The sequence below is a fragment of the Melanostigma gelatinosum genome, assembly GCF_949748355.1.
Source record: "Melanostigma gelatinosum genome assembly, chromosome: 12".
Classification (NCBI taxonomy): domain Eukaryota; kingdom Metazoa; phylum Chordata; class Actinopteri; order Perciformes; family Zoarcidae; genus Melanostigma; species Melanostigma gelatinosum.
The window spans coordinates 19,147,377-19,266,220 of NC_136645.1; the positions used below are offsets into that span (position 1 = coordinate 19,147,377).

The 118,844-nt window shown below is 42.6% G+C and overlaps 8 protein-coding genes, 1 long non-coding RNA gene and 1 pseudogene across 22 annotated transcripts; 6 read left to right on the forward strand and 4 right to left on the reverse strand.

Moving 5' to 3' along the window:
* Window positions 1–1,147: 1,147 nt before the first annotated feature.
* Window positions 1,148–16,782, forward strand: ablim1a (actin binding LIM protein 1a). Its single transcript, XM_079280949.1, has 23 exons — window positions 1,148–1,285; window positions 3,942–4,125; window positions 4,486–4,595; window positions 5,516–5,642; window positions 5,769–5,862; window positions 7,743–7,830; window positions 8,777–8,841; window positions 9,219–9,263; window positions 9,896–9,973; window positions 10,253–10,411; window positions 10,583–10,627; window positions 10,779–10,814; window positions 10,960–11,089; window positions 11,708–11,827; window positions 12,588–12,692; window positions 13,051–13,098; window positions 14,114–14,293; window positions 15,061–15,146; window positions 15,286–15,409; window positions 15,643–15,704; window positions 15,833–15,893; window positions 16,143–16,150; window positions 16,679–16,782. The coding sequence occupies exons 2-23, from the start codon at window positions 3,977–3,979 to the stop codon at window positions 16,778–16,780; spliced, it is 2,022 nt and encodes a 673-aa protein (XP_079137075.1). The 5' UTR covers window positions 1,148–1,285; window positions 3,942–3,976; the 3' UTR covers window positions 16,781–16,782.
* Window positions 16,783–20,815: 4,033 nt separating this feature from the next.
* Window positions 20,816–22,390, forward strand: LOC306785538 (putative E3 ubiquitin-protein ligase TRIML1; the record flags this gene model as incomplete). The annotated part of the gene is made up of 5 exons (XM_079279958.1): window positions 20,816–20,935; window positions 21,081–21,314; window positions 21,456–21,502; window positions 21,588–21,730; window positions 21,819–22,390. 5 exons carry the CDS (start codon window positions 20,816–20,818, stop codon window positions 22,388–22,390), a joined length of 1,116 nt encoding a protein of 371 aa, XP_079136084.1.
* Window positions 22,391–24,160: 1,770 nt separating this feature from the next.
* Window positions 24,161–27,662, forward strand: LOC306786018 (hyaluronan-binding protein 2-like; the record flags this gene model as incomplete). The annotated part of the gene is made up of 13 exons (XM_079280644.1): window positions 24,161–24,220; window positions 24,421–24,526; window positions 24,664–24,765; window positions 24,900–25,010; window positions 25,115–25,231; window positions 25,330–25,440; window positions 25,537–25,708; window positions 25,792–25,889; window positions 25,980–26,466; window positions 26,575–26,717; window positions 26,974–27,108; window positions 27,249–27,394; window positions 27,498–27,662. 13 exons carry the CDS (start codon window positions 24,161–24,163, stop codon window positions 27,660–27,662), a joined length of 1,953 nt encoding a protein of 650 aa, XP_079136770.1.
* A 5,170-nt stretch (window positions 27,663–32,832) lies between these two features.
* cox5b2 (cytochrome c oxidase subunit 5B2) lies at window positions 32,833–34,016 on the forward strand. Its single transcript, XM_079280735.1, has 4 exons — window positions 32,833–32,985; window positions 33,438–33,508; window positions 33,584–33,683; window positions 33,778–34,016. Exons 1-4 carry the CDS (start codon window positions 32,889–32,891, stop codon window positions 33,888–33,890), a joined length of 381 nt encoding a protein of 126 aa, XP_079136861.1. The 5' UTR covers window positions 32,833–32,888; the 3' UTR covers window positions 33,891–34,016.
* Window positions 34,017–34,302: 286 nt separating this feature from the next.
* Window positions 34,303–45,029, reverse strand: herc4 (HECT and RLD domain containing E3 ubiquitin protein ligase 4). 5 transcript variants are annotated; one of them, XM_079280793.1, is made up of 24 exons: window positions 44,900–45,029; window positions 43,750–44,020; window positions 43,480–43,639; window positions 43,099–43,184; window positions 42,784–43,005; window positions 42,602–42,693; window positions 42,342–42,472; window positions 42,054–42,199; window positions 41,247–41,323; window positions 40,952–41,076; window positions 40,726–40,785; window positions 39,999–40,110; window positions 38,499–38,688; window positions 38,220–38,392; window positions 37,986–38,105; window positions 37,799–37,897; window positions 37,541–37,708; window positions 37,030–37,173; window positions 36,563–36,729; window positions 36,302–36,368; window positions 36,140–36,222; window positions 35,773–35,956; window positions 35,515–35,617; window positions 34,303–35,323 (listed from the first exon to the last, which is right to left on the reverse strand). In XM_079280793.1, the coding sequence occupies exons 2-24, from the start codon at window positions 43,973–43,975 to the stop codon at window positions 35,115–35,117; spliced, it is 3,144 nt and encodes a 1,047-aa protein (XP_079136919.1). In that variant the 5' UTR covers window positions 43,976–44,020; window positions 44,900–45,029; the 3' UTR covers window positions 34,303–35,114. The 5 variants fall into 5 exon arrangements, 4 of the variants coding, with proteins under 4 accessions (XP_079136919.1, XP_079136920.1, XP_079136918.1 ...); XM_079280794.1 differs by having other exon boundaries at window positions 42,342–42,468; window positions 42,598–42,693; XM_079280792.1 differs by having other exon boundaries at window positions 42,342–42,693; window positions 43,108–43,184.
* Window positions 45,030–46,939: 1,910 nt separating this feature from the next.
* LOC306785783 lies at window positions 46,940–47,709 on the forward strand. Its single transcript, XR_013772445.1, has 4 exons — window positions 46,940–47,114; window positions 47,235–47,288; window positions 47,449–47,502; window positions 47,583–47,709. It is a non-coding gene; the product is annotated as an uncharacterized lncRNA (long non-coding RNA).
* A 949-nt stretch (window positions 47,710–48,658) lies between these two features.
* LOC306785782 (protein FAM83H-like) lies at window positions 48,659–60,885 on the reverse strand (annotated as a pseudogene). Its single transcript, XR_013773179.1, has 10 exons — window positions 60,722–60,885; window positions 59,282–59,733; window positions 59,001–59,165; window positions 57,710–57,834; window positions 50,500–50,650; window positions 50,254–50,379; window positions 50,063–50,165; window positions 49,838–49,953; window positions 48,780–48,931; window positions 48,659–48,705 (listed from the first exon to the last, which is right to left on the reverse strand). The product of XR_013773179.1 is annotated as a protein FAM83H-like (transcript).
* An 8,241-nt stretch (window positions 60,886–69,126) lies between these two features.
* Window positions 69,127–74,877, forward strand: mlh1 (mutL homolog 1, colon cancer, nonpolyposis type 2 (E. coli)). The gene is made up of 19 exons (XM_079279733.1): window positions 69,127–69,344; window positions 69,615–69,705; window positions 70,072–70,170; window positions 70,270–70,343; window positions 70,458–70,530; window positions 70,616–70,707; window positions 70,808–70,850; window positions 71,004–71,092; window positions 71,199–71,311; window positions 71,411–71,504; window positions 71,597–71,750; window positions 71,968–72,302; window positions 73,331–73,476; window positions 73,694–73,802; window positions 73,890–73,953; window positions 74,033–74,197; window positions 74,296–74,388; window positions 74,478–74,588; window positions 74,707–74,877. Exons 1-19 carry the CDS (start codon window positions 69,238–69,240, stop codon window positions 74,860–74,862), a joined length of 2,208 nt encoding a protein of 735 aa, XP_079135859.1. The 5' UTR covers window positions 69,127–69,237; the 3' UTR covers window positions 74,863–74,877.
* Window positions 74,878–75,415: 538 nt separating this feature from the next.
* Window positions 75,416–95,091, reverse strand: lrrfip2 (leucine rich repeat (in FLII) interacting protein 2). Of its 9 annotated transcripts, XM_079280072.1 has the most exons (27): window positions 94,949–95,091; window positions 93,624–93,784; window positions 87,803–87,889; window positions 87,287–87,346; window positions 86,593–86,649; window positions 86,410–86,448; window positions 86,122–86,187; window positions 85,267–85,314; window positions 85,112–85,180; window positions 84,777–84,860; window positions 84,260–84,316; window positions 83,834–83,887; window positions 83,646–83,702; window positions 83,108–83,179; window positions 82,734–82,847; window positions 82,337–82,378; window positions 81,965–82,096; window positions 81,518–81,589; window positions 80,494–80,664; window positions 80,259–80,351; window positions 79,751–79,843; window positions 79,037–79,138; window positions 77,713–77,845; window positions 77,365–77,535; window positions 77,197–77,276; window positions 76,952–77,056; window positions 75,416–76,176 (listed from the first exon to the last, which is right to left on the reverse strand). In XM_079280072.1, exons 2-27 carry the CDS (start codon window positions 93,711–93,713, stop codon window positions 76,066–76,068), a joined length of 2,259 nt encoding a protein of 752 aa, XP_079136198.1. In that variant the 5' UTR covers window positions 93,714–93,784; window positions 94,949–95,091; the 3' UTR covers window positions 75,416–76,065. The 9 variants fall into 9 exon arrangements, with proteins under 9 accessions (XP_079136198.1, XP_079136200.1, XP_079136199.1 ...); XM_079280074.1 differs by lacking the exon at window positions 82,734–82,847; XM_079280073.1 differs by lacking the exon at window positions 81,518–81,589.
* A 16,146-nt stretch (window positions 95,092–111,237) lies between these two features.
* Window positions 111,238–115,755, reverse strand: dact2 (dishevelled-binding antagonist of beta-catenin 2). The gene is made up of 4 exons (XM_079280824.1): window positions 115,409–115,755; window positions 113,975–114,107; window positions 113,572–113,853; window positions 111,238–113,415 (listed from the first exon to the last, which is right to left on the reverse strand). Exons 1-4 carry the CDS (start codon window positions 115,742–115,744, stop codon window positions 111,575–111,577), a joined length of 2,592 nt encoding a protein of 863 aa, XP_079136950.1. The 5' UTR covers window positions 115,745–115,755; the 3' UTR covers window positions 111,238–111,574.
* Between the last annotated feature and the right edge of the window lie 3,089 nt (window positions 115,756–118,844).

The window sequence follows — 118,844 nt, forward strand, 5'->3', positions numbered from 1 at the left end:
CCTGCACCCATAGTCGGCCTAAACAACAGGCCCCGCTGAATAGACCTGAGTGTGTACCGTTGTCTGTCATTGTATTACTGTTGTGCTGTTGTACATATTATTGTCTGATGTACAAAGTGCTGTGGAGAGAAATTCCCCCTCGAGGACAATAAAGTCTAAGGTAGCACGTTAACAATGTCGTGAGCAAGTTAGCATGCTGACGTCAGCCCTAAGCACAGCTGTGCCTAAGTAAAGCCTCGCAAAGCTGCCGGCGGGGCTGTGACTGATTCTTGTGCAAAGTTGCTTTTCTACGTCACATTCTTACCTTATTCTTGTTGTCCTCGTATTCTACACGGACAGTGTTGTTGGAAATACAAAGGCCTTTACAGGAAGGAATTTAACAACCGCTATTTGTTTCAGTCACTCATTTGCAAATGCTACAGAGTGACATATTCATATCACAGCAAACATTTAGCGTGCTCTGTTTTTATCGTTATCTGAGCTGAGTGCCATGCTCTGCTTAATGTCAAGCACTTGACATCCACAGGGAAGAACGGAGCACTTAACCAGCCCAAGAAGCATGGGGCAGGAGATGATAAAAAGCTGCGTCTGACACTAAAACTTCTAAACGTGGCAATAAGAAGCCATATATATATATATAAATATATACATGATATAGTGCATTATATTATGTACTGGGAAAATAATCAAGGCACAGACAGCAAATGGCCCACGATATTTTCCTTTGAGGATGAAATTACAGTAAACTCAATGGCGAAACGGATTTTATCAATACCCTTTTAGTGTTCCATTTACCACGCCCTGCTCCCCTCAGCATTTTGCTTCTCCATCCTCCACTGATCAAGACAGACTATATTTAGGTTGTTGCTCTCCAGAGAGCCCATTTGGGCCGTGAACCCCAAGTTGTGCTGTCCTGCTCAATGTTGTTCTTTGTTTTACCCTGACAGGCTCTCAGCAGTTGGTCTTTATCTCTGGAGTCTGTGTGATGTTGCATATTCAGATTCACAGCGTGTCCTCGGATAAAGAGAACTTCAAAAAAACACAACCTAGAAGCAATGTTCCACAAACCGCATGGAGCGACCACGATGACTCGTCAACATTACAGCCCGATAGTAATGCTAATGTCTCCATGTCTCCTCTCTTGCAGTGGCTCATGGGCAGGACACACACCACCACTCCACAGAGAAGCCCCTGATTCAGTGCTACAAGTGTGGCGAGCCATGTAAGGGCGAGGTGCTGCGGGTGCAGAACAAGCACTTCCACCTCAAGTGCTTCACCTGTAAAGGTACTGTCATTTTATGTAATTAAATACAGTTGAATGGCTTTCACTAGTATTTGCTGCGTGTGATTTGGCTCAGCTTTACTCCATGTGAGACAACCCTGATATTATGATCCAAAAAGGCCGGTCTTCGGTAAATATGTTATGCGCTTACAATTTAAAAATGAGTCCACAGACGGCTTGGTTTTTTTTCTGAATTGGAAAAGATAAATGTGGGAGTCGTGTGAACATTGGCAACTAAGGTGGAACATTTTTAAATTCATTGCTAATTTCATACTGTAGGATATTTGCTTCCTTTCATTCAGTATAGCAGCCAAATGCTGATTGTTTTCCCCTATGATGTAGAATGACAGTTCACAGGTATAGAGGAGTCAGAAGTGTGGTGACCCTTTAGGTAAAATGGCAAAAATACAGCTGAACAAATGATTCTTTTTCCCCGACTGTCTGTCCCAAAAAGCATCCCAATCACAGGAAGTTGGATAGGAGCAGTCCCTAAAGGCCACAGAGTCCTTCCCATCCTCCTCCGACGGCCGGTGGCATGACTCATCTTCTCTTCTCAGACCTACATACTTAAATTATAGTACCATTCAGACTGCTATGACATGTGACGGTGCAAATCCTCCTGCATTTATCCTTATTACTGATGGATTTCTGGCATGATTACGATGTAGCAGCCCACGGCCGACCAAGCAGTCTCACTCTTGCAGGCTAAACCTGCCTCGCCGAAGCCCTTGTAGTTCATCTGTAACTGGAGCACTGTTATAAGCTCTCCAAGGGCTCAGAATAACACACGCAAACACTGAGATTAGCACCTAATTCTGTCCTTTACACGTGGATAAACATGCTCGTAGAGAGTCAGTGGTTCTAAAAGTGTTTGTGCACACGAGACAGGAGGACTGCAGTACGAGCCAAAAGTCACGCTTTCTTAGTCCTTGCTCTAACTATACATGTGCTGTTTTGAGTCTCCAACTTGTAGGACTAGAAATACCATGATCAACAGGTCGACTGAGGATATCGACACTCATATTGTCCCCGTGGCATACAAATCCCACACAGACGCCTTTTGCATATGTTTATCTCATTCCCTGAAATGTAAGATAAGATAAGATAGACTTTATTGTCCCGAAGGAAATTTGTCTTGGAAACATACATACAGTGTACAGTGCCAGCTGTTAAAAAAACAATACAATACAAATAACATATTGCACACATACATTACATACACAGACTGTCGCCAGTCCACATGCCCGCACACACAGTACCTACAGTACTTACAAAAGACTGCCACCGGCCAACAAACACATTTCACACTGCCCATTGTATAACGCACCAGTAGTGTATAGTTAAGACATAACAAAATCAATAAAAATCGGTGTTCCAGGGTTAAGCTCTGGCTAGCTTGTACAAAAAGCAAAACCTCTTAATTCACACTTTCATTTCAATTTCCTAAGTTGACCCTCTTGAGTTTCCAAAAAGGCATTTAATGTAATGGCATGCATCTGTTGAAAAGCTGAGGTGGCTGGACAAAGGCCACCAAATCTCCACTGCTGGTTTTCTGTTGACTCGGATAGTTTACAAGCTAATCTCGTCACCCGTGAGCCCGAATGCAATTAAATGTGATTCTCTGTCCCACCCGCTCACATTCATCCCCAGGATTGAGCGTGTCTCATTACATAAGAACGATGAGGTTGAGTCATCTCAAACATCAAAATATTTTCCCTCTTAGCTGTGGCATTTCCAAAGGGCTGTTAGATTCCCAGCCTCACTCCGTGGTGCTGGAACGTTGGATCTCACAGTTCATATGTGGTGGAAATAATGTAAAGACAGACGTACCGAGTCTGAATTGTGATTAAAACATATGTGGAGTTAACACCACATGTGCAGTCAGTGATTCTTGATAAATGGGAAGATTACGACAATGTTTTAATGTGACATGGAAAATAAGAGTTTTTTCAAAGCCATGATTTCTTTAATTCTTTAATGATTCATGAAATTCTTTAATGATTGACCAACCAAAAAGTGAAAAGCCATGAATCCGTGTCTGTGCTTGAAATCACAGAGATGAAAGCCATTTTGGAATGTTTGAATTCTATATTTACTCCAATGTGGTAAATCGTTCATCACATCTTTTCAATTGTTCCCCAATTACTATTTCTGCCTCATCCAGTCGTTCATGTTTGTGTAGATGTCAAGGTTATATTTGAATTGAAGGAAGCTCGTTGGAGAATGACAGCGTAGTACTCGGAGTATTCAGAGCCAGTTATCTTCAGAAACACATCAAGGCCATTTCCTGAGCTAGACAATTGTAGAGTTGTTGTTTCATTGAACACTACCTCCACACCAACAATGAAAAGACCTCGCTGTGGTCGTGCTGAATTATCGACCTGAGCCCTCATTGCAGAGTTCCTTCATCGGGACACGGTCTTTTTTTTTTCACGACCGTAAACGCTGATGAAAGGATTTCTACGTTACGCTTCACATTGCAACGCACACAGCTGTTCAAATGAATTTCTCAGCATCCATTTCATGAAATCAGCCACTCAGGATTACACGGACTAGGGCTTAACAAAGCCGTTGATGCGTGGAAGGGGATGGGTGGCTTGATAAGGGCAGAGCACTAAATGACCTGACTCGCAAGTGCCAATGTGTGTGTCCCGTACAGTGTGCGGCTGTGACCTCGCCCAGGGGGGCTTCTTCATGAAGAATGGAGAGTATCTGTGCACGCTGGACTACCAACGCATGCACGGCACCCGCTGCAATGGCTGTGGGGACTTTGTGGAGGGGGAAGTGGTCACCGCACTGGGCAAGACCTACCACCCCGCCTGCTTCGTCTGCACCATCTGCAAGTAAGGCACTCAGACCCGTTTTACATTAGCTGATGAAGAGTTACCGCGATCTTAATGCTTGCTTTCCAAAGCAGTAATCATGTGAAGTGACAGACAAACAATCAGATGGCAGGGATTCCAGGAGACTGTGTATAGTCCAGGCTGATTCCAGGGGATTACAGGGATTCCAGGCTGTGTGTCACATCTGAGTCATCTGACTAAACGTCCTCCTCAGGGACACAGTGTTGACACACATCCACATCATCAAGTCCTGTCATCTTAAGCCCCATCAGACAGCCACGGCTAATAAACCCTTACACTTACCTCTGGGCCACCACTCACGTCTTGTCGACCGATTGTTTCCTGTCACCTCTCTTCCAGACGACCGTTCCCCGCTGGGGACAGGGTGACCTTCAACGGGAAGGACTGCCTGTGTCAGTACTGCGTCGAGCCCATGTCTCCGGGACCAAAGGACATCCTGGGCTCCAGCAGTAAGTACATACACACAGGTTGAATGCACAGGAAGGCGTTCGCTTTCACACGATGCCATTGTGGCTTCCACACAGAATTGGGAAGTTTGCAGTAGGATTCATAGCGAAAGTGGATTCGTTGAAGGATTTAAATATCTGGAAAATTTCAGTCAAGTTTGGTGCTTACAGGTATGATTCATGCTTGACATTTAATGTAGCTGGTGGCCAGTCATTTTAACTGTGATAGTTAAAAGAATAGTTTACATAAATCAAGCTTGCTCACACATTATTAGCATAAATTCTATTTAAACTGCTGTATCGATGGAATTGTGAACGTTAACCCCTTCACAAGCAGCAGCCTTGTTGGTTGGTAAGTTGTAACTTGTGCTGTGCAGCCAAACACTGTTCAAACGAATACAACTTCACCTTCAATACGAGTGGGGATCCAGAAGTTTACAGACCTAAAATGTCAGGCTGCATTTTGGGAAAAGGAGGGAAAATGTAAAACGGGTGAAGTGTGTAAAACAGTTGGTACTACTCAACAGTTCCACATCGCAGTGGAGAAAATACTTTGTAAGGACCTTTCCTGCAACCCAGTTATGCTGAAGACTGAATGATGAAGGGGTATCATTCATTCTCTCCTCTTCTCTGTAAACGCAGCCTTGTGTTGGACCAGCCATGTTTATGAATAATAACACCAAGACGGGCCTTGCTAAATAATGCAACAGGGAATGTGCAGCCCTCAAAAACCCCCTCCTCTTCCAACTCCTCTCAGCCTCTCAGTCTCCTCTAATGCAATAATTTCTCCTCGGGTTAAATGAAACAAACCTTCACTCGAGCATTAATTCTCTCCACTAACATTTCCTTCCCTTCTTTTTGTACTTGCTTGTAGTTTTTGTTGCGACAACACATAACTTAATGTCACTTTTGCTTTTTTGCAGACTGTGCAGGATGTGGTCGAGACATTAAGAACGGACAGGCTCTCCTAGCATTGGACAAACAGTGGCATCTGGGCTGCTTTAAGTGTAAGGCCTGCAGCAAAGTGCTGACTGGCGAGTACATCAGCAAGTAAGCAGCTCATATCCACTGTAATTACAGGCTGCCTGGTCGAATTCAGGCCTGCATGAGGTTCACACACGATATGATATTTCATTGGCAAGTCCCCGCTGCTTAGATTTGTCTGTCTCCACTCAGGGACGGCGCCCCCTACTGTGAGAAGGACTACCAGATCCATTTTGGAGTTCAGTGTGAGGCGTGTCATCAGTTCATCACAGGGAAGGTGCTAGAGGTAAGACACGCACACACACACACATCCCATTCTTCAGCTTCAACATCCCTCTGAGTGGCTCGCTATGACAGGACGATGTCTCTCTGTGCAGCCAGATGTGGAATTTATAATATGCTTTTGTAAACAGATTCAATTTTGCACCTGGATTTCATAAGAATCCTGCCTAAGGTACGTTTCAAAGAGTGAACAAATACTTTCACTTGAATTTGAGTACTTATGCTTAATTGAAGGACTAAAATAACAGCAGATACATTTGGGAGGTATACCTAATGTTTCAAATTCAAGTTTGCGTTATGTGGATGAACAGAGAGTTAGTTGTAATGTCTAAATTCTGCCTCTCATTGAGACACAGGATGAAGCCTTGGAGTGGAATTGTGAAATGTAGTTTGATAATCTCTGGTGTAGTCTCTTCGTCACAGAGCCAAAGAGACTCTTGGCATGATTGTATTCAACTAAAAGATTAATTCTAAGTAGATTTATATGTCTTTCCAACGCTGCCTAAATACACATCTTGCACACGGTCATACAAGCTCACTTTGCGACAAATTACATCAATATTAAATAAAAAAACAAATGTGATCTGATGTTCAGGAAGCGATCAGCATTCAATGATACTGTACGTCATGCAGCTGTAATGAAACTCTTGTTTGCATCGTTGTTCATGTAAAACGTCACCCACACTCTTTGTGATCACTGGTCTCTTGAACAAGTTCTAGCCGGTCTGTTCTGCAGACAGTGATCTACTCAGACGCTGAGTCGTGTGTCATTTAATGGTATGAAAATGTCACTGCTAGCCAGCCAGCCAGGCTTACAGTAATCCAGCACTAAGGCAGGTCGTCATGACAATAGGAAAAGGCCTCGACGTCTCACCCCTGTGCCAATAGATCAGCGGGGCCAAAGCCACAGCAGTCGGTCTGATAGTCCAATCACTGGCCCAAGACCCATGGGTTTGCATACCTGCTGCTCTGGGTGTGCAATGTGAATGGCTTATTAATGCAGGGTTAATTAATGCAGCTATTAAATTCTCAGAGAAATAAGGAGAGCATTTAAACTACACATATAGCATAAGTACCGTTATTATCCCTGAGAGGGAGAGAGATATGTGAGGAGACTATTGAGTGGAAGGTGCTGTAAAGTGCTTGCTATAGCTGCTCTGTAAAATGTGAAAATGCAAATGTTAGTCAATGGCTCCATATCTCTCGGCCTCAACGAGTGTTCACTTGCCAGCTGAAACGTTACCGAGGGTTGTTATACAGCAGGCACAATTTCTTTTGGGTGTTTTATCACCCCCGGTCAAAGTCACATCGGCGTTTTAGTGGTGCTCTCTGCATGCAAAGTGCCACGTCAATGGAGATGGAATTCAGGTGCTCTAGCCAGCAGATCATTTTATTGGATTGCATTATGCAGGTTATCACACAGAGCAACGCTCAGGTAGAGAAGGCGGGTTGACTGTGTCAAACAGGCAGGTGTCATGGGGAACATATTCAATAATAACTCAACAATCTTTCAATTTGTTCAATACTGAAAGAGAACATGACTGGAATACATGATTTCACATTCCCACATCAGCTGTTAAGAAACACCGTATTTACATTCACCCTGCAGACGAGTCTCAGGGAAACATATTCACCAACAGCTGCCCACTGTGCAATTTCATCAGCAGTTATTCTTGACGGAAGAGCGAGCAGTTACACTGGATCTGATGAAACTATCCATTGCACTAACAGGATGTGGATGTTAGAGGAGGGAGATGCGGCTGGGAGCGGGTAGAGCTCTGGGTTTACTTCCTGGAAGTCGCAGCTCTTCGCTTCAATGCAGACTTGATTGATCTTCATTTTCCTCTGACGGCATGTCTGTTCTGTGCGCTCTGTGTTTTCCAGGCAGGAGATAAGCACTACCACCCTAGCTGTGCGAGATGCAGTAGGTGCAATCAGATGTTCACAGAAGGAGAAGAGATGTATCTGCAAGGTGAGCGGACATTCCTGCATTATCGCCGTCACATGAAAACTTTGGTTGACAGAATCTGTAGAATGGCATGCTTCTCTGTAGTTTGAATATGTTCTCAGGGGTGTGAAACCCGTCGGCATGGGTATAAAATGGCATACTTTTTATTTTCTTATGATCATTTTCTGTGTGATTTGTCTGCTTATATGCCGTGCTGCTGACGCACTGTGTACTGAGAGTTCATTTCCACGCTGCACTGGAAACAAATTCCACCAACTCTAGCTGCGTAGCGATTAAAGTGCAGTGAAGTGAAGTGAGGTGCAGTCTGTGGTGGTCTGGCCACCACAAGCTGACAGAAGTCCTTCTATGCCCGTCCTATACATCTCTGAAACTACAGAAGAGATTTACACAATTCTTTCAAAAGACATATTGGGAGAATGCTGTCGAACATGTCACTTTAAAATCTCCCGTAGGGGTTCAGTTGGGTTGAGATCTGGTGACTGCAAAGGCCATGGCATATGGCTCACATTATTTTTGTACTAATACCATTCAGTGACCCCCGTGTTGTGCATGTGCATTTGTGTCTCCACTCGTTTATGTAGGTTTTTCCTTGAGCTCTCCAGCTCCCAGTCCACACTCTGCAACCTAATAAGTGCACGACTTAAACTGGCCACTGAGCTGCTTGATGTAGCTAAATGCACGAAATTTTGTATTTTCAAGACACCTCATGCTGACAGTGTGCAAGAATTGAAATAGTCTTTTGCACAATTTTCTTTCAGCCTTTAATCAAGTCTGTTAATAACCCATGTAATAACCCATTTGTCCCCCATCTGTACAGAATATGGATATTATCGTGTCTCCTTTCAAACACACTTTTGGATCATATTTAGTCATATTTGCAAAATGCATTTCGATAAAGTGAATATATTCTATTTCCATACGTTGTTCTGAATGCATTTTCTCTCCTTAGGATCAACAGTGTGGCATCCCGGCTGCAAGAACACCACCAGAACAGAGGAGAGACACAGGGAGCGGGTAGGAATTTGGCCGTCACTGACTCCATTGTCCATGACTTTGTCTTGACTGAAAGCACCTTTCTGTTCATGTCTCATGACAAAGTTTTCCTGGAAAAGATAGAAATTCGGAATATGTAACGAGGGATTCTGCATGGGCTGTTCCCGCTCCCTCGATGAACTGTTAAACCTTAACCTACCATGGTTTACATCATTTGCCTATTGAGGCGGTGTTAGGAGTGTGTGTGTGTGTGTGTGTGTGTGTGTGTTGCATGCGTGTACAAGTATTTGTTCATTTGCATATTTACATGTTGATGTATGTGTGAACTGTGAGTCGGGCTGGAGAGGCACAACCCCTCGTGTGATTTCCTGTGAACCCCCCTCTCCCTTCCTCCACAGCTATTGCCTCCGTCCCTCTTATTCCTCCAAAAATCAGAAAGGCAGGTACTGTATTCGCTGTTGGCTATGAGATGGCATCATCCTGTGTTCCACCATGTACATAGGACACGGTGCACTGTATGCTGGAGACAGCCTGCAGTGCACCCTCTGTGTGTCATACGGAGCCATTCAGTCGTGTCCTTTTAACGCCTTAATCTGCGCTCATATCAAAGGTGCATGCAACAAAGATATGCGCACATTTGGTGACAAATTTGGCTTTTTCAAATCCCCCATTCACCAATTAGGTGAAAAGCTCGTTGAACTCTCAGACCTGCTGCTGCCATCCAAAATTTCCATTTCCCATAAACAAGCATGAGGTTCTTAAGAACATAAAATCACAGCGTGAAGCACTCATTCACTTTGCAAATTTGCAAATTTGCAAATGAATGACCCAATCATGAAATCACATGTTAGTATTTCAAAGTACCTCATGTTATTAATGGAACGTCAATACAGGGTTTGTCAATCCCCTCTCATCGCTCATACAGTATAAAAGCCAAACGGTGTAATGTTGGAGTGTTTTGGGTAATAACCACGGTGATGTGCAGATGCCAGGGGGCTGTGGCTCACGGGAGACTGATTGCCTGACAGACGTTGTTGGGACTAACATCCACTTGTGTGTGTTTCTTTTCTCGCAGCCTACGAGGTCATCGTCCGAGAGTATTTGTTCCAGACCTGGTTCAAGCATACCTGGCTCACCGGGTCACACGATCTATGTGAGAACTGTTATGGACTTATATTTGTCTAAATAGATTGTTCTGGTTCTGTCTTACGAGTCACAAATTCCCTTTTTTATAACGGCCTCTTTTGACAATTGAACCTTCGTAAACCCCCTTTACCCTTGTGTGTGTGTGTGTGTGTGTGTGTGTGTGTGTGTGTGTGTGTGTGTGTGTGTGTGTGTGTGTGTGTGTGTGTGTGTGTGTGTGTGTGTGTGTGTGTGTGTGTGTGTGTGTGTGTGTGTGTGTGTGCATCTTTGTCTTTATTTGTCTCCCTAGGCAAAAGTCGATAACGAGATCCTTGATTACCGAGACCTAGCTGCCATTCCAAAAGTCAAAGCCATTTATGACATTGAGCGTCCTGACCTTATTACCTATGAACCTTTGTACACCACCTCCCTGGCTGAGAGAGAGGAGAGAGGAGAGAGTGTGGGAGAGGTAAACACACAGACCGCATGCAACTGTTCCTGCATGCATGTCATCTTTATGCACATACAGTGCTGTGCATTAAGATAAATATTCCTCAAATGATCCTCTGTTTTGCTGTTGGCAAGTAATGCTGTGTTTGAAAGCCTTTATGCAGTACTGAACTTCTTGTGTCTCTCTCAGCTCCACACTGCCAGGAGGGAGCGTTCCCCCTTACCCGATGACAGGGTAAGATACGTCACCGTGTGCTGATCATGATGAATTATCCTAAATCTGCAATGATATTCATGTCTGGCTTTCTGGGCTCTTTCTTTCTGTCTTGTTCACAAAAAAGCTTTTAACAACTAACTTATAATTCAGACTTCTTTGATTCTTCTAGTGCTCAAGAAACATGTCGCCAACCCCATCTGGTGAGGTGAGCATATCATTTTGTCATATTAACTGTCCCCTGTATGCGATTTAAATGCAGCATATAATGTCTCAATAATGCCTTCAATTTGAGTAATAACCTGTGTGTGTGTGTGTGTGTGTGTATGTGTGTGTGTGTGTGTGTGTGTCAGGGCTCTTACGACAGGAGGGAACGCATCCTCCAAAGGTCCACCAGTCAGGGCTCCATAGGATCACCAGTTTATAATCGACATGGTTACACCCCCACCTTGTCACGGTCACCGCAGCATTTTCACAGACCAGGTGAGCGTGTGTGTGTGTGTGTGTGTGTGTGTGTGTGTGTGTGTGTGTGTGTGTGTGTGTGGACACATGTATAGTGTTCCATAGTTTATGATAAATCTGTGTTTTTTTATCAGGTGGATTGGTGAGATCTTTACTGGTCAGGTATAGGTGACAGTTGAAACACTGGATGAGTTCACTGACCCTCCACTTTAAAGTTCTCACTTCCCTCCTTCTGATCGTTTTACATCTTTAAAGGGGAACTTTGCCAAAATTGACTTTGGATTGTTATGTTAATCCGTTTTGCTTTGATGGGCAATCCATCCTTTTTGCAGAATAACAACCTTAAAGTTAAATGTGCGCCTGTTAACAACACAGTTTCTCAGAGTTGTCTATTGTTTCCATTAAAAAGTTTGATTTTAAAGTGTAACACTCTTCCTCGTTTCTGACTGTTCATCTTAAATACTCCTTACCTCTCAGTTTGGGTGTCTTATATTTCCTTTTTTACAGCATTTGATTCCTGTATATCCTCCTTTTCTTTCGTCCCTCACCTTCTCACCTTCTATCTCCTCCCCACACTGACCACCTCTGCTGCGTGGTCCTGGGGTTTTGTCCCCTGTCCCACACCCTCCCTCCCTGCAGAGGCTCTGACAGGCATGCAGAAGCTCTGCTCCTCCTTGTGCAGTAACAGTGTGGGCTCCAGAAATAGTGACTCCCGCCCCACCTCCCCTTTCAGACACCACTTCATCCCCCATAGCCAAGGTAAGGGCCCCACTCCACTCCTCTCCGCTGCCCCCCCCCCGAAGGCAACACATCATCTCCATCGTCACCTGAAAAGCCACCTCCCCGCCAGTGCCACCATCTGTCATTCTGGATCCAGCGCCATTTCTGATTAGACTATATCTGCCATCCATCCTGAATGGTCAAACCCATGCAGCCACTGATTCTTCACTAACTAGCATGCACCTCTTCACCTTTGCCTTTCACAACGTCTGCCAAAGTAGCTGACAGGCTCTTTGTGTTTGTGTTTTTGCAGCTTTGCATGTACTTGAGATATACTAGTAATACAAATCCAATATCCAAACTGACAGTTCCCCAAATGTTGGATGATGGATGAGTTTTTTTCCTTGTCGGAAGGAGTCTCCAGACTCCAGTAAGCTGTAGTCTGATATAAAAAGAGAGGTTTTGCCATTGCATGCTGAGGGTTATTAACTTTTTAACCGTGAGCTCTTATTAAAATTCATATCATTCAACAGACGAACAGACATTATAGTTCATAACCCATAGCACATTTCCCTTTCGCTTTTTTAAACTCTGCTAGTTTTCTCCGCCTTTTGTATCTTCATCATGCACATAGCATAGTGCTCCATTTACTGCATTTCTCAAAGGCAACCAGAATGTCTCCCACTCACTGAAAGTGACTCCAGCTGGTCCCGTTGGTCCCTGTGTGTTGCACCGTTCGGACTGTGGTTCCCCATTAGTATCCCTGCTTATGTTCTGTTCTTGGTTCTTCTCACTGGAGGCACTGACCCGCCGAGTGGCCGGAGCTCCCCCCTCCCGCTCAGGCCCGACAGCCGGCCGGTCACCCCGCCTCTATCTCAGACCCCTAAACATTTCCACCTCCCAGGTAGGAGCTGGAGCGCACCCTGTCACTGCTCGTCCCTTCTTACTGTCTATCTATCCGTCTGTCTGTCTGTCCGTCTAGTTCTATATCTGTCTGTCTGTCTATTTCTATATCTATCTGTCTTTCTGTCTGTCTATCTGTCTGTCTATTTGTCGATCTGTCACTGTACTCCATTTAGTATCAGCTTTTGCTTTTTCCCCTCTTCTTTCATATTCCAGGAAAAACGGGTGAAATTCAATGTAATCCCGATGTGTGTGTAATTGCTTGGTGTTGAGATGTTTACAATAGATGCTATTTTTGTATTGTAGAGGCACTGTATGATCCGTAAATGTCTTTTCTGTCTGTATTTGAATGTCTTCAGATCAGGGGAGCAACATCTACAGAAAACCACCCATCTACAAACTACACGGTACCTCTCCTCCTCCAGTATAGCCTGTTTTACTGTTAAAACAGAAAGGAAAAAATCTCTGTCTGAGTACAAATTTAGAGTAATACTCTAGGTAGTTATATGTTATTGAGCCAAGCTCTTTTCTGGACACGCTTTCGTTAATCAACTGAAATTCACAGTGTATTCACAGTGTATTCGTCTCAGTCACCCCCAGTGTCCGTGTGAGCACTGTTTGAAGTCTGTCTCCAATCCTCTTCAGTCTGATCTGAAGGTTGTTTTAAACAAGTCACAGGAGTAATGTTAGAGTTTTCTTAAAGCGAGACAATGTAACTTTTGTGACAAATACAGAATGATGTCATTTCCGTTAAAGGCAATCTGAATGGCAACACAGCAACATGTCTCCTGGTTAGCAATGTGTTTACTCAATCTTCAACATTTGTGATGAAACCATTCGAATACTTATCTGCGACAGGCTTTAATGTAATGTAACAGTAGCACAAGTAGAGAACAGAGATAAAGTCAGCAAACTGTAATCAACCTGAAGTTGGCTAACGTTAGCTAACATTAGCTACTACTGTGGTCCTACCAGACCAAGTAAGGCAGTAGCAACAAAAGCGCATTGAATTGAACAAGGGTGCGTTTTATTGGACTCAACTTTTCAGTCCTAAGTTGAAGAATCCGTTTTCTCTTTTTTTTTTCTTCAAAAGTTACATAGTCCGGCTTTAAAATGAGTCTAAAAAAATATGTTAATGGATGAAGCAAATGTCACTTGTGTACATGCACGCCAGCTGGTTTGAGACTTTTCTACAACTGAATGGTGTTTCACACAACAGGTGTAATCTTGCTTGTACAAGATGTAACTAAAATCATCCTTGAAACATCCTTAAAACCACATTGACTCTCAATCCAATATTCGCTGACTTGTTAGGAAAGACATCTTGTGGTAAGCGTTCATTTTAAACCTGGACTACCCAGGGTTACATGAACCTTGAGTCTGACGATCAGATGGTGCTCAGAATGTTTACCTGTGGTTGAGACCGTGACTCCGACACTGATAGATCAGTTCCCATGGTAGATACAGATGCCATAGCACGTCAAAGCAAGTCTGCTGATGAGATCATCAGATCCGCCACCTTCCCCGCCGCCCATGCTCCCTCTCTGGACGACAGCTCACGGAGTGAGGGCGACCGTTGGCCCTGCTCTCCCGCTGTATTAGGTACAGTAGGCTCCTGATGGGCATGCTTGCACTGCGACCTTGTAGTGGTACGACAGACACCTCACCACAACCTAACTCTTCTTGTTTCTCCCTTTCCAGCTGCCCCAAAAGCTTTAACTGCATCCCTGCTTCACTCCGAGCTCACGCTTTTATTCGGGCGTTTCAGTATTTGCCTTTAAGTTTTGCTTGCACAAAGCAGAAGCGTTGTTTGGTTTCTGTTGCTGCCATGTTATTGTCTGCTTGAGGTAGCATCAGTTTCACCATTTTACTGCACATGATGGGTGCACTTGCTTTACACAATAGTGCCACAAATGACTTGGACAGAGATCACTGAGACTGACTTCAAACTAACTTTTGTCTGTCTGGCTTACATTGTGCTGTTCTGTGTATTTGACATCCAGTAAATTCTTGACATGAATGATGAAGCGTGAACATCTGTCATGTCAGTGTAGCCAAATATTCCAATAAGCCCCCCCCCCCCCTCCCCCCATTTGTCTGTCTCGTCAACTCTGTCTCACATTTGTGTTCCTCCGTCCACCTATTGCTCATTACCGTGTGTAGTCCTCACTGCTCTACAGCCAAATGAACCCGCCACAGCTTTCTGTCCTTCTCTAAATTTGAACTGTGGATGGAGCATTTCATCTGGTTGTACTCTACATAAAAGTACATGTGAAGCATGGTTTCCTCCAGAGATGTGTATGTGTCTTTATGTGTGCGTGTTTATGTGTTTGTTTGTAACATTTGGGGCTTGTGTATGGCACCCATAGGTCCAGAAGGGAGGCGAAGATCCAGAGAAGAGGAGGAGGAAGAGGCCTTGAAAAAAAAGCAGCTCCATGAGGAACATCTCAGCAAGGTCAGTGAGATAACCTTAAATCTTCATTTCAACATCTGTATCTTTGACTGCCATGTGACTGAAATGAAAGCCAAACACGCATGCTTTGTATCCTTAATGTTTGTGTCATAGATCGATTGAATTATTTGAATGTGTGTAGATTCAGTCTGGTTTGGGAAAGCTCATCCTGAAGGAGGAGATGGAGAAAGAGCAGATCAGGGAGTGTCACGCACGTAGCCTCTCTGCCCAGCGCTACGACCCCAAACAGACCAACTGTGACACAGGTAGGTACGGAGCAGCTTCTTCAGCTCTTGAGTTGTCAGCAGTGTACTGTAACAGAAGGTCTGTGCTCTGTCATACTTGTAGATCGCTGCATTTTGTTCTGCTGTAACATGTCTGGATCATGAAATAGCTTCAATTTGTGATTTTGAAGCATCCCTGTTCATGTAAATGTTCCTGATTCGAGTCAACGTCTCTTTAATTCCAAATTTAAATTTGAGCATCACTTCTGTTTCAGATCTGACTTCTCCGACCAAAACTAACTCTCTGCCTGGCTACGGAAGGAATGGGCTGCATCGGGTGAGAGCTCACTCATACTAACAAGAATGTCAGTATGAGTTGTCATCAATGCCAGAAACGCTAATTATATACAGGATTTACCGGCAACAAAATCCCCATATGTTAACTGTTGTCTGTGTCCCCCACAGCCCCAGTCAACAGACTTCACCCAGTACAACAGCTATGGCGACATGTGTGGAGGAGGCAGAGGTGAGAGCTGCTACCAGAATGTAGCCACCACGCAAATCTCTTGCTAATATCACCAGAGCTATTCAGCATCAGTATTCAGAAATGGCTTGCTACGTGTACATAAATGGACCTGCATTTTGAAATGTTTGCATAATGATTCACACAATGTGTCATCAGGGACAACAGTGTTGTAGATAGTAGCCTGGCAGGGGATTTGACAGCAAAACCATTAACTGTGAGTCTCATTTTCTGTCCCATGTTGTCCTGCAGAGTTTCAGGTATGTCTCCCATCTGCTTTTCCACATGGCATGCTTCCTCACCTTGCATCATGTCTTTGCTTGCTCATGGGTTGCAAGAGGCACCTTGCCCTGAATGCACACCGCCCACTCCTGCCACATGCTTGCATCACTGCCGGATTTAAAGTCAACTACAGGGCATGTGGTGCAGTGATTTCAAATGCCCGAACATGCACTGCCCAGTAGCTGAACCAGTGGACTGTAAATGCAATGTACAGTCATCGCCTCATGTCTTGTTTTGTGTGTTTACCAATGTAACGACTCAAGCTAAATGTGTCATTTAATTATTCGATTTTAAAATTCACCATAGAAAAAAAAACAATACTACAGAGACATTCAGAAAACGTGTCAATGACTGCCCATCTCCAATACTAATGATACTGAACAGTATCCAAGCTACTTGCTCCATCCAGTGAAAACTGTGCCCACAGTCATTAGTGGACATATTCATGCCATTAACCCTGCGGTCCCCTTCCACTATATTACATTTGTGTATGTTCTATTCTTTAGCACATTAAGGATGGCCGTGCAGCACTTGCAAGGATGGACAGGGGAGTATCTATGCCTAATATGTTGGAACCAAAAGCAAGTATCTTCTTCTTTTTGTACTGATGACAACAATGTAATCTACACTGAAATATGTTTAAACATTTATACATTGTTCACTAACCGGTACTTTATGTAATTTCAACTTGTGAATGAGGACACATTTTCCGGCTAATATAGAGATAGTCTAACCTCGGCATTTCAGTCAGAAACAAAAAAAGGACCAGCCCAAAAGAGGAGGATGAAATGGATGAATTGGCATGTTGTATTTAGCCTCATGGTACGGGGACATTGGTGGAAGAAATAGGAAACTAAAAGAGATTTTACTGAAGGTGAAAGACTCACATTAGCTGGGTTCCTGATGATTTAGCATGCTGCTTCAGGAGCTGCCGAGTCACGCTTAGCATGCTGGCTTCTCCATGCTCATCTGCACATCGCTTTGACTTAAAGTGGCTGGATACTGTATGCAGCATACAGTGGAGAATCCAACGCCCAGATTGTCATCCAAACAACTCGTATCACTATATACTGCGTAGTATATAAGGCATTGTACATTGCTGTGTGGATATGAGTTGGTCAGAGGCCTCAAAGAACTTCTAGTTGCTTATTAATGAGCATTTCTGCCAAAAATAACAACTAGCCTGTTTCTTCTTGTACAGAGGGGATAAGTTATTTAGAAAAGTAAAAGCAGGACAATCATTCCCATGTGGATATACTTGGCCTACATTACTGCTGTTAGTTCTTTTTTCAGTTCGCATTAAATTCCTCTAAAAATACAGCCCGTTACATAACTCCGTTTTCATGTTTTTGCCCTTACCTAATCTATTGCACGTTTTCTACACTGACAAAATGTGTGCGCACCATTATGGCACCCTGCATTTGCCCAACGACCTAAAAACCAGCTCTCACTCCGTCAGCCTCCTGTCACATACCTGTTCTCCCACCCAGTGTTCCCTCTGTCACAGTCAGAACTACAATAACATCACAATTTGATAGCTTTGTTTGATTAAAAAAAACGGTTTGCAGGTTTGTGAAGTTTAGCCCGAGCTCGTAGGTTTGACCTGTTTGACTGACGAGTGTCTCCCTCTGAAGGTGTATCCCTATGAAATGCTCATGATAACCAGTAGAGGGAGAGCTAAACTGCCCAGGGATGTGGACAGAACCAGACTGGAGGTATCAGATTTCCACCTGATTGCTTCTTGTCATTTCTGCAGTGACCCTTTTTGTGGCTTTGGTGCTAACCACGAACAACCCCCCCCCCCCCCCCCCCCTCCTTTGTTTTCTCCACCTTTGTTCTCAATTCTAGCGCCACTTAGCACCTGAAATGTTCTTTGACATCTTTGGAATGGAGATCCAGGAGTTTGACAGGCTTCCCCTGTGGAAACGCAACGACATGAAAAAGAAGGCCAAGCTCTTCTAGCACTCAGAGCAGCATGCACATACTGTACATTCATTCAGATAGCACACGCCAACTGTAATCTAGATGTAGGTTTTTGTTTCATTTCCTTTTCTTCTGTTTTTTTGTTTTATCCTGGCATAATCAAGGAAGCCGTTTGAAATGGACTATTTATTTTTGTTGTTGCTCTGATGCTTCCTGAGACTGTGAGCTGAATGATTTGTCCAGATAGACTTGCACAGAAAACAAGGAATGGGAATCTCTTCCATGTTCAAAAATTACAAAGAATGCGAATGAATGATAAATAGGGTCTTTTATTTGTTTCCACGCCGCTTGTTTTACTTCTTGCTTTGCTTTGGGTGGAACTGCTTTCCTTTCTTTCTTGCTTGTTTCTTCCTACTCTTTGTTGCTGTTGATTCCTGTGGAACTTTGTAAGTACAGTAGAACCTCATGGTGCCATTACGCCATGTCCATGCTCGTAGCTTGAACATGTGTCCAGCTTTCCTTCGCTTGGGCTGAAACGGTTTTCATCCAAAGTTTGCAAGAATCGGCTCAGTGAGTCTTTGAATCATTTTTTTTAATAAAGCCGCTGGGAAAGCGGTCAGCAGACCCATTAACTGTTTTACCGGATCGACGTGGAAATGAATCATCCGAGCACCTACACATCGCCAGTGTCCTTCCCTTGGCTCCTGTACACGCCAAACATTCATCTGACCCTCACAAAAAGAAAATGTCTCTCTTCTCAGGCTCTCATAAACATGGCCAGACACTTTCCCTTTACATGTATTCGAAGTAAAAATATATTTTAATGCCGTATCCAACATACAGTAGCCAACAAATAGATAAAACACCTAATGTAAGAAGCAACTGTATTTGAAAGTACTGTTTTATAAATGAAAACCCACACTGCCATTTGTTGTATTGAAATCTAAGCCAATAAAGCTTTAAATCACCATGAACCATATGATCCTCAGCTCTACCAAAGGTACCCACCGCCTCTTTTCTGTTCTCTGTTTCTTCTCTGGATTTCACCAATAAACACACAGCCTCTGTGATGTTACACAGAGTGAGAGGTTATCTGAGGACTATCACACGGGGGAGTCCATTGACTTTCTCCACAAACTCTAACCTGTGACCAAAGATCTTTTTCCATGAGCTTGGTCTTTTATCTCTGATATAAATATATACAGTTTTTAAATTTATTTATAGTTTATTGTCAAATATTCCTCTGATGTCAATACACAGACGAGTGAACAACAGCCACCAAGTAAGGATTGTGTCACGATTCACAGTATTATGTTTTGCGTTGCAAAAATTGATACTTCTTTACAGATTGTGCATTGAAAGCCCATTTGCAACACATTATGTTCTGGATATGTAAGTGACCATTTTCCAAAGCATACCGCAGCTTTTCTTTTAGATTAAATGATTCATTTGGTCCTGTGTATGATATCCATGTTTTCCGATTGTTTGTCTCTGGGTTTGTGTTTCCAACAATGTGGCAACTCAGTGGGTTTATAAAAGCTGTGCTGTAAAGCAGCTGCTGTTAATGAATATCCAAAGTCAGAGTCTCTCACCTGAACATTACTGTGAAACACTACTCGAAAGACTTTCTAAGCTAAAGGTTGATATCACCCCACAATGATAGAAAATATAATGTTTAGAAAGTTCAATTTAAAGAATAACTTACCTCAAGCATTTTTACATACTGACATTAACTGAATAGCGGCTCCCTGGAGGGCAGGAGAAACACAGTTAAAGTTCCCCCCCGGACTCATTTGAAGATAAAATACTTGAAATACGTGAAATAATACAAATTTCAATTTTTTTCCCCCACAAGAAATAACTTCTATAAATCTGTTAGAATGTCTTAAAATTGCATCTGCTCCTTCTACCGTGCACTTAAAAAACAGAATATATGACGATGCAAGTATTGTTCATTTTAAACTACTGACAGATGATATGTCCTTCACTGAAAAGAGCATTCTAACTGAATGTTCTCCTCCAAACTACAATGTCATAGAAGCCTACATAATATCATCAACATAAGCATCTTAAACTAAGATTTAAGGTAATCATGGAGAAACTTTCTCCTTCACCAGATGAATGTCAAAACAGCCATCTCGTGTTTAACTGCGCTCACACATCCTTCTGTACAGCGAAGCACCTTCAACAACATTAAACAAAATGTATTTTTGGGTGGAGGGGGGGCTTAAACAATGTAGAAAACAATGGTGTGTTTTGGAAAACGTCTGGTGGAAAAACACATAAAGCAATATGTACTGTCGTACAAAATGCACACTTCAAATGCTAGGTCCACATCAAAAATACATCACTTGTACCGTGAATGCTTGCGAGAGCTGCAGTGTGGCCTCATTCAGTCACAGGGGGAATTATTGTGGGACAGATGTGAGCGATTGTGGACACGTTGTGGTCATAATTGTCCTCCTGGAGAAGGCAGCACTGACAAACTGACAATAGACATAAATATCAGCTTGATTATGTGGCAACAACACAGCAAATGCCTTTTCATAAACAGTTCGAAGAGAAAGACTGAAGACAAGGTGGTTGTTACGGTAAACATTCTCCTGTCAGTCAATCTCTGCTTTGTTGCTGCCTCCATCAAGTCGCACAATGAACTGCTTCTGCAGCTGCACTTCACCACAAAGAATCTGTCTGACTTCGATGGATGTGAGCTGTGCTGAATGTGTGTGCAACTCTCTCTACAGGAGACATTAGAAAAGCACCGAGAGTGTCTAAAGAGGCAAAGGGAAGCAGTGAAATACAGACTGAAAAAACTGGCGGCACGACAATCAGAAATCGCAGTAAGTTGTTTTCAGATTAGTCTGTGCTGAAATGATGCCACAATATGCAATCTTTCTGTTTTTATTGTGATATTACATTTGAATATTAGATTACATCGATGATCAGGCAGCATAATAAACTGATAGCTGCTTATGCCGGACTCAGAAAAGGTCCTCAGTGATAAGGGAGAGCATCATACGAAAATATCAGGAGATCCAGGCCATGCTGGACAAGGACCTGAGGATGACCCTGTCCCACCTGGAGATGGAGGAGCGGGCTGCTGTCTCTGCCCTGGATGGGCTGATGGAAAAGCACTTTTCTCTGATCCAGGAGATAGAGCAGGACCTGGCCAGACTCACTGTGACAATGGACCAGACTGAAACAGAGCCTGATACAATGGTGATTACGGTACACTTAAAGTCTGGTGGACCAAATATGATTTAAAATTTCACATTTATCTTCTCATTTGTGTATGGGAACTAAAAATGTTACATTATACTTTCAAAGTTCTTTTTATCTAGCTTTTCTGCTTTTCTTCAGTCTTTCTTTTCATACCCTGAGCAGCAAGACATGGAGACAGTGGACAGGTATGGAATCAAATCAAAATTGGCAATAATCCAGGTTTAGCAGCAGCAGCAGCTGATGTTTCTCACTGTGGTCTGCCTCCTCCAGAGTGATGGACCTGCTAAACAGGACAGACCCGAGCAGTGTGAGCCTGGACGAAGTTAAAGCTGACCAGATCCTCGGCCTCACCAACAACATGCTTCTGCTTATCAGCTCACAGACCCCCATAATCAAGAAACTCACCAAGAGTTGTCAGTTCACACATTATGTGTTCATAATCACAACTTGACCTCTTGTTTTTAACTTCCTGTGTTAAGGTTGTTAAATATGTGTCTCCAGATTCCAGCGAGGTGTGTCTGGACCCAGAGACGGCCCACCCAAAGCTGATCATCTCCCCCCAAGGCGACAGTGCCACCTACACAGACACCTGGCAGCAACTTCCTGACCTCCCTGGGCGCTTTGACACCACCCTCAATGTCATCAGCTTGCAAGGATTCAGCTTCGGTCGCCATTACTGGGAGATTGATGTGACTGGGAAGACTTACTGGGAGCTGGGCATCACCTATCCAAACATTCCCCGCAAGGGCAGCACTGAGGACTGCTGGCTGGGCCGGGGGGACGAGTCCTGGTGTGTGGAGTTCTTTAATGGGGAGTATACAGCCTGGCACGGAGGTGTGCCCCATCAGCTGCCTTTAACAAAAAGCTTCTGTCGGATTGGTGTGTTGTGTAGTTTCCCTGCAGGGATGGTGACGTTTTTTGAGGCAGACAACATGACGCCACTATTCTCCTTCTGTGCCGGAACCTTCTCAGACTGCCTCCACCTGGCCCTGTGTCCTGGTCATGACCACAATGGCACCAATGCTGAGCCTGTTGTGATCTGTAATGCTCCATCTCCTCCCAGTGATCTCTGATTAGTGGCTCCACAGAAAAGTAATTATTTGCTAAAGCACCATTTTCTAATGATGCACCACGAATGTAAAGGTTTATAATTAAACAATACTAAGAATCTACAGCTATGCTAGCAGCCCTGTGAGGCTTAACACACAACGTTTTGAGCTAAACGCCAACATCAGAATGTTCAGTCACGCTAACATGCTAATGTTTAGCAGGTACAATGGTAATCATAGTTTAGCATGCTAACAATTGCTAATTAGTACAGCTAGAGCTGATACAATTGTGTTATTCAGGTGTTCGGTCATGAATAAAAAGTACAGGACAAATGAAATGTCTGATCTGATGATGGTGCTACAAGAAGTCAGCAGAGCAGCAAAGTTGTTGAAATGTATTTGTGAGTCTTTTATGTTAAGTATTTCTTTTTCTAATTTATACCAGGGCATGGATGTCTCTTCCAAATTTCATGGCAAGCCATCCAATATATGTTTGAAACATTTTACTGAAACCCACAAATGACAAACACATGTTGTTGCCACAATACAAGTAGGATTCATCCCATGGGGACCATGAATGTATGTGCAAGTCAGTACAGTCAGGCAGTAGAGGAAATGTCATAACACCAAAGACATCAAAATTCATCCTTTGGACACTGTGGATATTTGTACATTTCATGACAAACCATTTTTGTTCACATATTTCTATGAAAGTCAAAAATGTCATCTTCATGGTAGCTCTACAAGAAAAGCCAAGGCATCACCAAAGTCAGCAGGATTACTCTTCTGGGGACCATGAATGTCTGTACAAAGTTTTATGGCAATCCTGTTTGAGATATTTTAGTCTATATTCGTGAATCTGTCAGCTTGTGAAATGTCTGGCTGGCTGCTGTTTCTCCTTTGTATTTGATAATAATACGTTATAAATGTTAAAAAACACAGTTTTACAAATACTCTTGTGTTTCCCACTTTCTAAAATATAATAGCTCCTCTTTGAAATGATGTAATGCATTTCAGGTGACAGAGAGGCACAATATGATGAAAATGTCTCGTGGGAAGATCATGTTAAAGGGGAACACTACCCGCTTCTATCAGTGCCTGCATATGTGTATTGAACTTTCAGATGAATTTACAGAAATATTACAAGCCCGTCATTGAGTTCATTAAACGAAGAAAAAGGATGCATGTTTGATGCATATTGAGTTTACAAATTGAGAAAAAAAACGACAAAATCTTGTTTAAAAAACGGTTTCAATTTCACTTGAAAGTAAAGTTACTGTTACTATTATTCAAGTACTGCTGTTGTGTATTTGATTGAGCATACTAGTATTACATTTGACTGATTTTATAAATATATAGTGAGACTGAGATCTAAAAAAGCACACAGTATGCTACTTTATCATGAAATGTGTATTTGACTCCAAAGTCTATATTCATACAAACAACTGGCTTTGCAAATATACCCTCTGAGCCGTTGTGTTGCATTTGACTACAACGCTTTTCCAATTAAATCAAAACTCATTCAAATTAATTTCAATACAAAAACTGTTTCAAGGGTGGAAGAGACTGTAATCTTGATTTATTTGTCCATTTAAAGTGTTCCCTAACATGAGCTATTATTAACTAAGAAATACAATCCAAGAGCACCGTTAAAATCAATAAATGTGAGTCAACAACGGGGATGGGAGCAGAAAAGACTGCCAAAGGTTCGTGGACTTACACAAATGTTTTAAAAAGTGTGAGTGATCTGCCAGACCGTGCACTCTCCTGGATGTCCTCTGATCCACTGCCATCATGAACCTAAAGCTCCTCTTCTTTTGCCTCTTCTTGGCAGTGCTCCTCGTACCTGCTGAGGTATGTATTCACTGTCTTTATTATTGTGCAGCAATAAGAACATGTATTGGCTCTTATTTACAATGTTGGGATGTTTTTCAGGCATTCCGCTGTAATTATAATCAGCTTGCTGTTTAAAAACATGAATTTGCTACATGTGCAACTGCACATTCTCTTTTATTATTATGACTCTTATGTGGTGCCATTAAATTTTTATTCAGCTAAAACGTAAAAAGCACAAACACCATGATCCTGGTCATGAGGGTCATGGACCTGGGCATAAACACGGCAAACACGGCAAAGTAAAGGTTGAGGACATATTGAAAGGTAAGTGCTTCTTTTTATTCCTTTTATAATATTTCATGTATCGAGCAATATTTTACGTTTAGTTTTATATGGTGGAGCAAGAGGAAGACAAAAATATAGACAACTATATATTATCAAGGAAATGATTATGATTTCAGACTTGTTCTTTGAGATCGTGGAGGGAGCTTGGGATGATGATGATGATGATGACGATGACCACACTAATGCAGACTGGGTTTTTGAACTTCAAGAGCCAGATGGTGAGTGAGTTTGTTAACACTCTGTCAAACTCTTTATAAATATCTGTCACCTGTTTTCTCATAAACGGCTGCATTCTATTGGAAAGCTCGAATCTAAAGCTTACGTTCCCCTCTTCACTTTTTTCATTTCTTAGGCCAATGCGACCCAAACCCTTGCCTCAACAATGGAGTGTGTGAGCCGAAAGGCAAGAGGAAGTTCAAATGCGATTGCCCCAAACCTTTCAAGGGAAAGAAATGCCAGAGAGGTTTGAAGAAATAAAAAAAATGTTGTTGTTGTTGTCTGACTGGTCATATATGCACAATATACAAATAGCAAAAATGAATTAAAACTATCGTGCTCACATCTCAGGTCCCAAACCTTGTAGAAGAGGTCGATGTGGGCGTGGTGAATGTGTGCTGACTTCCACTCCCCCGTTCTATGAGTGCAAATGCAAGGAACCCTTCCAGCCTCCACGCTGCACACACTGTAAGGAGTAATTCTTTGTCCGGTTAACACAGAATACCTCTTTAAGTTTCTACTGATCCCGAAAGCAAGCTTTCACTGTTAACTGTTTTTCTCCAAAGTGGCACTGTGTGAGCCCAATCCATGTAGGAATGGTGGACAATGCATCAAGGATGGCACTGACTTTGACTGCCTGTGCCCTACGGGGTACAGTGGACGTTTCTGCCATGTTGGTAAAGTCTACTCCCTGCATTATTGTTTTCCTTTTCCAAGTCCAACATATGCGTCATCATAACTCATATACTGACTGAGTGAGGTACATTTCTTAGGCCCGAATGACTGCTATGTGGGTGACGGAGAGTCGTACCGCGGCAATGTGAGTGAAACAGATGACGGCAATGAATGCCTTTACTGGAACTCTCACTTCATCCTGGAGAACGGAGCTGATCCCTTCAACTCCTTCGAGGACAGCGATGGACTCGGCCCTCACAACTTCTGCAGGTCAAGAGAAAATAAATAAGTGCATTCGAATAGCAGCGGACACCTACAAGAGGATGCTCACTCACACATGTTCTATGATGCAGAAACCCAGACGGAGACCAGATGCCCTGGTGTTTCTTCCGACGAGGCCGCAGGTTGTCGTGGGACCACTGTGATGTCACAGAATGTCTTCAACCAACAGGTCAGCTGCACAGAATCAGGCAACTTTATGATGATGAGTCAACAAAAATTGTTGTTGTCTTCTGTTATCTTTTTGTGCATGTGTTTTGAGGTGTGGTGCCAATGGAAATTGTCCCTACGGACGCTAATCCCACTGCTCTCCCGTCCCGTCCTACAACATCTGAACCCACAGCGACCCCCAAACCGACAGCTTCTAAACCCTCTACGACTGGGACGCCCAGCCAGGCTCCACAACCTTCTCCCACACCCACTGACAGTCCTACCACTGCCAGCGTTCCACAACCTTCTCCCACACCCACTGACGGTCCTACCACTGCCAGCGTTCCACAACCTTCTCCCACACCCACTGACGGTCCTCCCACTGCCAGCGTTCCACCGCAACAGTTCGCCACCTGTGGGCAGCCTCAGCCAAAAAAGAATAATGCCCGAATTTTTGGGGGTCTGAAGGTCCCTCCCGGGGCTGCACCATGGCAGGTGTCCCTGCAAGTGAGACCGAAGAACTCCAACCAAGCGTTCAGACACACGTGTGGAGGAGTTCTCATCGAGAGCTGCTGGGTGCTGACAGCTGGACACTGCACGTAAGCACCATAGTATCTACAAAAACAAAAAACGAAAACATTGGCTGATTATAGAATAGCTTTCACATGTTGTGTTCATATTAATGGAATCCTGTGTTGTTTGCACAGAGAACAAATGAAGGACATGCAGGTGGTTTTGGGAGGTCTGTCACTGGATTTAGAGGAACCCACAGAGCAAACCATACAAGTTGAAGAGGCTATTGTACATGAAAACTACAGAGAGACTCCTTCAGCTGTTTACAACGACATAGGTGATCCACGTGTCTCTCTCGTTTAATATGAAATAAGCAATGATATCACCGACAATATCAGAATCCCTTTGAACCTTTTTAGTGAACTAAGGATGGTATGTGAGAGTCAAATAGCACCATTTGTATTGAGAAGAAGAAGAAGAAGAGATGTACAGTATTCATAGCCTATGAAGTAAATTCTAAAAATAGATTTTGATGTATAAATACAAGAGATTAAGTACTTTATCATTTCCTTTTTATCATTGCATTCCCAAAGCCTTATTGAGGCTGAAAGGCACTGATGGAGTTTGTGCCAAAGAGACCCAGTTTGTGAAGACAGCCTGTCTGCCTGATGCCCAACTGCCTGATGGGATGGAGTGTACAATTTCTGGATGGGGTGCCACTGAGGACTGTAAGGCTACATTTGCATATTCACCCACAAAATAAGTCATTGTTCATTTTTGTTCAGATCTTTTGGTTGGTCTTAGAGGCACTTTAATGTAAAATGTTTATTTTTTTTATTGTTTATTTTTTTCCACCTTTCCTCTGCAGCTCAGCATGGTTCCAACCACCTGCTGGAAGCCAATGTGATGCTGATCAGCCAGGAAAAGTGCTCTGAACCCGAAGTTTATGGCAGAGTCCTGGATAATAGTATGTTCTGTGCTGGCCACCTGATGGGAGGGGTGGATTCCTGCCAGGTTAGTAGGGGAAATGTGCACGCTATCATTCAAAGTACCTGCATGTCTTCACAGTATATTGTGAGCATTTGCTATCATGGTGAGCTGTGTGCTCTTGTTTCAGGGTGACTCTGGAGGACCACTGACGTGTGACCAGAACAATGCCAAAGTTATTTATGGTGTGGTGAGTTGGGGGGACCAATGTGGAAGGAAGAACAAGCCTGGGGTCTACACACGGGTCACTCACTTCCTGGACTGGATCAAGTCAAAGACTCAAGCAGCATCATAAGCAACTTGGCAGCACCATGCCGGTGTGGAAATGACATACATTTGAAATGAGACTGCCCTGAGCCCTTTAAGGGGAAAAGTGCCATATTATATTATCAATCAAGCACAGTATGTCTCAGTGGCAGATATTTCATCATTCTTTGGATTGATTAAGTTGAGTGCATCAGTGATGACGCAGCATGAAAAGTGAAGGTATTGACGGTATATTTAAACCATGCTGATAAATGCTTCAACTGGCTGTTTACTTCAATCTTGGGTGTCTCTTTGTGCTGTGTTCTGTGCCTCATGTCTTCCCTGTGTGCCCTCACCCGTGCCCAAGGGTAGCAGAGCTCATGGTCGCCCCCCTGATCAGGATAAGGAGAGTCATTGGACTGTTTATTTACAAATCTATTAGCTGCCTGTCCTCCTGCAACTCTGTAGGGCCACTGACATGTGAGATTAAAGGCACGCACGTCCTCCATGTAGTCTGGGTAGCTGAAGGGACGGTTGTACAAATCAGAATCAGAATCAGAACCGCTTATTGCCATTGTATGTTGAACATACAAGGAATTTGACATGACGGGAGGTGCGTAACATTTAACAACAATCAACAATGCAAAGTAGAAACAAATTAAATTTACAGAAAATATAAGATAAAGTAAAATATAAAATAAAGTGGAATATAAGATAAAGCGAAATATAAAATAAAGTAAAGTCGAGCCAATGCAGTGGTTTACACACGGGTCATTTGCTTCCTGATCAAGTCAAACATGAGAGCTACTAAGCTGCTGACCGAATAGACTTCAGAACAAAAGTGTTGTTTGAGGTTTCACCCGATACCACTTGATGAAATAATTACTGTACATGACACTGAAAATTTAACATAGAAACGATTAATTGATTGATAAATAGATGTTAAATGTAGTTTATACATAAAATGTATCTTATATTTCTTCTTTCTGAAGTCTCTGACAAGCCAAAATAAAATATTACGAATTTAAAATGATCATTTAAGTTGTGAGTTTCAACAAACAAGCGGGGGCTTTTTCAGCACAATAATAAGAGGGCTAATATGTTTTAAAGATGTGAATTGTATACCACCTTAACAGAAGTAACAACACAGGAGAGTCAGAAGGTGTAAAGAGAGTCAGTACACATCTACAAAGTCCTGACAAGAGAACTATTAGACAACAAAAGAAAGAAGCTGTGTGGTTGAACCAGACTTCACTAAATAAACCAGAGGCTCATAAATAACAACAGATTACCAGTCCAAGAAGTTTAGAATCCAGAAAAGGTTAAAGGGCTTTTAAACCTCATCACACCTACATTTAAGTGTCATGTTGCACGTTTGTCATAGAAATGTTGGAGACAAAATTAGTTCCAGAAACGTATTAATTTTTTAAAAGACGTTATGCCTGTTCTAACGCTTAATAACAAGACAGTATATTGAGCTGAGTAGCTTCAAAGTGGATCACAATGTGAACATATTTTCTTTATTTGAAGAATAAAATTTTTTTTTTCATCACTAGATGCCGCTTGGTCGTACACCCTGATGACGTCACGTTTGTAAAAGCCCAAACCTCTCTGAACAAATAGCTCTCTCGCCGGGTGCGGTGGCGCGCGCCTGTAATCCAAGTTACCGGGAGGCTGAGGCTGGAGGACCGTTTGAGCTCAGGGGCTCTGAGCTGCAGCGGACTATGCAGATCGGGTGTCCGCACTAAGTTCGGTATCGGTATGGTGGTCCTGGGGGAGCCCGGGACCACCAGGTCGTCTAAGGAGGGGTGCACCGACCCAGGTCGGAGACGGAGCAGGTCAAAGCCCCCGTGCCGCTCAGTAGTGGGATCGCGCCTGTGAATAGACGCTGTAGTGCAGCTTGAGTAACACAGCGGGACCCAGTCTTTTTACAAACAGCTGATACAACAACAACGTTGTATCTACATGTTACAGCAGCTTCATCACTGCTTCTTTATATTCTAGTTCCCATGAAAACGTTCAGAAAGCAGTCGTGTTTGTTTGTCCTACAGCGCCTCCACCTGGAGGAGAGGAGCGATGAGCATCAATCACAGCACTCAGTGCTGCACCACAGATACAGCAAACTAACAGGGCTTTCTTTATGACGTTCAATGCACTTGATGGAGAGGTGAATAGTCACAAACAAACACTATTATCTTAGTTTATCTGTTCAAATTAAGAAAATATGTCCATAAACACTGTTCAAGGTATATAAATCTGGATCACAAACATTTAAAAATGTGGTTTTGTATCTGGACACAAACAGGAAGTTTTAGCTGGACAGGAGAGGAAATGGAAAGAGAGTTGGAAGTATATGATGAATTTAGTGCAACTGCTGTGTGGCCTCTTAGACCTGTCTGGATATTAGAACATCTGTGTGTAGATCTGGAGTCACCTAAATTCATGCACAGGAATTAGACTGTTGACATTTTTACAGATGGATCAACGGACCAGCAAACAGATGCAACAGCGGCTTATGTAACTGAGCCACCAAGTGGGATTTAACAAGAGAACAGCTGATTGCTCATTAAAGCTGCCTTCATGTTTAAATTCACACCACCTTCTTCTCCTCAAAGGTATCATGTTGAGTGAAGGAAGAACACAAAGCCATCAAGATGAAACTACACTATCTGGAGAACGGGTAGCTGACAATGAACTTCATCCAGGCTGAACTCTTCCTCCTCCCACAATGCTTTGCGCTCAAGGTACTGTTATCAGTGTAATGCAGACTATATGAGATGTTTCAATGTCTGTTTGTGTATTTGTACTTCATCTGGTTTTAAATGCATGTCAGAAATGATGAAACCTGTTTTCATGAAGTTAAAGCAGGGATGTTTTATATAATAATTGTAACATAACACACACTTGTGGTTTTCTCCAGGCCCTGGTGGACTTCACAGGCTTCCAGATCTACCAGGAGCTGATCCAAGGAACATCTACAACAGCTGTTCATCAGAGATGCTTCTTCCTCCTCCTCATCCTCCACGATCAGCTCCAAATCCAGCTCTTCTCAAAGCTCAATAAAGTCCATCAGTCTCTGCAGAAGGTTTAGTAAACGCGTGTTCCTTAGTTGTTGAACCATTTTGAAACGGATACATTGCAATGACTGAATGTAATATAAAAAGCACAGAATCACTTTCTCAGCACAGACATTTTTGAATTTGAATCCAAAAACTAGTCAGGTAGTACGGAAGTAAGTAATATGTCAAAATAAAGGTCAAGGCAACAGAATGAAAACTGTTCGTCTATGATGCAAGCACATACCAGGGTAACATTAGAAGAAAAATGAATAAATATAAATGAATAAGCGTGGGCCGATGCAAGTACGTCAGCAACAGTCGTTGACTACATGCATTTTAGTATTCATTTATCCACGTGCACGGCAAGGATATAGTTTTCGATTAGTCTGTGCATTGTTTGATGCAATACAATTCGTAATATAATTTAATCAAAGTCATTTTTATGTGCGCAGAGTTGTTGCTGTTCGCACTTTCCACCGTATTGTGCTGCTGCTTGAGTGAACGCAGAGCAGAGACCGTACAAGGAGACGCAGAGCACGTGTTGACCATTTCTACCAGCAGATAGCAGTATAAGTGCATTCAAACCATAGATTTGGTTATATTTACCGATGTCTTTGTTAATTATCTAGGTTATTGATACAGATGTTTTTAATGAAGGATATTTCATAGAGTATTTGATGTTCATAGTTAATTTGCAAGTTGTAAACATCATTTACTTGTTATTTGTATGTCATGTTACACGTCTTGTGACCCCTCAGATTGATCTCTGGAGCTGTAGGCGGATGCAGACCTTCAGATGTGTTTTTATTTTGACAATAGTCAGCCTTAAGTTAACACTGATTGTGTTGATTTTAGTTCCACCTCGAAGCCAGATTTTAGGTCAGCTTCTTGAATGCACAGAATTAGAAACATTTTATTTCAAAGAGAAAACCATTGTTGAAGATTACATTCTTATTATAGGGAAGGGGATCCTTAGTTACTTGGCCAGAGAGGGATGCCCAAAAAAGCTGTCCACAAACCTTTTGCCGGATGCACCAGTGGCAGCAGACGTAATAAACAAGAGGTATATAGGCTCACTGACACACTTTGACACCAACCTTTCACAGAACACAGGACCAGGATGCTGCAGAGAGGGAATTTGCTCTGCAGTGCCCAGATGTGAGTGTACTGCTGCAGCAGTACAATGCTGTCAATAATCTGACACAACTTTTTAAAGACGGACTCAAATGTCTGATTAATGTTATAACAAGAGATTGTCAGCACTGATGGTTTTTTTCTTTTTTCTCTTGCATCATCATCTACTTGGAGATGAACAGTTAGCGGTATTGTTACATTGTTAACAGTGGTATAAATAATCATTGGAAGCTCTACAATTCACCTGATTCTACTAATAGCTTTCAGTTATTCTTATAAGTGCTGTAGATAAGTGTAAGATTATTGGTTCAATTAACAAATGTCTTGTCGTGGCATTTATGTTGCAGATGGGATGGGGTTGTTTTTTGACATTTTGGGGGTAGAAAGGGAATTTCTTTTTAATTGAATGAGTATATATATATTCAGTTGTATTTAAAAAAAGATCAACTTTCATTTTGAATCTGTTATGGGAAAGGCTGGACCTGTAACATCCACTGTTGCTAGTCTTCCACATGTGTTTATTAAAGAAAGTTAAATCTACTCAAACGGAGGATGGATTTAGTCCTCTCTCCGACCACGGAAACTTCACTGATGATAATCATTTTTGGACAGAAGAGTGGTGTGTTTTGGAACAGCTCTTGTAAGACAAAGCTGTGATGATTGAAATCATGTGAGCAGATGAACTGCAGACGGAAGAATCAGAAGAATTGAGATACAGCAATACAACTCAGATACAGGAATGCAATCACAATGCAATAACGATAAAACAGACTATCAAAACGTACACGGACCTCCCAGGGTCATCTGTCTGATTCCTTTGCTTGTTTTGTTGCAAAGTATATACTCGTGCCCGTCCAGACATGCTCGTGGTAGGACCCTATTCAGAGCTGGCCGATGCTGAGCTATGATTGGTCAGTATGCCTTCGCGGAGCGGGGCTTATCGAAGGGTCAATTTCATTGGTTAGCACAGCCATATTTGCTGCTCCTATTGGTTGGACTATCTGTCACTCAGACGGTCGTCGGGGTCATTTCAGTCCGTCTGACTGTCGCTTCAGGTCAGTCCACCTGCAGTGTGTCAAAGAATGGCGGGACGTGTACTTCTCCGAGTCTGTACAACAGTGCAGCTGAGAAGCAATGTGGTGGCTCGACCGTTACACCGCGCTATGTCCACAGCTAAAGGTAGGAGTCCGTTTAGTACAGACGACATTAAGATATATACATATGTAGTATGACGGCAGCTCGCTGTCACTGCTGATTTACAATGTAGAGAAGAAAATTACGTTGAATTTCAACACAATTTATTCGCAGCAATGAAATGTATTCGTGGTCACTGTATGTGCATTGGGACTGCTGTGTACCACCGATATGTCACTATGTGTTCCGCCCTAATGTGACAACTACGTTTGAATCAAACAATGAAGGTCGTTTGGACTTTAACTCGAGGACAGGCCTTTGATAGACACACCCTTTCTGGTCAGATGCCAGTATCCTGATAGGGGACAGGGGGCACAGGCTGGTGTGGGTGGCGAGAGTGCCGACGTGCAGTTTCACTGACTTTCAAGTAACGTCAGACATACAGCCCAACTGTAGTTTGATGTTAACCCATCCCATATATGTGTTTTATTTGTCAGGAGTACCAACAGATGAAGAACAGGCAACTGGACTAGAGCGACGTGCTCTGCAGGCCCTCAAACAGGGAAAGGTTGGCTACTTTACACACAAGTGTACTGTGCTTAAATCTTAAAATGTACTCATTTCCTTTAAATTCACAATACAGGATCCCTACAGTATGCTGAAGCCCAAGGAGTATGCTGGCACAAAGGCGGAGCCTCACATTGTGCCATGCATTGGAACCAAGAGACTGGTGGGCTGTTTGTGTAAGTGATGTACATTAAAGATTAAGTCCTGTGATCTGTATGAATGCAATGTGTACATTACAAACCAAGTGATCCGTGATGTAATTCTCTGCAGGTGAGGAAGACAACACAGCTATTGTGTGGTTCTGGCTCCATGAGGGTGATGCCCAGCGCTGTCCTTCCTGTGGTTCCCACTATAAACTGGTCCACCATGAGTTGCCCCATTGAAACTAACTTTAACACAAGCGCTGTGCAAACATACAAACAGGACAACACAGACGTCCATATTTGCCTCCTTCATGGCCATATACTGCAATGTATGCATGTTATTTATCATTAAAATGTGAACTTGAACTGAACTGTCTTGATACAAATCTGTTGTCAGGTTTTTAAATCAGGGAACATATCCATGGTGCTGTGACAAAGGGCGAGTTCAATTATTTAAGCTAAACTGGACTACTTTTAGTGGTACTAATCTCATTGACATGTCATTCAATGGAACGCTGGAAATACTTAAATATCAGTGATCATGATAATACATTTTTAGCCAGAATTCCCAAAGCTACAATGTTGCAATAAACCTGTAATCCAGGAGACTATACTTAAAAATAACTTCAACAAGACAGTATTTTATCCCCAAAGTAACTCGCATGTCTTTCAGTGGCTGCACTTTGTTTTTATTTGTGGATCATTTAAGGCTGACAGCCAAGAAAATCCACTCAGGATCTAAAAGCAAACGGTTCAAACTGCTCTCAATCAAATGTCACAACAGAACTTATGTCAAACATAAAGGCAGTTAGTGTACATTGTCTGGGTTCAAACGTGTAATACACGGGATGGACACAACATCATAAACTCCTGTAAAATACACTATTCACTGCAGTAGCCATGCAGCAACTACTACCACAGTGGAGCTTAAAATGTTCCATTTTTGTTGAGACCCGGTCAGAGAGGTGTTGATTTAAAATCTGGTCATTTTGAGGCCACAGTGTATTTTTCCACCACAGCAGACACGATGGAAACATCTCACTATTGCATTACATCATAAGCTTCAGAAAGGTAGTGCTACTGCATGCCAGTCTATTTTACAGGTGTTAAGTGTTGCTGTATGCATACCCTGTACTCTATATACCAGTAGTTTGCCTCATCATACTCGTCATATTCCAAACAAGAATATATCTACAAGAGCAATATCAAATGTCAATCGACTTGGAGTAGAGCATCAAATACTGTAATGGCATGGGAGGAAAAAAAAGCTGGGAAATCAAAGTCAGGATTACCTGTGACAGTCTAGACATCAGACTCTTAATCAGTTTTAGTGCCATGCGGCCTCCTCTTTCCACCCAGTGTCCAATTCTTACAGCAGAATTCAGGCTGCGAAAATGAAAACATTTGGGGATATGGTCGCCCTCAACAGTCTGGACATGGAGTAATAGGCATTTCTGTGTTCCATCAGGCAAGATTAAAGCCTTGATTGTGATCTATAGCCTGTAGAAGCTTCTCACGGAGTGTTTCCAGACTCCTGTACTTGGGTAGGTCCAGCAGGTTGAAGCAGGTGTGGGCCACAGGCAAGTATTGCTCCCCTCCCCTGGTGGGCTGGATCACCAGCTTCAGGCTTTTCATGCCCAAAATGGGTATGCGGTCACTTCCTGTGAGGAACACTGTTGAGGCAAGAGACGCTTCACATTTCCAGCTGTATTTCACAGTACAAGACAACTGAAATACACTTGAATAATCATTTTAAAATTGCAGAATGAAGGTGGATTAGTTTCCAACAAAACACATGAGTAAACTCAGGTTGCCAAAACCACAGCTTTTGTGATATGTTCTATACATGGTGGGCAGCACTTACAGAGAAATTGCTTTTTCTTCTCTAAAGGAAGAATGTGGAACACCTCCCAGAAGAGCCTGATGGTGGGATGGTCCGCCCAGTACTCCCCTTTGTATTCAGTACTCTGAAGGGTGAGATACAAGTTATTGTAACTTTTTAAAATGACAACCGACCAGTTTTGTAATACTCAATGTATGTTTCAAATTCATCAAATTATCCACTTTCAAAAGATTACATTACAAAGTCCACAAAATGAGTGATCATAACATGAAACAAGACCTTTTCGAGCTCCGTCCAGTCATAGTTGGTGTTGCCAATGACCATGGCTTGCAGTTCATTTGGCTGGAACAGCGCTAGAACTTTTCCACCGCACACCTTGTGGAAGCCAGCGTAGAAGCACTCAAACAGCGGGGCCACTGATGTGTTGAACACATAGTCTACGTATGCGTAGACAAAGTCCTGCCTACAGGGGGGAATTCATTAATATAAGAGTAAAGTGATTTTAAACACGTTACATGTAAAATAAAGTGGCATGACAACAATATGGCTAGATTTCTAAAACAGAAAGAGTAATGCAAATAATAAGGAAGCTGATTCTGAAAGAAATATCTGCTGCAGGTTATCAGGACAATCGAGAAAATTGTACCGGTTTGATTTATTGACCGGGATGTCTTCGCCGTTCCGTACTAGTTCCAAGACCTCCGTGGCACCATAGTTCTCCTCTGTGATCTGAAAATGTAGGCAGTGTTCGGAAATCACAACTATTCATGTTACACGTGATGAGACTGCTGTCCGTCAATCATCTTACTGTGAAGTTCAAGCAGAAGGTTTCATCCAGGTCGTCTTCTGTGTAGTCCAGTAAGTGCTGCAGACTCCTAGTTTATGAGGACACAGAAATAGACACATTTTACAGTATTTTCTTAAACAGACATTAGGTGAACTCTTTCAATCAACACTCTGTGTGGTAATATAATTGCAACATTGGATGCAGTTAATAAGTTACCATGGTAAACTGACATTCTTAAAACATGTTAAATGGGAACCTCAGATGACTGTTCCTTGATCTGACCTTCCCACATCTGGCATTAGCTCTTTCAGGTCATCTAGTGTCGGCTTCCTCTTCAGGAGCTTCTTGTAAAGGGCCACGGGGAAGTTGAGTTCCACTATCGTGAGATTGTAGATGGCCAGACCACAGATCACCCCGATGAGGTTGAACAAGTCAATGTCCTCAAAGGTCTGTAAAGAACCGTCACACCTTTTGTTAGAGGGCACACTCAATGTGTCTCATACATTCATTTATATACACAGCTAAACAAAAATAGGAACGCATTAAAAAAAACGTATGCCGATACGTTGTGCATATTATCAAGTACTAACAAAAAAACAAGCGTAACGACTGTAAACAGGATTTGGAATGTACCAATTTATAATACGAAAACTACTTCAGTTACTGCTATCATTAGGCACACACTCACTTTACAGCTCGGGATATTTCGGCTGCATGAGCATACAAAAGGTTATTAATACAGGAAGTACCTTGTTTGAAAACCAGATGAGCCTGGAGTCCTCGTGGTAACGAAACATGCCGTATTTTGGATCCAGCAGCTCTTTCATTATCAGGAGGAAGAACTCCTTTCTCACGCCTCCTGCATCGACTGCCTCTTCTCCCACGAAGATCACCTGCCATGAATGTCGCAAACATTAGAGCAACAGCAGTACCTTTTGGTAGCCCAATAACCGCTTTGGTCTCCACCAACTCCCGGCTAAATGCTCCACTATGTCCACCAGCTAGTTGCTAACCTTCTCTGTTTGCTGGATGGTGCTGGGCGGCTCGTGTACAATGGGTTTTAGAGCTTGCTTTTTCGCTGGAAGCAGCTGCCTGCTGCCATCATACCAAACCAAAACAACAAGCTGAAAGACGCTAAAGCACTGAGGGGAACTACAGAGCAATTTTCTACGGGTTCGTCACTATGAGCAACACCTTTCACATACACTGCAATCATTTGCTCCGTTGTTAATGGACAATCTCGATTATAGCAGCTTTTACCTTGAGTGGTTTCTTGTAGTCAACATTCTTTGACTTCCTGAGGACTTCCATGGTGTCTCCAACAATATTTTCTCTCCGAACGATGAGGATGAGGCACGGGTTGACAGACTCAACCGCTGGCAGGAACATGGAACTGAAGTTTTGCATCTGTGCCTGGTCCACTGCCATCTATCGATATAACAAGGGGATGATGCATGAGTGAAAAACATTTATATGTTTCAAAGATTCAACAGTGCAGTGGATTCAGCTCCTTATTACCTGCATCTGTATGACAGCATCAGTCTGTAGCAGTGTGGTCTTTGCTTGGGCATCAAACACAAAGGGATACCTGCAGAGAGTCACCACACCATCATGACCCTGGGGATAAAGGGGGCAGGAACAAATGGTTCATACAAATGCCTAAACACAGAGAAATGTAATTGCGTGACATCAGCAGTAGACTCACCAATGGGTACATCTGCCTCTGAATCCATGTGACGTAGTCATTCCTGATGTCGATCAGGTCATCCAACTCATGGATGTAGAATTTATCGTACTGAATGATGTGTCCTGCTCTCTCACTCACCTGAAACCACAGCAAAATGTTTGTCATCAACACTTCTTCCAGGTACTGTAGGATGTGAATGCGACAGCTGTTGTAACACAGATCCATGCGTTTATTTTTTTTGTCATTTCTCACCATGTGCAGGATCTCCAGGAGTCGGAGGGACGTGTCCAGGAAACAGGTGAAAATTCTCTGCTCTACCGAAGGAATGCCCATCTTGTGCATCTGAAGCAGATACACCACCACTTCCTTGTACAACTCAACCAGCCGCTGGAAGACTGGGGGCTCAAATGTCGACCACCAGTTTCCTGGCGCAAATACAAGACCAAACATGCTGTGAAGAAAATATGACTAGCAGAAATTGTTGGATCGTGTGTGGCATGAAGCATGAAAAAAACACATTCTTCGTCCTACCTAGGACCTTCAGTGGAGCCTCTTTCAGACTGAGGAGGGATTTGGCGAACGGGATCGCGATGGTCACGTAATTATTTCGGTCCCCGAAGAGAGGGCATTCTGGAAGAGTGAGGTAGACTCTCAGGGCTTCAATGTCTGGAGGAGAGTTGCTTAGTTTGGGTATTAGGTTCTTTTCCAGACTGGCAGCAATCTGAGGGAGACAGATTAAAGCATAAAGGTCTGTTATGATTAATGCAACCTTGGAACCCAGTAGCTATCGGTCTGACGACGGATACGCCTCTGGGGGCAAGGGGCTAATTTTCTGGCGTTTTGGTGTAGTCAGCAGATATCCGGGCCAAGACTTCCTTTTCCGTGCTCTGCTATTTGTGCGGCGGCCGATTGGCAACTGGCTTTGAATTTAAGAGACGACGTGTACGTCCGGATAATTTTACAAGAAGCCCGTTTACAAGCTAATTTTAAAAACAATAAAAAGCGAAATCCCTGTCAGACAATACCCAGTGGGTTCCCAGATTGCATTTCGTGATTGGTCAATACTACTCGGACAATAAACCTAAACCATTACACGTTCGATGCCAAAATCTTGTCCTTTTGCCTTCTGCATTCATATGCGGAATCTGGTTGTAGAGTTTACGATTAATGTGATAACCCCTAATTGATTAATGCCCTGACTCAATGCTTACATCATAAACACTGTTTATGAAACAGTGTTCAGGTGTGCAACAATGACATACTCAGGGGATGCAGGGTGCTAATGGCCGAGTCGGATCAAGTCAGTAAGAATGATTGATTTATGTTCGGTACCAGGGGTGTTGAAGTGAGGAGAACAGTGGAACAAAGTCCCCAGGGCGCCAACATGGGCAGTGCCCTCAAAAGAAGGCCTGTATGTACAAACTTCAGGTTGCACTCTGCTGTCAAAACAAAATAAATAAGTGAATTAAAGTTTCTTAAACTGTATTATGCTACTACTGTCTTACAACAGACTGGGCAAGCACACGTGTGATTCGACGTAATTGTGAAAATAAGACATGATTACAATGAAGTCTTGTTCAGTGGTCTTTTATTATGAAATACAGTAATGCTTTCTAAGTGTGGGAGCCAGAGTAATATAGCTCTTCACCTTTGACCTATGCCCAGGGTATAATAAAGAGAATGATGTTCAATGATGTTTGTTTGTTTCCTTTGTCTGTGAGCTGTGATGATAGCTCTTTTTTGATAATCATATGTCGTGATTTTAACATTTTAAAGTGTAACATGAAATTTGAAAGATTACTTAAACTATCAATGCCCATCAAGGGACTGGTATTGGAAATGAACTTTGGCTGTATGCACTCATTTACAGTACATCGGACTCTGCATCTGCAATTGTCAATGTTTCTCTGTACTTGTCACTTACAAGCAAACAAATAATCAGTACAGTGCAACATTAGTACAATTAATAAACTAGTGGAAGAACAGCGACGCGGATGCACCAACAACGGGATATTTGTAGAGACCACTGACCTGCTGAGCGATCTCATGGTGATCTTGTCGGATCACTCTGTGCAGCAGGACGCGAGCCATGTTCACATCCACCCCTGAGCATTTACTGCTGGTGCTGTAGTGATCTGGATGACTGTGTAAGAGAGACAGATCTATTGGTATCGGTAGCTGTACAAAACGTCAAATACCCCCACTCACTTACAAGAGGGAGACTGAATATTAGAAACATAATGTTAAGATACAGGACACCAAACCATAGAGTTGGATCAACACTGTAAATTAAGAAGTTAGATAATACATATAATATTATCTAATAAGCATAAGAATGGATGAATCGCAGGACTATCGTACTGGACTGCATTACATCGGGTACATAAGACCGAGTAACTTAGCTCTGGCAGCAGTCATCTCCCAGCTGTTCGCAAACTGGCTAGCACAAAGTCAAAACACACTTTCAATGAGCATTCATCATTTTTCAATGAAATTATTTATCGAGATATCTTGACACAATATTTCGTCATCTAAATTGATAATGACGAGCACATACCAACTCAAATGAAATGAGCACAGCCCAACATGTGCTACGGATTTTTTTTTTATTATTTAGACTTACAGTATATCAGTTGTAAATAGTATCTGAATCAGAAAGATTAAACATGTGAAGAAAAAAAGCATTGGATTTGATAATAATTAAGATGTTTAGACCAGACTGTAGAATAAGCACTTTGTCTAAAAAAAAGGGGATTACCTCATTGACAGAAAGGATCCATTGAGGCAGCTCGCTGAGGAGAACAGAAGCTCAATCTCACTAAAGGAATCATAGAAGAAAAGTAATTAGTGTGACAACTTTTCACAAGAAAATCTCCAGAAATAACTTACAGAATCATGACAACTTGTAAAAAACATATCGACAATGAACTTAAAGTAACAGTAACACGTGGTCAGCCCGGGTTCTTGTGAGGAGAGGACCTTACTTTGAGATTTCTAGTGGGAGTCTTCCTGGTGAGTAGTTACACCACTTGTGTATGATATCCTCATTCAAGGTGCAAATCTTTCTGTGGGGATCTTGTATCCTCGCATCATCCATGTTCTGGAGTTTCTACGAAAAAAAAAGGTAAAAGTTACAAGACCAACATATTCCCTAGAATGGTGGTTCAAAAAAAAAAAAGTCCCAAGTATCAAATCCGGGGCAGAGAAATACTTTTATCACATGTTAAGAGACACACTTCTTGAAATGTATCCAAAGGATTTGTTTGCATGACAACTTACATTGGAAGTGCAATAATGAGCAAAGCTCTGGTCTCCTCCGGCATGAATCCTCTTGACATAACAGCACGGCTCAGAGTCTGCAATGTTGAGTAATGGCAGCAAGAAATAAATGTATGGATAGATGAGGAGGTTGGGATGACCTGTCTAAATATATATGTATATAAAAAGAGAGAGACACACGGAGACAGAAGGAGAGACAAAGAGAGAGAGAGCGTAGAAATACAAGATCTGAAGGATCCTTCAGATTTGTGATATTAACATGAATTGGAATGTGTTGCTACAGTCACAGATCCCACTGAGAATCAACAACCAATCCTGTAGCTTTGTGCAGCTTTGGGATCCTTGTTGTGGTTGTCCAGTCTATATGGTTGAGTGTCTGTGTGTCTCACCTGTCTACAGACATGGGCTGATAATACAATACATGATCTGCCTGAACAGAGCGAATAAACTTAATGAGTGGCTGACGAAGAAAGTCATAGAGTGACTCAAACCAGGAGTAAAATAAAACATTTCTGCCATAACAGCTTCATAAGCTAGTTAGTATAATACAGTCAGGACCATAATTATAATGTCATGTTTTTGTTATATCCATTAAATTAAAGCAGAAAGACTACAATCAACCACTTATTAACTGCCTCATTTCAAACCCATTGGAGTCGTGTAAAGAGGCAAAAATGTTTAATTGCGTCACAGTCCAAATACTTTTGGCCCCGACTGTAAATCCTTTGCTGATGTGAGTTTTGTTGTTCCGATCTGCCTTTCACTCCTCAGAAAATACTCAATGCAGCTGTAGTTACAGCGTCTCACCTGGATCCTTGGAGGCCCCCCAGGGGCCTTTGACAGTGGCAGGGCTTTTTCTGTTGCAAGTGGAGCGAATACCAAGCTGCCCGTTGCCAGCAAGCCCAAACGAGTCCATCTTTCCACAGGAGGGTGTGAAAGCCAGGGTGTGCTGCCTTTTAATGGCACAGTGATTTGAAAAATGTTTAGTTCTTTTATGGCATTTCAATGAAATTCAAGTGTAGCCATTTTCCTTTTACACTAATTACTCAATATTACAGTATGTACATTGATGGCAATACACGTCATCAATTTTACCTTCCACATGAAATCTGCGTGACTACATTTCCCATGAGCTCAAACACTTTCCTGGGGTTGATTTCGTGGTTTGTGGAGTTGTGTCCAAGCTGTCCGTATCCTCCTGCTCCAAATGTGAACACACCTCCTTCCTGTGAAAACCATAAACAAGTTCTTCCTGTTCCTACCAAGAACAAGAGTACGGCAAGGCCAACATGTTCACAGACAGCAAAAACATACCACCGCAGGTTTATCAAATCACCAAAAATGCTGTAACTTAACTTGGTGAGTGCTGCTGTGTGATCTTCTCCACAGGAGATGTAAATCACTCTCTGTGATCTCAGGGACTTCAGCAGGGCTGGGAAAAAACGATCTGAAACAGACCTTCTGACAGTTAGTCTGACTTGAGGGCTTGAATGCTCATAAGTAGTAGTAGGAGTAGTTTAGGGTTTTGACCACCCACCATTGCAGTCATTGAGACCCAGCTGACCAAACTTGTTGCGCCCCCAACCGAACACTGCTCCTGAGAGAGTGAGAGCAAAGCTGTGAGCACCACCTGCTGATATCTGAGCAAAAGGAATGCCCTGCAGAGACTGAATCATCTGGGGCGCGGAAATGCTCTGTCCATTCATTCCTAGCCCAAGTTGTCCGTATCGATTCTGGCCCCAGGAGAAGACTTGGCCCCCTATGGCAAGAAATAATCACAACATAGAATGTCTAAATATGTTAGAAAATATAATAAGCTGAATGAATAAATGTGCATTTTGTGGGTACAAACCATCCTCACCTCTTGAAAGTGCATGGGAATGCCAATACCCACAGGCTACCTGAGCAATTTGTACATCTGACAAACTCTTGATATTTCTGGGGGGAAAATAGCATTGCGTGTTTTTCTATTTTTTTTTATCACTTCACAAGTTTAAATAAATCTCATCATGTTCACTAGAATGTAATTAGGTAAGTTACTTTGATATTTAGATAAACATGTTTATACACATTTTAATGTGTCATTACACAAGAAAGCATGAGCAAATAGTGTGTTGTAAAATAAAAAAAAATAAAAAAATATATATATAGAGAGAGAGAGAGAAATAAATATAAATATATATAAGGGTTTTAGGCCAATCAGTTAAGATGATACATCAGTTTCTGAATTTACCGAGGCACACGAGCACATTCTTCAAAGTTTTGTAGGCCCAACTGCCCATCTGAGCCCAGACCCCATGAGAACACCAGCCCTTTGTCATTCAGGGCAAGTGTATGGGACTCTCCACATGACACTGCCAGTATGATCTGTGCATCCAGGGCCACAACCTGTTCTAGTAAAAGACAAAGAGAAACGTGACTAATGATTTCACAAAGTGTTTGTACATATACATATATGTACATATCTTGTACATATACATATATACAAACACACACCACCAACCTGGTTTCTTTCTGGACTTCTCATGCCCCAGCTGCCCGAGGTCATTGCAGCCACAGGTGTACACTGTCCCGTCCTCCAGCAGGAAGGCTGTGTGTCTGTGGCCACACCCCAAATCGCACACTTGCTTCCCGTGAAAGAATTCACATTTTCGTGGCTCAACCACAATCTCTTCATCAATCCCACCCAAGCCTAACTGTCCGTAGGAAGCATTTCCCCAGCACAGCATCGTAGCTCTCCCCTTTGGCTACACGAGCCAGCAGGATCACCGTCTCTGCAAAGACGAGAGAGACACCTCGGCTAATGTAACCTTACAGAGCACGTTCAGACACCCATAGTTTTGGTTGCAAGATACACTTCAGCTGGTATCACCTAGCAAGGTAACGTTAGCAGAATAACGTTATGGATAACTAACATTATCGCTAACACACATAGAACACTCGCGTGCGAGTGGCTAGCTGTCTTGTCTAGCTGCTAGCTGTCTTTAGGATTGAATGATACAACACACGATACCAAAACGAGCTCGTAGCTGTACGGGTAACATGTAAACAGATTAGCCAAGTAAGCTACAGTTAAATGTTCGGTTACGTTAGGTTAGCTAAATTACCGAAGAACGACTTCCGTTTTGGCCGAATAGAATTCCAAATTAAAAGTGCACGTCTAAACATGTTAAGAAAACGTACTACTTATTGAAAGAACATTTTACCCACAACTAAAAGTGCAAAGTAATGATGAATCCAATAACCATTTTTCTTCTGAGACTTAGCGATGTATGCATATATTTGTAATGTTCAAAACGGAAGTAACGCTATTATTCTTGTTCTGATACAGTCTCTGACAGGAGCAATGAAAACAGCATGCCTCTTGACGTTCGTTTTACCATAAAACAACGTGGTGACATTGATTTAGCGTAGCTTTTCTCCAACAGTGCTGTAATCATACTATGGCTGAAACGTTAATGTTAGCAAGTTAACGTAAGTCTCAACATAATGTACGTGAGGTGAGTTAATTTAGTAAGCAGACAGTATTCATAAATAGAGCAATTCAAATATATATGAATCCCTTACGTCTTGTGGAAGTTGTAAACAAGTGAACATCAGGTCTAACTCGTTATAACGTTTCTACAACGTTAAAACCAAATACCAAATCTTACCAAACCCGCCAGATCTGACAGTAGTATTGTCGTCCAGCCAGCTGCTGATCCGACTGTTAAAAACGCAGACAAGCACACTTTCAGCGGCCAACAGCAAGCGAGTTGTGGTTATTCCTGCCCAATCCCTCCCCTGCAGTGTCTGTCAACAACTGCTGCACGGGGCTGTTAAAGAAGCCCAAAAAGTCAGCTGCACTAGACTCTGAATGTCCGTTTCTTCTGTCAGAAGTAAAACTTATTTTGTAGTAACATGGTGGCACGGCGTAAAAAAAAAAGTGCAGCTGCGATTTACAGTTTCACTAGAAACCGAGAATACTGTCAGGATTATCCAGTCACCTTCATTTCAAAGGTTGGTGTTGCTGAAGTGTAAATGTGTAAATGTGTTGCCTTTTAATATGAAGGCAAACTCATTTCACCGGAAGTTTACGCTAAATGTCGCGATGCATCCACAATGTTCTAGATGGGGCGCTCACGCGCATGCGTATCCGTGCCGCTTGTACATGTACGTGAATGAATGTATTGCCTTCGCTAGCCTACATATTAGATGCAGTTATGTATACAACACATGTGTACGGTTGTGTGCAGGTTGTGTGAAACTAAAAGGAATGGTGAAAGTGCAATAAGTGTACATGCGCGTGGGAAGGTTGCTCATATTCTTATCAACTATCATTGAAAGACATAATATATCAATGCCCATGGAAAAAAAGACAATTTAATATGGAAAACTATTCTACAATTTACGAATATATTCCAAGAGGCTTATATAAAGGAATCAAAAGAATAGTAAAGTAAAATATGTACTACAGAAACACTAGAATTATAATATATGAGATGAGATTATACTTGTTCAAAAATTCTTATTTATTATATACAATATTCAAATTATTTTTATTGTATTCAAATTGTGCTAACCTCATGAGCTTATGGAGTCATTAGAAGGATCTGGAACTTCTCTGCTGGACCTCATTTGTCTCCCTCTGTTGGACTTTATACACATAAACTCAGTCTCTCACTGGTGCACTTATTTTTTGTGAAAAAAGTAATCACATGAAGTGTCTTAAGCACGATTATATTAACTAGCTTCGCTGGCAAATCATATCTAAAATAGCTTGTATTTGGTGATGCCACAGAACAACAATAAAAACAAAACTAACTACCGGTAATAGTATAGCAATACTACAATAAAAAAAAAATCCAATACAAGTAAAAGTCTTGAAAATCCTAAAAGTAAATGTACAGAAATATCATCAAAATTGTACTTCATGTATTAAAATAAATGCTGGAATATGGCCCTGGAGAATGTAACAGTATCATTAAATATATGTTGGATTGTTTACACTGATGTGTTCACACATTAATGTTGTAGTAGGTCCAGGAGGAGCTAGATTGAAATATGTTCTATACTGTTAGGTGGTTCATAACAATATGTTTTGTTTTAGTCTATTTTACAAACCTACATTTTGGAAGAAAAATCAAAGTATCTACAGCAGTCAGAAAAATGTAGTGGAGCAAAGAAGTACGATATTCCTTTCTTCTGGAGTAAAAGTACAAAGTGAAATCAAATAAAAGTACTCAACTTAAGTACAAATACTTCACAACTTTACTTACATGAGTAAATGTACTTGTGTTCTTCATAGCACTTGCCATAAAAGTATTCGTGGACAGCCGCCACACAAAGGGGTTCATTTGGATTATTTGATGGCAGTATATATGATGAATAAATTAGCAAAAAACTGCAATACATTGTTCCTTTCGATCAATACACTTCCAAAGTAGGTTAGGTAGTGGTGAAAGATGGTGATTCATCTCATCTTTTCCAAGTTTTTCACAGTGGTGCATTCAATTTGAAATGATAGATCATAGTCGTAACTCCTTTCTTTTATTGCTTTACGCAGGTGACAGATAGTCTAAATTTCAAACTGCGTTAACACTGAAAGGCAACAATAACCCTCCTTCCATAACAATGGTTCATTCTACGCAGGCGCTTGCGTAGCAGCACTCGTGTCTCATGATTAACATCTTTCAATTGTAAAAACAGGCGCTTGTTAAAATCCAGTTGATCCTGTATTGCTGGTTCTTCATGGGGTTTTCCTTTGCAACTTACGCACTCTGGTCCGATGTCTCACAGCAGCAGGAACTTATTTCACTCACATAAGTTACAAATCAGCGCACAAAGAGGACAGAACCAAGAGGAATAGACATGTTGCACTTGCTGGGAGTAAGTAAAAACATCATTTTACATTATCTTAATTACTTCATGTCAACTAATCAACGCTTTTGTCGACTGTTAACTGTAGCTTGTGTTATGTTGACCAGTGTTTTCTTCTAACATGCTCAGGTCGTTGTTGGCCTTATCTTCATCATAATGTGCTTTTCAAAAGGACTCAAACAGGTGAGTTTCTCTTGTGTATGATTTTCTGTTTAAAAATGTAATTCAGATAAAGAATTTAAAAGACAAAAACAGCACCACCGCTGCTAGAGGAAGTGACCAGTATAAGGAAGAAGGAAGTAAAGTGTGATTCTCGGCAATGATGAATTATTTCCTTTGACAGGGAATTAAACCTCAAAAACTGCAACTATCTGAAACATCTGCCAGCAACAAGAAAGTGAGTAACCATCCAAAGTAAAATGCTGGAATCATTTGGGATAATTGAGGTGGTATATTTTACATTCATCTTTTCAACAGAAGGATTTGACAGAAGAAGATGTGCATTTATTGGCCAAGATCCTTTCAGTTGGATTGGTGGATGCAGATCCAAACTATTTCCACCATCTTAAAGGCTTCAGAGACCTGCGTGGTGCCTGATTTAACACATCAAAAATAAGGACATTAACAGAAATGGATGGACAGTACACAGCTGGATTTTTGATGGCATCCGAATTCAGCATTGTTTTGGATTACCACAAGTACAGTTATTCCTGCAGCCCGCAGATGATTCATCATTAATGGAAAAATGTGCACTTTATTACAGGTCAAACATGACATTGGTAATGAATCACAAAAACACTCCCCTTTGTGTGGAGGGGAACTCAATTGCGCTTATTATCGATGGGATAATGTTGATGTTGGATCCTGATGCTTCCTGTATTGCTGAGTGGGTAATTTGTGGAAAAGAGCCTCTGATTGAATTCAATCTGCCTCTTTTTAAATCAGGAACTGCTTAAAATGAATATAATAATACTAATATAGAAACAAGAGGATTACTTGCTGTTGCTGTCAGTGGTACTTGGTTTATTTGACTTGCTTTGATGTTTAAATTGCATTATTCAAGTGTCTGTGCAATGTAAATAGCCCACTCCTTTATTGAGCTGTAAAACTACACTCTAATATTTACATCGACGTATAAGTGTTACACGATTTAGCTGTTGGATGCAGTTTCATGACAGATTAACTCCTTTAAAGTGAAACTAAAACTCTGTAACATTTGTTTAACAGCCACTACTGTGGCTACAATGGACAATAATGGAGAAAAAAATGATAGCCAATTTTAGCTGAATGCTAAACCGTAACGTTAGTTTACTGCTTGCTAAATAGGAGTTTAGCAACGAGCCCAACTACGAAGCTACGAATCATACCAGACCAACAAAGGTTGTACCATCAAAACCCCTGAGTGTATTTATTTGAGCAATGTGGCCTTTTATTGCTTATAATTCTAACTTTTCATCTGAAAGTGGAAGATTGTGTTACTTCCTCTTTTAAAAGTTACATAGTCATAGTTTAAGGGATTATGCCATACTGTTTGATGATATTTATGTGGCAGAGATGCTGAATTACTTTGCTTTTGTTGTCATGTTGTCCATGTCCTTACCTAGAGTAAAGGAGACAAAAGAGACACAAATTAACATGCAATCCTATGTTTGTGATAAATTAAATGCCTCTTACTCCAAACATGGCTGTTGAGCTGGTCTCCTAGCACGTAGAGCAATGTCACCACCGTCATGTTAAAACCGAAGAAGCCCACCAGATCAGCAGTGCTGAAGTGCGCCAGAAGGGGGTACACCCAAATCCCAACTGACAAGTACACCCATATAATCCTGCAGAACATGTTTAGAGAGAAACAAATAAACAGTATCACTGTGTCTGTCTCAGCATCTTGTACTGTCTTGTCTCAAAGGCACATAGTTTCCATTGGCACCGAGGACACAGACTATACGATTGTAACAGCAAAACACACAGCACAAGGAATCTCCCCTTAACATCAGGTATATTTATGGTTTGTACCATCAGACACACAAGGATCTATAGGCCGCATTGCAGTGTGTGAGCCAACGATTGAAGGTTCGAAGGAAGTTTTTATCCCTCAAGCTGTTTGTATTGTGAAATAATAAACACTGCTGTGCTGAACTAGTCTGGACTAGTTCTAGTAAGAACACAGACACATTTAAACACTCATGTGCTTTCAGACACATTGGGTAATGTCAGAGATTGATTTAATCTATTCATGAATTTATATCATTATTTTATTTATTGTATTTATTTATAAATCATTCTCCAGTCCTCTTTATGTTAGTGTTTCTTAATTCCTTTTACCCCTGCATGTTTAGGCTTTACAATTTGTTATTTTTTAGTCAAAGACATCTTTCAGTTTTATATTACTGGCTTATTTTTTTTAAAGTTTGAAGAGGTGCTGCATGTCTATCAATCTGCATCCATTATAGTGACTTCGAGTGACCTCTTATTTGTGCTTTTTATTGGTCTGTCATATTATTGGAACACCCCACTGACCAGTCCTGATGCAAAGTGTTATGTTTCATGACTTTTACTCAGTGCAGTACTGCTGATCAGTATTTCTACATCTCTCCGGTTCAAACAATATTAGAAATTGTATCCAAAAAAATATATATATGAAAGAAAATGCTGTGATATTTGTATGTCAATTATATACATGAAAATGTAATGTTTCGTCATGATTCTGCTGCATATGCTGACTCGACACTTACCAAATTAAATATGCCGAGCCCACACCTCCTAATGCTGCCAGTGCATATTTCGTCTGTGGGTAGATGTGAGGCTGCAACAGCACTTCTCCAAGTAAAGTAGGAAGGACAAATGTGTGCTGAGAAAACAGGATGGGAATAACTCATTATGAGTGATGGTTTACGACGGGAGAATTAGGATGATTACATTTTTTGGCATATGTTTGTTGAAAATGCAGATTTACAAACCATAGCATGGTTTATCCAGGGAAGGAAAGAAGGTGTCAATTGTAGCTGGGTAGACTAATTCTCTGTCATAGGCAAAGAGCGTCCAGAAAAGTAGAACAACAAATTTAAGGAAATACACAGAACATGGAGTTAACGTCAAATTCTTATTTGATGATTAAAAAGATGTAGGATTTTAAAACGTTTTTTCTCACCATGCCCACAGGGAAGGCAAAGACCGAGAAGAGAAGGTCTTTACATCTGTTCAGAGTGTTCTCTGATTGTTTCACAGCTCGTAGATCATCCAGGGCCGCCAGTCCAAAGAATGACATTTGTAGTAACTGAAGTATTACAAGCAACATAATTGTTTTCCATGTTGCATTTTCAATTCTGCAATATACGTTATTGTAAACTACCGTAGTATTACTATTATTATTGGGTAATATGGCTGATGTACTCACCAAATTCAAAAAAGTAAGGTACTTCCAAGGTCCTCCATAAACAAAGATTCCTGGTGGCAACTCCTCTCCCTCCGCAACGAGACTCTTCACAACAAATGCATACCAGCTGAATGCTGCTACGTGGTACACTCTCCTCAGGGTCAAAGTCATTCTTTACAACAAACAAACCAACTAAAATAAATTAAACAAAACTACTCTTCTTGAGTTTCCCCCTCTAATTGAGGTAGAGTGAAGGCAGTGAAGGTCATTTAAAGATTAGTGTAATTCAGCACAAGCTTAAGGCGTTTTCAAGCAGCGGAGACAAGAGGCCCACTGTTTCGTATGAAGCATAGGAGTCCTTCTTTCATAACCAAAGCCATGTAGCATGTGACTGGAGGCAATTTAACTTACAGTGGAAGGACAGTGTTTTGCAAGAGAAGTCGTGCCACGTTAAGTAAGCTAATCAGTCCAAGTTAAGTAAGAAATGAAGTCCAAGTTAAGTAAGAAATGAAGTTCAAGTGAAGTAAATCATGATCATTTGACAAATACACTTGAATTGATCTTTCCAGAATAGACTAGAAGGTGTGAAGTTTGTCAAATAATGGGAAACATTTACTTGAAACCCAGAGTTGATTCTGAGCAGTCATGACATGTCCTGAAATCCTCAAGTGTCATTGAGCAACATGCTGAATGTCCGCCAGCATCAGGTAGGCTGTTTAAAAGTTGACCGTGACCTCTGACCTCCTTGTAGAGGGGCACACATTTTTATTTGTCAAATTGTGAAATTGAAAAAAAATGACAGCCATGACATGTAGTTCCTTGTAATATAAATCAGATCATAAGATACAAATAAAATATCTGTTATTTGACAAGATGACAAATAGACTCAATTTCGCTTTTTTTTAAGATCCAAGAGAAGAAAAATTGTTACATTTGTTTTTTTGGATTTCGTGTTCTGGCAAGTATTAAAGTGTTGAGGGATTAGCATGATGGTCATGACCGATAATTGGCCTGAGGGTGTCTGTTGCTTCAGGGCTGTGTGGACTAAGGAGCAAATCACTGGCCAGCAGAGGGCGCTCCTCCTGATTCTTGTGAAGCAACAAAGAACAAGACCAGCTTAATATTTAGAGCATGAATAAAGCAGCAATCAACGATTTGCTAAATAAAGATACAGTGGAGAAATGTCTACCGAAGCAGGGAATGAATATGCTTACAGTTCTTTTTTTCTGTTATATCTTCATGTTTATGAATGCAGCAAGTTAGAACAGTGTATTACAGTAAGATCGACACTAAGCTGGAGAGGCATGTTATGTTTATTAAAGAACTATTACGTATATATCATAGGTAACATGCTGTATGTTTTATCTGTATACATATTTCTATATTTTTGTATTGTTTACGGTTCTTTTCACAAACCACACGTCCCATTATTACAAGTTCTATGCACTTTAAAATGCTCTCTGTAAAGGCAAACCCAGAGTTCTGACCAGACTTTCCACAGCAATTTCAACTATCCAATCTCCACAAAACACGTTCACTATTTCTCAGTGATGCTAGAGGAAAGGTCATTGTGGTGAGACACAGTTAAGGGATGCCTTGTGTCGGCTTGGGAATTGCATGGTAAGTAAGTCATGCTTTCATTAAGCGGAAAAGAAATACATGCTCATTAATCCACATTGGACAGCTGATTTTCAATCACTTCGTCAATCAAAAAATATTTATTAATGTCTTATTTTGGCAGATGTTTCAAACCTGATTACTCACAAAACTGATGTTTCAGGAAGTAATGTATTTTGCGGAACATAAGATTCAAGATGTAATTTTAAGGACAGATTAGAAAAAAGAATGGGTGTTTTTCACAGAAGACATTTTGATGTCACAGCAGGAAAAGCAGAAGTGTAAGTAATAAAATGAATGATGGCTGTATTCCATTTAGCTGCTTCTTCAGGGTCCTGGTTGTGTTCATGCTGCCTCACGGTCACGGCTCACTGGTACACTTGAACACCTGTACTTTTCATATTGTGACAAGTCAAAATGTCTGCTTTACAAAAATGTCGATACATCTAGAGAACTTTCTTTTGCAAAGTCAGGCACACAAAAGCCAGAAAAACACATTTTTAAAGAAATTTCATTTACAAATGGCAAGTGTATTGTATTTACAGTTTCGAAATTCCTTGTTTCAGTGTACAGCTATGACAAGTTTTCATTGAAAAAAGCAAATAACTATGTAGTCAATTATCCCTCTGGCATCTAGCCACTCAGGTAGCTTTGGCTTTAATAACATCTTTCCTTTTGTTTGTTTCACAAATCATCAAATTTGCAAATTAAAATTTCAGGTTTGTTCATATTCTTTTCAATTCCATGTTTGATTCAGATGACAAAGACTTCAAGCTACAATGTATTTACACCAGAACACCAGTCCAGCATGCATAGAAATTTATATATTCACTGGCTTCACAAACACGTGCTATTCACGTCTTTGTTTAACACGGTTGTGGAATTCTACAACATAAACAACAGCATATTACAGCTTGATAAACTCTTTGACTACTTTAGATGATCTATTACACTTTTACATCACATTTTGTCTTAAAAACAGTTAACATTAACGCAACGGCTGTCATTGCAGTAAAAAAGGCAAGGTCAGCCGTCATCACAGACACAAACTGTTGCACACATTGCACTTGACCCATGCAGTCAGTAATACCATATTTGATCCCTCACTCCAGATACTTTTCACACCGGTAGCAACTTGTTAAATCACCCACGGGAAGAAGCCCTTTGTTGGTCATGACATCAGGCTTGAATTCATTTATATTACCGGTAGTTTTACACTTTAAAGTTCAGTGCCACCGATACAGGTCCCCTGTGTTTCTTCCTCACAATATGTCTTGTTTGCGGAGAACAAGCGGAGAGATCCTATTTCTATTAAATGTCTTTGGGGAGAAAATGTCTTCAGGTCATCATTTCAGCCTTCAATTGACTTTGCTTCTGTCTACACACACCTATGCTTTGCAACTTTCTTTGGATCCCCATTAAGGTGCCATCTGTGAAAAATAATGGAGACACAAAATGAGTTACAACAAGGGAAACACGAAGTCAATTTAAATAGGTAATGGTAACGATTGTGTTAATGTATTCATACCTCAAATCGGCTGTAAACTTTCCTCTCCTTCCTCATGCTCTGAATCCGCTCCAGCAGCTTCTCACGCTCCTGACCTGTCTTAGGCTGCCCTCTGTTAAGTGACCTGATCCCTCTTTCTTTCTCCCTTTTGGCATTTTTGTCAGCTTCGTCTTCTTTCTCGTCATCAGTGACAGGAGACTCTTTAGCAGCTTCGATCCGGCTTTGGCTATTAGCAGAAATTTGCTCCAAAAGCAGCTTTGTATCATCTCTGAGGTTGCTGCTTGACAGCACGTTGGCTGTTGATGATTGGTAGCGAGACTGACTTGATTTTGGCTGCTTGGACTGTGGTGATGCAGGAACAACTTCATCAGATGTGATCTCTGGCGGCTTGGAGCAGTTATTTTGCCCTACTTTTTCAGTTGTTTCCTCATTGCAGATGGACTCCTGTGTAGTAGTTTTATTTTCCATAGTTGTGGCCTCTGTGGTATCACCCGTTTTTATCTCATCAGGGTCAGGCTTTTCAGGCTCTTTGTTCACTTCTTGTTCATTCTGTCTGTCCAGATGAGTATTTTCAGCAGATACAGGTGACTTTGAAGGGTGGGGTTCAAAAGTCACAGATTCGGGTGTTTTGCTAGGCATAGGGGGCTCTGTTAGGACTTTTGAGGTTGGCTCAGTTGGGCTAGACATTTCCGTTGATGGAAGCATTGGAGTTTCAGTTGAGTCTGTTGCAACCTGCTTGGGAAGACATTCAGTATCTGAGGGGCTGTGCAATGCAGTCAATGTTTTTTCAGTCTCAGGGGACAAAACTGATCCAACTGACTCTGTTAGAGGAGAAGAACGTGATACAGCTTCAATAGGAGTGGGAGAGACAGATCCTGTCAGGTTAAGTTTGGAGGGAGGGTTCGCTTGTCTTTCTGACTGGGAAGCATTCGGAGTCAAGTCCGGGAGGACAGGAGAGCTTGTTTTTGCTGCACTATGCTTGGGTGGAATGTCTGCTGGGGAGGGGGTCAAAGTAATAGTCTCATTTTGAGCAGATATGGATTTACTTTCCAGCTCAGCTGCATTATGTAAACATGACTCAGGCAAGGAAGGGCTAAGGCTAGAAGATGTGCTACTAGCTTTCATATTCTTTGATGATCCAAGATCCTGAGATTCCTCTCCAACACCCTTTGGAGCAGAGCTGTTTTCTGATTCAGGAACATCTTTTTTTGAAGGTGTAGGACCACCAGATTGTTCGGAGTCTGTCTTTTCACTGGACTGTGATGAGGAGGGTGAAGGACTTGTATTGATCTGTGAACCAGAATCTGGCACAATGTTATTAGCGGAACAGCTTTGGCCTGATGGGTTAGAAGAGCTGAATTCTGATTCAGTGTCTTGTTCAGGTAACAGAGGAGGAGAGGAGATGCTGGTTTCTAACTGAACTGATTCAGAATTTGGGGTGTTAGAATACGACGCAGCAAATCCAGAGGATGACGGTTCCTCCACTGAACTGGGAGTTAGTGAACCAGACTCCTGTGAGGTACAATCAAGGCTTGGGCTTTCATTTTCATCAGTACCTTGTGCAAGAGAAGGAACACTAGCAGGAGTAGCGATTGGTGGTGTGTTGTGTATGTGTGGTGGTGTAGGTGGAGGACTGGGGTTACTCTGTTTTACAGCAGAATTTGACAGCTCTGGCTCTTCCGGTGGTGTGCTCTGAGTTGCTTCTGTTTGTGCAGAAACAGGCAGAGGTTCTGCTGATGGACTGTTCTTCAGCTCCATCTTCTCTGTATGAGTTGAAACTCTGGTTTGTTCTTGTTTACAGCTTTGGGATGTGTTGGGATCAGTCTTGACCAGACTGTTCTGCTTGTTAGCTTTATCACTGGCATCTAAAGATGGACTAACTGACTTGTATGGCTCTGTGGATGCTGTTTTCCCTGAGTCCTCTGCAGTAGCATTTTTAACGAATGAACCCTCAGATGTTGAAGTGTCAGCCATCTTTTCAGAGGTGTCTTTTAGTACAGGCTCCTCCTTTATAGCAGCAGTATTGCTTTTTAGTTCAGTTGGTGGTCTCATCGGAGCTTCCTCTTTGCTTTTTTCAGCTTCTGCAGCCTTAGCGGCTTTGCGTTTTGCTGCCAACTCTTTGAAAAACATGAGCCTCTCGTCAGGATCACTCATATCTACATATAAGGTAGTAGTGAGCAAAGATGTGGGTGGCTGTTCTGGCTGAACAGTGCTGGGCAACTTGGCTTCAAACAACTTGGACTGGGGCATGCATGGTGAAGAAGTTGCTTGCTCTTCAGCTGGTGGCTTTAGTGATTCTTGTACCTCTGAAAGATCTTTTGACTTTTTGTCCTTTGGTGAATCTTCATCATGTTTACTGTTTCCATCATCTGGTTTGGTTGGTTCTGCGGCAGAGTTATCAAAAGAGGTTGACTTCATGTAACGGCTCCATTCAACAGGTTCTCTTGCTGAAGACCTCCATTGTCCTAAACCCTGAGAAACAAAAGGTAGTTTTGTCTGTCCTGCCTCATTTTGGTCACTTTGATCATCCTTTCGGTCTGGAGCAGTTTTGGTATCTTGAGAAGTATGCTGCTGCTCCAGTGAGCTGAATATCATAGAGGATCTTAACCTAGAGATCCTTGGTACAGCTGCATTGTATATCCTACGGAACGATTCCTCCCTTCGAAGACCAGCAGTTTTGGGTTCCTTTTGTTCTGCCTCCTCTATCTTTTCCACTTCGGTTGTGGATGATGATTCTGAAGGTGTCGGCGTTGTTTTGGTTTCTGTTGATACTGCAGTAGGTTCCTCAGGGAATTTCATTGGCGGTTCTTGTGCATTGGTTTTGGCATATCTTGGCATTTGACTTGCCCTGGGTATTGCAGGAACCCTAAACTCCCTCACATTAGGGATTTTAGGGACTGACAGATGTATGCCTGGTGTTTGCTGTATGGGGTTAGAGGGCTCTTCAAAGGTATCTGGTGCATCAAGTGGTGTCAATGGCAGGCCTTCATCTTCTAGATTATCATATGCACTGAGATATGAGTTAAGCCTCCAGTTTCTTAGCCCCCGTTTCACCGTAGGATCCTTGCGGTCAACGTCAGGCTGCTGGAAAAACTGCTTTTGATCAGTTACATCTGAGGGGACGGGAGTTGTTTGACAAGCATTTGGCTGGCCTAAATTCATTCTTCTAGGGTGAGATGACCCAAACGGTAAATTTGATGCAGGTAGTAATCTCTCTGAGCCCTGGTCAAAGTCTGCATTGCTGGTAGATGATAAATAGCTCAGCACAGGGTCAAAGTTATCAAGTGGTTCCATTTCTTGTGGTAAACCAGGTTCAGAGTACTGATCTGCTGAATCAAAGTCTTGGTTCCAGAACTTGTCATAGCTGCTGTAATCTGCTTCTTTTCCTGGACCTGGTCCAGGCTGCTGCCCCCTCTGGGACTGCCTTCCCTGGTTCTCAGGCTCTGGCCTTCCCTGCTGCAAGAACGGATAAGAGAATCTACCATGAGCGTCTTCAGCATAACTGTGACGTTTGAAGGCAAGGTTTTCCATCATAGGCATCTTCGAGGGCCCCTGATCAAAAGACGGATCCATGCGAGATTGCTGGGATGTAAATCTACTGTACAGATCTACAGGGCCGTGCGTGAACTCTGGACTCATGGACGGCTTTTTAAGGTGCATCATTCTCCAATCTATGTCCCCGCGTTCATCATTGGAATGTCTCGGCCATTCCTCTGGATGAGCGGTGTCCATTGACTGAAATTTCGTTGGCTCTCGATACAGTGTTCTATCACCTGGATATTGCCTCTTTGAAAGGCTAAACTCTTCCATTGGAGTGAAATCTTCAATCATCAGCGGATCGGACTGAGCAAACAGAATCCGAAACTCTTCATCAAAGGTAGATACAAGCTGACCAAGGAAAAGGTGTGCCATACAGCGGTGCAGCTTCTCAAAAGACCACATGAAGCTGGACAAAGACATGACAGTAATTAAGAATGAATAGAAGCACTTAATTCATGGCATACTTGCGTCTGTTTTTTATGCAAACAGATACAAACTAAATATTCATAAATTCACAAAGTGTGGAGGTATTTTTTGGCTTTCTATGGCAATATTAAATGTGTTCACCTGTAGTTCCCACTCAACACAGCCCTGCAGTCTGTCAACAGGAAGCGATCCATCATCTGACCTTTGAAGGATTTCCCTGAGCAACACTGATACGTGATGCCAGACACTGTTCTCACACGTAAAAGCTGCAAGACAAGCATCAAATCACCCACAAATTAAAATTAATTAAATCAATGTTTTAATTGCAATCCAAGCTTAGTGTTGGTGTTGCTCGAGCAAAACCCATACCAAAACAGAGCATAGAAATAGATAGAAAAGATACATTTTTATATGCAGTTACTATGATTTCTATCAATAGGAAAATGTCTATCTTTAACATTATATCAATGAAATTACATATTATGTTAATTAACATCAATATGATCAAAACAAACAGGTAATATACAGCATGTAAATGATTAACAAGGAAAAACCACACAAGGAGAAAGCAAGATGAGGAAGTTTTTAAATATCTCGAGGACTGTTGTTTGCTAAAAAGCTTCCCAATAATAGTATTTGCAGTTCTGATAATAGATCACTCAAGTCAGTTAGGAGTGCAAGCCAGCCATATAATGTTTGGAAAGAAAATGACTAATAACTTTTCATTGTTTGTTGGATGGAGTTGCCTCTAGCAACAGATGCACTGTACCTAACTGTACTTCTGCTTTTCTTCACAAGCTTGGTTAATAAGGACAGAGTGATACTGTTAAAGGATAAGTCTGGCGATATTCTATACTTTTGCCAACTAATCCCATGACTCAAATCTTTGTGACTTCCCTATTCTGTCTTTGGCTCTCAGCCCATACATTCCTACTGAAGAGGTAAATCTTTAAAAGTAGGTCATAAATAAAGACAGGATATAGCTTGGCACTGTAGTTTTTAGCATATGTTAATCAATCAGGAGTGCATTCGTGGTGGACTATTTTCAGCTGCGGACTATTACACAGTGAGTATTCACAGCAGCAAGACAGTGACTCAAAGTAACCTACATGGTTATGTTAATCGGATAAAAAGAGAACATGACATTGTGCCTCAATATTACGTTTTCAATCGTTTTTCAAGCTCAATGGCACAGAGGAATAAGCTATATCAAACTTTAAATACACAGACAGTACTTGTTTGTCGGATGAATTCATTGGTGTTTTTGATCTTTTAACTAGATGTGTTGACAATAAGAAAATACAGAATATCACCAGACTTAACCTTTAAGAATTCAAAAGAAATGCAATAACATTGCATCAGCAGGTTTTCCAGCTTTTAATGTAAGCAGCCTTATCTGTTGTATAGATCTTTCTAAGGAATATGTACTCACTTGAATGTTCTGTAGATTGACTCTGCAGTTGGACACCATGTGGACGAAGTGATGTGCATTCTGCTTGTCTAAAATGACGTAGACGGCAACATTCCTCATGGCAGCATCGAGGATATCAGCAAAGACGTCAACGTCAGTAAACATGTCCATCACTATAGCAATCACCTGAAGAGACAAAAGCCACAAACAAGACCAAATTTAAAATTGCACTGTCAGGAGAAGGACACTTCTTTACTAGTTTAGCATGAAGTCTCCCTCTGTCAAGAAGGTGAAAGATCTACCTGCTGTGCATTCTTGATAAGTCGTCGGGCCTGCTCCTTAATACTCGGCATTTCAGGCGCAGGGGGGTTGACCAGAGTTGTGACCTCTGTTGGCCCAATGAAAGGGTGCTGCTGAGGCCAGCCGAGGTCCAAGCCCGGGGCGTCCTGGTCAGAGTGCATCGGCCAGTAAGTGTCTGAGGAGTTATCTCCTCCAGGCTCCGGAAATTGTTGCTCAGGGTTGTAGCTCTGCTGAGGGACCTGAACCGAGCTCTGAATAAACTCAATTTCAGGTGAGGACAGGAAGTCCACCACATCTGCTTTTTGGAGGAACTGATAGTATCCCTCCAAGTCCTCCTCAATCAGTGCGTCAATAGCCACGCGGTACTCTTCCCGATAGTGAGGGGGGAGGTAGTTGGGGTCCAGGGGGTTATCCCCAGCAGAGGAACACTGAGAGCGATGTGCCATTCTGTCGTCTAAAGAGAGGGCGATGGCAAAAGTAGTCATGTGATGAACAGTATGAACCATTTTCCCTTTCCCCAGCTAGATCATTCTGAATCATCACTTACTTAGAGCTAAAACACTCTTCATAACTGTTACGAAACACTTTTCAAACAACAATCCCCAGATTTCTCTGGTTCCAGCTTCTCAACTGTGAATATTATTGTAAAAAATATTGTCCTTTTTGATAGTAAATTGAACACCTTTAGTTTTGGGTCAGTTTATTGATCTTTTTTTTTTTTTTAACCAAACAATCACCTGATGAGAAACTAATCATCAACTGGAGCCCATCAATTTAGATCATTGTTTATCGTCTTTCAGATGAATTATGTTACGAGATTGATCACATCCTGTTGTCATTTTACATAACTATAAACTCCATGTGAATACTGCTGCTTTTGTTTTACATGTTGAAGTTGAAGTCTCAGAGCACAACAATGGTTCATTAGATTGTGCATAATTTTGACTTCTTCGGACTGATTTTTCCAGTCCAACTATGCCACCCAGCCCTACGGCTAGTTCTACCACACTGCTCTTTTGAACCAGCTTAGATTTGCGTCTGCACAATGAATGAGGGCAGAAGGAATCCAACCACAGGACAGATTATGGTTATGGGTGTGGCTCCTCCCTCTGGACAAATGCACGGCCAAGTCACCATTTGCAAGTTCATGTAAAGTCACGTAAATGAAGTTCCGACAAAACAAAAAACAAACAAAGCACGACTGACATGACGGAATTAAGATCATACATTTTGACCGATTAAACGGCTTTCGGTCACCTTAAGTGTTGAAAGTCATATTCAGAATATATTTACGAACGTTTTCCCCCCCACTGAGACCAATATGGCACATCAGAGAAACTTCAGCAAAGCCAGGTAACACTGCAGAACAATATGCGAGAACAAAACGTTGACGTCAACATGGTAAACTCCGAGTAAAACAGGCCACGACGGGATGAACTTACCTCACTGCTATTTACTCGTTACGCTTCTTGTCGGTTAAACTTTAAGCTCGTCATCTCTTCGCCATGTTTTCCGACACAAACTGCGACCTGCTTCTAGTCCAGGTGTCGAAACTTTTCCGTTTCATTACTTTTCCTCCCCGTCACCCAGCTCAACCAGTTTATTCTCACGCTTGAGGCATGTTTGCGAAGATGTTTGAGGCAGCAGTCAGAGGCGCGAGACTTGCTGTCGACAAAGTTTCGCCCCGCCTCGACTTCTGCTCCACACAGACTGTTCCCTGCACGGCTCTGCTGTGTCCATGCTTGTCCTGAAGCAGCTCAACTCTGCCCATATGTGGACTCTGCACGTCTGTTATCTGGCGACTCCAGCTGAGTAACTACTGCTGCTATCAACTGTGGCGATACTAATTAACAGGCAATGGTTGGCCGTTCCATAAACACCCTATTACACATTGTAGCATTCATCATAACTCATTGATATATTACTCTACAAGCAGACAGGCTGGCTTGTTGCCGCTCTCCTTAAAATGATGTGTCACCCAGCTACATTGTGTAAAAGTCAATATGGTTTCATTCTTTCAAATGAAATTAAAGTTTAGACGGATATGAGTATAAAGCTTCACTGTCATAAGAGGTGACCAAAAGGGTACCACTTTCTAATGGGGCACCCTGTAAAAGGTTATAATAGCTGTAACTAATGTCTTTAATAATGGTTCATAAATAATTTCCTAATGTTTTTTAGATCAATTATTATCTATTAATGAGTCAAACTTGGATTACCAGGTTATGAAAAATCATTATTAAAGCCAATACTAGATTACCAACCAGTTATAGGACGCTATTGTATTGTCCCGGGGCCCCCAGATCCTGAAGGGGGCCCAAAGCCTCCACGTTATATGGCAAAAACGTTGCGGTAGTTTGACTAATTGCAAATGTGTGTGAGAATATGTACTAAAACACAGTATAGACTAAAATAAGGTGACTAATCTTGAGGTCTCTTCTTGTAGAGAGTTTTAAAGCCTTTATAATTTCAGTTTATATTTAGCTTACATGGTGCATATTCCTAAAGATAATTTTGCTGAGTCAAATCACCAGAAGATAATTACTAAACTTTGCACATCTGGGTCGTCAGTAGGGGCCCACGGTTGATTGCTTAATCAGTGCTGCTTAAATGTTGACTTGTCGGATAGTATTTTGAAAAAGGGTGGCAGCTAATTATAAGCAGTAAGAAAGTACACCTTATGATAATTCGATTTTGTGAAGGAAGAAATATATCAATAGATAATTAGAATAGAATCATTCGGCTATAATAGACATCATTATTGTTGCACTGGAGATGTCAATGTAACTTGAGTTACTGGAATCAGTGAAAAACAGGTTACTTCTTAAACTGTATGACTCTCTGAATTTTTGCCAATTTATTACTCAGCCGATGACAGCATAGACCCTGTGCCATCTACTTATCATTGCATGGGGCCATGGCTAACCAAAACCTGATCAGATCGGCAAAAAACCCCCAAAATGAATAAGATGCCCATAAGTGGCTAAGTAACAGCCACATAGTCCTGTGTGAGGCTTAAATGCCTGGAGGGTAACAAATAAAACCTTCTAATGTATTAACCTTCGACAATTTAATGTGATGAGGAAATCAACAAACAATTGCGGTACTGGGTGAGGATGATTATTATAAAGACTGCATTGCCATCCTTTGATGAAGGTGCGGTCTGGTAACACAAACAGAAGAGAGGAGCAGCACAAGGTGGCCATTTCCCTATTTGCAATACTGTCCACAGACTGAAATGACATCACCTCACCAGACAGGCTGTGGTGTAAATCTCCTGTGGTTTGGTGACAGTGCTTTGAATTCGGAGGAAGGCCGTCAGCATCTCCAGGATAGGACGTTGTAGCAGATGTTTTGTTAAACCCTGAAAGGAGAGAAAGGCAGACCAAATACAGTGATTTTCCTTTAATGGTTGCTTCGCTCTAGGACTTAAAATAGCCTCGGCAGCATGAAATCTGATGACTGAAGTAACGGAAGTGATGCAACGTGACTGCTCAAGGGATGACTTGAAGACAGTCCCTCATTGTTTCCTTTGGGCACCACCCAAGACACACAGAGGAGCAGTTGTAATAGAAACTTCGAAATGAATGTTCAATGATAGATAGTTGCAACACTACATACCTCTGCACTCCGAAAAAACCTTGAAAAATGTGGTGACTTGCCTTTTGGTGTTGTGACTGACAGGTTGTAACACATGGACTTGGCCATTCACTGAACTTTGGCTGAATCCCTCGCCCTTCATTAAACACCTCCAGGAATGTATGAATCAAACACACAAAGTGTAACTGCTTTGATTTATGAGATAACACAATCTCCATCGAAGTGAACCGATTCTTGTTGAAGGTGAATAAAGACGCAGTATCCTTTGTGGTAGAAACACAACAGAGTAGATTAGATGATGAGCTACCGATAATCGTGTCCTCATGGAGGCCTTCCGGAACAAGACTTGTTTACTCAAAGTATTAAGAGATACAGTTCATAACGTGTAAGCCTTTTGGGCAAAGTCTTATCCACCTGGAGTCAGTTTACAGTGTAAACAGTACATGTTATCCAACTGAAGGCTGAGCTTCCATTATGCCACATGCACTGTAGAAAAAGGCTACGACCCTGCTGCAGATGTGACAGATGCCAACCTTCCAGTGTGCCATGTCTGAAAAGCAAAACAGAACTATGAAACTCCCATGTGTCTGCTGTAAAGAGGTCAGTGGTAGATAGCACACTGTTTAGGGTGAATGAACGGTAATGTTTGATTTGCAGCACGAGAGCAAACACAAGGATAACCGTATGACGTCTAAGCGATCGCTCACCACATAATGCTTTGATGGTCAACACTAAATGCATAACTTTAATTGGAGGGTGGGGTTGAACAGGTGACAGCAAGTCTGTTTTTAATGTGGGCAAAAAAGGAAGAAGAAAACAACATTTTGTTTCAGCCCTGCTAGCTGCATGGCTAGAAAAAAGAAATTTCAGTTGGTTGGTCTTTGGTTCGGACTGAACAATAACAATGTAGTTTTGAAATTAAATGTCTCAACAAGTGGATTGATCGCCATTCAATTTGGTATCCACATTCATGTCCCCCTCAGGAGGAACTATAACACAATCTTTGTGAACATATTAGCATGCTGATGTTAGCATTTAGCACAGCAGAGCGGACTCTATCTACAGATTATCAATGTGCAAATTGTAAACATATAATTGTTTGTGTCTTTGGTCAGTATAACCACTGGAACAGCTGTTAAAGTACTTTTATTCTGCAGTACCACTGCTTTTCTTGTGTTTACCTTCGGAAAGTAACGTTACATGTTCATCTTTTGTTTGGACGACGTCTCAAGGGTTCTGTCATTCCGATAGGGACAGAGCAGGAGGAGGAAGATTGTCACAGGAGAAGGAAGGGGATGGGAACACAAAGGGAAAAGGACGAGCAGCAGCTGCAAAACCAATTTGCATAATTTGATGGAGAAAACAGGAAGTCTCTGCAGTTCGCAAAGAGGTGAGATAATGCTTGCCTACAAGGGTGATGAAGGCGGAATTAAAGGGTCACTACACCACGACTGGACTATTACTCGTAGATGGTGATGACTGGCCATGACACACTGTCCGTAAATACACAATCTACCAGCGATTCGGTTGAGATTATAAAATTCTTCGACATGATTTTAAAAAGTAGAGGAGAACTCATCTAAGTTGATTCTAGAATAGTTATCAATGTGTGAGGAACCACCTTTATCTGTCGAGGAAAAACAGGCTGCTCTATAATTATCACTTGGAGAGGCCATAACAAATTCCACAGGTGATTGTATTCCCACGTTTCGTGTCGCTACACGAGATACTGACAGACCCCGCGTCATCGGGTCTGATGGCAGTGATCACTCCGCACAGCTTTGTCAAAGGATGGTGGGGGTGTCAAGTCAGGAGACACAAACACACAGGTGAGACAAAACCACAGCAGTGGTGACAACAGGCTCTTGTCAGTGTGGAATGTTGCTGGTTCCAGGTCCTGTGGAAACTAAAGTTGCATTTGGGTGAGTTTTAAAGTGTATTTGGAGGCCGTGCTGGGGCAACTGGGTGCTGACCTCGTTTCTGCTGAGCAGCACGTGTACATTTGCATCTGATTTTGTGTGCATGCGTTTATGCATGTGTGCACCTGTAATCACAGCAGCATGCGCGCTTGTGTGTGCCTGTCATTGTGTCTGGCAGGTCGCTACAGGAGTGGCAGTCGCTGCACTTTGGAAAAGTTGCCATCCAAGTTTCAGTGAGAGGAGCCAGAGAAATGCTACAAGGAAACATGAGGCCTTTACTGACTCGTGGCACACGCAAACAGTTCTGACCCCACCCAGACTCCTAGTTAAAAACGTTGTTTACAGTTTGATCCTTTCAAAGAGTACATTTACACAGATGGATAATAGCTACCTACAATGATGTCATAATGGCTGCCTAACAATAGAAAATAAGTAGAACAGGGAACAGCAACTGTTACTTACATTTTGCAGTGTTGCCTTCCTCCAATCATTTTTTTTATTTCCATAATTTCTTTCCAGTTCTATTGTATTGTATCCTGTGTCGCATCCTGCTGCTACAGCACATACTGGAATGTCCTGCATTGAGTCAGGGACACATGTCTCAGGATAGACATCACCCCCCCCTCCCCCCCAATACATCTCAGATGCAAAGACAGCACAATGGCTGACGTTTTCCCTCAGCCCAAAGGGAGTGTAGGCAAATGTGCTTGGCATCATAGTGATGTCACTCCTGTCTCTGTGAGTGAACCCTGTGGTTCAGCTGCAGAATGAGCAGATCACAAATGTACTTGTCAGGATCCAGGATCCCTGTCTGACCCGTGGTGTGTTTCTTCTGATCTCCTCTCATGTGTTCTGTCATTCCCCTGTTTGTTATTGTGTGCCATGTGCTCTGTGTTTGTCCTCTGCCTCCAGACACCTCCCATGGCCGCACCCTTGATTGTGCACAGCTGAGGACACTCCAGCCGATCACCTCCTGCAGCCTGACACACCAGACTCAGGGCCCACTAATGAGTCCCCTGTCTCTATATAAACTCTGGTCCTGCAGTCTGGGGTTGTCAGGTCGTACCGTCTTTCACCCGCTTCAACCCCGTGGCATCCGCTGCCCTCCTTGTGTTCTACGGACTACACACCGCCGCTCTGCCCTCCTTTGTGTGAAACGGACTACACACGCCGTCAAGCTACCAGCCCTCCGGTGTCGAGCCACGGGCCTCACACCGTCGATCTGCCACTCGGGTGTCTGACCACGGCTCCACACCTTCCTGTCTTAGTCAGGCTAAATACAACCTGTTTCCATTAACTTCTGTCTCCTGTGGTCTTGCGTTTGGGTCCTACCTGTGAACTCCCGTGACAGTACTAAGCCATTGACGTGGATTTATTTTTTGAACAACATTTCTGCCACTTGTTTGTCAGTACCTAACTGACTTACATTCATGCTCTGGTGACCTTTCAGGTTTTGCTTTTGTGGCCTGTGTTTGTATCCGCCGGTGGTTTGCTGGTTTGTGGCAATAACGCTGTGCTGGCAACGACTCAGAGCGGCACAAAAAGCTGCTGAACTACTAAACCGTGCCAAGTTAGCTGTCATGGCTGCCTGGTATATGTTTGTATAAAATGTGGATTCCCCTGTTAATGTGCTGCCCTGAAATATGGTAGGCTTATTAGGATATGATGTTACTGCATGAGAGTGAGCTTAGTCTGTTTCTCACCCTGAATTCCAAACTTTTAAATAAGCTTTCTAAAGTTTAAATAAAACTTGCTCGACGACTGCATTGAATCTTCTTTTGGCTGTAGATATACTTGTCTGGTGGAGTCTTGTAACAAGGCTCCAACACCTCTCTGCTCTGTGGGGGCCTGAAAACGTGGCAGCAGCTTTCAAAGGGGCAAACATAATGACAGCACCTTCACTTTTTACCCTCACAATCTCCGTCCCTACAAAACTTTGCAATGTATAAAGGGAGACTAGGTAATCAAATTAAATACAATTCCAATGGTTTTATCAAATATACATAATAAATATATTATATATATTTTGTTTTATTCTTAAATATAGACTGGTAGGAACTGAACCAAGGTATTTTTTTCACCACCTGCCCTTTGTTTATTTGTTTTCTTCATACAGGTATTTATGTATTCAGGTTGGACTGCATTGATCTCCCTGGTCATGAAATGCAAACGGCGCCACTTCCCGGACGGCCTACTCACAGCATTTCATTCTGTTGAGGTCATCCTCCCTGAGGCCAACGTTTAGCAGCCTAGCAACATAGTTTAGGCAGCTACTGTAACAATCACAGAGGCTAAGAAGAGCTTTGAATAGTTGTCATTAAAAAAAACCCTCTTCATGAAATATCTCTGGTGTATTTTTGCCCCACCACAGTTCTGCTGATTCCCGCAAAAAGGTGTCTCTCTGACTCAGAGACTCTGAGGAATGCAGACACATACTGTATGTGGTCCGGCCAACTATGTGCACAGTTGAAGATTGAAGATTACAGCGAGTAAGGAAGGCAATGCAAAGACAATATACTGTTTAACTAAACATATCTGGAGTTTTTCATGTTTTTCCAACTTTATTAAAACAGTTCTGCCATGTTAGGTAATTCAATTTTGAAAGCATTTTTTTCTGCCCATGCTGAAGATAAACAATGGAAATTACCATAATGGGTTACATTTTCTGGGGGGAGTGAATCCACTTTACCTACAAACAATTTGGTTAGAATGTTGTACATACTGTATCGATTAATAGACCTGGAATCTAGACTTTTCATTATGTTAATGTTTTATACTAAATTCCTCAATTGTTCACAATTTAAAGATACAAAGCATTGATAATACCTGGACAAACAAATGACTCACATTTGAACTGAACACACACACACACAAATTTGTAACTTTTGGCAGGCAACTTTTGTACCTTTGTAGACCAAGCAAAAGATACTTTCCCCAGGGGGACGATTGACTTTATCTCATTACTTTACACTATGGCCTAAGTAGCTACTTTAAAGCGGTACTTTCCAGAGTTGGACATGCCAGGGACACAGCACTTACCTGTATCAGTGTATCATCAGTAGTAGATCAAAAATTGGTGAAATAACATAAAATAAATAATGTATTTGTTTATTATTCGACAACAGATATTACAAGATTATAATATTTTAGTATTTTTATACAGTGCCTGTTCAGAATGGGCTACATGCTTGGACTGTGGTGCGGCAGCTTGCAGCTTTCTCGAAACACTGGTGTAAACGGCCTCTAGTCTAGTTCTCGTTACCGTTCGGCAAGATAGGCAACCTGGGCCTGGGGCCCCAACTAAAAGGGCCCCAAACAGCTATAGATTACTATGATGTTCAGATATAAAAAGTATTGAATTATGTTACGATTCAAACTCATTGTACCCAGAAATAACTTACAAAACACTTGAAAGTACTACTTAGCCTACTACTGTGTTCTTCTTCTTCAGAGGCAAACATTGTAGTACTACATTTACCTGACAAATCATAAGTGTCACTGGTTATGTTGCAGATTTAGATTCTACTCACAAAATATAACAATTAAATACATTATTAGATACATTATGATTCATTAAACTATCCAGCACCGTATTTGAATTGAAAGCTCCACCTTGAAGAGACGCACATTTAAGTACATTGTGCTGATAATGCCTCTTTCACTCTTCACAGGACTCTTACTGTGCGGTATTAATTGTTTTACTATAATAGTTAATGGTTCAACTTTAGGACGTTTTTGAGTACGTCTTCCACCACTGCCAATACCAACATTCCCAGTTGGACAAAAGCGTGAAAAGTAACGCAAAACAGCGTTTGCCTATAGATTATTGGGTAGAACTGGCCTTTTGTACTTTTTTTTTTTTGGCAAACGGTGTGTCAAGTGGAAAGATAAGATACTGTAAATGTGTCTCAAAGGAAAAGCATTAATCCATCATTGTGAGGCGCTGTGTATATTTCGAAGCTATAACGTTCCATAATTGTTACCAGAGAAGAAGAGTTTAAACGAATCACGTCCACTAGCAGGATGAGGCCCCGCCCCCAGGCTCTCTCCCCGCGCAGTGTCGTCAAAGATTGTGTATAATTCAGAAGATGAGTCACTTGATCACGAGAATAGGGAAGCTGAAAAAACAATGTTCTATCAACATCCACGCGTTACACAACGTTTTGAACTTGTGATTTTGGCTTTTTTGCGAGGAAGTGATTATATATCTTTTTTTTATTATGTTATTGGTAAAGTTGAGTTGACTTTCACTGTACTCTAACATTTGGAGGGAAAGTGGGAGTTCTACTTTTTTATCTCCTCTCTGATCCAATCCATGCTCTGTTTCTTTTACAAGTTGTGATGCTACATTAAAGCCTAAATATAAACATTTTTAACCATATTCGCCGCTATTTTCTGCGGTTAAACTACCCTGAATCTTAGTCAGCAGCACTGTAAACATGGCAGGAGTCATTCGGAGGCTCGATGAGACAGTTGTCAACCGGATTGCTGCAGGAGAGGTTATCCAGCGTCCTGCCAACGCCGTCAAAGAACTGATTGAAAACTGGTAACTGACTAGTAGCTACATGACACAGTTATGTTTCATAACGTGAGCTTAAGCTAGGTGTTTGACAAGGGGCTTAAATACCCTGCAGTAGCACCAATACAGGTGACAATATGGCAGGACCGGTGTTAACGTCACGTTTGTGGCAGAGCCGCTTATCAACAACACCTGTAACATGCAGTCTATGGTGACGTCATAGACACTGCGAAACTGATGATTCAACTTGAAATGTAACATGGCTGTATAGTAACTAACTTGTATCGTATGTTCCAGTTTGGATGCCAAGTCCACCAACATCCAGGTGACGGTGAAAGACGGCGGACTGAAGCTCCTCCAGATTCAGGACAACGGTACCGGCATCCGGGTGTGTGTGACCGGGGCGTCCTCACGGGGCGCAGCTGTGAAGCCCCAGTTTTGGGTGGTTGGAAAAGTGTCCTTCAGATGGAAACTCATGCCATGCCATGAATTCCCTTTGTGAATAACTATAGAGTTTAACCAAAAAGTTAAGACACAACAGAAAGGACCTTGTGCCCTCCCTAGTATCCAGTCTAACATGCAGTCTGGTCCTCTCCACCCCCATTAGTTCAGATTTAGTGTTTTGTTTTCCCACTGCCAAGAGAGTGTGTGTGTGTGTGTGCACACCACTGGTAGGTGGGTCTCTCTGTGCCACTGTCTTTTAACTACGCTGTCATTTTCTCTGATCAAGCTGTCTGTTCTATTTCCGAGGCAGAGAGAAGATATGGACATTGTCTGTGAGAGGTTTACCACCAGCAAACTCCAGACTTTTGAGGACCTCTCGGCTATTGCAACCTATGGATTCAGAGGAGAGGTAGAGCTGTGGACCAGCAGCAGCAGCCTTCAGGTTATTACACGTTGACGTACATCTTGATGCGAGTGCGTCACATTTGTTGCCTGTTCTTGTTTGCAGGCCCTTGCTAGTGTGAGCCACGTTGCCCATGTGACCATAACGACTAAAACAGCTGACGCCAAGTGCGCCCACAGGTATGCTAACATTTGAAATCATGCTTCACTCATCTACTGTCTCGCCTCCCTTGAAGATTACATGCACATCACAATGGGTAGAAAGTAACCAGGCGATGTGTCGATTGTCTGCAGAGCCAGCTACAGCGACAGCAAGCTGAAAGGCCCTCCCAAACCATGTGCCGGCAACCAGGGAACCCAGATTCTTGTGAGTTGTGGAGCACATCAACTTTTACTGACTGACGTCGATGGATGTTCAGAGACCTACAATAGTTTGCTCTCCCTGCCTGCAGGTGGAGGACCTCTTCTATAATGTCTCCACCCGGAGGAAGGCTTTAAAGAGCCCCAGTGATGAGTACTCCAGGATTCTAGACGTGGTCAGCAGGTCTGTGATCTTGGCTTCACTACTTGTGTTTTGTGATTCCTGCCCTTTTGGTGAATGCCACTGTGTTTGGATAACTCGCGTTTCCATGTTTATTTTGAAGGTACGCCATACACAATTCAGGAAAAAGTTTTTCCGTCAAAAAGGTGAGATGTGCTTTCTTGTAACGTTTCGTTGACCGTGATTGGCTCCACAACACCGGACACACACAACAAATCACCTCTGTATTATAGAGGAGGCTGCGAAGAATTACTCTTTGCTTAAAAGGAGAATATTATTCATGGCCTTCTTTTTTCCAGCAAGGAGAGACTGTGGCAGATGTGAGGACTCTACCCAACGCATCTGTAGTCGATAATATTCGAGGAGTTTTTGGAAATGCAGTCAGCAGGTATTAAGCAACAACGAGAGAGATATGCTCTCATGCTCTCTGTAGTTCTGTGACCTCTTATCACCGAAACTCCGACTGCATGACCGGCTCTGTGGTATGTTCTTAGGGAGCTGATCCAAGTTGGCTGCGAGGATCAGAAGCTTGCTTACAAGATGAAGGGCTACATCTCCAACGCAAACTACTCGGTCAAGAAATGCATCCTGGTGCTCTTCATCAACCGTACGTATCGCAGGAAAGTGAAAATGTGGCTCACTGGTGCAGATAGTTTAATCCTATTGGCGCTTTGTTGAATGGAGATTGTGATCTGTGATGTCTCAGATCGCCTGGTGGAGTCGAGTGCTTTGAAGAAAGCAATCGAGACAGTTTACGCTGCGTACCTTCCCAAGAACACGCACCCTTTTCTATACCTCAGGTAACTTAACGCGCATCTGTCTGCTGTCTACAACGCATTCTGTTACGGTCTTAATTCATCTGATATCCACCGCTGCTTTCTCATCCCCACAGTTTGGAGATCGCTCCGCAGAATGTGGACGTCAATGTCCATCCCACCAAACACGAGGTGCATTTCTTGCACGAGGACAGCGTCATCGAGAGCGTTCAGAAGCACGTCGAGAGCAAACTCCTTGGCTCCAACTCCTCGCGCACGTACTTCACTCAGGTATGTTGAAGGCCGGATCACTATCTCTGCGAAGATGCTGGCATCGTCACCGCAGCGATATATCTGACCTCTGTCTTTCGTGATGATAAAATATTTGCACTCCGCCCAGAGATCACCTGTCACTTTTACACTGTATCCATTTTTTTCCCCTTTTTAAAAAAAAAACTTGAATTGTGACAGTGTTGAGATGATTCATACACTGTGTGTTCTTGTGCAGACGTTGCTGCCAGGGCTGTCTGTCTCAGGCGGCAGTGAGGTGAAGTCCCCCGGCGCCGCGGCAGAGTCTAGCGAGCGAGTCTACGCACATCAGATGGTGAGGACCGATTGTCGCGCGCAGAAGCTGGACGCCTTCCTCAAGCCGAAAGAGAAGCCGCCGCCACAACCTGACCCCGAATCAGCCGGTCCCAGCAGCAGGGGGGCTGCGACCAAAGCCGCCCGGCCCGACTGCGTAGAGATGGAGGAGATGGATGATGCCGAAATGCTGATGGCCCTCGCTGAGCAGGAAGCAGAGGGGTCAAAGGGCAACGAAGACGATGCTAACAGTGCTCAAAGGTGAAAGAGAATCCCGCCAGCGCTACATTGGGTGTGCCAGTGTGTGCGTTCAGCAGAGGATGAAAGACGAATGTCAGTGCCATTAATCCAGATCAGGAAGTCTTGATGTATGACTAATCCTGTAACGTCAGCAAATCTGTACATTGACGTGCAGCAGAGGAGTTGAGTAAGAGGGCAGGAAGAATGCAATAGTAAACATGCGTCATCGCTCATGAGTGACGTCATCGCCCTCTGGGCCAATCGGAAACGAAATGTCAACTTGTTTTTACCTGTTGCTGACGTTATAGCAGCTAATAGCTAGTAGCTGTTTTCAAAGCTTCACAAATTATTTTTTATTTGTTCCAATGATGAACCCTCTCAGAATGATCAAACCTCCTCAGCTTTCTTTTAGCTTATTGTTTCAGTTTAGAGAATCAAATGAGTCTTTGAGTCCCACTGCTCTCATTAATCTAGTTTTCTGCCGAAAAGGTTTTGATGAATCCGGTGAACACCACCGGCTTAGGGGAAGAAAAGTCAAACGTCCTGTCAAAGACTGAGATATTTCTCTCAGTAGTTGTTAGAAACCCAAAACTGGAAAACATTCATCAGAAGGCCAGGACTCCAGATGTGTTAATGTTGCCCGGTCACTGCTGGATGTGTGATTTGGCCCCCTTGTGGCTGAAAAAGTAACTCATGCCGCATACATTTTTCAGGTACTTGTTGCTTCTATTATGGCGAGGCAAAAAATATCTGCCGCCCATTAAGAGGGTGATTAAATGCGGAGACATTTTCACAGCCCGTTACGGGTTATAATGTCCACTGTCGGCTTGTGTGACTTACAGGTGACTGTAAACATGCCGGGTGCACTTTACGCTGGAGGTGTGACAGCTGTGTGTGTGTGTGTGTGTGTGTGTGTGTGTGTGTGTGTGTGTGTGTGTGTGTGTGTGTGTGTGTGTGTGTGTGTGTGTGTGTGTGTGTGTGTGTGTGTGTGTGTGTGTGTGTGTGTGTGTGTGTGTGTGTGTGTGTGTGTGTGTGTGTGAGAGAGACAGGAAGCGACCAAGAAAAGAGCAGCAGCAGCCGCCAGAGGAAGAAGTAGACGAGGACCTGACGGCTGCAACCGTGCCCAAGAGACGAGTCATCAAACTGAACAGCGTTAAAGAGCTCAGAGCTGAGACCACTGAGAACACACACAAAGGTAAACAAAACATGTATCATCTATTACAGCTGAACTGTTAAATCCGCCAACAAACCCCATCTTCTCCTCTCGCAACTCTATACTTCCGTGATTTTACTCTCGTCTCCAGGCCACAACTCATCTGCACAACTACTTTCTTTAACTTCATCTTTAAGCATAATCTACAACTCAAAATATGTTAAATCTCACTTGCATATGTACATTTTTTTTACTCCAGGGCTTCAAGAAATGCTGCAGAACCACTCGTTTGTGGGCTGCGTCAACCCACAGTGGACTCTGATCCAACATCACACCAAGCTGTACCTGCTTAACACCACCAACCTCAGGTGAGAGCCACAGGACGCGCGCACAGCTATGTTACGTCGGTTCAGACTGCTGCTCTATGTCCCACTTCACTCTCGTTTCTGCTGCAGCCAGGAGCTTTTCTACCAAATACTCATCTACGACTTTGGGAACTTCGGTGTACTAAGACTGTCTGTGAGTTAAGTCCAGATTGTGAATGGTTTGTATGAACTGCACAGGTTGTGATTTTAAATGGCTGATCATGTGCATTCAGACACCAGCTCCACTTTATGACCTGGCCATGCTGGCTCTGGACTCTGAGGAGAGCGGCTGGACAGAAGAGGACGGTCCTAAAGAAGGCCTGGCTCAGTACATCGTGGACTTCCTGAAGAAGAAAACCGAGATGCTGGAGGACTATTTCTCCATCGAGATAGACCAGGTCAGTTGGGACATTGTGGTGTTTGTCTGGGGGGGGGGGGGGGGGGGGAAACAACATATTAGTTGTTTTTACACGTGTTGTAAACCTGTGCATTGTAGGAAGGCAATCTAACAGGGCTGCCGTTACTGCTCGACAAGTACACGCCCCTCATGGAGGGCCTCCCCATGTTCATCTTGCGCCTGGCCACTGAGGTGAACCTCTCGTAGCGCTCTCCACATTAATCACGAGATTCTGTAAACAGACTGTATCTGAAGGCTTCTGCTTGCTGGTGTTTGTGCAGGTGAACTGGGACAATGAAAAGGAGTGCTTTAGAGACTTGAGCAAGGAGTGCAGCATGTTCTACTCCATCAGGAAGCGCTACATCTTAGAGGCCCAGCCGGGAGAGGAGCAGGTGTGCAGGAACACCAGACTCACGTTTAACACAATGCTAGAGCGAGACACATTTTAAACTTCCTTTATAATAATGATAAAGAACTGACTAGTGTGATGTTGTGCGATTCTTGTTTCAGGAAGCTGAGGTAAACTCGTGGCGTTGGAAAGTTGAACACTTAATTTTCAAAGCTTTCCGAACCCTCTTGAGTCCTCCGAAGAACTTCAGCGAGGACGGCAGTGTGCTGCAGATCGCCAACTTACCCGATCTCTATAAAGTATTTGAGAGGTGCTAAATCTGATCACCAAATCAACCCTACACGCTGCTCTATTTTTTTTTTTAATACTTGATTTCTGTAAATAAAACATTTGTATGAGACAAGGCTTCAGATGTTTGTCTGAGTGAAAAACAATATTCCTGTTCTGAATAACAAGATTTAAATGTGCCAAGGATACACATGGTTTTCTAAAAGTAAGAATTGAAACATGCTGCCAGGAAAAACAGAATTGGGTCATGAGTCCCATTACGAAACCTAAAATGTGCCAACACACTTGGTTGACTTTTACAGCTACGTGTTCCGTCAGTCTAAAACACGTGGGACGTTTGGAGGAATCGGAGCTCTGTGTGAAGGAAATGAACACCGCCACGAATGTTTCCAAATACCTTCTGGACAATTACACATTTGAAACACCTAAAAGCATGGAAAATTAAATGAGTGAATGAAGGAAACCGGCAAATGTATTTCCATGACTTATGCTATCGTAACGGTCTTTATTCCAGTCACATTGTCTGCAACTAAAAAGAGAAACTCATGAAAAGAAGATTCAGATGGTACACAGTTCTGTAAATTACACATTTATTTTCAAGAAATCTTTTAAATATTTGAAAAATTTCAATGAAACCGCAGCAGAAACAGTTGGTTTTACATATTTTTCAAATAACGACCACCTTTTTTAAATACATCTTTCTGTACCTTAAAACAATTCTTGTTTCATTGAGCGGCGCGAACCCCCGGTCTCCTAGTGTGAAAAGGCACTTCACTGTGTGAGGGGAAGCTGGGAAGGTGCAAGGCCGGAGCAGCCGTGAGGGTTGAATAGTTTAAAAAGCATCATTATACTCATTCATGCAACTTATCAAAAATAACACCGTACAGCCAAGCACCCAGCCAGAGAGACGAGACATCTCATGGATAACATGATGTACAAAGCTCTGAAGAATTAAGTAGCGAGTAGAGAAATTTCCTCAGATCCATCTCCCAGCAACTTTATTAGTTAAGTTTCTGAGTCATCCCTCCAAAAACACTACCAGCCAAAACAAATGCTTCCGGTTAAAAAACAGACGGTTCAGTTTGTTGCCTGTGCTACAGTTTTTTTTTTAAAGTGTTTTTGGTTAGCTTCAATTCTTAAAGTGTTAAACCTAAAAATGGAAATGTGCTCCAGACGTAATATGGCGGTTAGAGGTGCGAATTTAAGGGCTTCTGTGGTGACGCTGCCTTGCCTCACTGCTGCGACAGGAGGGCGTTCCTGTTGGCTTTCATCTTCTCAAGGCGTTTTACTAGATGGTTGTTGGTCATCTCCATCTCCTCGGTCTTATCTAGAGCTGTGCGCAGCTGTGGGGGGAAAAGAGGGGAAAAGTTATTTTATTTAATTCATTTAGCCTGGAAAGACCCATTGAGATCGGGGGCTCAATATCGATGGTGCCCTGGTTCTGACTCCCACAGGCAGCACCCTTATTCAATAATTCTTATAAATTACAAAACAATTTAAAAAAAAATCAACCAGCAATAGCCATATCATATATACGCTTTTTCTAAAACAATATAAAAAACACCAACCATCAATAATACATTGTAACATATCAATAACTAGGATGTTATGGTTTTACTATTTAGAGCATTCATAGACCTCGACATCAAATCAGCCCACGAAAACAAGGGCCTTCAACTTGACGGTCTCTTGAAACTTATTCCAGCTTCTTGGTGCGCAATAATTAAAATAAGCTTTTTCAGTTCAGTTCTGATTTGAGAGACCTCAAGAGCTAAACAACCCTGACTCCTTGTCTGGTAGCCATTAGAATACCATGTAATGAGGGATGAATAGATGAGGGTCCGGTAGGAAGCAGGAAGTAGTTTGAAGCACAATTAACTAGAGAGGCGAGTACCCGATCATGATAGAGACATTAATTAGCAGGAAGTGAGAACCTATTTTTCTGGGGAGGATACTGTCACATGCAAAAAGGGGAAATAATGCCGACAGCAGGTCAGTAGTGTTTAGACATTTGTGAACGACTGAACCAGCTCTCCATCGCCTTGCTGTGCCGGAGAGCTACGTTCAGCCTTCTTCATTTCAAGTTATAGATTATAAAGCACTAGTCGGTGTCTTTACCTCTCTTTGAAGTTTCCTTTTTTCTGCTTTAAGTTCGTCTTCTACTTTCTCCGAGTTGTCTGCTGATGACTTGTACCTGGACACTTGCCCTTCAAGTCTGTTGATCTGGAAAATGGAGACAAAAAGAGTACAATTTGGTGCCTTGGAGCCCTAAAAACACTTAACTTCTTCATATCTGTGTATTACATTTCTATAATTCACTACTACTATTATTTAGTTTGACAAGACATTTATTTTGAACTTACATTTTGTTCCATTGTACCCATTTCCTGTTCTGCCTTAGAAAGCTTGAATTTGTATTCACTAATCTGTCGGTTGGCATCTCCTACAGAGAAGAACAGAAACCAGTGAGTTTGAAAATACAAGTGTTCAAACAATCTGTGATCAGATACATAATCAGAAGGCCAACTTACTCTGCATCTCTATAATGTGGAGGTCTGTACCGTTCTCCATCTTCTCCCCGTCTGTGTATGTACTGTCCATCTTTGTGTGCTTCTGTCTCTCCTCCTCCAGCTGATTCTTCAGCTTCCTGATCTGAGCCAGCAGTTCATCCTTCTCCTCTGCCAACTTCCGTAGCCTGACATCTACGAGACGGATGGAAAAATACATTAAGCGGATGCAATTGACTGTAACATGGAGAATGCTGATTGTACAAACTGGAGGCGTCTTTCCCATTACAAGCTTTGGTGCTTGTAACCACTCACACCCCCATCAGACCAGTATTTAGCCTTCATGTGGACAGGAGCAATATCCCGACTCACCCAGCGGGCCCTCTCCTGCAGACTCCAGCACCTGGGCGGCCTCCTGGGAGACCACAGTGATTCCTGAGGACAGAGGCTCATGGTTGACTTCTCCATTAGGAGTGCCGTCTGGGATGATGATCAGCCCATGTTTCTGTGGCGAGAGAACACACGTTACTGAGGACTGGTTCCACTCTCTGTTGGCCAAACACGTCACAGAACAGAGGATATGCACAGATTTCACTTTCTTTATATACACTACAGCCCTCACCATGCACGAGAGAAGACAAACCAACAGTTGGATGAAACACAAAAAACTTGAAAAAGTAAAAGGCCATGGTACATGACAATGATCTGTAGGACGAACTGAACAGTCAGTTGTCTGTGGCTGTTCAAATGTAGGGTTGCACGATATAAAGTACAGGTGGTTATTACGATTATTGGGCGATAAGCAAGAAAATCTAATTATAGTTATTATACAGCAGAGATTGAACCAGTCGAGGTTATATTTTACTCGTGTCGAGTAATCTGCCAGTAGGGATGAACTGCTTGTGCGGTCTGCACGAGCCTTTGCAGAATTGTGACTTCTTCACCAGCCCTGCTCGCAGTAAACTCCCCTCTCAACCCGCAGCCATACAGGGCTTCTTATGCCTCTAGCGCATCGCTATGAACGAGCTAAACACTGTTGCCGATTGTAAGGAACAGCCGAACACAATCAGCTATGCATCTTAAAATGAGTTCTTGTGGAACAGCCAGCCCCCCCTCTCTCTACCAGCCAGTGTTGATCTGCACAGCAGTGAGTGTCTTCACACCAGCAACAGAGCAGAGGATGATGTCACAGGACTGTTTTAGACAAAAATAAAGGTCCCTGATACACATGTATAGATGATGCATGTAGCTTAACACTGGCGGTCTAAAGTTGCATTAAACAACTAAAAACATTCTGAATCTCTCGTACGGTTATTTGCAAATCATCTCTTTGGCATCGTTACCATGTGATAAACAAAAGCAGATGCGGACTACTGCGTGTCTACGTACAGTGACATTACATGCATACCCATTATAAATAAGAAATCCACCAGTAATTGGATATAGTACACTGTAGTCATTGTTGGTCAAGTACCAAATGAATTATGGAAAACCAGCCAGTAGTGAATCAGTTGTCAAGAAAATGAAATGGAAAGAAAAACAAAGACTGAGAAGTGCAAAGTGCAACACAATAGCAGGTCTGACAGCATTTACTGGCTTAGTTCCAACCAAAAGGAAAAGTATAAAAAGCAGTTTCGGGGCCATCAACTCATTCTTCCGATCTTTTATTTTCTGCTGGGACTTGAGGAAGACCTACCTCTCCTGCTTTGGCCTTCCCCTTGATGTCAGCAAGCTCATCTCTGAGCTCGTCTCTCTCATTCCTAATGCAATCAAAGTACTCTTTCTGCCTCTCTAGGGCCTGGCCACACGGACAAGAAAAGACAAGAGTGGAGAAGAGGCAGAGGAGAAGTTTGATCCACTGTGGACAGACATGCAACACCACAAGCTACAGCAAGACATCTCCCATGCACAAACATGAAGTGACTGAACATCACGCCAACAAAAAAAAGACAGAAACAAACAGATGAGGAGAGTGAGAGAGCAGAGACTGAAGATACAGAATCAGTAAGGAGGTCCATCTTTTTGACTTTGCACTTTGTGAAAACGATAAATAACTGATGCCTTCATCACCAACAGTCTGACTTCATGACCTAACTACAGGTGGAACATGCATGTCATGCTACAATAGTTATTTATTTTTAAGTTGACATTGCAAACCTAAAGAAAACAATTTCTATTCCACAGACTTTAACACGGTGCACTTGCATTGTGTCAGCTGAGGTTGCGGGATCCAAACAGACAACCCTGTTATTTCCACATGCAAAAGTCCAAACTGTGAACGTGTCCAGGTATGTGCCAACGCTTAAAGGGTCGCCAACATGCAGAGACGGCATGAAAGGCAAAAGAGGCGGATGCACAGTCATCTTTTGCCTCCCGTGTTCTGTCGGAGCACCCCTGTGGGACCTCCTACCCCAATCTTTTTGTCCTTCCAGTTTATAGTTTCCTGCAGGTCGAACGCCTCTCTGGTGAGGGCGTCTAACTTAATCTGCATTCGCTGGCTCTCCTGGAGCAGCGTTGGGAGCAGTGACAACACAGTACAGGATAAGAACAGAATAGGAATAATTGAATGGAACAAAGACAAAAAGGGGAGAAAATGCACATAAACATACGAAAATGAGGAAAAGGCACAGGCGAAACACGGTGAGAGGAGAATAATTTGAGGAGATTATGCTGAGACAGAAATGATGATTGAGAGTCAGATAGGACAATGAAACAGAGCCAAATGTCAGAAGGGACAGAGAGGACCTAGAGGCAGGCAAGTGCCAATCAATCCTGATCAGGTTCCTGCAGAACAGAGCCTCCTCTGCAGCCTGCACAGAGGCACCAACACCTTTCAATGTGTTGACAGAATAGCAGTCCGATGTGCTCACGCTGGCAGAAACAGGTTTGTTGTTTTCCTAATGGGAGGACGGCCTTACCTCTATCAGCTCATCTCTCTGGCGAATTCCCTCTTTCAGCTCTTCCTGTTTATGCTGCAGGACTGTACACGTGTGCTTCTGTCTTTGTAGTTCCTGAAACCACGGCCGGAACATTTCAGCCACAACCCCACCATGTAAATATCGAGCATTTTTTACCTGCATGAAATAGATTCCTGACACGTGGTTTAATACTAAAATAAGCTTCGGATCTTTTCTTTTTAACAGTCAATTGCACCTTTGTCCTGTCTTCCAGCTCCCTCTTCATCTCAGCCGTTTGTTCCTCCATCTCCTCTACGACGTCCTTTAGTGTGTCCACTTGATAGATGAGGTTGCCTTTGTCGTTGTCCAGCTGTGCATTAGATACCATGGCTTTCTTATACTTCTCCTCCACCTCTGCAAGTGACTCCTGATAAGGGTGGGAGCATGTTAATAAACAGTAAAATGGTTTAAAGCAAAGCTCACACATGCAGTACATGCACCAGCTGGGCTCTGGTATAAAACCAATTCCTTTTAACAGACATTGGCCAAACATACACAGTACACATGTCTTTTCTTTTTTTTATTATAAATTTAAGATTAAGTAAAAGGTATAATTCTGTACCACCTTTTGTGGAATTTTAAAAACAGGTCATTTGTGGCTAATACGTGTGGTGCTATTGATCACGTAATAATTAAAATGCGCTGAATCACGAGCAGGAGTGAAACAAGGCATTGGGGTGAAACGGGGATCTGAAAGAGAGAACTACAAGTGAACAACCAGGAAACAAGATGGTGAAAAGTAATCTGGCTAAAGTGCATCAGCGGTATCACACTCTACCAAGAACACTAAGGGAGTCCGGTTTGTTAGTGAACTACTCTCATCAATAAAACATACAGTGTTCCTTCTAAGAGAGCGAGAAACCACTGAAAGTGACTGCAGGAGCCAGCCAGAGGGTCGTCATACACTGTGGGTGGTACAAGAGCCTCAGGATCGAAAGCATGGCTGTCATCGGTCTCTTCTTCTGAAACAATTTGAACCCAGTTGAATTGTGGGGATGTCTTCATTCAGGCCACGACCAGCAAGTTGGATCAAAACAGAAAGTGAGGGAAGATCATGCAGAAGAACGACCATACGCAATTCACTCTGGGAGCATGCAAAGACAAGACTGTGGAGTTAGGAGCTACAGAGGGGTATGAGTGGGGAGGCGGGGGGGTGGGGGGGGGTAGTGACTGCTGTCAGAGAACAAGAGAAGGCATGCTGTGAGATCAAGCCCCTCTACCTTCAGCTCTTTAAGCCCTTGCATGTACCGCCCTTCTACATCCTGAATCTGGTCCTTTAGTTCATAGATATCCTGTAGAGCAGATGAAAGGAATGGTCGGGGTGAACTGGGGCATCAGAGGGGGGGGGGGGGGTTCAAGGGGAGAGAACAAAGCACCCTGCTGCCATCTCAAAAACAATCTACCTGGCATACACCTGACCAGGGCACCCAAGTTTAAAAAAGGACACATGTGACATCCATGAAGACAAACGGTGAAAGCAGAGAGGGCACAGCAGAGAAAATGCTATGGGAGGTTTATATGCAGAAGACATGTAGTAGCATTAAACTCTAGAACAATGTGATGACAGACATCTGGTACAAGTACAATCAAATTCATATGAGAGCATTTTTCAGTCAGTATATCCATTCAACTCGATAGTGTGCCACCGTGTGTACTGTGCACCTTACCCTAAGTTCACTCAGACTGGTGTCGGGTTCATAAGCGCTACCCGTGTCAGCGCTGCCCCGTCGTGACGAGGTGCCACCCAGTGATGCTAACGTGGCTGCCGAGAGGCCCGGGGTGGCACATCGGGAAGACGGCTGAGAACACAAAGTACCACAAAACTCCAGTCAGGAAAAACAGCGCAGCACAACTCAGACAGGTTATTCAACACCATCACCTGATATTGCAGGGCCCTTAAGTGATCTTGCCCAAGTCAAATCCTCATAGGATAGGCAATCAACTTATTGTTCGGTGTGAGATTAAATTTACAGACTACTGCATTGCTCAGTGAAGAATTTGAATGCATGAAGTAAAAAGCTAAATCATGATGAACTCACCCGACTAAAATCTGTATACTGCTTGTCACATTTGTCGTCCAGCTGAAATAAAGAGAAGAAATATTATAAAAACAAGATCAGTATTTTGAGAAGACCCATCCTGTGATGTCATGCTTGGAGTCGTTTCCTCATCTGTAAATCAGGGAGTTAGTAGGAGTCTCGGATAAGTGCTGCATGTTCACAGATCATAAAGAGTTCACAACCAAAGTAAACAGAGTGAGTGAATCACACCGCTCTATTAAAAGAAGACTTCTTTCATGCTGCTGCACACTGCAGTCACACCTAACCCATTTATAGTCAATGAAAACACACGGTGGGATGAGTTTTGAAAACCAAACGTTATCTTTCACCATGCATCACTGGGGTTGCACTTCTCAGCCCACTGTTGTGAACTTACAGCGTCCAAATCCGGGATGCTCAAATCATCAAGGTCAGACACAATACTGCCCCTCCGGCTGGTGCGGCTGAAATAATCAGCAGCCGACTCACTAATGTCCGAGAAGTCAGACGACTGCGTACAACACAGAGGAAGAGGAGGGAGGTATGGACAGAGAAACAAAGAACAACAGAGGGCCAAAGAGTGAAGACCATCAGTGAGGAAAGAACCGGAATATACAGTCAGAAGAGAGCACTGTTCAAAGGGTCATGGAGTTTAAATGGCTCTTCTGCGGTACAATAGAATAAAACAAAGAGTTTGCAAAGCTTAGATTACTACAGTGATAGAGTAGAACATCAGTCTAGACTTCGTACAGCCCGGTCCCTACAGCTCACCACACTGTCCCTGCGGCCTCGGCTGAAGCGATCCTGGGACACGCTGCTGACAGTGTCATCATCAGCGGAAGACTGAGAGGAATACGCACACACACACACACACACACGATGAGGAGTCAAAGTAACGTAGGATGGACACTTGCCCAAGGCTTTCTACAACACACGCACTTGTTCAAAACAGCAATCCGTAGACATCCAGTAGCAGTCTCTGTGTTGAACAGATTATTGGATTACTCTAAAGATTCTCACTATACGGAAGGCTGATTCATGCAATTAGGAACATTTCGTCAAATACACCAACTGGAGTCAAGTTAGATAAGACAATCTTGCTACAACATCTTTACACAGCACTCCTTAATACACACACAGTTTGATGTCAATCAACAATGCTGTTCCCTAAAGCAGGCTGTGGGTGATCAACACCGTCCCTATGAGGGGGAGGCCTGCTGTTGAGAGGGGAAGCGTGTTAATAGCGGGCATCTGTGTGCGTGGTGTAATCCGACATCATGCGGGGGTGGCGGTGGTTTGAGGTGCTCACCACGGGGCTGCTGCGGGTGGAGCTGGCTCTAGAGGAGTAGCAGCTGTATTCAGAGGGCTGCGGATGGGAGGAGGAGGACAGCACACGGGATCAACATGAGGACAGACGTCAGGCCACATGCACAACGGTTAGCTGCTGTGGTGGCGACAGTGAATGTTTGTCAAACAGCGTTAACGCAGAAGACTTACAGGTCTTGAACTGTATCCCGAGCCGCTAAGACCGGCGTCGTTGCAAATAGAGGCCTGAGGGCACACGTGGGAGACAATGCAGGGCTCAGCAACACACAGAAGGGGAGCATGAATCTTTGGCGCACAGACTCTCTGGGCCATGCAATAAACTGAAAAACTCTATTTCAAACATGAAGTAGGTCATTTGTTTCAGTGCTGTACAACAAAGGCCCTGGCTTCACGCAAATTTCTGCCTTATCTAAATGAAGCACCAATCTCTGGCCACCACCAAGTGCTCAGAGTGTCCAGGAGCTAAATATAAGCAGTCCCAGCCACCCTGAGCATCCTATCAGATGTATGTGGCCACGAGAGGGGGGAATGTTTACTTCTGAAGGCAACATGAGGCATGCAGAGAGACATTGGCCACTCAAGTGGACGGAAACTGACCACGCTGTAGCTGCGAGGCAGCCCCGTGCCAACGGTGGAGGACGAAGAAGTGGTGGCCTGTCAGAGAGGAGGGGAGCCGGGAAATGACAGTTTAGAGGACAAAGGAAAGCTGTGCTTGGAGTGTGAGAGACTAAAGAGCTGCAGAAAGGGGAAACAGGATGAATGTTTTGCTGAGCTTGTCACTTTTAGGGGGAAAGGTTTTGAGGAGCAGGGGGGGGGGGGGATCAGGTGTGGAATGTTTTAATACTGGTGAAGAACCACCTTTGTCAGTCAGCAAGTAATCTACGTAAATTCAACTGTTTCACAGTGGCAAACTACACCAACCTCAAAACCATGATTTTCTCTTTGCCTTTATGACAAACAATGTCTCTTATTGCAGTTATAAAACATGTTTGTTATGCTTATAAATGTCCAATAAACTACACCATGCAGATAGTAGTATACTGCTTCAACTGGCTCTGATCAGCCTGTGTATGAAAAGGGTTGAAAGTTGGACAGCACTGTCCGGGGGACCGACCCGAGGCCGATAGGTGGAGGGAGGAGGCGTTGGTTTTGTCTTCGTTAGGCTGGAGTAGTTCCTTTGATCGTGGTAAAGTCCAGTCTGGAAGGGTAGTAACATAACGTTGACCTCAAACAAACACCAACATAACAAATTGTATCCTCAAGAGTCAGACTACTATCAACATGACTTGGCAAACATCTACGAGACACTTCACAAGACAATAAATAGTCATCTTATCACGGGTAAAGTCGATAAAGCAGTAAATCATCACGGCAAGCCACCATCATTAGTCTACACCGCCTCCATGCTTAAGGCTGCAGAAGACACACAAACACTAGGAGTACACTGACCAGCAGGTCTTTCTTCGAGGAGCTGGACGAGGCCCTTTTATGGCCATGCAGGTCACTGTACACAGAACTCTGTTCAACCCACAACAAAAAAAATGAGGCAAAAGGACTAGAGGAAGAAGCAGTGATACACAGCTGATCATCACAGAGGTACATACAGTGGAGCGGGAACTCTTGAGGGTGGAGCTAGAGGAGAGGCCATCAGACTGAAGAGAGCACAGGAGTCACAAGAATTACGATGATTAAACAGCTGAGAAGCCGTTCGGTGAGCGCTAGCAGAAACACACTCCACACGGCTCACAAAACAATATGTTAGTTGTTCAACAGGCGACAAGCAATCCAACACGCAAGCAACCGCTGCATTTCTATATGGAGCGGTCAAAAACACAGTGAAGGAACAGAAACACCTGTAAGTGTCACTGACAATTATGGTGGTTGTGTGTTGTTATAATGTTGAAAACGCAGTCAGCCTTAAGTTTGTTGTATCAACAGGTGCAGACGCTGCCGACGTAATCCTGCTGAAAACAGCTTTGAGTTTCTGTGTTTGATGAGAACTGCACCAAATGTCTCGTCAAGGTAAACATTCCCAACACTTTAAAAGCTGAACATTCTATATCAAAGTTTAGTGTCAGCCCATCAGAGTCACACTGCAAAGCATTCAAAGATGATTCAGGGAGAAACTCATTGTAGAGAATAAAGTACAACAGACAGTCGCTTCAGTGACACGGCCAGGTATAACCTAATCTGTCGTAGGTGAATCTCCGATATGAACAGAGAATAACTGGAGCAGAAGTAGATGAGACAGACTAAAGAAAAGTGGAAACACCAAGGAAATTTGGAAATCTTAAAATCAGCCGTTTGTATCCAAGCACATCCTTTTGAATCAGAGTGAATTCTGCTTTGCACGTTAAAGTTAGCCAGACATGCACTCCAGTTACATGCTGAGAATCAGTTCATCCACTCAATCAGTTGCCAAACTCCACACGTATACACATGGTGCACTCACAACGCACCAACACATCTTTTCTATGGGAACTGGATCGACTGTTAGACCCCATGTCACGTGTTGCAGAGGATGTCTACTTCAAATTAAAAACAAAAGCAAAGATTAGGAGAAATCTTCACATTCCAACCATTTTATGCTATGACGCAAAACACTACCAAATAAAAGCATTTCACCCAAATGCATTAATTAAACAAGTGCTTCCCTAACAAGAACAATGGCTTTTCACACATCTGTGTGACCCTGTGAGAGCACAGTCTTAATAAAAACTGCCAGAGATTTATTATGCATTACGCACCCTGTAGCTGCGGACTGAGATGACATCATCATCCAGCCCCTGTTGGTGTGGAAACATGGAGTCACAGCAGAGAAGCAGACAGAGAGGAATATGGCTGATGAGACATTAACTGCAGGATTAAAGAAGGAGAAAGAACAGAAACACAGGCAGACAAAGGAAGTGTGTTTGGGAGAAGATACAGACCCGGCGATGACGGCTGGTTATACTACTACTAGAGCCTCTGGCTTTTTCTGAGTCAGCCTGGTGTGAGGAAGGAAAGTTGGGAAAGATTACAGAGCGAAAGTAGAGCGGCAAGGTCACTGCAACGCTCAACAGTTGCTAAGCAAAGACCAAAACATGCAAAACAACTTTGGCGATCATGTTTATAACCAAAAGGATGTCATAAACAATTGCAAATGTTATCCGCTTCAAGCATGGCAGCAGCAAGATTAGTGATACACAAAAACAGGTAATATTGCACATTTTTGTCTCATCTGTTTTTAAAGGAAACAAGACTGCGCCCAATGAAAACCTCTGCTTCTCTTTCTTGCATCAAAACACAGAGATCCATTGCATGCAAAAGTTGTTCATAAACATTCAACAGCCTCCATCCTTTCTGAAGCAGCTGGACGTTGGAGGAGTAAAACTTAACGTCCAAACCGCCTACTTTGCTGCAGACTCACCCACCCTAAATAAAGTCAAAGGCCAATGCATGCTCCATGAAAACACACAGCCACAGATTACAGTGTCTCCAAAGCAAATACATATTTCTACAGTGAGGCGCAGTGTAGTCTGGAAGTCAAGTGGAGCTAAATGGTCAGGCTCGACTGGGGCTCAATCCCACACAACAGGCCGGGTTAGTGGAGTGAGCGGCTGCCACCCTCTCGTGCTCGCCTACCATCCACTGGTGGATCTGACCGAATTTTCTGTTGCTACTGCTGGAGGAGAGGTAAGAACGCTGGGCAGGGGGAGAAGTGCCAGGAAAAACCAAAAACATACAATCATACTTCACTCAAAACTGCTGAAACCTTAAAAACAAAAAAAAGAAACTGGGTGACATTCACTTCAGGAATAGAACTTTTGGTTTCATCTGTGGACATGCAGCACTTTCATTTTTCTTCCTGTGAGTGTATGTTTATGAACCATCAGATGAATCTAAAAATGTCTTTCAAGGCATAAGGCCAAGCAGCTCCTCTGCACCGGTGACTATGGAGGCAGATGAGTAGCTTGCCAACACGGAGTCAGATAATGTGGTTCAAGAAACGCATAAATAAAGGCGAAAACAAGGCCAGTTTCCATATTCAATCTCCAGTTGATCTGTGCTGAAAGCAGCAGTTATGGTGCATTAGCTCGCTTGATGGGTTGACTGTGCATCTTTGCCGATCAGATCCACTTTGTTTTTGTTTTTTTATACCTCTTTCTGCTGCCGCTCAAGTTCCTTCATTCGAATATCCCTGGCCTCGGCTCGAGCCGCCCTCTTGGCTGCAAGCCTCGCCTCCGCCTGTAAGACACACACACACACACACACACACACACAACATGAACACACTTGTTAGCCATTACTGGAAACTCGTGAAGGTGCCGTTCTCTGGAAGACGCACAGTGAGTGCAAAGGAAAACAAATAACACACAATGAAGGGAATAGCTTCTATCAACAACCAATCACACAGTAGAATGCACACGAGTCTCCTGTGAGAGAAAAGAGACGGTGGAAAATGTACAGTGGAGTCCAGTGGAGAGGACAGTTATGTGCAGCATCAGGACAATGTGTCATGTGTAGAATAAAATGTATTTACCTACTATAGAGAATACTGCCTGTTAAATGCTTTTCTAAAAACAACTGAGTATTCAATACAACAGAGCACACGGAGACTTGTTGGTGACCTCACGCGAGGAATAATGCAGTTACCTACAACTGTACAGGTACCTCTGTATATTTTGGCCAAAAAGTAACAAGAAGTAGGAGTACAGAAATGCCAAAGATATATTTGAGGTCAATTAGAAACAGTTACTAAGTCAGTTCACCCACCAGAGAGCAGTAGAATTGTTCCACTGAACACATTCATAGGGATCCTTATAAAAAAATGTTTATCCTTACTGTAAAAATATATTAATATTGGCTGATATATTACGATGATTAAATGTTTTACTCTCTCAAAATATGTTGTAAACCTACTAAAGCAACTATTGGTCAGGATATAATATGGACAGCATAAAAACTGTACCGTGTGCCCTCAGCTGACCAGTTTAGTCTGTGAGCCACAGCTCTTGGGACGCCTCATCACCAACATGTGCTAACCATCAGTTCCAGGAGGGCTGACGTACAGAACTCACGGGGGAGATGCCAATAGTGCACAAACAAACTGACAGAGAGGTTGAGGCGCAAGAGAAAACAGAGTGTGGTTCTGCACAGTCGATAAACACTGAGGCAATTTCAGAACTAGCTGAACCTATAGCACAAACACGTGGGACTCAAAGACAAACTCTCCTCTGGGGGCCAGGAGCTCAGCACAAGGAGCTAATTTAGGCAAACGCCTCCACAGCCCTGAAGAGTCACACAGGTGACTATGTATACTATCCTGCAATCACTTCCATCATACAAATTACACGCTTTGAAACTGAACATCCCACCAACAAAGAACGGCACGCTTGCTTCTGGAGCACAGGCCTTTATCTGTTGCTAAAACACAGTCCATAAATACAGCATGTGGTGTACTGTGTACAGTATCGCACAGCAGACAAACACTGTCAGCATTCCAGCAATTTCTTATCTGCACTGCCAGAATAGAAGGCCGGTGGACATAGGCTATTCCTGTTTCAATACCAGCCTGGAGTGAACAAACACCGTTTTATAATAATGACGAGCAACCAGCCAAATTCAGGTTATTTTTGCCTACACGCTGTGTAAAAGGAATGTTAAACAGTGTTATTGCCAAAAACATTTGAAAGCAAAAAGGCAAGTTCAGGTCAATTTTAATAGTAGGGGGATATGACCTGTATCCAGTTGGACAGATCATAGTTTTAGCACAATAACTATCTTGTTTTACAGTGATAAGATACCTGAATTTAACTTGCCAAGATAAGCAAGGAGTGAAAACCATGACCCAGAATTTAAGTCAGAGTAAAGTTGGGGTGATGAGTGAGGTACAGTAATACCCATTTAGTAGCCAATACATACATCTTAAATTCCATCATCACTAATGAATTATAGCGAATGATTTGTGATTCCTTTTTTGTGTACTATGTAAGATTTTCTTTTGTAAAACTGCATGAACACCTACGGTTAAATGCCCTTTTGGTGAATGTTCATGCACTGTGGGGTAATTCCTACGGCCGCTCTGTGTGATTTTGGAATCGAACTGACGGCCAAACATTTAAACTTGGTACAAGGTAAAAAATTAAAATAAATAAAAGACCGTACATTTGAGAGGGGATGAAGAGAGAGCAAACGAGAACGCGAGCGACACGGCTGGCCCTATGCTCTGCACCTGTTGAGCAGTCTGACAGTATGACCCGCTATGCACAGCAGCACAGCTGAGCGCTCTGTCTCTGTCCTATCTATAGCCCGGCCCATCCGGCCCCGGCTCTCTGACGGCGATATCATGAGGCTGGAAGGGTAACCCGAGCAGCCGAAGTTCTCCATCAAACACACCTACAGCAATCTGGGCAGTAAGAGACCAGCAATCCTCTATGAGCTCATCTGGAGCGCTCCAAACAATGAATCGTGTATACTGAGCCAATACCCCGGTTAGGGTAGCACCAATGAAATGTAGGGATTCACTGCTTTTATATCATTGCAAATTATATTAAAGTAAGTGTGATATGGCATCTCCAGTTTAATTACTGTGGTCAATATTGCTACATTTATGATGTCAATACATGAATTAAAGAAAATTGGTCGGAAATGAGCTTGAAATAGGTATATTAAAAGGAAGGTGCTGATATGTAAACAGAATGCTTTAACATCAATGAAACATAATTGTATCTAGCAATAAACCCTGGCAGGTTTAACAACAAATACACTGCTTATTGCTAAATCAACAAGTCACTTCATTATAGACATCAAAAAGCAAAGACTTACTACTACACACAAATACAAACAAAGATCTTCAGCTTTAAAAATAGGCCTGCACAGTCACTCCATCTGATGTTAACAGCTTACCTCTGGTCTCTTTTGCAACATTAAAATGACACCAGACTAGTCCTTGAAAACATTCATTGCTTGCTTCTAATACGCCAAAAACACGACATTTTAAATGTCCAGTAAAATTCAACTACCGGTAGTGCTAAAAAGCTTGCATTGACAGGGGGGATGAAGCCTGATCAAACGGGTAGTCCTTGTCCATCAGTTGTTCACAAACACTGTACGATGTTCTCTGTCTGCCGACAGCCTACAGAGAGAGAAAGTGAAAAACTTTCCATTGCAATAATGACTTGATATCACAAATCATATGAACTATGAACTATAGCGTCCACACAAAAAAAAAAAAAAAAAAAAACACCCTTTGTACACTGGCAAAAGTCAATGATTGCCTTGTTCAAGTACCATTCGCTCCCTTAGATCCTAATCTGAGGGACAACGGGAATGAGATGATCATCTAATTCCAACACATGGTCACTGTCAGATTACTAAGCAAGCTGCTGGTATTCAGGACTGAGTGCCCAGAAATGAAAGAGGCCTCAGAACTGAGCTGGGGAAGGTGTAGGCTCAAATTCACAGTCATTCTCAGCAGTGATTGGTGCCAGGCGCAGGCAGGCACAGACAACACAAGGCAGAAGCTGCAGTGTTTTGAAGATTTGTTTGGGAGGCTGGCGGGTTAGACACTGACCCCTTGAGCGCCCTGCACCGTTGATCTAATCTCTGCTTTGTTCCACAAAGAGATTCAAATTCAAAACCCGACTGGGAGGGTCGGATGACTCATGTTTCTATGACCGGCCTGCATGACTATAAAGAGAGCAAATGGAGCCGTTGTGCTTAGTGCCCAAGAGTGAGAAACTGCACAGATAAAAAAAGTATTCTTAAAATGGGCCAAGGCAAATATTTAAGAGAAGACAACTTATCCAGTGTTACATTTCTACCTGTAAAAACAAGAAATAATGTGACCATAAAACTTCAAAGACAATCTGCAGATAATGTGGCTTCCCCCCCCCCCCCTTACACCTGGCATAAAAAAGAGACATTAAAACTTTGAAAACTGATCTTTGCATTTCATGTTGTTGGCTACCTCACTCTGAAAAAAGGCAAAGGAATGGCAGCCCTGCTGTGGAACAAAATGGAATAATCACAGGACATGTCGTTACAGGCTAGGCAGCTTCTCTCCTCTGCCCGTGTTTTTCTCCCCCAAATGAAAATACTACAAGTCAAGTCAATCTTGAGTCAAGCCAGCTGTCTCCACTCACTTGAGCTGAAACACATTAACCATCGGAACCTGAATATCCACATTTAAGTATGTGCGTCAGAGTCCCATTTGCTGACACGACTATGACCGCCACGTTTCAAATCAAGCACACGGGTATTAAATGGAGAATTTAGCAAGCAAGCCTAACACATTATTTAGCAGTTTGCATTTGAATCTGAAATTGCTCCCAATATTCAAGAAATCTACCCAGTTCATAGACAGTACCGACGACAAATCCTATTAAACTGCAGAGATATTCAGAGTTCACTTGATTACCAGAACTGCTTATGTTTATGCCATCACTTATTAGTTGTTCCAATATATCACTGTTGTAATGAATAATTTGGTTTTCAGAAGAACACAACAAAGAATCACGATATAATAATAATAATAATAATAATAATAAATATTTATATAGCGCTTTTCATGACACTCAAAGACACTTTACATTAAAATCATCATGTATAAAAACAATACACTAAAAACAAAGTACACAACAATAGTCACGCATTAAAAGCAGTTTTGATTTGTGATTTGAATGTGGAAAGGTCAGTGCAATCTCGGATGTTTTTGGGGAGAGAGTTCCAGAGGGAGGGGGCAGATATGGAGAAGGCTCTGTCGATACACTAATGTTTGCAAGATACAAATATAGTTGAATAATTTATCTTTAGAAAAACTAATTACCTGGACATGCTAAAGAATAATGTTTTCTGCAAATATTAGAAAAAAATAAATAAAAAACTACAACCTGTCTGGCACAAATTGCCAATCCTAAATTGACCACACTTAGATGGTTTCCAATCCATTTAGTTGAGTTCCTCGAGTCAATTTCATAAATAACACTTTCGTTTTTTTAGAAAGGTTTCACAAAATATAAATTATATAAATATATATATATATATATATATATATATATATATAATAAAATTGTGTTTTATATTAAATGGGCCTAGTGCCATGTATAAACATACCTCTTTATTGTGCATTCAGTACTAAGCTATTCAAAGAATACACAGGTTCATATATTCATTTTAAACAGGTACAGTGAGTAGGGAGGCCGTGCCACTGCCATTTATAAACATACCTTGTCAACTGATACCAATGCCAATATCAACATTGTCTGTCAATTGCATGATAATCATGCACACAAGCTATTCAAACTGATGTTTTCATTTTAAACGTGGAACCGAAAAATGAGTGATGGCCTATTAGTACCACTGGCATGCATAAAGAGACCAGTTATCTTTCATACAATACTGAACTATTAAAATAATAGACAGATTCATGTTTAGTGAATTATTTTTATTTCTAATCAACCAAAAATTTTGCGGACCCCCTGTTGAAGACCTCTGATTTAGAAGATGCTCAAAGCATTTTTTGTGTAGTTAATGATACATTGACTGTAGATGCAACTGAAAATAGCCCATTTAAACATTAATGTTTTCAAGCTTTGCCAACACATTACATTTAGGTTTTAGCTAATAAGGGCTCACTTTCAGCCCCAGTGCAGTGTCAGCCACTAATATTCATTAACGCATATACCGGTAATGGTTTCATCTGTATAGTGATGATCCCTGTGTTTTAAACAGAATGGTGCTGTGATGGGGCTGCTGCACAAATTAACAACATCCGAGACTGACAAAGCAATCTTCCACCTATGCTTAAAAAGCCCATCATCTGGAGAAGGATAAACAAGACCATTTGAGCAGGATACAAATTACATTAGAGTTGATTAAACATTGCATGAATAGAGCAATATCGGGAGCATATAGCCTCGATCCATTCCACTTTGACCCAAATTAGAAACAGGGTGTATATGATGGAGTGTGAACTTACCTCCCGAGCAATGCTACTCAAAGCCTCATCCTCTGCTGAGAACCGGTCTTTCACGGGGGCACGCTTTCTACCAGCGCCTTGTGTCCCCATGTTGCCTCTGCAACTGTAGCGCCACCAATGATGTGCAAGGCCAGAAAATACACAGAAGTGTATGTTGACAGCTACAGGAAAAAAGCAGAGACAAAAGAAGCGTATTCTAATAGTCTGTAAACAAAGCCAAGTTAGGGAATAATGTGATGTGCATTCTTCAGTTTCAACTACATTTCATAGAGTATGATTTTATTCACGCTAATCTCACTCACAACCCATACATTCCCCCATGAACCAGCTTTAACGCGACATGCAGGACCACTGCATCCTTATAATTCAGTATTTGAACACAACATTCAAATAAACAGCTACTGATGTTTACAGAGGGAATGAGTATATAAAGCTGAAAATGATCTGAAACCATGATTGTTTACTGGCTTGCATTATAGTATTCTTCATCGTCGACATGATGATGTATTTGAGGGACATCTTGACAATATTAGTGCGATCACAGTAACAAAAGACCACTATAGCTTGCTGGTAAAGACAGGGGGGAACACGCCTAGTTTAGGACCCAGCTGAGTCAGAAGACACAAGCGAGACATGAGCACTCATTGAAGACGTTTGATGATCTGAACCCCGTGGAGCCATGAATCGAATTAAATAGTTTGATCACCTCAGCGTCCTTTGCTAACAAATCAATGATAAGTCATGGTCAATATACAACGAGATGATAAGTTACGTAGCTTAGCTACGTTATTCAACCATCTTCAGCTAACTTACTGAAACGTTAACTCGGGCAGTTTTCCAACCACAGACAAATCTAACAATATACCTAGACCATGGCCATAGGAAAGGGATAGAGTTAGGTTAAAGTTACCTCAAAGTACTGCCCTGTGAGCTTTAGCGAGCTAATTATGCTAACATTTACGTTGACTATGGATAGCCAGCTCAACTGTATGCTAACTAGGGGTGCTAGCGTTAACTAGCATTTCGTCCTCTCGGAATTGTCGTTAAAGAGTTAACGTTAGCTAGCGTCACCTTTTTAGGTTATTCCTCCGCCACCGCTGAAGCGAGCGCTTTACAAAAACGAGAACTATCCACAGATGTACTTTCCCCAGCAATGACCCCCAGCACCGACGACTATCTCTGGGAGCCAACGCTGAGCTAACTGACCAGTTTAGCTGGGTAGTTAGCTTGGATAGCCAGTGGGACTAGCCTCGACTCTCCTGAGAGGCAGACAGGGCAAACTGGCATTGATCCTCCCGTCATATTCCCCACCCCAAATATATTACCTCCGCGACACCTTCAAATCAACCGCGACACTGCCAAGGCGTTGTCCCTTTCTCCAGGAGGTTTAGGGGAGAGCCATTCAGAGATTGGTAGTGTTTTTGTCCACACTGACAGCTGTCATCAGTCCGCCTTTCCAGCGCTTTTCACTGCCCGGTGGTTAGATCCCAAGGACCCGGATGTTGGGAAAAATTAGGGTGTGATGCTGCCTTCAAGGCCCGTCAGACACGTCGTAATGCCAACTGTTATACTCGACTGGGAGAGAGCGGTTTTCCATCGAGTGATAATGAATAGGTCTGGTATAATAACATGCTGAGTGACTTTCCACTGTTTGAAATTAAGGGGCTGACAGCATGGAAATTGGAAACAAGTAATGACGTTAACTGCTGGTATTATTGTGACCATATGAATACTCGACTGTAATGCACAATTATACTTCGTGCGTGGACCCACATAACAGACTTATATTCATCTTTTTTAATTCCATGCAATCACAAACAACACAATTCATTTTGTATTACAGGTCGCAAAATATGCCGAGTTAATCAATTATTATATCACCTGTTATCTTGTATGAAGCTTCAAATTCTATATTGCTGATCAACTTATCTTGTTTATTAAAGATCCATATACCTTTGCCACTAAATCAAAAGAGGATGGCAAAAGCAGTCTGCATTTAGTCCAGAAGAGGGCAGTAGTGGATAATGAATTATTCTTGGTGGCATACTATATTTAAACAATGTCGTTACGCCTCATTTAAACAGATATGCTCAAAAATAGGAAGACCTACAGGACCTGCATGGGAATCCCCTGGTTGACACCATAACACAGGTTACATTTAAACAAGTCCAGACATACACTCACAAACCCACTCAGTTGCTGTATTATTCTCCCTCATCATGAGAAGCTAATGACTGTTTTGTCTCTGATCGCCCCTCTCTGTTTGCTACCGTGCAGACAGAGTTTACTGGAGTCTTAACCCAAAGACACCATCAGCCAAACTGTCTCCATGCTGCCACTCCTGGTAAACTTTCGATGTAGTCATCATTTTAAGCTCTAATCAACCATTGTTTACAGTCATAATAATAAACGATCACATCTAAATTGGCAACAGATGCACAACACTGGATTCAGTTCTGCAGCTGCTAATCAAACTGTAATAATAGTAATTACAACTCTATGGCCTTTCAGTTGCAGTGCTGCCTGAACAGACAGTCCTCATTTAAAAATAGGGGAAAAACATTTTATTAACATACACAACATTATGAAGTCCTTTTGGAAAATTGGTACTACTGGCTCTGTGAATATTATTGGACAAGCCATAGTGGAGAAAAACAGGAGGCCTAAGGCATCCAGACAGTGCTTAATTGTGTTTGTCTAGGTTTATAGCCCTTTTAACTCATAAACATTTGCCTTGTTTTCCTGGGACAGACAGGCATGTACTCAGCTACACCAAACCTGAAAAGTCTCCACGTCTTTCTCTTCAGTATCTTTTGTCTTTGTTAATGTTCTCCTCATCTGTTACAGTCTCACCATAAACAGTGTGCTTTTTGCGTTGAGCATAAGGGTGGATTTGTATAATTTTGGATGGCATGCACCACCGGTGGTTGGAAGCGCCTCCCACTGTGCTAACAGGACTGGCTCAATTGTTAACTGGTCTGTCTTTAAGCCTGACTCTAAACAGAAAAAGGAATAGAAACCATGGAGCCCCAACTTGTAATTACCCCATGGAGGGCAATGCTCCCTCTCTCCATCTCCTCTGGAGCCCTTTGAAGATGCTCCATAGGGAGTTGGTTGTAATCAGGACACATGACTCATTGATTACTCCTTTTCGGTCTTCCAGGAACACAGCATAAGGAGTGGACGCAGCAGGGGGAGGGTAGTCCCCTCAGACTGTGCAGATAGACCGGAGGTGCAGATGCAGGGAGGACAGCACGTATTGAGTCTTGGACACAAATGAGATGCTATAAACAATCGGAAGTGCATTGTTTTTCTGGTGGTTAGCTCAGTTGGTCTGACTGGCTTTTCATTGCTGTCTGGAGTGAGGATGAGCAGCCATATGCCAAGGAAGGCTATGAGTCTGCAGGTTTTCATTCAAGCCAAAGTCATTAGTACACCTATTAGTACAATGTCAGCCAGGAAGAGGAGTAACTAATTCGTGAATGCACCTGGTTCAGCGTTGGATGCAAATAAAACTATACAAAAAAAAGATATACAATTTCTACTGTATAGCTTCTTCCCAATGTTTGTGCATTTTGTTTTACATGATTATGGCCGGCATGACATACAAATAATACAAAACATTTGCAGTATATTTTTGGTATGGCACTTTAATACCACATAATTCACTGTTTGTACTTTTGTACCTCTAGTAATACTCATTCGTAGGGAGAATGCACGAAAAATTAAACATAACTTTTTGTAAGATATTATACGAACCATTGTATGACGATACATTGCATAATTATACTGGAAAACACTGTGAACATGTAGAAGGCAGCAAATAAGCTGTTGAAAACTTGCCATTGTACACAAAATGAGTTCTCATAGCTCTTCGTGGGAAATAGTTGCCCGTCCCTGAAACATAATCACATAGTCACATAACCTGTATTTTTGCTTCCCTCTCTTTTCCACAATTGTTGTATTATTTCCCTGCAGCTAAATGTCCGAACACAGGGTAGCTGAATGTTTTACACATTTTAAATTGCAAAAGGTTGTCAGAAAAAAAGAGTTAAGGCACGTGATAAAAACAATACAACTATCTCTTATTGTGTGAAACCAAAGGCTGGTATACAAAGTTTTTATCTACATAGCAAGACTTGCAATAGATTGTTAGAAGATGCTTCGTTTAGCATTGAGAAAGACATCTCTGGTAAACAGAACGGGCAAAGCAAGTAGACCATAAAAGAGATCATAAAGGATGTCTTTTGATGTTTCTGGACTTGCACTCTGGACACCTGTGGGGTTGAACCCAGTGACTGGCTGTCCTATGTGGACATGTTGAGTAGAGGTAATTGGGTCATTACTTGCCAAGAAGCTGAACTAAAGCCTGAGGCAATGCTTATGGTGTATTAAATGTGTATTAATTGCACTGTGCAGGGAATATAGATTCAATGCATTCTTGCACAACCGCCCGTTGTTTTTTGTTGAGAACTTAGAACAAGTTTTGTTTCATTTTTTTGTTTGCAAGTGTGTCTCTGACCTCTGCTTCTCCCTCAGCTCTCACAAACAGAGGCCTGTATCGTGTCCATTAACAGTCATGAATCATAGGGCATGGTTTCTGTTTGAATTGCATTGTCTTTTTGGCAGTCAAGCGTTGTGGATGTCTTGGTTTTCTCACACAGGTCTGTGGCTGATGTCTACTGCCTTCCCCGGGAGAGCAGTAGTAATGTGGGGTGTGTCGCTCAGGCCTGTTCAGATGGAAAAACAAGAATCAGAGGAGCGTGGAGCTGCATACGAGCTACACACACATACACCCAGGTCATTGTTGATGACCACACTGCAACAATAGTAATCTTGGAGTAGCAGAAAAAGCCTGCAGCAGGGAAAGTTCAAAAGCCAAATAAGGAATGCTGTCCACTTACCAGAGGCTAGTGGAGAGGCACATTGGTCATATTGTGCCTTTATCTTGTCAGAGATGAGGATCGTTTGTGCTGTGGATGATATGTTTGTGTCTATCCTCCACTCGTTTGTCTCCATTTATATTGTGATTGCTGGATGATACCATTTCAAGCATTCAAAGGCTTTTTGTGTAAAGAGCAGACCATAAATAAGACAACTGTCATGCAGGTAGTGTTTGCGTGTTTGTGTGTCTTCGTCTGCATCTGTGTCTTTGCAGGATTTCAATTATTATCGATTATTGTTTGACGCAGCAACCATTTAAAGGTCTATAATTCTTTATTTGTCAACATTTAGCATCCTCAGGCTCCAGGCCCTTATAAAGAGAATGGTAAGCCTAATCAGGGTCTTCTTCGGGGGTGGCCTGGGCTTATTTGCCAATTGACATTTGGTGAAAGGGTGTTAGCTGAAAAAAAGCACCTCACACCATGAGGTAGAAGCCTCACGCCAAAACTCATTTCAGACATGTTTTGTTTGTGTGTAAAGAGGAACTCGTTTCACCACTCCCTACTCAGAGCACAACACAATCTCTCTGAGATGTGTGAAGTGTGTTGCAGCCCGTAACCCTTTCTTTAAACCTTTTTAGAAGTGAATCGGTCAATTTGCCTATATCCTTCTTCTTCCTCCTCCTCTTCTTCTTCCTCTTCTTCTTCTTCTTCTTCTTCTTCTTCTTCTTCTTCTTCTTCTTCGTTTTGACAGCATAATGAATGTGATTGCATGTTGATATTTGGGACCTGTTATTTTAGCATTATCATGAGAACAGCACCGGCTGATTACATTGCTTACCCTGTAATTACTTTAGGGGCACAACTAAATGGGTGCAATTGTGCAATATTAATAAGTACAGGTCAGGTCGCTTTAGTGTTGAACATGCCTACAAATTATAATAAATATGTAATATATATCTGTAATCTAATTCAATAAAAGCTTTCTTTCGGATATATTTGGCTGATTTGAGGCATCCTCGTTATTCTGAGCTGAGGTTTTCAATATTCTGCTTCAGAAATGCATACACTGACCTTTTTTGGTGAAGTCCAATTTTGGTATCTGCCTACTTTGTACATATGATGTGGCAAACCTGCATGATAAATCGACAGTGTGATGGAAAATATCCCTTTCCTTTATTAGTTAATTTTGATGATAATGTATTGAAACAAGGTCCTCCTATTCCTGCATACTTACACTGACAGCAAATCGTGTTAAATCAGGAATTCAGCCAGTTCAGTGTCATGATGTGGCCTGAGGCTAATAAAGTTCAATCTCCTCTTGCATCACCCTGTGAAGACTCAACAATACTCAATTTATAATGACTCTGCACTTCTGACTGTAAAGTGACTCCAGTTTGAAGTGCGTACTTTTCAGTCCACTTTGAACAGTAAAGTAGATAGAAGGCAAGAGCAGAAAGGCTGAACAACATGATGGGAACGACAGGCCCTGGACAGTGGTGAAGTCATGGGTCTGAATCTAAGCCCCTCATTAGACAACAAACTCATCCAGGGATGAACTCTGCATGGGGCTGCGATGTCAGATTTGCTATGAGGAAATGGCAGAGCACTAGGAATGTGTAGTGAAGTAAAAGTCAGCTGACGGCTCTTTGAAATTAATTTCTTTCTCTTCAGTTCACACTCTTCTCTTTATTTTCATCATCTGACTGAGCTTCTATAGGCTACTATCTAATTGGCATTACCGTCAACATTTATTTTCAATTCTGTACACCCATAAATACACTAGAAGTAATGCATTGTGGAGGGTTCCACACATTACTCTCTGTCGATTGGAAAATGATCTGCATTTCACGAGTTTCCGTGAAACCGATGCACCTTTTAGCTTCTGTTGCCAAATACCACACAAAACAAGCCCCAGATACGTTTTCACAAATCTTATCTGTGACTGTGATGCCTTCAATTGTGTCTAACAAGCCAACTCGCAGTTATTTTTGGATACATGATTCAAACATTTCAAATAAGAGTCAATACAACCATGCTAGCTAGCAGATCTGTGAGACTGTACTTAGGCACAGTAGTGCCTTGAGCTAAAAGCTAACATCAGCATGCTAACAATCTAATAGTGTTAAGACTAAGCAACAAACAGGCATTGTGATCAGTTGAGCTGTACTGCTAGCTTGGCTACAATTGCTCCAAAATGTACATTTGTGTTGGTCTTCCCAGCTTGAGCTCGTTTTGTCTTCATCAAGTGTTGAACTTTTGATTTAAAGTGTGAAAACAGATGATTTATGCTCGTGAAAAATACACCATAATACCAGTAATCTCACAATTTTGCAATAATATAATGCTAAACAGACAAACTGAAGGCTTTTACCACCCAGCTTTTAACTGAGAGAAGACTATTTTACTAAAATGATCACAATCATTATGATTCTTTGCAGTCGAGAATTTATTTTGTTTTATTTACACAATAAGAGAGAAACGAATATCTTATCCATGGTAAGAATTTCTTCTAAGAGCTAACAAGCCACCATATTGACTCGTGTGTCACCAAAATGGCTCCCAGTAAAGATCTTTTCATCTAAAAATTAGCAGGTCTGGCCTTTCATTACGCTAAACACCAGCACACATCACTTCTTAATTGAGCTGATGTTAACAATAGGTGATTAATGACAATAGTTACCCCACCACCAGCAAGCTCAATGGTACATCAGAGATTTACAGTGGTCCATTACTGGTGAATATGCGTTCTTGGTGAGAAGGAACGTTTGGGAAGTTGATCTCACACCTGGAAAAGCCACTTACACCTCCAGCCCAGAAAGCTGTTGGCTATATTAGCTGATGTCAGGCTAAAACAGGTCAGATTACTGTCCTCTGACTGATCCTTCTATAAATACAGCCCCGTTTCCTGGTTTACAAATCCACTTATGGCACAGAGAGATGTCCTAACCTCTGCGTAAAAGAATGTGCCAAATGTTGAGTCCGGCCTACTGATGTGATGAGGAAGAAGGGTAACAACAAAGAGCATGAGCGTTCTAGCTAGTATGAAGGAGAAGTGGCATAAAAGCTCAGTCCTTGCACACTATTGCCATCTAAGATTAGCTTCCCTTCTCTGCCGGTGTATGTTGTTCCTCCATGGAGGAACCAAAGACTTCACTGCTGCCATTGTGGAGACCAGCATCCTGTGCCTCACTGCAGGATTGCCCAAGACACTTGGTAAACACAGGAAATACAAAGCCCCTAAATACATCCCTACTGTGCTTGGAGGACTGCCATGACAACACACAGTGGATCTCCTGGAGAGCCGGGGTGTTTGTTAGGTGGATACACACTGAGATATGCCCCAGCAGTGCCCTTCTGTGCGAGGTCGTGAGGCTTTAGCTTATGCACTGTCTGTCACACCACCAAAATAAGAAGCCTCTCACTGCAAGGACACAGAATCCATGTGAGACAGGAATCCACCCTTGGCTCGAACAGCATACCTAATTTTGAAGGAATGTCAGGATAAAAATCTCAACTAAATGTAAATACCCTAATCTGCTCCACAGACCTTTACACTGGAGTCTTGAGATAAGGCTCGGAGAACTCATCTGTGTTTTTTTTACACAGCCTATCTGCTCTGGCCTTAACGTTGCATGGCAGAGGAGGAGCTCCAGACAGTTTAAGATTACCCCTTCACAAGAAACTCCAGAAACAACTGTCAAGACTAATCTGCTCTGCAAGCACAGGTCATCTGGACGCCAGATCCACACAGAGCCGTCATCAAAGCTGGACCTTTTTTCTCCCAAGCTGTCTCTACCTCATCCCTCTCTTTCTTTCCATCTTTTTTCTTTTGGCTTTAACAGCTTCAATGACCAGAGAAGAGGAAATCCACATCCATATGCCCATCCTGCAGCGGATGTCTTCGCTGTCATCGATCTCACTGAGGGGGGATATGCTTTTGGTGCAGATCGTAAAGAGCAGTGAAAGAACATGGGCATTGATCCAACTAGAGCACACCCAGCACTAATCAATAGAATAGATCCGCTGTTGAGCCATGAGTGGGGTGGTGTCAAACTGTACTAAATGAGGGCCGACGGCTGCTGACAGGAGCCTCTGAGGCCTGTGTCACCCAGTCTGTCATCTTTTGTCTTGTTTATTTAATGATTATGGCATTTGTTAATGGCGCCATGAGGTAGCGTGACTACATAATCCTCACTGAGACCATATTGTGCAGTGTTCCCACGGAAAGTATAATTGTTGGTTTGTACTGAGAACAACACACTTCCTTGGCATAAAGAATATCACAAACCTGTACTGTTAGAAATCAGCACCTGGAAAAATAGAGCTGCTTTTAGCCGATGTTTGCTTGATATGTTCAAAATGTTCCACAAGCCTCTGGCTTTCAGTAATTTGTACTAACAAGTGTTTTATGGCTCTTTTACACACTTTTGCGCTGATTTTATCAATACCATATAATGAACATGTTCTATTAATAACCATGTCATGGAGCTAACGAGTCTATGCTCACTATGTACAGATTTAATAGAGCAACTTACATACTGCATACTTATATATACTGTGAGACAGCATCAGTTTCAGCAGGGTTAACTACACATGCTGGTGGAGGTACATTTAGAGTGGATAGCCATGAAACAACTAACTTGCTCAGATACTTCTGTATGTTGATGAGCGTAAGATAGCTTTGACTTTTAAATGCAGCATTTTGTTTGGCCTTTCTCTAGAGAAATTAGTTTTGTTACGTGGGTGTTTTGCTGTGAACTGTGGAGATAGCCAAGGCCTATCATTGCCAAATCAGCACATGCTTAACTAAAGTAAGACAGAGTTTCAACAGTGCTTTGATGTCAAACCTTGACCTCATTAGTATACGGGTAAAAACACACTCATATCTATTTTCCAAAAGAATGCTCTTGTGATTTATATGAACCTCATCTGTTTCTATTTTAATGTAAGACATGTGACAAAGAGAAAAAAAGGGGGGATCCCAGTTGCAGTCCGTTTCTGATACCTTCGAAATCCTCCGTCCTTCATGTGCAAATCCCTTAACAAACTGGCCTAGAGTGTCACCCTGGGTTGTCCAGTTCAAAGGAACTACGGGGTCAAACCTGCCAGGTCATCCTCTCTCAAAGTGACAGAGTTTACCCCCAAACTAGCCCCCTTCTCTCTAAAAACACATGTGGCCCCAGATAGACTGTCACCCTCCCTTATACTGCAGGCCTGCGGTGATTTACTGCCTCGGTACACACCACATATAAACATATCATCCACATGCCATCATCCAGGCCTCTGGGGGCTTTCACAGAGCTGTGGTCCAGATTTTTGAAGATTTATCTACTTGCTGGCCGTTAACATGATGAAATATTAGCCATGGCCAGCTTGATTTCTTCAGAAGTCCCTTAATCTTTACCACTGGAGCAAAATACTAATTTCTGTTTATCTTTGAGCACATTCACTGTCAGGTGTTAATGTTTATGTTAAGAGCCTTAAAGGGAAGTTCAGTTGCCACCCTTTTAACATATTGATGCCAGGAAGCTGTGGTGCTAACAGCCTGCAGCAGATAAAGGAAGGCTTGCCATATGTTGCCTTTAGGAACCACTGTGAAAACACAGTCCACCCAGTGAAGACCAACAGCATTAATGAAGAGAATGGTATGTTGCATTGCCCTCCACTGATAAATCTTATCTTTTTAGTTTTTATTGCAACACCAACAAATTAAAGACAATACAACAGATTGCCAATTACATTTTGATTGTTCAACCCAGATACCCCTCACATAAATCCTTTCTTAATACCTCTTACCCCTACACACAACAAGATCCATTTCTTGTCTGTAAGCCTTCCCCTTCAACTTTCCCTAATGCCCCTGTACAAAGGGTTAAGGTCTGCCCTCCCCCATCAGTTGCTTTTGTTTCATGTTTCAAAGACCCATTCATCAGTATAACATACACAAACGACTATACCATGCATCATTTCAAACTTTTGCCCTCTTGAGCTTGAAATTATCAAGTTTCACATGACATAGACCTCTAAACATTTTGGTGTAAAATATCCCTCCCTAATAATGACTTGGTTTGCATGCTTGCCAATATTAATTTCCATGTGTCGAAGCATGCCTTTTAAGCCATGCATGCTTTTATACCAATTACGATCAACTAAACTGGTCCTGGTTAGTCTCACGTGACAGCTGTTTGAACCTGTCTGTCCTCATTGTGTTTCCTATGGGTTGAGAGAATGATGCTGCATGGAGGATCAGTCTGTTTGCCGCATGACCCCTGACCCCTGTGCAGAGATAAGACCTCAGGGTGTCTCGCAATGTGCTAGTGGAGCCGGCTGAAATTACATTTGCCTGCGCTGCAGTTTCGTGTTTGTTTGCTTTTTTTTGCCTTGACATGCCAGAACAACAGAAAAACAACAGCTGTGAAACAGAGACTAAGATAACAAAACAGGATCGAGAGGAGATAGAGTGTACTTCGAGTCAGGGTTTGTTGAGGAAAGAGCCTTATTATCTTCCACAATTCCTCACCGTTGGATCCTTTCCACAGCATCTGCAAGCTGGGACCTGTCTCAGATGGGGGAGCGCAAGTCAACCACTAACTATACCTGGGAGACAAAGGCAAACAAAAACATACAGCAAACTACTGACCCCAAGGAAATGCTGCAGTTTGCCCCATAATAAGCCATGTCCCCCAGCTGAATTCAATTTAATTGGACGGCCTACCATGCTTTGTGATTTCATAATTTTCACACTGATTATATATATTTTTCCTACATCACAATTAAAGACGCTGTTTGAAAAGGAAAACCATTTTAAGTAAAAGAGGAGGAAGAGGGGCCATAAAACTGTGAACCTGCCAAACAGTTTTCTTCTCATAAAATGAATAGAATATTGACCCTTTCAGACATGCCAGCTGAGTCCGTCTTTTAACTGGAGCACACGCAATAGGAATAGACAAGCGTGACTCTTTGCCGAAAGTCTAAAACCTTTTTTACGGCCGTTAGACTGGAGTCCATTAGAGCGGTGGGAAGCCCCAGCTTTAAAGTGGTCATTGTGAACACACTTCCAACGGGTTTATGACATCTTGTAGAGGAGAGCAGTCACACATGAAGGGCAGGCAAATATTTTGGAGGTGATAAGTAGATAGCTGGAAAAGAAAGATAGAACGCTTGTGTAGCTTTATGGTTGAAGAAAATAAATACATGCTTTCAACTGAAACAAATGCCCATAGATTCTGACGTTCAACTTTTAGGAGGCAAAGGGGAGTCAAAATGTTGGTTGGTGGGGGATTTGTTAGAGGCCATATGGGAGCAGCAAGGAGGGTGCTGGAGCAGGAGGTAGGTACCTGTTGGGTCCCATGTTCTCCTGTCACTCTGATCTTATCAGGGGGCCTGACCAAGAGGAGGACCAGCTGTCACTCTCCACGCTCTTTTGATGTCCCCCTTCAGAGCTCACACCACTACAGAGTCGAGGCTTGTTTTTGTTCATAATGAGGACTGGTGGCTTTGTTGGTGAGCCAGTTGACAATCCCCACTGTCGAAAAAAAATCAAGATAAAGCAAGATAGTTACAGCTCTCAGAGGATATGTGGGGCAGGGACAGTTCAATTGAGTGGTTTAGAGGCTGAGGCTTGACAAAAGAGAGCCAGTCTTCTGAGCTGACACAGGACATCCTGCTCATAAAACAGCCAGGACGTCCTTACAGAGGCACTGGCACTGATAAAAGGGGAAACACCATGTATTCATCGGAAACTTCCTCACAAATGCACTTGCCACTGTTCCTCATGAGCTCATGTCCTCCTTTGGAAATTGCACACTTTGGGTAGAATCCCAGTGAGCTTCAGGGAGATTGCACAGTAATTATTTTTGCCTACGAGAGACGGCTAGACTGTTTTTATGAAGTTTGAGGCTAAAGTAGCACCAACATGTTTCAGCCAAATAAGAGTAAATTCACACATTTTGAGGATTACCGGAATACTACTGTTATCTTTTTTCAGATCCCACTCATTTCTCTAATCATGTGGCTTAACTGTTTTAAGTTGTGAGAGCATGTGTGCCTCCTGTTTTCTGCTCTTCCTGCTGTCTTATCGGTGAGCACTCATATAAACAAACATAAGAGTCATTTTTGTTAGCGTTGCTAACAATGGCAACATCTGTCTGCCTGATGGTTGGTCAGTTTGCTTCTGAAATATCTCAGCGTATTGGACAAATTGAGATGGTGTTTTGAACGGACATTCCTGGTCCCCAGAGGATAAATTCGAATCACTTAGGTGATCCTTTGACATTGATCCTTTGATCCACATCAACAACTATTGTGATAGAATTTGTACAAACATAAATTCTCTTAGTTAGTATGCTAATATTAGCATTTAGCTCAATTATACCTAGTCATATTAAATGATGTGGTATTTCGCTAAAATATGCAATGATTCAAAAATCAAGTTGCATTCTCGATAATATGACATACAGTATGTTGTTGTCAAACATGTGTGTGGATTAAAATGAATAACATATTTCTTGTATTTGTAATACAGGGTATATTACAGTCCAATTATCTGTCCCCAAATATTAGTTTGGTAATGTCAAATAAAGTAACTGATGGTGGCCTCAAAAGCTAGAGCCCAAAGACTCCTTCACTTGCATGCACAGGGATTTCCCTCTGCCTCACAATGCCCTATGCTGCAGTGAGTGCGTGCTCCCCATACACTGCGAACTTTTGAACCACCTCTTGACCACAGCTTGAAGAGGGTTGAGACAATGGTTAGTAAACACAGTGGAGTGAATGAAGGGATTAGGCATTAAATGACAGGATGTGCTTAAAGAAGGGCAGGTGGTGGTCGAGGAAGGGCCAGCTGAGCCTCGCACGAGTTGAACATCATGTGTCTCCCTGTGTCTTTTCTCCATTTTGCTCGTCTTCATGCTCTGTCTTGCTCTCAATCTTTCACACTTGTCCTCCAGTAGCTCATCTCTTCCTGCTCATTTCCTTCCCTTTCTATCTCATCTTGCTGTTCTCTATCTCTATTGTTCTCTTCTGCACAACCAGAGAAGCCTGCTCTTTAACTCAGGCCTCAGACAATTGACATTCATGAGGTTGGACATTCCAGTCCAGCCCCATTCATATGTACAGTAAGCAAAGGGACAAAAGCCACCTCACACACTATAGAGCCCATCCCCCATGCAAAGGGTTGCAGAGGAGCTGGGTCAATCCTAGTTGTTTCACTGTAGACTAAAGTAGTATATTGTTGGTGTGTAGACAATATCAATTCAATACACTTTGCCATTTAGTTTACAGTCCACAAAAAAACGCTGTTTAGCCACTGTTTGTAGCTTCATGTGCCAACGACTGAATATGTCTGCAACTCAATGTGTCTTCCGCCTCAAGTAGCCAACCAGTCAAGTTACAATTTACATTCATGTCTTTACGAAATGCCATCACCTAATCATTTTATCCTATTAAACATTTGAGTGAAATTGGAAGAATTAGCCAGTTAATTTGTAAGTTATGATCACAAACATGTTTCGTAAAGTTACAGTGACCTTTGACTGCCGGCCTATAATCAGTTCGTCTTTGAGTCGATATGGACGTTTGTGCAAAATTTGAAGAGGCATTCCCGAGATATCCGTTTCACGAGAATGGGACGGACGTGAGATCACAGCCGCCTTGACCTTTGACCTCCAAAATCGAATCCGCTCACAACTAAGTCCGAGTGGACGTTTGTGCGTAATTTGAAGAAATTCGCTCCAGGTGTTCCTAAGATATCGTGTTCACGAGGGTGGACCGGCCGGACGGACAACCTGAAAACATAATGCCACGGCTGTCGCTGGTGCAGAGGCATAAAATCGGAGTATTACATGCTGCTGAAGGCCGACCACGATGAAGAAAGAAAACACAGGAAGCTTGATGAGGTATTATGTGTTTTGAGCATGGAGACAGACTGAGAAGGGCTGGTGCCTGATGGGTTTTAGGATTACCTCATTCACACGCAAGAGGAGAGCCCCACCTCCAACTGTGACCTAATGTGAACCAAGCCAAAGTTTAATTAACACCCGTCTGCGGCACACTCATTGTTATTTCAACTTCATTTTCTGCTCTCTATCTCTCTTTCGTTTGTTTGCAATGTTTTTCTTGTTTTACAGATGTCACATTGTCACAGAGACGTTAATTCTGGAGACTGGATTTGTTATCAGGATACAATTTGATAATTCTTTTTCCAGACTACTTTAGATTTAGAGACCTGAATAAATGTTTTTCAATCATCAGGAGATTCATGTCACTAGTTGAAAAGAGGAGCACAGTGACCTGACATGTAATAAGATCAGTGTCCAAAGCGGCTCAGAGGCATGCATTTGCTGTATTACATCACTGTTTACCTGTCCAACTACTCAGAGTAGTTTGGCATGACACCTCCACCTATTTATATTTCCCTGGACATTGAGAAGCATGTTGTACTGCAGGCCGCTTTAGATTGAGCGTGAGAGGAAAGCTGTGCGTGAGTGTGAAGCCAATCATCAGTTATTTTTAGTTTGCTGGTTAAACCATGCACTCTCAGTACCTTCATTGCCTAGATACTCCACATTCCCCTTTTTCTCTCAGAACTATGGTGTAAAATGCAAATGGTGTAAAAGTAAAGAAATAAATAAAATAGAACTGTATTCATGGGTCTCTAGCCAGGTGAAAAATGAATCATAGCTGAGTCTTTGTTACGGTTGAAAGACCTGTTAAGATCTTTTATCAGCAGGTGTGGTGTCAGCTGAAAATGTTTGATCTTGATTAGATGTGACCGTTTTCCCATGTGTTCTCATGTATACGATGTCAAAGTCAGAGCACTTCTGAGTAACGAGATCCCACGCGACATCTGTAGTCCTTCATTGTGACTTGAAAGCCATCCATAGGGAGTGTGTTCAATTACGCCCTCAATGCACTCAACGTTATACCCTCTAAAATATCATGACCAAATCCTATGTGCAGGTGTGAACCTGTACACCTGCTGCCGACCCCCGGAGGTTTCATTCCCCAGCCGAATTGGCTTTATTCATCATCCAATTACATTTTGTAGTTAAGGCACTGCTTCTGCAAAAAAAAAACATTCAATGTATTTATTCTGCAAATAACTCATTTTAGTCGGGGCCTAGCAGGTGGACTCACCTTCTTACAACAGACTCAAACAATGAGTCTTAAGGAAGTAAATGGCAGACAAGTTGAACACAAAAAGAGACAAGCCCAGAGACTGCAAGGGTACAACCAGGCCCCTGACCCCTCTTTTGTGGGGAGATGTGCCCTCAGAGACGAGCCAGCTCCACAGCTGGAAAGGTCAGCAAGCACACAAGGTCAAGCCGACGCGATCCCGCCATACTCAACATCAAACACAAGTCCAGCGCATGTCATGCTCCTTCTGAGCCGGGTTGAAAACAGCAGCACTAATCCCACCGACAGCTCGCTGCCGCTCTCTCTGTGAGGACAGAGGTCAGCTGGCTGTACAAAATCCTAATGAGTTGATTCAATTGTAGCAACTCTCTCAACTAAAAATGCTCTCTTTGATGTGTGGCGTTCGTGGCCTTTAGACCTGTCTTGTGTTCGATGAATAGAGAAAAAAATGCTTCTGGATTAACACATGCCCTTTAGTGAGCACTTACGGTATATTCAAAGAGTGATGCCTTTTCTTCTTCGATGGCAAACTGAACATTTCTAGAACGGAGAGAAAATGAATAAATGAAGGATCCATGGGTCTTAAAAATAATGGTCTTCACTGTGATTAAAACAGCAGGGAGAAAAACTTCAAAGTAACATTTGATGAAATGCTGAAATTGTTTGTCAGCCCTATAAGCTTCTTAGTTGGGAACTTTTAAGGTCAGAGTGGCTTTCTAATGAGAGAAAGCATTATGTATGACCACGGGAGACAGAGAGTGCCGATGTGTGGAAGGCCAGTGCCCTTTTGCTCACCTCTTCTTTGAAAGAATTTGATTGACAAGATATCAAGGCAGATTTTGGAAATGAGATTATTGGACAACTCTGTGCAGCTGCCCACTGTTTAATCTCTTCATTACAGCTCAGAAATGAGGAGCCTCTTATCATTCGTCATTCCTTCTAAATCCTATGCGCCCCTTGCCATATACACCAACTGTTTTAAAACCGCTGGTCTCTCCTCATAAACCTGAGCTTCTGCTGCCATCATCTTAATATCTGTTTGTGAAACTGCAGTGTGACTGTGTGTTTTAGTGCTTCAGTACAAGTGTGTTTTCTTACATTTAAATGACTGAGGCTGATAAGTTTCACCCTCTAATTAAACACGACGGTCTGGGGTGATTGTTGAAGACGCACCTTATTAAACAAACAGCTGGGCAGGAAACCAGATAAGGAGCCGTTAGCGCCATCTGTGCTAAATTAGTCTGCCTCGGTGGGACGTTTGTAAGGATTAAGTGGAGATGTTTTTCAAACATGTCAGATAAATCGTCACCAGAAGAAGGGAGAAGTTAACAGATTCAATTTAGTAAACATTTCGCACTCACTGAAAAGTAGAGTGCTAATAATACCAAAGCTAGTGCTTAGCTCAGTAGGCTAACGGACAACAATTCCTTTAAAAAAGAAAAAGGGAAGATTCATAAACACTCAAACTATACCAATATATATTAAATACATTTATTCTAACTAGAAAACATGGATGGTTTTAACCAATGGGCAAAATTAAGAAATGAACAGAAAATAAACAATTATTTGCAATAAGAAATTGGATTGGTTTTATTTCTTAGGTACATACAATTATATGACAGATGTCCATGAAATTGTCAAACGCAGCCAGATGATATGACAAACCCTAATTACAACATAAATATTAACAAATGAAGTGGAATTGTGTTATATTTGCTTTGATACAGTGCACTTTTGTGTACAGTCTCATGTTCAACCATTGCAAATTCTTTCAACAAAACAATCAGTGCACAGACGCAGTCCTGTTTAATTGCTGCTTCTCAGTGATGATTAAGGTGTTGAGGTCAAAGACTCGGTTTCCAAACCGTTTTGAAGGCGTTTCCCACAGCCCTCTGTGTTGTCCCAACAGTTCTCTGCCATGGGGGAACTTTACACCAGGGTCATGACCTTCAGGGAGGCCGGCTGGAACCGACGAATCTTCTTCTTCAGGGCCCGGGAAGCTTTGATGCGGCAGGCTGATGGCTCAGGGCGTGGGAGCTGCTGGAGGGGCAGTCCAGCTGCGGTGGGCCCCAGAGCAGCCTCGGCCCACACGAGACCTTTCTCCTCCTGGCTGTCTACCTGGTCCTCCTCGTCCAGGGACAGGCTGCTGTCAGAGTCCGAGAAGGACTGGGAGCTCTGGCTGGACTCGCTATCTCCAAAGCGGTTGGTGGTGTTGTCGCTCATCTCCCCCTCGCTACTCTCGGCAATGGTGGAGTGAAACAGTGAGGCACATTCGGCCGAGTACTCGGACTCGCATCTGGGTGGGTAGTGGCTCGAGCTGTTGAAAGCTGCTGGAGGGTATCTGGCATTAAGATTGTGGAGAAAAGGGTTCGAGGACTGGAAGGAGCGAGGAGGTCCTATCCACTGGCCTGACTTGGCACTCATACTGCGGACCATCTGCATGCTCCCTGGTGCCTGAATATGACGCTGAACACATGAGGCCTGGAACATCTCCAAATCGGACGGCCATTTGCCAGCCCCCTGCCTCCTCTTCCTCTGCTCTACAGGCGGATCGTACCCAAGGCACTGCAGTCTGCGGCTTTTGCTCGACTTCGAAACAGCAGGGATGGGATGTGGCTTAGAATGGACCTTGTGGGTGCACATGAATCCTGGGCTACAGTGGCTGGAGTCAGAGCCTGAGCCCTGTCTGCGCTCTTCTGTGTGACAGGGGGTACATTTCTGGGTAGTTTTTCCTTTTCCTGATCTTCTCTGTTCCCCCTTGGTTCCACCACTGGCCTCTCTGGTCCTTTCACCCGAGGAGTAGCCATGTTGCTGCCTCATTGCCCGCGGCTTCTCACTGCCTTTTCTTCTCAGTTTCACGGCTTTGGTTTTACGGTCTGCCTGTCTGACCTTGACCCTCTGAGATCCAGCAGGGACAAATTTGGCATGGACAAACTCAGGGGAAGCTGTGTGACCAGCGTGAATCTCAAAGCTTTGACTCTCCTCTGTGCTGGAGCTGTGGGCCATCACCGATCTTTGCCTATAGCCCTTTCTCTCTTGGGGCACGGACTCTGGGTTGCCTCTTGCTACACTAGCATATTCTCCTTGCGGTTTATCATTCTTCCTCAGAGATAAAGTGGTGACCTCATCTGCGCTGTAATCCCTCATGGCAGCAGGATAGGAGTATCGGTACGAAACCTCCGGGGCTCTCACTGACTGATTGTGAATCGCCTTATCAGCTGGCTCTTGGCTGGAGAATGCCGTGCAGCGTCTCTTCTGGTAGCTATCTAGTGGGGTGATGTCTGTGGTTGGGGCTGCAAGAGGCTGCAGCACAGACAAGTCTTTCTGAGACACTTCAGGAAACGCAATTAAAACTTCAGTGGGCCTCCTGTGATAGTCACCGTGTGTCTGCAGAGTCTCTGTGCCCGTTTCACTCTGGATTTTGCTCAAGCTGCGCAGGAGGAGGTTGTCAATGTAACCCAGGGTCTTGGTCTCATAACCCATTTGTGCCCTTTGGAGGGTGTCAGAACGGCTCACTGCAAGGGCTCCTTGGCCTTCTAGAAGTCCAGGTGTGGCTGGGTCGCCCCCATGGGAAAAGATTGGGCTCTGGAGAGCGACAGCGTGCAGGGGGCTCGGGTAGTGGTACACTTCCGCCCCACTGCGGGACACCAGGTTGCTGTGGAACTTGGGGTCCATAGTGGAGGTCTTTACGTTTGAGCACATTGGCGGTTTCTTTGCATCCACAGATTTGTAGTAGCTTGGTCCTTGAGCCATCATCCTATCGAGATCACCTAATGAACACAAAGACAACACAAAATACAGATTAACTTTTAAAATCACTGAAAAATGTTATGCAGCAAAATACAAGTGACAGCAGTTGCATGGTTCGCATTACGACACAAGAGACCTTAAATTATCTTCAATTAGAGATTGGGAGATTTGGTTACCTGTTGACACAGGTCTTGGTCGAGCCTTTTCGGTGCTCGCTCGGATCCTGCTGCTGCCAAGATGGAGGCCTGTGGCCCGCAGAGGGTTGGTCTGGGTAGTGCTCTCATCAGCAGAACGCCGGCGGCATCCGTCTACTTGCGATGGCGGGCTGATGTGGGAATTAGCAGGCCTCATGGGAGAGAGGAGGAGGCTTGTCTGGGAGGATGACAGACACTCGCTGTACACAGAGGTGCACGAGTTGGACAACGAGCAAGAGCCGCCATCGCTGAGCTCATAGAAACCTGGAGAGAGCAGGAACAATTGTGCACATGAGTGTTTTTCTTGGTATCTGTGATGGTAGCTCTGCAGGATAATTTGATGCTTGAACCGTAGGGCTTTTTGTACAAGTGTTAGCCTACACACCTGAACTTGGCCTGCTGTCACTCTCCAGCTGCTCTGTGGAGGCCTTGCTCACATCCAGCTTCAACTCACTGATCTGTTGATCCAGCTGCTGCAAGTGAGTCTTCAGACCTACATCCTGTTTCCGAAGACGAGACTGTAAAACAGACACCACATCGCATTTTAGCCGACCCCCAAAATGTGTATGGAATACCCTGAACCAAAGGACATGTCTTACTGATTTTCTCAGGAAAGGAGTTTACGCATACACACATGCATACAGTTACATAAAGTATCTGTACAGGTGAATATTAAGCAGAAAAGTCATGATGAAGGTGCTTTAATTTCATTTAGACGAGGCCTGTTGTTCAGATAAAAGATGCTCTAATGTACAGCCATCAGAAAAACAAAGGCGACTCAGCTGTGGCTGATGATTAACCCCAGCAGGACAAGGGGGAGCATAAAAGAAGCAGTGGTGGGTAACTCATTTCTCCCCCACAGCGAGGGCCTGGCCATTGTGTAAACTAATAGAAGAGGAAAGCTTGGGGGTTGGGATGAAAGACTGTTTGCTTTGCAGCTCGGGCTGGGCATTTACAGTGGTTACAGTGCTCCTTAAAATGAGGACTCAATTTAATTCAAGTCTTATTCTCTTGTAAAAATCAAGTCAGTTTGGTTGAGTTCTTTTTAAACTGTGGCAAAAAAAAGAGAGTTCTTGTAAAGTGTTTCTGGACCATTATGTCTATATGTAGACGGTGGTGTCTTTTAAAATATGGGGTGTTGTGAGTCTGCAGCATTTTGCAAGATTGTTGAACACAATTCAAACCATATGTTGTCCTATTACTTTACATTCACCCAATTCTACTTAAAGGCAAGCATATCACCTTAATCCCTGCTCTTCCTGTGAAGGGTTACGACACTAGCCCACATGGAAAAAGCTCGTCATGGAAAACTCAACACAGCCAGTTGTCTGCAACACTCAAGGGATCATGACTGTTATTCACAGCAAATTAAGCACTTTTGAAAAACACACCGCCACATTTTTTTTTAATACTCCCTGGCATTAGTGGTTAATGATTGCGGTATGCACCCCCCTGCAGTCTGCACAGGCACTGTGTGCGCGCACGTAAACAACTCAGAGTCCTCCTGGTCCCGCAGTGAACCTTGATTTATGACACCTATCCTACTTCCTACCCCCAGCTGAGAGCATGAAAGTGTGTCTGCTAATAATTAAAGACGGTATGCACATGAGCATCAGCTGACGGCAAGATTCAAAAGGGACGATTTCATTCCCACGACAATAAAAAAAAGTAAATGAGGGTGTTAGTCCCATCGTTATAAATATGAACGATACTAAAGGTAAAACAAATATTATGGCTGACACCAAACTACTGCCTGCACAGTGTGCCCCCGAGAGGTATTTTAATGATTTTATGGCTTTTGAGATAAATTGCTTCCTACCAGCTGTTGCTTTAGGGTTGTTAAGGTTGCCTCCAGCCGCTGTTCCTCAGCCCCCATCGTCCTGGGACTCTCCGGGCCTGCGTGGACTGCAGTGACCGGCTTCTCTCGGTCCATCCTCAGCGCCCAGCTCACCATGTCGCTCTGTCTGTCCTTCAGCAGATGCAGCTCCTGCAACCCGGCCAGGGCTGCCTGCAGCCTCTCCCCGACCCTGCTGCGGTCCACCCCGGCCGCAGCACTCATCATCCCCGCACAAGACCCCTTCCTGCTCAGCATGTTGGAGGGGGACGTCCGGGCATATCCTGAAATAAGACCCTTTAAAGAAACGTCCTTGCTCATACTTCGTTAGTGACTGCCTTGCTGCTGCTGCTGCTGCTGCTGCTGATCCGTTTGGTTTTTAAACTACCTGTTAGAATAAATCTTGAGCTCAGAGGAGAGACGGAGCTCCTCCCACAGTCCAAACGGCCCTCCTCCTTATTGGCTGGCCACTGAGTCCCAATGAACATCTGGTTTTAATCCTCCCCATTCAAGTGCTCACTGGAGCTGCCGAGGCATGTACTAATCCATCTGCATAATACCACATGGCATGATGAGCATATTATTCTGCTATTTACACTATTATTGTGTTGTTATTCTCTCCTGTAGTACTCAGTAGTACTTTATGTGATTTCAGGGAATACATAGGCCATGACATATGCTCTCAGTACCATTCAGCAAATCCAAAATCAATCTAATCACATGAAAAGCATGCATCTGAGCAGTTATGAGGAAAGTATTCCACACGTTTTATACAAGGATTGAATGTGACTCTAAAGTTCTGTGCAAAACTCAAAGCTTTAAATCACATTTACAAGGAAGAGATGGAAACTTCGATTCAAAACTAATTCTCTTCCTTCAACCAAACTCATTTCGTTGGAAGTTTTTTCTTTCCTTGGAAATGGAGACTTGACAAAACAGCACATGTAGATGGTGGTGGCAGTATAGACCAGTGTTGGATAAATGATGCCCCCCTGTGGTTATAAAGAACACTACACTTTAATGATCTGCACATGTGTCCCTCCTATGCTAAGTAATAAGCTACTTTTGAGTACCAAGCTCCATCAGTCTATTTTGACGTTTATTCCCATGCAAGCTGGACATTTAATTGCATTAAAAGTACAAAAAATGATTCCCACAGTGAGTGAGTTAATTGGCATTGTGAATGAAAGAATGTTGGTGGGCCACCAGGCCGATACATTAAGAATCACTGCACTTATATTTTTGAGATTCTGGCATAGCTTAAAAGTTAAAAAATAACAGAAAATGAATATATTTATTCTACATTTAGGGGGAATACCTGAAGATGTAAATGACTGGGACCAATTATATATCTTGTGCATATTTGAATGGTTGCTAAGCTGATGTGAAAGTACTCTCATCAAAGTCAATGTACTATCAATGTACTATCTGACCATACAACTGCAAATGATGAACTTCAGCAATATGTTTGTGTGCTGTTGAGTCTCTAAATATTACGACAATGACTGTAGAATATTCACCAGTCAGGACTGTAATTGGGTATGCTGGTTACCAGATACTTAACACGAGGTGCAGTCAGCTCAATGAGACACGGGAAGAGTCCACTTCAATCGTGATTTATTGTAGACGTGGAACAGGTGATAGGGCAGGTGAGGTTGGTTTTCCGTAAACAGAAGAATATGTACCATGTATTAGCACCTTACACCAAATGCAATACATAGGGAGCAAATACCTGGCTACCCTATTACCGATAAGAATTAACACAATGTGCATCAGTGTAATTCAACATACATCACACAAGCATTAAGGCACTGCAAACACAAGTGTTATAAGAGTCAAGAAACTCACATTTTCACTCAGACAAACAACTGTGGCCTGTAGAAAACCCCTGCAGGTAATGCAAAGAGGTGCACACCTGTACTTCATTTTATAGGCTGTCATCAAGACAGGCTCCTCCCACCTCCTGCTCCTCCTCAGACAGCTCCGCCCCCAGACCTGCTCCTTGTTCAACGTAATGAATGTCAGTGTATCTAAACTTTAAAGTGGATTAAGTCTTTTAAAAAGGACGAAATTTATTAATTTGGCTGCAGGGCTGAGATAGTGTAGTGATGAAGAATCAGTGAAAAGTAGATTGTTGAAGGTCTACTTTTAGTCACTAACCTCATTCATTATGAAACACATCTCTGGTCTGATTTGTGCATGATTCTATCTCTGTTGTTCTCAAAACAACATGACTCACAGGACAAGTATTGTTCTTCTTTTATTCCGATGATGCAGCTGAGATGAAGTAAACTCTTGTTCTCGTCGTTAATAATCTGATAGCAAATAAATGAGGGAGCGACTGAGCCCTCATCGCAGGCGAAGGCAGCATGATGGAGGGCTGCAGACTATTCACCTTCACTGCTGCTGTTCGCACTGTAGCACAGGTGGGGACATTCTTTCGTGCTGGTATCGGCAGCTATCTTGAAGCCAGAGTTCAAAGGAAAAACAGGAATGCCAGGAGGGGTGTGCACCTGTGTGAGTATCTCTCACACACACATGGGCAGATCCAAGACAAAGTTGATTGAATCATATTTAAATAGGAGCTAAATCAACTCGCTAATATGTGGGTTAAACGCTGTTTGAATGGCATTTGGGAACTTACATTCACAGACTGCATGCAATTGTACTGTGAATTTAAAACGATTAACCTACAGCCACTAGAGGGCAGTGTCGCACTACTTCTCAATCTTGTGAGATTATTATTATCCTGCCTCGTATTGTTGGTGGATAGTCTGTACATATTTGGGAAATTTGTAATTGAATAACCCTGGGTGCAAGCTGGTTCATCCATTCACCACGCAGCTAATCATGACATTTACAGATTTCTTTTGGGAGATATGGAGCTAAATCACGATTGCAAAATAACACATCCCCATCACTTTGATGGGCAGGCCCTCTCATCAAGATGCTCACATTATAGCGAATATACAGCACATTGTGAAGCCCACTCCTCACAGGGATAGCGTCATGTCCTTGTGATGCTGCTGGCATACAACGCTGCATTGTGATGCCTGGATGTCCCTCTGCCCCCATCCCCTTCAAAGCACTTCCTTCAGGGTGACATCAGCAGTGGTGCTGCTCCAAAAGGTGTCCTCTTTTTAGCAATCAAGTGTGGGCTTTGTGCTTGAGTCATCATTGCTCTCTTAACCTCATCCACCCATGGCTTCTAAAAATGAACTTTTTTAAACTTACGACTGTTTAAGGCTGTAAATTCAAACAGCTTTGTCTCACCCAAGGCTTCTCTTTGTGTGGCTTCTTCTTTTATCAGCAGATTTTCCATCCTCCCTCTTTTTTTTCCATCCACTTAAGAAATGATAAAGCAGCCAAATGTTGATTAAAAAAAACAAAAGCACAGGGCCAGGGCCAGCAATCCCTTTTA

Coding starts and splice junctions, on each gene's coding strand:
- ablim1a (XM_079280949.1), top strand. CDS start 3,977: ATGAAGAATGGAGAGTATCTGTGCACGCTGGACTACCAACGCATGCAC. Junction 4,596..5,515: donor GGACATCCTGGGCTCCAGCA/GTAAGTACATAC, acceptor GCTTTTTTGCAG/ACTGTGCAGGATGTGGTCGA. Junction 8,842..9,218: donor AGGAGAGACACAGGGAGCGG/GTAGGAATTTGG, acceptor CTTCCTCCACAG/CTATTGCCTCCGTCCCTCTT.
- cox5b2 (XM_079280735.1), top strand. CDS start 32,889: ATGGCGGGACGTGTACTTCTCCGAGTCTGTACAACAGTGCAGCTGAGA. Junction 33,509..33,583: donor AGGCCCTCAAACAGGGAAAG/GTTGGCTACTTT, acceptor TTCACAATACAG/GATCCCTACAGTATGCTGAA. Junction 33,684..33,777: donor GAGACTGGTGGGCTGTTTGT/GTAAGTGATGTA, acceptor AATTCTCTGCAG/GTGAGGAAGACAACACAGCT.
- herc4 (XM_079280791.1), bottom strand. CDS start 43,975: ATGCTGTGCTGGGGAAATGCTTCCTACGGACAGTTAGGCTTGGGTGGG. Junction 42,694..42,783: donor GGGTCTCAATGACTGCAATG/GTGGGTGGTCAA, acceptor GGTCTGTTTCAG/ATCGTTTTTTCCCAGCCCTG. Junction 36,223..36,301: donor CCTTCTGCTTGAACTTCACA/GTAAGATGATTG, acceptor CTACATTTTCAG/ATCACAGAGGAGAACTATGG.
- mlh1 (XM_079279733.1), top strand. CDS start 69,238: ATGGCAGGAGTCATTCGGAGGCTCGATGAGACAGTTGTCAACCGGATT. Junction 69,345..69,614: donor AAAGAACTGATTGAAAACTG/GTAACTGACTAG, acceptor CGTATGTTCCAG/TTTGGATGCCAAGTCCACCA. Junction 73,803..73,889: donor CTTAACACCACCAACCTCAG/GTGAGAGCCACA, acceptor TTTCTGCTGCAG/CCAGGAGCTTTTCTACCAAA.
- lrrfip2 (XM_079280072.1), bottom strand. CDS start 93,713: ATGGGGACACAAGGCGCTGGTAGAAAGCGTGCCCCCGTGAAAGACCGG. Junction 83,888..84,259: donor TGCCTCGCAGCTACAGCGTG/GTCAGTTTCCGT, acceptor GTGTGCCCTCAG/GCCTCTATTTGCAACGACGC. Junction 77,057..77,196: donor TGGGTACAATGGAACAAAAT/GTAAGTTCAAAA, acceptor TCCATTTTCCAG/ATCAACAGACTTGAAGGGCA.
- dact2 (XM_079280824.1), bottom strand. CDS start 115,744: ATGAGCAAGGACGTTTCTTTAAAGGGTCTTATTTCAGGATATGCCCGG. Junction 114,108..115,408: donor CAACCCTAAAGCAACAGCTG/GTAGGAAGCAAT, acceptor TCTGTTTTACAG/TCTCGTCTTCGGAAACAGGA. Junction 113,416..113,571: donor ACCAAGACCTGTGTCAACAG/GTAACCAAATCT, acceptor TGTGTTCATTAG/GTGATCTCGATAGGATGATG.